Below are 144179 nucleotides of genomic sequence, written 5' to 3' on the forward strand. Positions count from 1 at the left end.
GCAGTACATGACTGCTACCTCAGAACTGAGGAGGAAACCAAGGGTCGTATTGACCTAAAAGATACTCCATTGACAGATCCCGACGGTACTTTGTATGTGGATGGTTCCTGTTTTAAATTACCGAATGGTGATGTAACAACTGCGTATGCTATAGTTACATTGAGAACGATTGTGGAGAGCGCAAGGTTGAGTCAGAATTCAGCTCAGGCTGCTGAGCTCATTGCCTTGACGAGAGCATGTGTGTTGTCTAGAGATAAACGGGTGAATGTGTTTACAGATAGCCAATATGCGTTTGGCGTTTTGGGCGGTTATGGAGAGAGAGAGGTTTTCTGACATCGCATGGTACGAAGATTCAGCATGGCCAGCTTGTGAATGATCTTTTGGATGCACTTACGTTGCCTAAGCAAGTGGCGATTGTTAAATGTAGTGCGCATCGTAAGGTGACGGATGATGTTGGTCGTGGTAATGCATTTGCGGATGAAACTGCTAAAGAGACTGCTCGGAACCTTAGCACTCGAATGTATGTGACGAGTTCGGTTAGGTGGCCTGCAGAATCAAGTATGTGTGAAAACACTATCGAGAGTGTGAAAGCAATTCAGAATGAGGCCACCGAGACTGAAAAGACCAAGTGGAGAGAAAGTACGGGGAAGTTGGATGCGAATGGTTGTTGGATCGACTTGTCGGAACAGCAAAGATGGATGTTGCCTGATGCGTATGTGCTGGCTGTTGTGACTATGGCACACGGGTTAGCACATATTAGCGCGAAAGGCATCTGTAAATTACTGTTTCCTGTGTGGAAGAACGATGGTATTACGAAATGTGCTGAACGCTTGGTTAAGAATTGTATGGTGTGTTTGATGCACAATCCTGGTAAGGGCACTCCCACTCCACCTGGCCATTTTGCCCCTCCTGCGTACCCTTTCGAAGTTATCCAGTTAGACTTTATCCACATGGAGAGATGTAATAATCTGAAGTATGTGCTGGTTGTGGTGTGTGCATTTTCTAGGTGGATTGAGGCCTACCCTCTTAAGGATAATACGGCTTTATCCACGGCAAAAATTTTACTCAAAGAATATTTTTCCCGTTACGGAATGCCTAGAATTGTGTGGTCAGACAACGGAAGTGAGTTTGTTGGGAGCGTGATGAAGAGCGTGTGTCGCGGATTAGGGATTGTTCAAAAATTTCATAGTGCCAACCATCCTCAGTCAGCCGGTTTGGTTGAAGGGTACAATGGCACCCTTAAACTAAAACTAGCAAAGATTCAGGCTACGACAGGTCTTTCGTGGCCTGACGCTTTACCTTTAGCATTACTGTCAACAAGGGCAACTGTACACTCCCGAGTAGGGCTCAGTCCCTATGAAATAGTGTTCGGTCGTCCTGCCAATGTTTGGGGGGTCCCTAGACCGGGTGCCTTTTGTGAACTTGAGTATCCAATGTTAATCGATTATCTTCATGACTTGACTGCTAAACTGAGGTTAATTCACCAACAGGTTCACGAAGCATTGCCAACACAGACGGAGGGTCCAGGCCACCAACTCCAGCCCGGAGATTGGGTGGTGACGCGCAACTTCTCGCGCAAGAACAATTTGGATCCCAGGTTCACTGGACCCTATCAAGTCCTCCTTGCCACGAGAACTGCAGTTCGTCTTGAGGGGCGGAAGAACTGGGTGCATGCCACCCACACCAAAAAAGTCCCCATTCCGTTGCCAGCAGACTCGTGGGTGAGGAAAGGCATTGCATCAACTGAAACCGAAGGATTGCCGGCATTTGTACCTTTCAGCGACGCACAACCTGTCGGAGAATCCTCAGTGCAGCAAAAAGGCATTATTGAACACTTGTCAACAGAAAACTCAAGAGCAGAACATTCAGCTGATCAACAGGGCGTTGTCCCTTCTACAGATCTATTGTTTAACGAACAAACACGTCCTGGGAAAACCCGGTATTTTTTAAGATCCAGCACTAAAGACTAATAAAAAACCCCGTTCTGTCCCTTGACAAGTGCATTATCCCGTTTTCCAAGATCAGTTTGAACACTCATACCATTGTAATTATTTTGTATATATTCATTGAGCTTCGTTCCTTACACTTTTTGTTTCCACAGCTGAGAGACATTTGTTTTTATATATATATATATATATATTTGTGAAATAAAGGCCGTAGGGCCGCGCGTGTACTTCCTCCTGGTTAGTAGGTCTTGACGCTAGGTTAAAGACCGTCGATTCCTGGGAACTCCTAGGAATTGACTATTGCTACACAGAACGAAGTGCGTCAAGAAACGTTGCGGACGGTCATAGGGAATGGCATTCTCGAAGCTGATGGACTTGGAAAGAGCTCAAGCAAGAAGATTCAAGCTGCAGCAACTCAGTCGTACCAAATGTTTCATATTCCAAATATTTGTACTGTTTATGACTATTTCTGCATTTTTGGTAGGTGCAGTGTATTACACAATGTTTCACTTCTTGTCTTCTATCATACCTACTCCTACCCCTGACCTTAAATTCATCTCCACTGTTTCTCCTCATTCTTTTCACATCCTACCCGAACACGAGCAGGCTAGACGTGCAGAATTCCGCAATAATTCCTTTATTCAGCTCCTTCATCAGCATCAGTTAGTGGTTAACACTACTAATTGTTGGGTGTGTGGGTTGATGCCGCATACTACGGATAAGGGAATTCCATATCTGGTGTTACCATATAGCTCTCAAGGGTCTGCTCGAGCATTTCAAACAATGTTTCGAAGCGCACTGGGTTTCCACCCCATTCGAGAACCACGTTCCCCCTACTCTGGTCCTACTTCGTACCAAAAATCTTTGTCGATAGCAATAGAGGATTTAGATAGCGATATCTATGATCCTTCGCTTATCCCTGAAGAAGAAGTACAAGCCTATAGGGTCCTAAGTAGAGGCGAATATAGTGTGTTCACTAATGAAAAACAGCTTAAAAGTTTACCTCCGATATGGGTTGTACCCCACATTGGTAATTTTTGCCTAATAGGTCGTGGCCGTAGATCGAAAGCCCGACTTGGAGAGAGTGCTTGCACTGAAAATTACATTCTGCCAATGGTTTCCTCCCCTGTGTTCCTGGCTGCCAAGGGTACCTACTTTATTTGTCATGATCGTGCATATGCATGGTTGCCCTCTGACTTTATGGGCTCATGTTTTATTGCCAACTTGTTGCCTCCGACGTTCACTGTAGATGCAGATTATCACAAAACTAGAGTTGTGAGAGGTGTAATTAGCGAAGAGGATACTGCCGGTCAAGAGGCAGGAGACTTTTTCAAGGGTTTCCTCCCGTTTTGGGGACCTATGGTTAATAGTAGGAACCTGAGACAGTTGACTCGAGTGGTAGAATCGACAGCTAATATTACTGCCAGTGCCCTTGGTAATATCACCACAGAACTTCAGGCGGATAGACTTATGACGTTACAAAACCGTATGGTTTTAGATGTGATCTTGGCAGATCGAGGTGGGGTTTGTAAGGTGATCCATTCATCTTGCTGTATTTTCATTCCTGATAACGCTCCGACTGTTTATCAAGCCATCTCAAAGTTGCATAAAATCTCTGAATCCATACACGTGGGTGTAGGGGATTGGACGCTACTTGGATGGTTTTGGGGCCTGATGTCGACTTGGGGTTGGAAAATTCTGATGATCATTGGGGTCGTTGTAGCGTTCCTGTTCACGTGTTGCCTTTGTGTACAGTGTGGTCCTGCCTTATGTGGCCTCTGTGCTACAACGTGTATGAGACAGCCACCTGTTACCAAAGGGACTCGTCTGGATAGAGCTATGCTACAGCAACATCTCGAGGGTCTGATGAATATCGAATATGATTCTGATTAGTGCTTGCCTACATGAGGGCAAAAGGAGCGTCTGAGGTTCCGTGACGATTTTTAGTGATGTTTTCGACTCGCACGAATATGGTCGAGTCTGGTATCTATGAACCGCAAATGACAAGTTCAGTAAATATGCGCAGTTTCGCTGAGCTAACTCAAACCGTTCGTTTGTTATGTGGGTTTTTATTAGTACCCACGGGTTCCATCTTAGATACGGCATCCATTTTGTCTCTTGCCCTCAAGTAGCCAGCGAACGGACGATGTCCGCTTCACGACCCTGAGACTTCCAAGATATTTGTAGAAGACACATGTTCTTTGTAAATGTCTTTATGATGAGGGGGATGATACTGTAAGGCAGATGGCCCCGCTCGAGGCCCATCTTGCCGTGCCGGTTTATTGTCTCAGCCGTGCATCTCATTAGGCACGTCCCTTTGATGCCTGTAATTCGTGTTTCCCGATACCTCCCCTTTTACACCCTTTTCGATTCCCTCACTGTCTCCATCTTCCTCTGCACCTGTCCTTGTTCCTATTTCAATCTGTTTTACTGCCGATTGGAATTCACTAATGTTGGGAAGATGGGTTTTTACAGTTGAGAACCGCCAAATGTTTCCGCACTTATGTTCCGGACCTTATGTGCATCAAAGTGACCAAAGCGACCCCTCTGAGGGATAATTATGGGAACCGGGTTGTAAACTTTGTGTATCATGATGTCCTATGGGTAAAATCTGTATAAAAGGAGCGATCCACAGAACCAATTGGAAGCAGTCTCCCCAAGTTGCACGTGGTGTACTTGTCGTGACTTCTGTGTTCCCTGCAGTAATAAACCTTGAATCTTTGACGCCGAAGGAAGTGTCCCGTGTCTCTGTAATTTGTGCGCCGAAACAGGTATCCCATGAAGGTTATAGGTGTTGTTCCCTGGCACCGCTGGTACTATTAAAAAGTCCAGTCCTTCATCTCCTGCATACAATCGCAAAGTCCGGTATTCAGAAGCAGGAATTTGATGAGGTCGCTCATCATATCTTCCTCCCTGACCTGTTGGAAAAAGCTGTGGGAAACACCGAGCTTCCAAACTTTCCTCCCAAACACTAATGGGACTCCCTTTGGCTTGTTTCATTTGAAACAACTCAATAGCATTCCCCATGACTTCCTTGGAATGCAAAGGATGAACACTATAAAGTTCATATATTTCTTCACTAGTAGAAGTTTCTACTTTCTCAATTTGACCAGCACACAAATCGCTATCCTCTTCCTCACTTACTTCCTCTTCTGCAACATATACATTCTTATAGTATTTATTATTTTTTTTCAAATACAATGTTGCCTTTTTAACTTTCCTAACATCTACTAAATCTTGCCATATTTTCTTATTCTTTGTCGGAACCCCATTAACTAAGATAACCAGAGGTTCCTCGTCCACTTTTTCTACTCCAATTGTGTTAATGTTTTTCTTCAAATCTAGAGGCAAATAAACAACTCTTCCCTTTAATCCTCTCTGTAAATCTGATGGAGGCAATTTCCCTGTCTTTGGCTCCATTCTTACAATAGCCTGAAAGGGATGGATACTTTGAATCAAAATATATTCATAAGTATTTAAATCCTTCAATTCAGAAGGAATCTCAACCAATTCCAGATTATTATGAACTGCTCTAGCAGGCATCTGGTTTTGATTTAATTTGCAACAACAATAAGTAAACACACGTTGATCCAATCCCAAATCGAAACAATTTTCTACCATCAAGTATGTTGCGAAATCCTTCCATTCACTATTATTTTCCCTTTCACTTTTTGCATATAAATCCACTAACTTAGTCTGATTCTTATAATAAGTGCGTCGACAACACACACAAGTGAAATTTGGCCTCTCACTTGATTTGACCTGAAACGTGGCAATTTCCCTCTGGAAATTATCTGTACTGGAAACTTGTACACTATCTTCCACATTACCCGCTTCTTCTTGGTCAATTTCAACATTCTCCTCTTTACTTCCAAAGTAACAAAACTCAATTTCTTCACATATATTCTTCACATCTATTTCAGAACCATGCAAAAGAGCAGCACATAATTTTTTAAGCATAATTGCTGGACTCTTAGCATAATACAACATTCTAACTAATTTCCTCACTTTATTATGATGCACTGCTAGCATCCTGAAATGATGAAAAACACTCTGGCATACTCTCCTGGAAAGACAAGCCAGTGAATGACCATGCAAACCTGTCACTTCTCTCACTCTGCAAGGATCTAATTCTTGCAACAACCTTATTTTCTGCTTCAAACTTTTCTTATTAAATGACCGTACAAAATCACAAAGCAAATTGATGGAATCCTGTCGCACACTGCAAATACTACTACACTTCCAGGTGTACACAGGACCCTTAGCACATCTTCCTAAAACCTCATTACCTAACACCTCTTCTGCCTCTGTTGTCACAAGTTTTTCTTTTTCAACTGGACAACCATCTTTCACTTCATAAGCACGACCACTGGTGTCAACTGCATGCACCAAATCATTATCCTGGAAATAACTCTCCTCATTAAAAAATGCCTCACAGCTTGAACTATGCATCCATTCTCCAGAAAAAACTTCACAAAAATTACTACGATTAACTATTCTCTTCCATCTACTATTTCTTTTGAAATCATAAATTGCCTTGTTTAGCTTCCTAATTCTATTGATTATCAAAATAAATAACTTACGTTTAATTTCAAATGCCTGATCAATAACTTTCTCAACTTTTTTTTTTCTCTTATAAAAAACCACTTTCTGTTGACCTTTCTTAATATTTTTTAACAAATTGCCAATTATCCTGTTGCGGAACATTCGTTTACGAATGTCCCTAAACTGTTGTTTCCTTCTACTATCATGCACAGAGTTATCTCTTGCTCTAGCAGTAACATTTTTGATTGGCCTTTCCTTTCCATTTGAATTGCTTCTCTTTTTCTGGACTGAAACATTTTCTGTAGTAATATTTTTTTTACTACAAATATTTCTTATGAATGTTTTTGTACTCTTACCCGGTGCTTTCTTGTTGACTTGACAAATCTTTTTGTTAGAGGACTGCTGCTCTTTTTTCAATCACCTGCTGTCTTTGACGTTTTGCAGCCTTTCTCAGTCTTTCTTTCGTTGGCATGGTGAAATGTTGAAATGATCTGCAGTTGAATCTGTGGTAAAATATATTAAAAAATGTTATTAACCACTATTACCCAACAGTACATCAATAACAGTAATCAAAAACTTAAAACGCTACTTTACATTTTTACATATAAGATTTTTTAGTGCATGGCAATTTTAGAATACAGAAATAGCAGAAAAGAAATGGAATTTATATTCATGTTACCTGTGCTATCTTATATGTGAATCTGATCTAATTTTATGAGCATATTTTAATATTTTATTGAAGACACTACACATAACCTGTTTTTGAAGGTGTCTTTATTTTTAAATTAAACGGTTTACATTTTTACTTTTTATTTATTATACATTTTAAAAATAAATGTTTATAGTTCCATAGGATCAAGCAGGTCAGCTTCCCACCCTATGTCACATAATTCGGACAAATCTGCATCCTCATCACGTTCTTCTTCATCCTCAGGATTTAAATCATCCAAGGGATCAACATCCACTGATGTTTCAATTACAAGTTCAATGATGAGGTCAAAATCAACTGATTGCTGATTGTCGCTCATATTGATGTTGTCTTTATCTTTAAAGAAAGATAACAACAATGAGATGTTGCAGAGTAAGAGACAAATCTCAGAGATTATAATAGTAAAATTGTTTAACAAGAGTAACATTTTGCAGCTATTATTTAGCCATGTCCAGCGATGCTGAGCAGGTGAAGCCTATGTCTAATTTTTCAGTGAACAGGACTCATCTCTTCTTAACCTTGGATAAGCCTCACCGACTCTGTGTCCCCTGCACATACTTAAATGTAAAGGGGCAGATTTATGTTAAATGGCACATCCCCAGGCATGCACCAGTTAACGTGCACCGCTGCTCTGCCACCCATGGTGTGCCGCATTTACAATCAGATAGAAGAAAGCTGCGTCAAAACCCTGCGCCTGCTTTAAGCAGGCATAGGTCTTGACGCAACATTGTGGAGATGGGGCACCCCTGAGCCTTGCTGGAGCTGCATCGCACTTGCGATACAACTCCAGCAATGCGCCACCTTTACAGCACAGATACGTCACGCATCTGTGCCATTTTTGCCCCATGCTGCGCCGCATTGTAAATGCAGCACACCATGGGTGGCGGAACAGCGGCGCAGGATGACTGGCACATCCCTGGTGATGCGCCAGTCATCATAAATCTATCCCTAAGCTTCTTATCTTGTTACAGATGAACCGCCATATGTATCATCAAACTATTTTGCATTTCCTAAATAGTGAATTTTAAGGAATAAATAGCAATTCTTTACCATTCCTAATTTGCAATGAGCAAATTGCTAATTGCAAATTACCCATTCATTTCCATGGGCTAGGAGGCTCATAGGAATGAAGGTGCAATTTGCGATTAGCAATTAGCTCATCGCAAACACCCTGCTGCACCCCTGAAAAAGAAATTTGGGGGCATATGGCGCACATACATGCCCTAAGGGCATGTATTGGCGTCATATGGCACCTTTTGTTTTTTGGAAAAAAAGCTTTTTGAAAAGAATTCGCAAATTACCACCAACTAGAAGTTGGTAGTTTCCAAATCCTTAATGTCATTTTTTACATATTTTTTGTTTGATACATTGCATTTAAGGAATCGCAAAATTTGCAAATCCTTCAGTGCAATCGCAAAATAAGGAATAGCAAATTTTGAATTAAGGACATTTTAAGTCATTTCCACATGTGCAGTGTTTTCAAATTATGATTTGAAAATCGTTTTTGGGGAAAAGTAATGGTTTGCAAATTTATGACAAGGACATAATGGTGTATGCTTCTCTATAAGGCATTTCAGTGTCTCTGATGTCATTTTTCCCATATTACATTATAAGACCTTTCCCCATGGAGCACATTCCTTGTAAATATGCTCCCACCTGTGCATGGTGAATTTAGATTTTGACTGTTTGAGTCACATAGCCATGTTAAAAGTGACCCAAAAAAATTGGAAAAGCTTTAAAATAACCACATTCATGTGTCTTAAGGACATTTTAAGTCATTTTCCCGTGGACAGTGTTTTGTAAGTGGCGCAAAAGAGTCATACACCTATCATAAATCTGTCCCTAGCATTATAAACGATTAATTCATGATGACGATAAGGTGTGGCCTATCCAGAGGTTTGTTTAAGGTGAGGCCTACTCAGGATTGCAGATTAAAGTTACGCTTGATGAAGAATACAGAAGAGATAATACATGTAAAGGCCTACCAATGAAGTAAGTGATTTGCACTTTATTTCGCCAGTCATCATAAATGTATCCCTAAGCTTCTTATCTTGTTACAGATGAACCACCATATGTACCATCAAACTATTTTGCATTTCCTAAATAGCGAATTTTAAGGAATAAATAGCAATTCTTTACCATTCCTAATTTGCAATGAGCAAATTGCTAATTGCAAATTACCCATTCATTTCCATGGGCTAGGAGGCTCATATGAATGAAGGTGCAATTTGCGATTAGCAATTAGCTCATCAACAAAAAAAAGAAATTTTTTCAAGGGTGCAGGGGTATCTCAAGAACACCCTGCTGCACCCCTGAAAAATAATTTGGGGGCATATGGCGCACATACATGCCCTAAGGACATGTATTGGCGTCATATGGCACCTTTTGTTTTTTGGAAAAAACTGCTTTTTGAAAAGAATTCGCAAATTACCACAAACTAGAAGTTGGTGGTAGTTTCCAAATCCTTAATGTCATTTTTTACATATTTTTTGTTTGATACATTGCATTTAAAGAATCGCAAAATTTGCAAATCCTTCAGTGCAATCGCAAAATAAGGAATAGCAAATTTTGAATTAAGGACATTTTAAGTCATTTCCACATGTGCAGTGTTTTCAAATTATGATTTGAAAATCGTTTTTGGGGAAAAGTAATGGTTTGCAAATTTATGACAAGGACATAATGGTGTATGCTTCTCTATAAGGCATTTCAGTGTCTCTGATGTCATTTTTCCCATATTACATTATAAGACCTTTCCCCATGGAGCACATTCCTTGTAAATATGCTCCCACCTGTGCATGGTGAATTTAGATTTTGACTGTTTGAGTCACATAGCTGTGTTAAAAGTGACCCAAAAAAATTGCAAACGCTTTAAAAAAACACATTCATGTGTCTTAAGGACATTTTAAGTCATTTCCCCGTGGACAGTGTTTTGTAAGTGGCGCAAAAGAGGCATACACCTATCATAAATCTGTCCCTAGCATTTTAAATGATTAATTCATGATGACGATAAGGTGTGGCCTATCCAGAGGTTTGTTTAAGGTGAGGCCTACTCAGGATTGCAGATTAAAGTTACGCTTGATGAAGAATACAGAGGACATAATACATGTAAAGCTCTACCAATGAAGTAAGTGATGTCCACTTCATTGCGCCAGTCATCATAAATGTATCCCTAAGCTTCTTATCTTGTTAGACATCAACCGCCATATGTATCATATAACTATTTTGCATTTCCAAAATAGCGAATTTTAAGGAATAAATAGTGATTCTTTACCATTCCAAATTTGCGATGAGCAAATTGCTAATTGCAAATTACCCATTCATTTCCATGGGCCAGGATGCCCATATGAATGAAGGTGCAATTTGCAATTAGCAATTAGCTCATCGCAAATTAGGAATTTTTCCAAAGGTGCAGGGGTGTCTCAAGAACACCCTGCTGCACCCCTGAAAAATAAATTTGGGGGCATATGGCGCACATAAATTTTAACAACATTCCATTACCTCAAAAACGATTTTCAATTCATAATTTGAAAACACTGCCCACAGGGAAATTACTTAAAATGTCCTTAAGACACATGAAAGTGTTTTTTGAAAGCCTTTGCAAGTTTTTGGGTCACTTTTAACATGGCTATGTAACTCAAACAGTCAAAATCTAAATTTACCATGCACAGGTGGGAGCATATTTACAAGGAATGTGCTCCACGGGGAAAGGTCTTTTAATGTAATATGTGAAAAATGACATCAGAGACACTGAAATGCCTTATAAAGAATCATACACCATTATGTCCTTGTCATAAATTTACAAACCATTCCTTTTCCCCAAAAACAATTTTCAAATCATAATTTGAAAACACTGCACATGAGGAAATGACTTAAAATGTCCTTAAGACACATGAAAGTGTTTTTTGATTGCCTTTCCAGCATGTTTGTGTCACTTTTAACATGGCTATGTAACACAAACATTTAAAATCTAAATTTGCCATGCACAGGTGGGAGCATATTTACAAGCAATTTGCGCCACATAATTCATAATTTTCTCCTTAAAGCACACTATTCTCTATCTAAATTAAAGAAATATTTTCTCACCTTAGCAAATACTTTGAGTTTGAAAACAGTCTCAGAAACACACCAATTTGTCTTCAGCAGAGCAAAAGGTATGCACTCCAGAGTCTGCAGCTATCAAAAGCACAGAAATGCTGTAATTCTTCACACATATCTCTCATGTCACCCAATCAAAACTCTTCCCTCACTTTTTTTCAAATGAAAACCCTTCCCCCCTCTGCCATTTCATGCCTTTTCTGCATAGCAACCACCTCTTGGAAGACCTCTGGTGTTTGCAAGTTCACACAACAATGTTGCAATTGAACTCTGAACTCTCAGTGCACCTGCGTATCCACTGCAATCTTTCATTTAATGATTTTTTATTGACCACTCAAAATACATCTTTCAAAGAACACATCCATGCACCCTAACTTTCTGTTTTCAGCAATCAAAATCCACCAATCACTGTTACTGCTTCATGAACACAGAAACTCCACAGTTTTTTTCATTTTAAACTCTCATTTTTTCAACTGCCATTTCATTGCCACACTTCATCTGACTGCAGGAGAACCTCCTCTCACCATGTTTTCTGTCTGGATTGTTGGACATAGTTATATTCACTGGGCTCACAGGTATTCTGAGAACAGAAAATTACCTAACCTCAATTTACAAGATGTGGAAATTAAGTGGTTTGGCCACAGAGGATTAAAATGTCACCAATTGATACCATTGGTGAAAACCTTTATGCATTTGCCAAAACCTGACCTGTTAATTGTGCACTGTGGAGGTAATGATTTGGGCACTTTGACTGGGGTAGGTCTGGAAATGCTTTTAAAGGACACCTTTGAGCAATTGATGGCACTTTTTCCTCAGACTGCCTTGGTATATTCAAATATATGCCAAAGACAGAAATGGAGGTGGTCAAACCAATTTTGTCCACAAATTGAGAAGTTGAGGAAGCATGTAAACAAATCTGTTTCAGCTTACATGAGAGACCATGGAATGGGCTCCATGTACAACAATAACTTGCGTTACTACATGCAAGATATCTACAGAGGAGATGGAGTTCACTTCTCAGATGAGGGCAACAGAATTTTCACTCTGAATTTAAGACTGTGCATTGGTACCTACTTATAAGTACCTAAATGTACCATAAACCCAAAAGCTCTTCTCAGAGCTACCCTACATCTGATCACTCACAATTATTATTTTACTCTAACATTTTTCACTAATTTTCAACAAAGTACGCTCCCTGGGGCGCTACCCGGTACGCGAACCGGGAGCTAACCTCGCGAAATTTTTTAAAAAAATGTTTTTTTTTCGCACATATAAGCCTCCTCAGCCACCCTCACAAAACCTAGGGGGTCAAGATAAGTCTACCGTGCCCCCTTCTACCCATTCTGAACATTATTTGCCCTCCATTTTGTATCTTAATTCGACCGAAACACAAAATGGTGGACTCCCGTAACGCTTAAGGTTCGCGAACCGGGGCGCTCAACGGTTCGCGTACCGGGTCGCTCCCTGGGAAGCGCACCACCAAAAAAGGTGGGAAAGTAGTTCACAGAAAAGCCACTGGAGACAATTTCACCAAATATAGATTAGCTCATACTACATACCAATCCCTACCATTTTCACAAATTTGATTGGAATTCCATTTAGCCATTTAGCCTGTAGACCTCTCTAAATACCCTGAGGTAAATTACTTCACAAAACACATCTGAAGTGTTGGAATTGACAACCAATTAATATGTTACTTTCATTTTCTACTTTTTTTACCTGACATTTCATTGGTTATATACCTGAATATATATAAAGGAAGAGAAGAAAACACAGCCATTTTGACTACTACTTCTTGGTGTACATTTCAATAGCATTTTCACTAATTCCTTCAACTTCTTTTTTATTTATTTATTTATTTATTTATTTATTTATAGTGTTTTATATAGCGCGGACATGACCCGTGGGTATCAGAGCGCTTAACATATGGAAAACATATTGACATAGTGGTAACATTTATAACAACAAAACATATATAGAGGAAGGGCAGAAAGCTATCAGGGAGGTTAGAACGGGGATTACCTAAAGACATAGAAGAATTAAACAGTTGACATTATAATAGCAATTATAGCAGCAGAAACAAATCAGGTGTGGGAGGTAATGTGCTGTCTACGGTGATTAAGGTAAGATATATTCCTAACGCCTAAATAGTTAGTATTAGGGAGTGCCTATGTTTAGGTAGTGTCATAGTCATGCAGTCAAGTTCTATGAGGTAGTATTGTATATTATTAACAAGTCAATATCGGCGTAATAAGCCATAAGAGTAGTGAGGGAATTGTTGGATGCATCGAACATAAATATTAACAAGTTCAAGGTATGGGTGATATCTTCCGGTGAACGTTATAGAATAGATATCACCTAATGGTGAGGTAGCAATAGGTTGTAGAGCCGATGCTTGAGTGGCATCAGTCGTTTGTCTTATTGGTCTTCCAAGTGTTCGTGGTGACTCCAGTCCTTTTTGGCAGAAATGTTCGTATCACAAGTCTGTGGGCATCTCTATATATGGTATTTACTCATCATGTGGCTTTTCAGTTCCCTTTTAAAAGCTGCGGTATTTTGAATCCTCCTGATGTAAGGCGGGAGTGAATTCCAGACTCTGGGGGCCGCTCCTGAAAAAGCTCGGTCATAAGTCTTTTTTTTCTGAAAGAATGCCGGCCGCAATAGCAGCTCTTTAGAGCTTCTTGTTGTTCTGTTGCCTCCCGATATCTTAATTTTCTTGGCGAGGTACCTCGGCATGTTGTAGTGGACCGCTTTATGTGTGATGCAGGCCATCTTCATTTTAATTCTAGCGTCATAAGGTAGCCAGTTTAGAGCCTTCAGGTGAGGAGATATGTGGTCGAATTTCCTAGTTCCTGTGATGAGTCTTGCCGCTGCGTTGAGACAGGCTTTTAGTGGTGCAGTGGATGTTTTCGGTAGGCCAGCTAATGTGGTACAGCCATATTCGATCCTCGAGATAACTAACGATTGGATGGCAAGTTTTAGGTCTGCTTCAGAGATAAAGGGCTTCAGTTTCCTTAGATAGTTTAAATGGAAGCGGGCGCCCTTGGCCATCAAGTTGATATGTTCTTTCATGTCTAAGTTCTTGTCTAGTGTAATTCCTAATGATTTAGCTGAATTAACTAGGGTCGGGGTGCAGTTCAGTGCTGTCACCAATTTCGCCCATTCCTTTGCCTCTGTGTAACTCCTTTTCGGTGAGATTAACAGGAATTCAGTTTTATTGGCATTCAGTTTCAGGTGATTGGCTGTAAGCCACTGCAATGCTCTCTTTAGAGTTTCATTCATAAGATCAATGTCTTCACTGCAGGCAATCTTCATGTATATTTGGGTGTCGTCTGCGTACATGTGGTAAGATATCTGTGAGATCCGAAGAATCTCTGTGAGGGGTTCTACATACAAGTTGAATAGATCAGGGGATAGCGTTGAGTCTTGAGGGACCCCTATTGTGTTAGGGCGAGGAGAAGAGGTTGTCTCGTTGACCATGAATAGCTGAGTCCTGTTCTGCAGGAAGGAATTAAACCACTTCAGTACGTTACCAGATAAACCCATCCTGTCTTGTAGTCTGGTCATCAGAATCGCATGATTTACCGTGTCGAATGCCGATGACAAGTCCAATAGAATCAGTAGGCACGCATGATTTTGGTCAAGGGCTTGTAGAGCGTCATCAACAATATGTAATATCGCAGTTTCCGTGCTGTGTCCTGTTCTGAAACCTGATTGGCAGTCGTCTAGTAGTGAGAACTTAGCGATATGTTGACTCAGTTGGCCTTGTACACATTTCTCAAGAAGTTTGGCCAGTAACGGGATGTTGGTCACTGGTCGATAATTGTTCGGGTCTGTTGCATCAGCTGTCGGTTTTTTGATAATGGGAACTACCTGCCCCGTTTTTAGGCTGTCCGGAAGGGTCCCTTGTATTAGTGAGGCATGTATTATCTCCGTCCAGATTGGAACTAGAGTGTGACTGATTTCTCTTACACATTTTGCGGGTAGCGGGTCTTGGTAGTGGTTGTTGGGTTTAAGTTTCGCTAGCGTTTTGGCGATCATTTCTTGGTTGTATAGTTCAAATGTGTCCCAGCTTGCCTTGTTTTTTGTGAAAAAATCCATCGCTGGCGCATTCGTCTCCTTTTTTGAAGGGGGAAGGGTCGTGATGTTAGCCGCTGATTTTGTGAGCTCAGCTTCTAGCAATTTAGATTTGTCCGTGAAAAATGAGGAGAATTTCTCACAGCTTATAGGATTTTTTGGGTTCTCTTGGGCGGTTTTAGTTAGTTTGTTTGACTGTTGTTTTAGGATCTCGAAGAGTTTTCGGGGTCTGTTTGTGGCATTGTCCAGTTCAGCCCTTATAAATTCTTTTTTGGCGTTGGTTATCTTTAAGTTATATTGTTTCCTCGTTTTTCTGAGGTCCTTCAGTTCAGGGGAGGCGGGATGTTGTCTCCATTTCCTTTCAGCCATTCTCAGTATTCGCCTGTCCTCGTTCAGAGCCTCATTAAACCAAGGATTTTTGGGGTTTTCTGAGACTCTTTTCAGTTTTTGAGGCAAGGTGTCATTGACAATATTACCGATTGAGGTTATATAGTGGTCAGTCAGCTCATTCACACTCTGCCAGTTGTTAGGAGGCTTGAGGTCTTTCTCACATCTTTCAACCAACATTTCAATATTAGCTTCTTTAGTTTCTTTAGTATTTCTAAAGGTAAGTTTTTATTTTTAAAACTGAAGTATATTGTGCACTATAAGTTAATATGGTAAACTTTTTCTGATAGTTATATACTATCCCTCTGTAGTAGTTATAGATTTAGATAGACTTCTCTGTTATAGTTATGGATGGAGTTAGGCTTCTCTTGTATAATTATGAATTTACTTACGTTAAATCACATACACTTTTTTATATTCCTACTTCCACTCTGATACTATACACTGCCCAAAGATAAATTCACTGATAAAAACTGCCTATCTAAAATTAATCCCAACAGAGCCCTATCTCTACTAATATATATTTTTTTAATCTAAATTTCAGGCAAAATGGAAGGCGAACAGAAAGTTGAATTTCAAATTGTCCTGCAAGAGAGCAGCCAAGAAATCATTGATGAAAATGATATTGAATTTTTCGATGAAACTTGGGACAAAGAACTACTACAATGTGTACAAGCAGTAGATAACCTCCTTGAAAATGAGGACATTTTACACCCTCAGAGACTACAATGTATATTCAATGATAATTATGAAATTTCTGACAATGAAATGTTAGAAAGTTTAATAAATTATGAAACACAATCACAATAAAAAAAATGCTTAAAAAATAAAGAAAATAAAAAATAATCAACAAAACCAACAATCAATAAACATACAGCATCTGAAAAGTCTATCATTCATTTTTCATTGCAGTACGCTGCCCAGAACGCTTCCCGGTTCGCGGACCGGGCGCTACCCACACAAAAAAACAAAATTTTTTTTTATTTTTTTTTGCCCCGCGGGGCCCTTTTAAAGCCTCCACATTAAACCTAGGGGGTCAGGGAGGATCTGCTATGCCCCCTTATGGTTATTTCCCCCTTTGTTTTGGCCTCCTCTTGTCTCTCAATCCTACCGAGAGACAAGATGGCGGCCGCTCCGGACTGTTTGGAATGTTGACAGACGCCGGAGAGCCAATCAGCTTCGCTACGCGAAGTTCCGGTACGCGCCCCGGTCCGCGAACCGGGGCGCTGCCCGGTCCGCTGTTACAGATATATATCTTTTTTTAAACGTTAATTTCTCAAAATCCACTGGAGCACATATATTGAGACCTACAAAAGGCACATCGGGCTACCAGTCCCTACAATTTTGCCAAGTTTCGTGCAAATCCATTCAGCCGTTCGGGCTAAAAGTGAGGCCAACCGCCCTAAGGAAAACTCAATGTTAAAAACACGTTTTGGGACCCCCCTTTTTTCTCGGCCCCCCCAGGACGAAACCCCCCCAAATTTTCAGGGGCTGCTCAGAAACAAAATGTTCCATTTTCCAGAAAATTTCAGCCAATTCCGTCCACAAACGCCAAAGTTATTAGACATAGAATTTTCAAAAATCCCATAGGGAAAAAATCCTAACTATATATACCTACTGGCGACCGCCAGTAGGTAATATATATATATATATTCACTGAAAAAACCATAGGTTATAGACCATATATAGTTAGGAATTAGCATTTACAAAACCTTGAAAATTCACTGAAAAAACCATAGGTTAGAGACCATATATAGTTAGCTGGACATTTTATTGACATAAAACCAATGAAATTCCATATATAGTTAGTTGCACTAACTATATATCGCGCACCCGCAATCCACTGCTGATGATGTCACATATTACATCATTCATGACATGGTCAGTGACATCACTGATGACATCTCAAATGACATCTCAAATGACATCACTGATGACAACATCCAGTGACTGTATGTTTCTGTAAAGTTAAAATATGTCTTACATATTGAAGAATGAGTGGAAGTATAAGTGTCTGGACGAAGGATTTAGTAGGTGCATGACTGAATGTATGAGTGAGTGATTAAATGTGTCTCACTGAGTGCATGGGTTAGTGACTAAACTGTCTTAATTTGTGCATCATTATGTCTGTTGTTCTGTAAACTGCTGCATGTGTTGATCAGTAGCTATATGAGTAACTATATGGGTTATTGATTGATTGTCCAAGTATTTGTATGGGAGACTGAGTGTGTGTGTGGCTGGCTGGGAGGTGTGTGACTCTGTGCAGATCAATGTGTACTTGTATCAATGATTGTATAAGAGAGTAAGTATGTGTTAGTATATGTTTGAAAATGTAAGGTGCTCTATGTTTAACTGTATAGATTAGAAAATGGAAGTGTGATTGATTCTTTACAGGACTGACTAGGTGTGTGAGTAACTCCATGGATGAGTGGCAGAGTGTGAGTGTCTGTATAGGTGTATGAGTGCATATGATAGTGTTGTAAAGATGAGTGATTGTATGTATGAATGATTGTATGGGTGAATGAGTGAATGTGTGTGTAGACATAGGAATCAGTGAGTGTGTATGTAGTAACTAGTATTGGTGTGTCAATGGTTTCAAAAATTATACTCTGTATTTAACACTGGGTGTAACAGAGGTTATATTAAAATGTGAGGAGATGCATTGTATTGTCACATGAATGATATCATCAGTGATGTGGTCATTGATGTCAAATGAGATGTCATCAGTATTGTCATCAGTGATGTCATTTGAGATGTCATCAGTGATGTCACTGACCATGTCATGAATGATGTAATATGTGACATCATCAGCAGTGGATTGCGGGTGCGCGATATATAGTTAGTGCAACTAACTATATATGGAATTTCATTGGTTTTATGTCAATAAAATGTCCAGCTAACTATATATGGTCTCTAACCTATGGTTTTTTCAGTGAATTTTCAAGGTTTTGTAAATGCTAATTCCTAACTATATATGGTCTATAACCTATGGTTTTTTCAGTGAATTTCATTGGTTTTTTAAAAGCTAATATCTATACCTGTAAAATGTATTCTTCTTTAAATCCAAAAATATATTTTATATGTTTATTAATAACTTTTTTTTTTAATATTTTTTTTTCTTCGTTCCCGCTTCGCGAATCGGGAAGCTTCCCGTTAGCTGACCTTGATGCCGCGAAATAGACCGCGAGCATATAAACGTTTCTTTACCGCAACTGCCGCGTTAGAAAACAACATCATCACGCCTCCCGTCCGCATGACGTTTCGCGTTGTCGTGTGATACGTCATATGACGTGCTACGTTAGCGAACTGGTACGCTTACCGAGTCGCAAAGCACAGGTTTCTGGAAGCAAACCGGGAGGCCCTGCAAAGCGCGTAACGTAAACACAGCAGGTCATGTGACTTGGTAATAACACTTTTCATTGGTTCATTTCACTTTTGGTTTCCTAATGATGTAAGAAGCTTCCCGTTAGCTCAATTTGATGCCGCGACCCGGTCCGCGAACCGGTAAACGTTCCGTTAGCGCAACTGCCACGTTAGAAATCATTATCGTGACGCGTCGCGGAAGCGTGACGTATCACGTTGTCGTGTAATGCGTCTTATGACGCGCCGCGTTAGCGCACCCGGAAGTGCTCCTGGGCGCGGACCGATGCGCGAAACGCAGCTCCCCGGAAGCGATCCACGGCGCGTCGCGTAAGCGCGACGTATCGCGTTACCGCGTAATGCGTCTTATGACGTACCGCGTTAGCGCACCCGGAAGTGCTCCGGGGCGCGGACCAAGGCGCGAAGCGCAGCGACCCGGAAGCTATCCGGGGCGTGTTCCGCAGCGCGTAACATAAGCGTGAGAGGTCATGTGACTTGTTAATAACACTTTTCATTGGTTCATTTCACTTTTGGTTTCATAATGTTGTTAGGCTTGGTCATGTGACCTAAAAATAACACTTTTCATTGGTTTAGAACTATTTTTTTTTCTCAAATGATGAAAACCCCTCCTTCTTTTTACCTCATTCTTACTTTCTATTTCCAGAGAGCAAGACCTATTTTTCACAATGGCTTCTGTAATAGCTGCAGCTGGTGCTTCTCAGCAACCACCACCACCACCACCACCAAAAGGACCACCACCAACACTGGACTTTGGTAGAGAGGAAGATAATGAGGACGAAGAGGAGGAGGAGGAGGAAGAGCAAGTAAGGCAGTTCCTGCCAGAAACACCAAGGCAGAGCCATATTAAAGACCACTACATATGGCAATTCTTTAAAATTCCACCTGGACAAAAGAAGGTCAATGCACCCCAGGTGTCTTGTTTGATTTGCAAAAATATACTTTCTCGTGGCAACCCCAACAAGAAATACAGCTTTGGCAATCATACAATGATTCGCCACATGGAGCGATGGCATCCCAATAATCTTTCCCAAGCACAAGTAAGGGATCTTGCTGCCAACCCCCCAGATGTCATCCCCAGCACCAACAGGGGTCAAAGCTCATTCGCCGGACCAGAAGGCCGAGAAATAATCCCCAATATTCAAGCTCCTTTTGCACACTACAAAATAGTTTGTATATATTGTGGAGGAACTATTGCTTATGGAGAGAAGAGTATTACTTTGATTAACCGAGCTGGAGAAAATCATAAATGCTACAAGATGAGAAAACAATGAATCCTTTTTATTTTTTTTTGCTCCTGTTGAGACATGTTCTAACCCTGCTTTTTTGTTATTTCCCCCTTACAAAACACAAAAAAAACACAAAATAGTTTTCAAAAATCCAAAAAAAAATCAAAAAATTGTTCAGAAAATTCATAAAAAAAATAAAAAAAAAGAAAAAGAATAAAAAAACAGTTCTTTTCAGAACTACCTTCCATTTATAACAAAATTGCCAAAATGTTTATACCCTGTCTTTCTTTTCTCCTCATAGTACGCTCCTCCGACCGCTTCCCGGTACGCGTACCGGGCGCTACCCACGCAAAAAAAACAAAAAATATTTTTGTTTTTTTGCCCCGCGGGGCCCTTTTAAAGCCTCCACATTGACGCCGCCTCACGTACCAACGTATTTTCTCCGCATTTTACACCCTATGCCGCATAACAGGTCATGTGACTTGTTTATAAAACTTTTCATTGGTTCATTTTACTTTTGGTTTCCTAATGATAGAAGGCATGATCATGTGACCTAAAAACAACACTTTTCATAGGATGAAAACTTTTTTTTTTCCCCAAACGATGAAAGCCCCACCTTGTTTCTGGATGTTTCAGACTGAAGCTGGCGTCAGCATGAAAGCACCACCATCTCGTAGCTCAGTCGTGGTCATTCCGCGAGTAATCATGGCAGCCGCTCCCCACCAGAAGCCTGCAGGAGTCGGAGCCCCCAAAACTTTTGATGAATTCTCAAGGCGGAGGGGACGCTTTCGAGAATGGGGTCCAAGACCTAGCAGACAAGCGTCCGATTTCCAAGGTCTCCCAGGGCCATTTCAGTGGACCAGGCCCAAAAAGGAAACAGCCTGCCGCCATTTTGAGAGTCCTGTGACAGCCGCCTATCGCTGCACCGCAAGAGTGGGCGCAACTCAGCTGAATTGCGGCTTTTGACACAGTGGACCAAAAACGGACGGAATGGCAACTGAAACGGTAAAGGGGCGCCCCACTACAACAGATGACACTCCACCTGGACAGGCCCGTTCACCGCCTCCCCCGGGGCGCCCCGCGCCGTTATTCGGAGCAGCATTGTAGGATACCAAAACCAGTGCGGCAACTTACTGGACATCACCTTGGTGCCATCGTTCTGCTGCCTTGGAACTATTCGCGCAACAGTTTGCTACTGATGACCCACCCCCCGCGACGCCCCATGCCGTTATTTGCTGGGTGGCAACTTACTAGACATCACTTTAGTGTCATCTAGATTTCAGCGCGTTCTGCTGCCTTGGAACTATTCGCACAACAGTTTGCTACTGATGACCCACCCCCCGCGACGCCCCACGCCGGAAATCTGGACGTTGTGCTGCGTTGGGACTATTCGCACAGCCGACCGCTACTTCGTTGTTTTTCCCTAAAAATGTTTATATGTTATTACTATTTTTGTTTTCTTGTATATATTTATAAATTATTAAAGTTTTATAATCTTACTACTTTGTCGGAGTGCTATATATTTTTAATGTGACACATAATTGTAAAAACTTTGATGTACAAAGAGTCATCCCTGGAATCTTCCGCTTCACGCTCGGTCCCCTCCCCAATCACAATACAGGATGGTTTTCAGATAATAGCAACGCTTCTGCTGTGACGGATCTCATCGAGTGTGGGCCTTGATCTACTATAACTCCTTTGAAGAGGGGTGATTCTTTACAGCTGTGGCCATAAACTACATCTGCAGGGCTAGCTGATACCCTAGGACCAGCCTGGACAATCGGACACAGAGGAAAAGGAGTATCAGAGGGTGCGGTAGTGAATAGGGCGAAAGGGAGGTGTCGGGCGGGCACAGGGTGTGATTCTCAGGGAAGAGCAGCGCAGATGGGGGAGGTTTATTACCCATGCATAAGACAGAGAGCGGGGGTGACCACTGCCTGGGGGAGATGCTTGCGAGGGTGGGGAGCCATGCTAAGGATCGACAGCGTGCACAGAGTGGGTCTGGTCAAGGCATCTAAAATGGCTGCCGTGCACGACAAAAGTGTGGCATTTGAAAAAAGACAAGATGGCGCAGACAATGTTTTTCAACACTTCCTGATTTCCTTCGAATCGAACGTTAACAGACGTTGGGGCATATTACCAAAGTTAAGCGATATTTATCCCTAACGATGCTTAGCAACGATTTTTTTACCGTCAGAAATTATCGCAGATAAACCTTGCTATTATCAAGGTTTATCGGAAATACGATAAAAAACGACCGCAATGCATTAATATCGCTGAAAACTCAGCGATATTCATGCATTACCGAGCTAATGCTCTTAGCCATGTTATCCACCTCCCATTGGATAACATGGCTAAGAACTGCTCAGGGCAGGTGGTAGCTTTTGGAGATATTCGCGCTTATCTCGAATATTTCCAAAAGTTGATAATAGGAGATAGCGATGTTAGCGACTGTTTCCAGTCGCTAACATCTTGGCATGCCCACTTTGCATGTCATTAGTGATAAATATCACTCACATGCAAAGTGGGGCCCAAGATGGTCGCTATCTTCTACTAGCCGTCGCTAACTGGTGTTAGCAACAGCTAGGTAATACACATATAATTTTATCTTGTTTCTGAACGTTAATTTCTCAAAATGCACTGAAGCACATATATTGAGACCTAGCAAAGGCACATCGGGCTACCAGTCCCTACAATTTTGCCAAGTTTCGTGCAAATCCATTCAGCTGTTCGATCCTACCGAGAGACAAGATGGCGGCCGCTACTGACTGTTTGGAATGTTTACAGACACCGGAGAGCCAATCAGCTTCGCTTCGCAAAGCTCCGTAACGCGAAAAGTACGCGGTGCGCTGTTACAGATATATATCTTTTTTTGAACGTTAATTTCTCAAAATCCACTGGAGCACATATATTGAGATCTAGCAAAGGCACATCGGGCTACCAGTCCCTACAATTTTGCCAAGTTTCGTGCAAATCCATTCAGCTGTTCGATTATTATTATTTTTATTTTTTTTTGCCCCGCGGGGCCCTTTTAAAACCTCCACATCAAACCTAGGGGGTGAGCGACAATGTACTATGCCCCCTTATGGTCATTTGCCCCTTCGCTTTGGCCTCCTCTTGTCTCTCGATCCTACCGAGAGACAAGATGGCGGCCGCTACGGACTGTTTGGAATGTTGACAGACGCCGGAGAACCAATCAGCTTCGCTTCACAAAGCTCCGTTGCGCGAAAAGTACGCGTACTGGAGCGCTGCCCGGTCCGCTGTTACAGATATATATCTTTTTTTAAACGTTAATTTCTCAAAATCCACTGCAGCACATATATTGAGACCTACAAAAGGCACATCGGGCTACCAGTCCCTACAATTTTGCCAAGTTTCGTGCAAATCCATTCAGCCGTTCGGGCTAAAAGTGAGGCCAACCGCCCTATGGAAAACTCAATGTTAAAAACACGTTTTGGGACCCCCCTTTTTTCTCGGCCCCCCCTTGACGACCCCCCCCCAAATTTTCAAGGGATGCCCAGAAACAAAATGTGCCATTTTCCTGAAAATTTCAGCCAATTCCGTCCACAAACGCCAAAGTTATTAGACATAGAATTTTCAAAAAACCCATAGAGAAAAAATCCTAACTATATATACCTACTGGCGACCGCCAGTAGGTAATATATATTCACTGAAAAAACCATAGGTTATAGACCATATATAGTTAGGAATTAGCATTTACAAAACCTTGAAAATTCACTGAAAAAACCATAGGTTATAGACCATATATAGTTAGGAATTAGCATTTAAAAAACCTTATTTTACTCACACAAAACCATTGAAATTCCATATATAGTTAGTTGCACTAACTATATATCGCGCACCCGCAATCCACTGCTGATCATGTCACATATTACATCATTCATGACATGGTCAGTGACATCACTGATGACATCACTGATGACATCTCAAATGACATCACTGATGACATCACTGATGACAACATCCAGTGACTGTACTTTTCTGTAAAGTTAAAATATGTCTTGAGTGGATGTATAAGTGTCTGGATGAAGGATTTAGTAGGTGCATGACTGACTGTATGAGTGAGTGATTAAATGTGTCTCACTGAATGCATGGGTTAGTGACTAAACTGTCTTAATTTGTGCATCATTATGTCTGTTGTTCTGTAAACTGCTGCATGTGTTGATCATTAGCTATACGAGAGGCTATATGTGTTATTAATTGGTTGCCCAAGTATTTCTATGGGAGATTGAGTTTGTGTGGGGGTGGCTGGAAGGTGTGTGACTCTATGCATAGATGTGTGAGCAGTTTATTCACTAGGTGTATGAGTTCAAGAGTGCATGTGGAAACAGCTACATGGGCAGTTGACTGTGTGCATGAGTGTATTGATGAGTGAATGGATATCTCAATGCTACATGTCATAGTAAGTACATATGTAAAACACAGTACATGTGAGAGTTGGCATATATAAATAACTGTGCATGAGAGCCACTGAATGAGTGAGTGGTTGTATCGATCATTGTGAACTTGTATCAGGGATTGTATAAGAGAGTAAATATGTGTTAGTATATGTTTCAATAAGTAAGGTGTGTTTAACTGTATAGTTGAAGAAATGGAGGTGAGATTGTTTCTTTGCATGACTGACTGGGTGTGTGAGTAACTCCATGGATAAGTGGCAGTGTGTGAGTGTCTGTTTACACTGAGTGTATCTAAGGTTATATTAGAGTCTGAAGAGGTTTATCGTATTAGCACAAGAATGATGTCAAATGAGATGTCATCAGTGATGTCATTTGAGATGTCATCAGTGATGTCATCAGTGATGTCACTGACCATGTCATGAATGATGTAATATGTGACATGATCAGCAGTGGATTGCGGGTGCGCGATATATAGTTAGTGCAACTAACTATATATGGAATTTCAATGGTTTTGTGTGAGTAAAATAAGGTTTTTTAAATGCTAATTCCTAACTATACATGGTCTATAACCTATGGTTTTTTCAGTGAATTTTCAAGGTTTTGTAAATGCTAATTCCTAACTATATATGGTCTATAACCTATGGTTTTTTCAGTGAATTTCAATGGTTTTTTAATAGCAAATATCATAAGCTGTCGAATGTCAAGTACGTGGTAAGTAAAAACATTTTTGTGTTTATGCACACTGATCTGCTTTGAATGCTGCCCCCCACCCCTCATTTCTATTAGGAGTACTCTCTCTTTGCAGATAGTGAAGGGTAGTTAACGCAGCCCTTTGCCCCCTTTGTAATACGTCGTGCCTGCTTCTCTCTCCATTTGATTGATTGTTCTCTTTGGTTCATTCTCTATTTACAAACAAGCACAGAGTCGCAATACTCTGTTTAGTCTTTGCAGATAGCGAAAAATCGTGTAAAAAAACAAAAGGAATCGAGCAAAATCAGTAGGCCACTAATGGGATCTCTTTTTGACCTCGCTAAAATAGAAACATTAGGAACAACCTGTTGAAAATAGCAATGCGTATGTACATAAGCGGCGTTCATTTGTGTTCACAGTACCCCTTGTTGATTTTTTCAATCGAGCATTGAATTGTTCGAAGTTAATTCTCTTAAGGATCTTCTCTACCTGAAAACGAGGAAGAATAGGAATATTCTCTCTCCCTTTGCAGATAGTGAAGGGTAGGTAACGCAAGCCTTTAACACGTCGTACCTATTTCATTCCTCATTGATTGATTGATTGTCCGAACATTGACTGTTTGGGAATTAGTTCTTTTTGGAATTATTCCCTGTTTGCAAATAAACGTAGGAAAATCTTTGCAAGTAGTGAAAGGGTACGTAATGCGGACCTTTCTCCCCCGTTGTAATCTGTCATGCCTATCTACTCCCCACTGATTGATGCACCTTTTTCACCCGGACCATTTACTAGAGATACGTCATCTGGCCCGACCAGAGAGCACCCCTAGTGAAAAGGACATATGCAATAATAACGAAGTGATCACTGTATCCTGTTAACAGAAACTTTACCATGAAACAACCTGGAAAGAAAAAAATAGGAAAACGAAAATCAGTAGGCCACTGATGAACATGAACTTTTATTAAACAACAAACAAAGAAACGATAACATAACGTAATGATAAAACCTATTAATGTCCTAGAAACAAGAAAACGTTAAAGTATGCCAGTGGTGAGAGACCAGAAAAACAGTCCGAGAAACCAAATCACCCCTCGCTGTCCCAACTCATGCACTCTGAAAGTTCAAAGTTTTGAGGAGTGCTTGTAACATTGTCTGAAGCCTATTTGCAATTGCTTCATCTTCACTATTCTTAAAGTAAGTGGGGGCTGTTGTGATGCGGTGCCACCCTGAACCGCTTGACGGAGGCCCCCGAGGGACGGTGTCATGTCGCGGACTCGGAGGGGGCGCTTGGCTCCGGCCCCCTCCCCAAGTCGTGTTGCCCTGGTGTGGCCTGAGATCGCCCCCGACATAGGTGGCCGGCTCCCGGGGTCAAGCGGAACTTTTCTCCTTTTGGTGACTCTTCCATTCTTCACCTTGTCCCACAATCCGTTTCACCTAAAGACACGCTGTAGTGGGGCACCCCTTTTCCGTTTCATTTGCCATTCAGCCCGCTTTTGCTACACTGTGCCTCTTCCGCTATTCAGCTGTTTACCGCCCGCTCTTTCGACTACAGCGTCTCGCTCACCATGTACTTGAGTTGCTCCCGCTCTTGCGGTGCAGCGATAGGCGGCTGCCACAGGACTCTCAAAATGGCGGCCATCTCTTCAGATTTGGGCGTGGTCCACTAAATGGGCCTGCGACACCTTGGAACTCGGACGCTTGTCTGCTAGAGCTTGGGCTCCATTCTCGAAAGCGTCCCCTCATCCTTGAAGATTCTACAAAAGTCTTGGGGGCCCCCGACTCCCGCAGGCTTCTGGTGGGGAGCGGCTAGCATTATTGCTCGTGGAATGGCCACGACGGAGCTACGAAATGGTGGTGCTCTCATGCTAACGCCAGCTTCAGTCTGAAACATCCAGAAACACTGTAGACTACCAATTCGATCAGTTCCGGTAGCGCTCCAACGTGACCCGGTAGAGAAGAACTTGCCCTCCCCTCTTTGACTGATGGTTCTTGTTGCCTGTCCCTTCTGTTGTCATTTAACAGAACTATTTAGCCTGCTGAAAGGGGTTGTGTGCCGTCCGCTGGTTGGTGGAGACATTTTGACTATATTCTGGACCTGCGTTGTCGCGTAATGCGTCATATGACGCGCCGCGTTAGAAAGTTTAATAAATTATGAAACACAATAAACAATCCTTAAAAAATTAAAAAAAATAAAAAATAATCAACAAAAGCAACAGCTAGGTAATACACATATAATTTTATCTCCGCGAAGCGGAGCGCTGTTACAGATATATATCTTGTTTCTGAACGTTAATTTCTCAAAATGCACTGAAGCACATATATTGAGACCTAGCAAAGGCACATCGGGCTACCAGTCCCTACAATTTTTCCAAGTTTCGTGCAAATCCATTCAGCTGTTCGATCCTACCGAGAGACAAGATGGCGGCCGCTACGGACTGTTTGGAATGTTTACAGACACCGGAGAGCCAATCAGCTTCGCTTCGCAAAGCTCCGTAACGCGAAAAGTACGCGAAGCGGTGCGCTGTTACAGATATATACCTTTTTTTGAACGTTAATTTCTCAAAATCCACTGGAGCACATATATTGAGATCTAGCAAAGGCACATCGGGCTACCAGTCCCTACAATTTTGCCAAGTTTCGTGCAAATCCATTCAGCTGTTCGATTATTATTATTTTTATTTTTTTTTGCCCCGCGGGGCCCTTTTAAAACCTCCACATCAAACCTAGGGGGTGAGCGACAATGTACTATGCCCCCTTATGGTCATTTGCCCCTTCGCTTTGGCCTCCTCTTGTCTCTCGATCCTACCGAGAGACAAGATGGCGGCCGCTACGGACTGTTTGGAATGTTGACAGACGCCGGAGAACCAATCAGCTTCGCTTCACAAAGCTCCGTTGCGCGAAAAGTCCGCGAACCAGAGCGCTAACCGGTCCGCTGTTACAGATATATATCTTTTTTTAAACGTTAATTTCTCAAAATCCACTGGAGCACATATATTGAGACCTACAAAAGGCACATCGGGCTACCAGTCCCTACAATTTTGCCAAGTTTCGTGCAAATCCATTCAGCCGTTCGGGCTAAAAGTGAGGCCAACCGCCCTATGGAAATTAACATGGGAAAAACGCGTTTTGGGACCCCCCTTTTTTCTCGGCCCCCCCTTGACGAACCCCCCCAAAATTTTCAGGGGCTGCTCAGAAACAAAATGTGCCATTTTCCTGAAAATTTCAGCCAATTCCGTCCACAAACGCCAAAGTTATTAGACATAGAATTTTCAAAAAACCCATAGAGGAAAAATCCTAACTATATATACCTACTGGCGACCGCCAGTAGGTAATATATATATATATATATATATATATATATATATATATATATATATATATATATATATATATATATATATATATATATATATATATTGTGAGAGGCTGGCCTGGCATCTTGCACCATTCCCGACAACCCTTTTGGTGATTTAAGAGGAGCTCTCTAAGTGGTGGCTGTGGAGAGCAGCCTTCAGGCTTAGTCCAGAAGGAGTGTAAGGCAGCTTGTTTTACCGGAATGCCATCTTATAATATAGATTAAGTGAAAAGACCCACACCAAGTATTTATAGAAATATGTATTTATTATATAATACTCTCTAGAAGGTTCAAGTATCTTCAACACGGAGATAAACACAATGCACGCAATACGTTAGCAAAGAAACACAGTAAATAGCACAAAATACAACGTGGCATCAAAGGGGACCAAACTATGGGCCCTATTAGGATGGCGTCCGTCCGCCACCCCCGAGGAAGAGGGACCGTCCGCATGGGCAGCGCCGTTCCCTCCATGGAAATTAGGATGTGACTGCCACGCTGGCAGTCACATCCCCTACATTTAACATTGCGGTGGATGCTGCTCCAAGCAGCACCCGCTGCAAGGTTAAAAAGTGCATGTTTACCTGTGCATGCACGAAGTGGCAAGCACCGCGTGGTGCCTGCCGCTTCATGCACGCAAAGGCAGGGGGTATCATAGGTACCCCCCATGTGCAACCCTTCACCCCTGGGGGCCAGCAACGGGCCCCCAAAGAAAAGACCGTATGCTTTTCCACGGCGGAAATGCCGCCGTGGAAAGGTATAGGACCGCCACTATCCTAATATGCCTGGCGGTTTCTGATAGACACTGCCAGACATGTTAGAGTTTTTACGCCGCTGTCGGAAGGCGACCGTGGCGGAAAAGCTGCGGATGGAAAAAATATCCCCCAGCCATTCTAATCTGACGGGGGTATTTTTTCAGTCCGCCGCGGATATTCCGCATCCTCCGGGCCGGCGGTGGCTTCCGCCGGCCAGGAGGATGCGGAATATCCGCGATCATAATAAGCCCCTTCATACTAAGAAAGTGATATAGTAACCGCGACTTGAGTCAAGAAAGTGTTGAGAGGACGTAGAATTGCAGGGGACCCACAGAACAACCCATGATAAGTAGATGGGGACCCCACGGAGAGCTTGTGCAGTGTGGGAACACAACCGCTTATTCCGTACAAGTCTATGTGTAAGTTGCAAATCGATTTTCAAAGATTAAGGACCCTTCCCAGTGGTCCCCGGATAAACCCTGTGGATGTCAGGTGGTAGGAGAGCCTCCCCATCCGTGGTTACCCTAGTACCCACGTTACCTACACCAGGGAAGCCGGGTGCATACGTGTGAATTGGTAACTGAAACCGCAGTCGAACCAAGTGGAGGACTTCAGGAAAGACCTGCTGCTGGAAGCGGAGAAAGTGTCCGTGGGAATCCAAAATATAGATTCTTGAAAAGTAGTGCCTGAAAGCATAGGGGACAGTGTCTATGTCACTCAGGGGTGACCAGGGGACTTGGAAGATGAATGTCCTCCGATGTAGGGTGCTTCAGGATGGATGATGAGTGCTTTGACTCTGCAGCTGTGTGAACCAGGTGATGCTGAGGAAGGCCAGGACCCATATACAAGTTGTCACACGAAGGATGCCGAGTGCTGAGGGGTCGGTGTCCTTCAGAAGCACCAACAAGCCTTGGCAAAGGCAAGCCACGCAGGAATCAAAGAAAGAGCAACGTCGGGACCAGCCAGGTGCAGGGGACTCACCAAAGGTAGGGGAGTCAGGGTAGGCCCTGAGCAAACAGGGGTGCCCAAAAAGAAACAAGTGTGAACCTCAAGTCGACCCACAGGTCGAAGGCACTAGAGTCATGAGAAGACATCAAGCAGCTCACCAAAAGATGCACCCCATGATGCACACAATGCAGTGTGGCTGAAGATTCTGGTCACAGGAGATGCTCGAGGTTCGGGCTACTTGGAGCCCAAAGATCTTTCTGCAAATAATCCAACAAGACTTTTCAACTGCAAGTAGAACATGGTACCCAGGGGGTTTGGTTATTGCTGGCCCTCAAACTTGATGAGAGAGTAGAGCAGGCCTTGAGAGCTGCATAAAACTACCACCTGTGTTGCATAGCCCACAGAGTCCAGAAGAGCTCAGGATCTGCAGACCGGTCGACTTAGTTGAGGTGCCTGCAAGTGCAGACCTGTGGTGTTAGTTTTGGAAGGCTAACCAGGGGTGGCACAATACATGCTGCAGCCCCTGGTAGGCCTCTGGGGTCCTATGCCCTGGGTACCTAAGGTACCATATACAGGGGCTCACAAGGGTGACCCAGTAACCAATCTGGTATGTACCTAAAGTACATGGTATCAATTTAGAGAGATATCAGGCTGTGGGCCTGATTAGCAGGGCCACAGCCATACTAAAGTCGAAAAAAAGTGAAACACAGCAAAAGTGGGGTTAACTATAGGAAGCAGACCCTAGTTTCCTACATAACACCCACCCCCCAAACACAGGGACATTAAACTAACCTTGACCAGTTGAGTCTTCATGGTCTAATAAATATCTAGAGAGTCCATCTTCATTGGCATAATTACTCCCAGGTCAGTGTTCCACTGTATAGTCCATCCCCTGTAGGGAAATAGATCACCAGAGTAGTTTGGGATTTTCAATTAACAAAGCACAATTTAGGTAGTAGTGTTCCCATAGGGAAGCGTCCCCATATTTCACTAAACAAAGTAGTGATAAAGCGCAAATTGGGCGTGATAGATATGAATATTCTACTATGCGCAAAATGCGGGTGCTATATTCGCCCCAAACACCTACTACCTCAAGGTGTTGTAGGCACAAATCAATGTGCAACCAAATTACATACAAAAATCTTTACTCTAGTCATCAGTTCTTGGGGTTTAAACAAATCCTCTAGTGGCCAATTGAAACAAATCAATAACATTAATTAAAGAACAAAGATCCAGATAGGTCAATCTTCTTGCTCTTCACCAATCCTTTATTTGCAAATAGAAAACGCAAAAAACTCCCAGCACACGGTTTGCTGACACGTGTTTCGTCTTTTTCTAAGACTTTCTCAAGGCTGGAATATCAAACAATGATATAATAAATATAACAACACAGTACAAACAATGACACAAAACCAACATGTATACATTATACAGTTTACTAACATATATAACAAATGTCACATTTACAGACATATAGTTAAAACATCTATGCACTCGTATTTAGACACAAGAATAAACCACAGACTAAATAATAAGATCACAATACATGTATTGCTATATATACATTAGTCTAAACATCTGACACACATGCAATATACACATTGGACGTGTATCTACTATGTAGTTATAAAAGTAAGCAACAGACCCAAATCACCAAGAAATAGAGATAGTGGAAGCTCAAATGTGCACAATAAATCCAACTATCGCAAATGAGAATAAGTGGCATATGCGGTTATGAAGGCACAGTGGAGTGTACCCCATAAAAAACAAAGAAGCAAAAATAAAACCCACCATGAGCACTAGTTTGGGATGCCCCGATTTTCACTGGACCAACAAGATCATCAAACGAGCTATGTATGTACAGAGCCGAATTCGCCAGAATGCAGCTGCGTATTTCCAAAACAGTTTCTAGGGAATACAGAGGTGCAAGAGATATGGTTATAATGAGAGCTTTGTTAAATCCCATACAAAATAAAATCAACCAATGGCCAAGATCGTAGCCCTATAAACTCGGAAATACATAGTTGGAAAGTAAAATACCATATCCATACACAAATAGCATCTACCACAAAGCGAATTACCAAGGTCATGGTTAAAAAATTGAGTGTTTTAGTTGGAAAGAGTAGCCCGGTCCAAGGTGCAACCATACATGTGGATATTACCGGAGAGGACCCATTACTGTATTGATTGACTCCTAGTCTGATAAGATCGCGCCGTACGAAATATCGACCCCATGGTACCCTAGCTGATTAACAGCAACTGTCTATCACCCCTGATGCGGTGGAATACCTCTAAACAGAAAGACAATAGGTTGGGCTGGTCCAAGTGGTGTACTCACCCCAATATCAAAAAATTACTTCCCCACAAGATCCTAGTTCCTCCTGAAGGGAACTTCCGAGTATCAACAAATTGCACCAGCTGGGTATGTTCTATCAACAGGCCTAAAATATAATAATGCATGCATCACATATACTCCGCAATCATGTTTAGATATGATGGCAACTAAGGCTGGATAAATATATCCTACTACACTCACAAAGTATCTGTAAGTGTCACTTTTTTGGTAAAGTTGCGTCGTTCTAGAAGGTCTTGGGTGGTCACTTAGTTAGTAAAACATCATGCCTCAGCTCCTATACGAGTAGAGACCTAAAATGAAAAATCATGAACTTAGATAGATACACCCTCTTGACCTCTTAGTACCAGGTTCACCTTGGATGCCACATGTGTCACACTCTCCTCAAAAAATCACACATAGTACTCCCTTAATATCATGCGTCAACTTCAAGTTACTGTATAGGGTCCTGGGTTGCTATACATCCAGCCGCCTAATCCGCCCGAGGTGGTCCAACCAAGATACGTTGTGACCTATAAGAAACAAGCCCAAGCTCAGCGAAATGCGCCAATACGAGTAGCACCTAAGGAGCACCCTTGCCGCCTCCTTCCCTCGTAAAGATAATAACTCACCAAAGAATAAAATTAGTGGCAGAGAAACCGGGCGTCCCCTCCGTGTAAACAAACTCGACCATGTCTCCCTGCTCCATTTATTGTGCGCGTGGTCATGTTTCCAGGCTGAGTCACATGGCTTAGGAACCCGGAGATCCATCAACAGAGAGGAAGGACTGAGGGAAACTGTAATGAAACATTCATTAGCGGCGGCCAGCTTAACCTAACAAAATACAGAGAGCAAGTTGTAGGCACATCCTTCTAGGTACAAGGGGGCCGTAAGTGAAACTCTGGCCAGACTGGCATATAAATTATCAGTATAATGTTTTCCGACAAAAATGAAGTAGATAACCATCAGCAATAATCACCATATCGTCAACGGGGTAACCTAGCGCCGCTGTTCATAACAATATCAAATCAGCCCATCAGGAAAAAAGAGAAACCTCCAATTTGAAGATGATAATAATCCCCAGTCAATGTCATATGATTGATCTGTCTTCTAAATTCATTTCCAACCAATCGAGCATTGAGTAGTGATCTCAAACAGGACCACAAGTTATCAATTAAATCTCATCAGCATGTCCTGTCCCCCAATTCTATATAGATCAACACCTTTCTTGTCCCATTATGGGTGCTCAGTAAGGGGATGACACAATATTCATTAATGGGACAGAAACAAGGCAAAGAAAAAATGTGAGAAGAGAAAAAAGGAGAAAGAAGGAGAGAGGAGGTACATGACCTCATTTAATAACAAGATATGGGGATTAGGATCAATCCCAGTCAGCACCAACATTGAAACAGTGTGAACAACTGAAATGGGTGTACTCATAACTCTACGAGTAAATCCAGGAAGGACATACAGTTCACACTTCAATCTTTATACAATCTGCCTCAAAACTACTCTTTCCCTTTTTAGTGTATAGGCACCTACGTGTTTGACATTACTCCTAGTATCCTACATATCAACACCATCAGATGATAATATGGGGATACACCTTTGGGATGAGACCATATGAAAGATTCCTAAATATTAGTATATATTTCACTCCCGCCGAAACACATGAAGCTCACGATCAGTATTGAGTCCCTTATCTACTGCTCGTAATTTGATAAGCCATTTGGACTCTAGTTTTCTGAGGGCTGTCGTTCTATCCCCCCCCCTTGGGTTGATCCCAATCTCAGCAATTCCATGGAATCTTAGTGACAGTATTTCAGAATTGGCATGCACTCTATTGTAGTGTGCCGCTAGGGGAGAGTTTTCATTATGATTACGATGGCCCTGACGTGCTCTTGTATCCTCTCCTTCAGTGGCCTCATCTTATCGTGCTGCCTACGTAGATTTGCTGACATTGACATATTATACAATAGACAGTGTATTTAGTATTACAGTTAATAAACTGTTGTATGTGGTGGGTTTGTTTGGTGTTATAACAGAATGTTTTCTTTTTATCAACCGCAAACTGGCAGACAAAGCACATAGTGCACTTGTAAAAGCCCTTTGGTTTTCTTGGCAGCCAGATACTCATGGTGGTATTTGTGGGATTTTTTATCACAGAGGGACTCGGTATATTTCTCAAGGTTCTACCCCTCTTGTACACAATCCGTGGTTTGTTGGCCACATATGGGTCCAAGTCATGGTCCAGTTTCAGAAGTTGCCAATGCTTGTTGAGAGTTCTACAGATGTGGTTGCTTTGCAAATTGTACTGAGTAATAAATGCAAATTTGTCTCCATTCGTTTTCTTTCTCTTTTTCGGCTTGCGTTTGAGTTTGGGATTTACCCCCTTCATCTGTTTTAGCCATAAGAAGGGCTTATGGTCTGTCTGAACTGTGAAGTGAGCACCAAACAAGTATGACCTCAGCTTCTCCAGAGCCCAAACCACAGCAAAGGCGTCCCTCTCAATAGCTGACCAACATTTCTCTCTAGGGTCAGCCTTCTGCTAATAAAAGCTACTGGCTGGTCCTGACCTTGTTCATTCTATTGTGATAGCACAGCCCCTACCCCCAACTCAGAAGCATCTGTTTGAACAATAAATTATTTGGAGTAGTTAGGACTTTGCAGAATTGGTGCAGTGCACATGGCCTGCTTCAGGTCATCAAATGCCTTTTGACAGCTGACTGTCCACTGAACTTTCTTAGGTATTCTTTTAGAAGTTAAGTCATTCAGGGGTGTCACTATGGAACCATACACCTTGCCAAATCTCCTATAGTACCCAGTCAGACCCAAGTAAGCTCTGAACAGAGTCTGGGTGGTTGGAGCAACCCAGTCCATTATGGTCTGGATTTTGCTCTGCAATGGTTGAACCTGGCCTCCACCTACAAGGTGGCCCAGGTACACAACCTGACTCTGCCCTATCTGGAACTTAGTAGCTTTGATAGTTAGGCCTGCTTTTTGCAGGGCCTCCAAAACATTTTTTGAGTGGATCAGGTGATCTTCACAGGTGGAACTAAAGACAGCAATATCATCAAGATAATCTACACAGAAGTCTTCCAGGCCTGTGAGGACTTTAGTTTATTCACCAACCTTTGAATTGTGGCAGGTGCATTTTTCAGACCAAAGGGCCTCTCCACAAATTGATAATGCCCACTAGGGGTTGCAAATGCTGTCTTTGGCTTTGCATCATCAGCTATTCTGGTCTGCCAGTAGCCGGCGGTTAGATCAAATGTGCTCAGAAATTTGCCAGATGCTAACTTATCTATCAGCTCATCTGTTCTGGTATTGGATGGGCATCAGTCTTAGTGACTGCATTGAGACCTCTGTAGTCTACACAAAACCTCATCTCTCTCTTACCACCCTGGGTGTGAGGTTTTGGCACTAGGACTACTGGAGTAGCCCAAGGGCTATCTGAAGGTTCAATCACTCCCAATTCTAAATTTTTCTGGACTTCAGTCCTGATACAGTCCCTGACATGATCAGGTTGCCTGTAAATCCTATTTCTAACAGGCACACTGTCCCCAGTGTCCACTTCATGAGTGCACCAGGTAGTCTGACTTGGAGTCAGTGAAAACATATGTCTGTGTTGTTGCAGAACTTCTTTGCAGTCAGTTTGCTGCTGATCAGTGAGGCTGCCTGCCAAGGCTACTCCATCGACTGATCCATCATCAGGGTTCTGAGAAAGCAGGTCTGGGAGAGGGTCACTCTTCCTTCTGTCCTTCATCAGTAGCCATGACCAAGCCCATGTCTGCCCTGTTGACATATTGTTGTATTGCAGAATAACAACATAAGAAGCAGGAGTTTAGTTGAGTGATTTATTTAGAGATAAATCTATAAGGTAATTAACCCACAAGATAAGCTAAGGATGAGCGATGCTGTCGTGTCCAGGTAACAGATAAAAGTGACACGACAGCAGAACTCAGGCATAGAACATGGAACAAAAGATACGTCATACAAAGAATACAGCATGTGTCATAGAACAAGTCAATTAAAGATACAGATACAACATCTCCTTTCTATAAAAGAAAAGGAAAGAAAAATAAAGATAAAACAAATAATAAAAAGCTAAACAATTTTCAGTACAAATAATAATCCTTAAATCTGGAAGGAAAAACAATGTTTCTTTTAACTGAAGTTAAATTGGAGTCAGATAACGTAACAGAACCATTACCAGTTTCAACGTTTTTAGATACAGAATTCGCATTAGAAACTTCAGCTGCTTCAACAACCTTGGAAAAAGAATGAGCATCAGAATTCAAATTACTTTCTGCTTCCTTAGTTACATAAGGAGCATCTGCTCCAAATTCAAACTCATCAGTCACACCCACTCCCTCATTTAAACAAGATTGAGAAATCGTCTCACTGTCATGTGAAGGAAAATGAGAATCATCAAGAGCCACTTGATCCTGATTTTGCACCAAATCCATGAAATCTTCACTACACAGATTTTTTTCAACAAATTTTTTCATAATGATGTCTTTTTGATATGGTTCAAGTTTGATAACTGCACTTTTGTTCCACCAACCTTTATTCTTAATCATCACAGATGAGTTTGAAGATCTAACAACCTGCTGAGGTGAAGTGAACTTAGATTCCCCTTTGACAACTTTTTTGGGTTTCTTGATAATTACCCAATCACCAGTTTTGAAAACACAGTTTTTAGGGGAAATGTTATCCTTCAACTTATATTTTTTTTCAAAATTTTGCCTGACACACTCATCAACAGAATTTGCTTTAGAAAGATTTAACTTATTGAGTGAAGATGACTTATTATCAAAAATAGGTTTGATATTATCGTTCGCATCTCTACCTTTCAACAAGAAAAAAGGGGTAAAACCAGTGATAGAATGGGGAGTATTTAGATAACTCCAAACTTTTTCCTTAATGTGTTTTTTAACATCAATTCCAGATGACAAAGCTGTTTGAATGCCTTCTTTGAAAAATTTATTGGCTCTTTCAACTAGTCCATTTGCAGCTGGAAAATACAATGGACTCTTGATATGTTTTATATCATATTTACTCAAGAAATCCATCATATTTTTGGATACAAAGTGTGTGCCATTGTCGGAAACTAATTTCCTAGGAAAACCCTCAACATGGAAAATCTTCTCTAGAAAACCAATTACAATTTCAGTAGAAGGGAATTTTACAAAGTCATATGAGATCCATTTTGAGTAATAGTCAGTTAAGACAATTAAATATTTCATATCCTCCGGCAAAATATTGTATGGCCCTGAAAAATCGATGGCTAATTTTTCCCATGCTTGTTCTGGCAACAAATTGGTAGATGTATAATTTTTTTAACTTTTCCAATGCTTGTCAGATAAGAGACATTCAGGACATTGGTTAATAAAATTGTCGACAAAAGAATCCATACTGGGCCACCAATAAAATTTTCTTAAAATTTTCTTGGTGCCTGACATACCTGGATGCCCAGAATGAGCTCTTTCAACAAGACCCTTTCTCAAAACATTTGGTGGAACAAAAAGTCCACACCTAGTGATGAATTGGTTCTCCAAACTCAACTCTGAGGATACTTGTTGAAAAGGTACAAGATTTTTGTCAAGATTTCTGACAGGAGGCCATCCTTTTCTAATGTACTCCTTAACTTTAACTAAAACTTGATCTTTCTCATATTCATCTAACCAGTCTTTCTCAGTAAAACATCCCAAAGAATTCTCACAGGCATCTAATGCCGAAACAACGACACACTCATCATCCAAGACTTCAGAAGATTCAAATGGATTTTTAAGGGGAATTCTGGACAAACAGTCTGCTCTAAAATTTGCTCCTCCAGAAATGTGCTTAACATCAAAATTATATTCTTGTAATTTAGAAATAATTCTAACTAGTCTTGAAGTAGCTTGCCCTGTACCATTACCGTTCATCAAATAAATGAGCGGCTTGTGATCAGTTACAAGATCAAAACGAGTTCCCCATAAATAGCACCTGAACTTTTCAACCGCCCATGAACAGGCTAAAGCTTCACGTTCAATAGTACTGTAATTGGCTTCGGCTGTGGTTAAGGTTCGTGAAATAAAGGCGATGGTATTTTCCTTCTCATTAACAAACTGTGTAAGAACTCCACCAAGACCTATACAACTAGCATCTACGGTGACGACACACTTAGCACCACAAGAGAATGGTTTCAAAGCTGGTGCATTCTTAATCATTTCCTTGACTTTGTTAAAGGCTTCGTCATGGACCAAAGACCATTCATACTTTTCATTTTTTCTCGTTAAACACCTGAGAGGTTCCACTACAAATGCATAACCATGCACAAAACGTGCATAGTACTCACTTAGACCTAAAAAGGATCTAAGTGAGTCTTTATCAGATGGAGAAGGTGCGAGCATAATGGAATCAATCAGGTTTTGTTTAGGTTTAATCCCTTCTTTGGTAATTGAGTGCCCTAAATATTCAAATTCTTGAACCAAGAAGCTACACTTTTCTTTAGATACAGTCATCCCTCTTTTGCTTAAGATTTTTAATACTACATCAAGAGTTTTGTTATGGTCTTCAACTCCTTTTCCGAATATGAGTATGTCATCCTGAAATGCTTGCACCCCTTTGATGTCTCCAAACAACGAGTCCATTAGCTTCTGAAATACGCTCGCTGCAGAAGCTAATCCAAAAGGGAGTCTCGTATATTTGAAGGCACCAAAGGGAGTGACAAAAGTTGTGAGATTTTGTGACCTCTCCGACAAAACAACTTGATGGTAGGCTGACTTTAAGTCAATTAAAGAAAAGCAAGTAGATTCTCCTATAGCCATAAGCATTTCTTGAATCAAAGGCAAAGGGTGGCAATCCACCAAAATGTTCTTATTCAGAGAACGCAAATCTGCACACATGCGCAACTTACCATTTTTACGTTTGGCTAATACAACAGCCGAAACCCACTCAGAAGAATCTGTTGGTTTAATTACTCCATCCTTGCAAAGACTGTCTAAGTGTTCTTTTAACTCTGCTCGTATACTCAACGGTACACTTCTGACCTTATGTATGACAGGTATGGCATTATCCTTCAACTTAATATCATGTACAACACCCTTCACACAACCAATTTTGTCCTCAAATACTTCTTTGTATTTAGAGAGAATTGAATCAAGATCATTAGAAAATACTTTTTCTTTGCATATTTCTAAAGAAGCAATTGGAATGTCACCAAGAATAATAGGAGTGTCACTACCAGGCTTTAGCATGATACCCATCTTACCCAAGTCACGCCAACCAATAATATCTTTCCCTTTTTTGACTACATAAACTTTTGTAGTAATTTCTCTGCCTAGCAGTTTAACTAAACTAATAAAGTATCCAAGCATTTTCAGAAATTGACCACCAACAGCTTTCGGATTGATATCAGCAGTATACAGTTTAGTAGGAAAAGGATAATTAGCATAAGTATTTTCATCTAAAATAGTAATTGGCGAACCTGAATCCGCCATTACTTCCAACTTTACACCATGAATGAAAGCTTCGCCCAAAGGTGCCTTGAAAGTAATCTCAGATTCATCTAAATTTACATTAATTACTAAATTACTAACTTCGTACTCCAAGTCTTCTAAAGCATTAACACTGGTAAAAGAAACATTCCTATTCTTAAAAATAGTTTTACAAGCAGTCTCAATATGTCCAAATTTTTTACATTTTGCACATTTCTTTCCATGTGCAGGACAAATTGGGTTATTTCCAATGTGATTTTTAGAACCACAACGATAACAAACCAAATTCTTTTTTGTAGAAAAAGAACCTTTTTCCTTTTTATAATCTTGTACTTGACTCTTATTAGTTACAGAACAAACCGGTTCCGTATTACTTGTTCCAGAAATAACTTTTTTAGAGACTGAGGACCTTTCAATTCCAACTGCGATGTCGATGACTTCGTTTAAGGTTGGATTTCTGCAGGCTAGAAGACGTTCTTGAACTTTGTTTGAAAAACAATGAAAGACCAATTGATCTCTCAAATAAGTGTCAAGCATATCACCAAAATCACACTTTGATGCTAAAATTCGCAAACTAGAGAGATAGTCTTCTATACTTTCATCTTGCAACTGCTTTCTCTTATTAAAACCATGTCTTTCCACCATTATATTTGGCTGTTCATGAAACCTTTTTTCTAATCTTTTTACAGCCTCATGGTACTCATCCCAAGGAATGAACTCTCCAGGTGGTGGTTCACTTTCTGGCATGTTGTCAAAAATCTCTCTTCCTGCATCACCTAAGAGTCCGTATAAAACTGCTTTTTTCCTTTCTTTTGAGTAATCTTTTCCATCAATAGCCACCAGATAACTTTCAAAAGATTTGTGCCACTGTTCCCACCTGACAGGCGGTTTTCCAGAACATTGAAGGAAAGGGTTAATTTGATATGGTTGAATCTGATAAGCCATTGTTCTAAATCACTTGTTAAGTGTTAAATATATTTTACCCTTTAACTTTCCACTTTGTAATTGATGATAAATGAACTGTTCCGATTTTATTTTTTTTTTTTTTTTTATAAATAATAATTACCAATACAGTTCTTTTCTTCTGGTTTCACACGGAGAGTGCACGTAATCCGGTTTGTGAAATCGGTAAATCTTATCACTTTTAACCTATTCTTATAACATGCACGTAATCTGGTGTGTGAAAACTGAAAATCGTTTCACTGTTTACATATTTTCAAAATGGCCGCTGCGTGGGGTCACGTCGGTTGAAGTTGCGTGATGCGCGATGACGACTTCACATGGAAACACTGTGATTAGTCAAAACTCGCGCTCCACCTCTCGCGCTGTGCTCTCGCGCTGCTCCTTCACTCGCGCTGTGCTCTCGCGCTGGGCTGCCGATGACTCCTGTCAGCTCACTGGCTCTGCCTCACTCGCGCTGGCTCTTATGACGTGGTACAAGTACAACTCGCTCGCTCTCCTTCACTCGCGTAATGGCACCAACGGAACTAACGGAATACGAGGTAATTTTAAACCATAACAGTCTTTCTCTTCAAGCGATACACAGAATTGGCAAAATTAAATCTCACCATGGGTATGTAGTTGTCGCAGAGAGATTCCTCGTTCCGTTCTGTTAAGCCTTGCGAATTTCCTAGGTGGGTTAAGTTAAACAAAACTCAAACTGCTTTAAAAATTTCCAATTCGAGATGTCTTCAAACGATCCCAATCCATCGTCGCCATATTTATGTTGTATTGCAGAATAACAACATAAGAAGCAGGAGTTTAGTTGAGTGATTTATTTAGAGATAAATCTATAAGGTAATTAACCCACAAGATAAGCTAAGGATGAGCGATGCTGTCGTGTCCAGGTAACAGATAAAAGTGACACGACAGCAGAACTCAGGCATAGAACATGGAACAAAAGATACGTCATACAAAGAATACAGCATGTGTCATAGAACAAGTCAATTAAAGATACAGATACAACACATATGGTTTCAGTCTGTTGATATGAAGCACTCTATGGGGGCTCCTGGGAGTTCCAAGACCTACCAGATAGGTAACCTCTCCCTTCTGTTCAACAATAGTGTGGGGTCCACCCTCTTGTCTTGGAGAGCTGCTGGGGCACTTTCTGTCCTGGCTGGTAAACAGTCAGTAGAGCCTTTTGGTCATGCCAGGCTTTCTGTAATTCCTGGCTAGCCTCAAGGTTTTTGGTTGCCTTTTTCAGGTACTCTGCCATCCGGGAGTGGAGACCAAGTACATAGTCCATAATATCCTGTTTAGGGGGGTAACTCTCATCCCTCCTTCACTAGACAAAGTGGTCCTCTAACAGGATGTCCAAACAAAAGTTCAAATGGGCTGTAGCCAACCCTCTTCTATGGAACCTCCCGGTATGCAAACAAAAGGCAGGGTAGCAGGATATCCCATCTCCGCCTGAGCTTTTCTGGGAGACCCTTGATCATATCCTTTAAGGTCTTGTTAAATCTTTCATCTAGACCATTGCACTGTGGATGATAGGGTGTGGTGAACTTGTAGTTCACTCCACACTCCTTTCAAATTGCAGTTAAGTAACTTGACATAAAGTTTGCACCTCTGTCAGAAACTACCTCCTTAGGGAAACCCACTCTTGAGAAAACTCCCAATAGGGCTCTTGCCACAACAGGTGCTGTAGTGGTTCTAAGGGGAATTGCCTCTGGGTACCTGGTGGCATTATCCACTATCACCAGGATAAACCTGTGCCTAGATGCAGTTTGGGGATCCATTGGTCCAACAATGTCAAACACGTTCAAAGTGAACCCCCACCACAGGTAGTGGTATAAGGGGGCCTTTGTAGTGCCACCTGATTTGCCACTGTCTTGGCAGGTGACACAGGAGCGACACAACTCCTTGGTGTCTTCAGACATGTGGGGCCAGTGAAAGTGATGGACAATTCTGTCCTAAGTCTTGTTCTGGCCCAGGTGACCTGCTAGAGGAATATCATGGGCTAGTGACAAAAGGAAGCCCCTGAATGCCAATGGTATGACCAACCTCCTGGAAGCACCAGGCTTGGGGTCTCTACTCTCTGAATACAGGAGCCCTTCATCCCAATAGATTCTATGGGTGCCACTAGCATTCCCAGCAGCCTCAGCAGCAGCTTGCTGTCTGAGGGGTTCAAGAGAAGGGCAGTCCAACTGCGCCTGACTCAGATCTGCCCTGGAAGGGCCTCCTGTCCCTAAGAACTCAACCTGATCAGGTTCAAGCTCCTCTAGGACAGTTCCTTCTTCAGGCTCACAATCAGCTTCCTCAGAAGGATGATCCTCACTCTGAGTCAGAGGGGAAGGCATTGCCTTAACTCTACTGCTCCTTTTCCTGGTAGTCAGCTGTCCATAATTTCAGAATCCAGTGCCTGTTCAGTGTTGCACTTTTTGACCTGTGACCTAGTCACTGCAAGGACATGTGCTGAGATTCCTAACATTTCTGCATGTGTCCTAAACTCCACTTCAGACCAGGCTGAAGTCTCTAGATCAATTTTAATTTTAATAAACCACTCCGAGAGCACCCTTTATAACTTTATAACTTTCTAATTTTACAACTTGACCAAGATATTTCTTAGGTATAATCTTGATTTATAGATAAGCAAAACTATCTTAAAGCACCCATAATAGGAGCAGAACGCGAATGGTACTTTAAAAACTATAAACCTCTAGCACCATATAAATGAATACTGCAGGCTTTTGGTGAATTTTGTCCATAACGACTTAACTGATAGATGCTGCGCTGAGGGATGAATATCAAGATAGAGACTCCACGTTTATAACGTTACGAAAGTAAAAGAATCACGATTGTGTCAGAAAGTTTACAACATTTTTTTTAAAAAATACCGGCAACTATAGATATACGAATATGCCGCGGACACTTAGTACTCCATTAAACAGAACAGCAATTTCTTAAAATATTTAAAATCTCGGTAAAGGATAAAGAAGTGTATATTAGATTCTACTGAGACAGGTACAAATAGAATGATAAGTCTTTTTTTTAATTAAATTGTATTTTAGTGCGCCGAGAAAAATCCCAGCGAGGGAGACCAGGCCAATCCGCCATCTTCCAGCAAAGTATCAATAGACTAATTATACAGTCTTGATCTCGACCTATCATCAGGCAAGTCGGTGTGGATTTCTGTCATTAATCTTTAGAGAATTTTAAACCATTACTTGAAGAGGTGACTTATACATAAAAAATGTTTTTCTTGTCCATAGAATTGAACTTCTATATTCCGGTGGCACCCACAGATGGTTTTATATTAAGAAAACTTGTTACAAAATCAGGGTAGGTAAAATTTTTAGACACAGGGTTATCTTTATAAAAACTAAAGAGATGGATGCTTGAGGAATTCTTCAACACTATATATACCCTTTCCTCTCATACTTTATGTATAGAGGTATTATCCTTGGACCCATTTTTAGAATTACATTTCTGATATCGATGTTATCCTGGTGCGAGTATACACCAACACCAAGCGAGGATACTCCGTGTGGCGATTTAGCCAACATAGGTATGTCAAAACCTATAATTATACTATAAGTGATGTCTCTTTGAGATTTTGACTGTAAGACAAAAGGAGTCAGACCCTGTCTAATTTCACTGACAAGAGGGGTCTATCTCTGAGTATCATAATGATCATGAACAAAAATCTATGTAAACTTAATGAAACATTAAATGCGTAATGTTTTCTCTGTGAATGCTGTTTATAAACAATGTGATAATGTATAAAAATGAAGCAGATATAGAGAATTGTTTAAGATAACAATAGAGGGCGGTCAATGATTTAGTTTTTTTTAAATTAAGTCTTTTTTTATATAGTCATAGTATGTTATATTTACAAGAACAATAGTCATCAACAACAGATTTAGAGAATAATTGAATATTGTTTTTTGTAGAAAACAGTCCTGAAGAAGGTGAACAGTATAAATATATCACCGAAACGCTGCATCGACTTATGTTTTCTAAAAAAAACTGAGAACTTCAATGACATCAACTTGTGACTTGGTTATATATATATGTTTTTAATGAAAAGTGACTTTTTTATTGTTGTTTTTTACCCTTGACATTCTATATTGTTTTTATGATGAAATGATGTAATAAAATGTATTTCTAGAAAATTCCTTTTTTCTATTACTAAATCTGTTTAAATTATTAGCAGTTGTTGACCTAATTGTCTTGTATATACATACTTGATGTCTGGCTTAAGCACACTTATTTTGCTGAACTTTACAACCTAAATTGTGTGCCCTTGTCTTCTACAAAAACCCAAAACATTGGGATATTAGGGACTTCGTTCAATTTTTTTCACGTCTCTAGATCATTGCCAAGAAAACATTTTACAGGGAGGTCTGAACTTATCACAACCCTCTTAAGGCCAGTTACCCCTCCCCAGGAGAAATGAACAACTTCCATACTATGCGTGGTAGTGACATTGCTAGCATTGGTCACTTGGTACATCTCACCAAGTATCACTTGTCCAGGGTCCACAAAGTTAGGCATCACCATTGTGACACTGGCACCTGTGTCCTTATAGCCCTGAGCCTTTTTCTTATTCATTAAAGGAGTTTGTCTGTACTTGCCTAGGTTACTGGGACTCACAGAAGGGGTCGTATCCATGCTACCATCACAGATCAAAACAGCTTGAGTTGGCACTCTGACTAGGCCAGAGTCCATCTCAGTTCCCAGGGTTAACCCTACTACACTCTTCTGTTGAGAACCACCACTTGGAGCTGAACTAGGGGAACAGTTGCCTTAGGGGCAATGGTGTATGGAGCTGCCTCCTTCTTAGTGCACTTACTAGTCCAGTGATTATTATTTTTACAAACTTTGCACCATGGTTTTCTTAGACATTCTTTCTTTTTGGATTGGGGACCCCCACCATTAGAAGCTTTTTGAGGACCTTGTGAAGACTTCTGGTCTTTATCTTTCTCCCCACCCTTTTGGTCTTGCTTCTTGTGGTCACCACCTTGGTTCTGTACCTTCTGCTTCACCCTGGTTCTGACCCATTTTTCTGCCTTCTTTCTCAATTCTTGGGGAGAGGTCAGATCCGGGGCCAAGCAAGTGCTGATGCAACAACTGGTTCTGATAGTTATTAAGAATCTGTTCTCTCATGATTAGATTATACAATACTGTATAGTAACACACTTCACTGCCCAGTAACCAGCCCTCCAGAGCCTTAGTAGCACAATCTACAAAGTCATTCCAGTCCTGAGTCTGTGTCTTTTGGGTATCTCTGAACTGCAACCTATACTGTTCAGTGGTTAGGCCAAACCCATCTATTAGAGCACTCTTCAGGACTTTGTAATCATCAGCATCCTCTTCTCTGACAGTGAGGAGCTTTTCTCTACCTTTGTCCGCAAAGGAGAGCCACAAGATTGTTGCCCGCTGCTCCTGGGGTACCTTCTGTACTTTGCAGGCCCTTTCCAGTGCAGTGATCCATTTGTGGATGTCATCCCCGGTCTGATAGGGAGGGACAATCTTGTTTAGGTTTCTATGGTCATAAGACCTATCCCTACCACTAGGGATATTGCTGCCACGATGGGGTTCTAGCCCCATCTATTTTCTCTCTCTCAAGAGCTAGGGTCTCTTTTTCAAGGCAATTTATTGCCCTCTTATCCTAAGCTTGACTTCTTTCATTCTAGCTTCATGTTCCCTCTTCTCAGGAGAAGTTTTTCTCCTATGAGAAGAGGCAGAGGACCCTATAGATGACCCAGAATGGTTGGATTCCACTGAAGGTGATCTTTCCCTTCTAGGCACACCTACAGGTCTACATGGGGGTATGGTGGAGGGCCCATTCTGACCTACCCCCTCTCCTGGTAGCCCTGCGTTTACCAGGTTGAGTCTACTGACATCATCCTGGTCTGCATCATCCTCAGAGGTCTGGTGAGGCACCCCACCATTATCCTCTTCTGCTGATTGATGCACCCCACTCCCATTACCTAGTCTATCTGGATTTGGTGCCACTAAGATATCTATCAGGTGTTGGGTGGTGGGACTTTGTCTTTGCTTTAATTTCCTTATCGCACACAATCCCCTTAACTCCTGGAAGGAGAATGTGTCATAGTTAGAAGGCAACACTTGGCTGACATCTGGCAGAGATACACTAGCTCCTGCCCTTAAAGCCATGACTAGTGAGGTGTGGCGTGTGCACCTACCTACACTACTTGGTTTCCTACTAAACCTCTCTAGTAGTTGTAGTCGGGGTGTGCTAAGCCCTTAACACCTACAACTGCTAAGTTCAGTAGAACTTATGTATTAGAAGCTTGATTTAGATGTACCTACTGGTACCTTAATGTGATTTTTCAAATGATATTCTCAAGATTATTTTGTAAAACAATGCAAGCTCTAATGCCACACGCTGCACACCAAATGTGAGAAGTTGGCCTGGCATATGATGTCCACTGTTCTAGTGGGCACCTTGCACCAGTCCAAACAATCCTTATTGATGGTAGGTTTAAAGTCAACCTTTATAGAAAGCTATCCTAGTGGTAGCTGTGGAGAGCAGCCTTCAGACTAAGACTTAGAGGCGAGTTATGCTAGTTGTTTTACCAATTATAATCTCTTGAATGATCAAATGAAAGCACACCACACAAGGTATATATCAAATATATATGTATTTATTCTAAACATAACTCCTCTGGACTCTTTATGAGGTCAGAGGTAAAAGTACAATACAAGGAACTTAATTAGCATACGATAAGTTGCACAGTATACGTTATGCCCTAGGGGCCTCACAAACTATATACTAAAATAGTGGTATAAGAACCACGTGAGAGATAGAAAGCAGGCCTAGGGCCTGTAGAACCACTGGGGCTACCAAGAACCACCCAAGGTTAAGATGCAGGAGGCCCACGGGGGACACGTGCAGTGTCTAAACATAGCCGCGGATCACCATTGACTTTCTATGGAGAACAAACAAGTTATACTTTTAAAGATTAAGGGTACTTAGAGGTGAACTACGATGGAACCCTTTTAGACTAAGAAACACTTTGAGATGCAAGACCCACGGGAGCACCGGAGTACTCGTATTACCTCACCCAGGGAAGCCAGGTGCATAGGTGTCTTTTGGTGTCGGGTTTCGTTGTCGATTTCTATGGAGAGCTACGAAGAAATGCTGCAGGGGACCAGAGGAAAAGTGTCAGGGTGGATCCAAGGGTGGATCGGAGATGTGAAGAACCTGAAAGCAGAGGGGACATAGTCTGGGTCACTAGCAAGTGACCAGGATGGCGAGGAGAAGATGCCAGTCGATGTTAGGTGTTTTCAGGTGAAAGAGGTAAAGCTTGACTCTTCAGCCACGAGGACCAGGAGATGTCGATAATGACCAGGAACTGGATTCTAGCAGTCCCACAAAGGATCTAGCTGACAGTGGTGTCGGAATCTGGATTGGACCCAACAAGCCTTGACAACAGCAACCCACGCAAGATGACAAGATTGGCTTCCTTCTCCTCCTTTGGAGAGGAGTGAGAGCACATCTGGAGCAACCAGGAAAGCTCAAGAAACAAAGGATTGGCCTTGTGGGGGCTCACTAGCCAACGGACTAGTAACTGCGAAGGCACCTCGAGCTGTGGTGAAGAAAGGGGACTTAAGGGTCACTCGTGGAGTGCTGGCCTCTGTACTTCAGTGCAAAAGGAGCTCGGGCCAGGGGCTTCAAATACTCCAATGCACAACTTCAGGATACCTCGGGAAGTAGGTGCAGTTGCAAAAATGCAGGATGTCCAGGGGTTCCAGTCCCATGTCTCTCGTGTCAGCTACAGGTCTCAGCTTTGCTTGGGTCAGCTTCAGAGATATCTGGAAGTCTATGTCCTGTGTCACAGATTCTTCAGGATCCTGCAGGAGCCTCAAAAATGCAGACCAGCAAAGATGCAGTTGGTGCCTGTTTGAACAGGGTGATCACTAGTTGACCACAAGAGAGATTTCTTCTGTCTTCCAGTCGATATGGAATGTCGAAAGTCCAAGATATATGTTGCAGAGTTTCGTCCAGGATAATCTAAAGTCCTAAGGACTGGGGTTCTATACCTATAGTAAGTTTAGGGGTTGGACTAACTCTAAAGTTTGCTGCTCCAAACTCAAGTCTGCGCTGGAAGGGCCCCCTGCCCCCAAAAACTCAATCTGATCCGGCTCAAGTTCATCTGGGGCAGTTCCTTCACATGGACTAAGATCATCTCCCTCAAGAGACTGAGATTCACTTTGAGTCTTGGGAGACTTACTCCTCCTGCTCCTTCTCTTGGAAGGCACCTGGTCCATTGTTCCAGGATGCAGGGCCTGTTCAGTGGATGTCAGTTTTGCTTCTGACCTAGTCACAGCAAACACATCGGCAGAAATGCCCAACATAGCTGCATAAGTCCTAAATTCAAACTCAGCCCAGGTTGAAGTTTTCAAATCATTGCTTAACAAACACTCTACTGGTAGGTCTGAACTTACCACAACCTTTTTAGGGCCAGTTACCCCTCCTTGAAATTAACAACTGCAAAGGAATGATCAATCTTGACATTGTTTGCATTGGTGACTTGGTACATTTCACCAAATATGATTTGTCCAGGAGATACAAGCTTCTCTGTCACCATTGTGACACTGCTAAACGTTAAAAAGCGGATGTTCTCAGAATTCCAACATTGGAGGTAAATACTTATAACTATGACTTGATACTTTCGGGAAGGTTAGCTTAGAGTCCATCCCCCAAATAGCGAGATCTTCGAAAATAAAATAGTCTTTTTTAGGTTTTTAACTTTGACCCAAACATGTTAAAATTTGGCTAAACGGGCATGAAAACCTTATCGCCTGTTTTCATCATTTCCCACTAACGATATCAAATATGATTATACTTACCATGTGCTGCATTAATTTAGATTGACAAACTATTAGCGCAGCAACAGTTCGTCATATTAGGTCAGGTGTCAGTCATACCTGTAGACACTCACAATATAAAAGATATGCAGGATAGTATAGGATTATCTTAGAATTGCCAACTGTGCATTTGGGTTGTTGATATGTACTCTGATCCCAAAACTCCCCTTTTCTCTGCAGAACCCATCATTTCTCCCCTTACCCTGGGACCTTTTACTGTGTATCTGCTCCTATACTGGCTCTAATTCTGGTACCACGTGTTGGTATTTATAGGTAAGCAGACAATATGATATAATGAAATGCATAGCCAGTCATACATGGCCATATAGGTTCCTATGTAAGATGCTGCTAACATTATGGTATTACCCTATAAGTAATTACCATGCAATATCAGTAGGGGCACTCCAGGACCATTAAAGCCTTGAGGATAACTTAAAATACGTAGACCTTTACATGTTTTCTGCTACCTTTATCTTTATCCATCATTCTTTTGGAATCACACATATGGTCTTTTATTTTCTACCATAGATGTGGATGTATAGTAAATTTTTGTAGCAGTGTTGTAAATAGGTACCTATAGATATGTATATAGATCTGTATATATGTATATAAATGATGTTTTTCGTGTATGATTGCCTAGCGGTATTATCAGATTTATGAGATTTAGAACACTAGCCCTACTTATGAGATGTCAAAATTTATACTATAAACGTTTTTTGCACTGTAAATACAGACTTGTAAAATGTCTTTTATATATATTTTTTACAGAAATATGATGGTACAGTCCTGAGGAAGACACAGTTGTGTCGAAACGCGTAGACAGGAAACCATCTTTTTATTGTAATATATATGTACCTGATGTATGTTTAGACCCATGCATATGCTATAATGCTGGAATATTTTATCATGTATCGATACAAATGTACTTAAAACTTTTTTATCATTTAATCATGTTTCATAATAGAAATTAAAATACACCAAATGTGCAAAAACGTTTTTTGATTTTTTTTTTTCCAAACCATGTTTGGGCTAATGCTAATGTTCATGTGCTAGTGTTCTACTAAGGATTTGCCTGGGTATTTTACTCACATAAACCATTGTGACACTGGCCTCTGTGTCCCTGTGGGCCATTGCCTCTATTCCATTGATCAAAGGCTGTTGTTTGTACTTAACCAGGTTACTGGGACTGACAGGTAAGGTGGCAAGATTTATGCCACCATCACAAACTAGAACCGACTGAGCTGGTGTTCTGACTAATCCAGATCCCAACTCAAGGTTAACCCTCTTTATACCTTGTTCCCTGTACTACCACTTGTACCTGAGCTATGGGGCACAGTTGCCTTAGGGGCAGTGGTAGTAGTTGTAGTTTCCATAGCCTTTGGACAGTCAGCATCTCTTGTCCATTGTGTCTTCGGTTCACAGAGATAACACCAAGGTTTCTTTTTGCCTTTCTTGTTGGATTGTGACTCCCCCCAGGTGCAGGTTTTTGTGGCCGTTGAGAAGACTCCTTTTGTCTTTACCCTTGTCCCCATCCTTATCTTGAGTTTTGGAAGCATCTTGCTTCTACTGGTCACCACCACTCTTCTGTTTTTTCTGCTTCACCCTGGTTCTGACCCACTTCTACCTTCTTTCTTAAATCTTTTTTTTTTGGTTTAAACAATTTTTATTAAGGAGAGGAAAAGAGAAAGAAAAACATAATGCAATGTCAAAACAATAATTGGGTCTACAGTATACTTCTACAGAGTGCAGTGCAGACGGTTTCTGAAAAGTCTAATACACTCTCTTCAGGTTAATCATAACGAGAATGTTCAGTACAACCACCATACGGCTATTACATAAGTGATAAAATGTGCAAACCTGATACGCACACCGGTTGACACTTAGTAATCGAGCAATCATCTTAGTCAGTTCCGGGAGTGGGCACATGGTCGAGCTCAGAGAAGTCCAGTAATGCAAGTCGTTCTCGCTGTAACTCAACTGTAGGAGATTAACGGATAGTGTCTCTATATCTATTCCACTTCCTCTATTTGTGGTACCATTTCCTAGGACACGCCCCTATGTTTGAATACATCCTTCTCAGCAATCATTGCTCTATCCATGTCAACCACCCAATCCCGCCTGCTCGGACCGCCCCTCTTTACCAATTCTTGGGGAGAAGTCAGATCTGAGTCCACCAGGTATTGATGCAAAAGCATATTTTGACAATTTTTAAGGATCTGCCCTCTCATAATCAAATTGTACAAACCTTGATAGTCATGCACCTTGCTGCCAAGCCTTAATGGCACTATTCACAAAATCTACCCAGTCCTGGGTCTATGCTTTCTGGGGGCCTCATTTATGAGAACTGACGCATCGCTGCGTGAAAGCAGCGATGCGTCACTTCTCAGTGCACACTCCTTGCGACATACCTGATGCTTCATATTTAATGTATGACGCATCATGTCGCAAGGAGTTAGAGATACGTCAGTATTACTGACGTATCTGTAAGCGCAAAAGTGACGCATTGCTGGAGTTTGTCACAAAAGTGACGCAACTCCAGCAATGCGTCCTTTCACTTGGGGAAAGTCCCATGTGAAAGGACTTGCGTCAGTCTTATGCCTGCTGTGAGGCAGGCGCAAGATTTTGACGCAACAGCGTCCTAAATGTGACGCAGTGAAATCTCATAGATTTTACTGCGTCACTATTCCGAGGCTTTTTGCGGGGGAACGCCCCCTCTACATACATTATACCTGACGCAGGTATAATGTAGCGCAGGGGTTTACAAAGTGACGCATCTGCTTAGATGCGTCACTTTGTAAATAGTGCGCAACAGGAGGCATGTTTTACGCCGCCGATGCGTCACAAAAAGTGACGCATCGGAAGCGCAAAACTGACGCAAGGGCTCATAAATGAGGCCCTGGGTGTCTCTGAGCTTAGGGGCAGATGTATCAAAATACCTATTTGCGATTCTCAAATAGCGATTTTTTGAGAATCGCTATTTGAGAATTGCAAAATGGTATGTATTTAAAAATTCGCACTTTTTTAGTGATTTCTTAAAATTTCTTAATTGCGATTAGCAAATTGCTAATCACAATTAAGGAATAATTTCCCATTCATTTCTATGGGCCAAGGAGGCCCATAGGAAGGAATGGGAAGTTATTCTCAATTTGCGATTTGCAATTTGCTAATCGCAAATTGAGAATTATTTCAAAGGTGCAAGGGTGTCCTAAGGACACCCTGCTGCACCCCTGAAATTTACATGTGTGCGCATATGGCGCACAAGCGCCACATGGCACCTTTACAAATGCCTGTAAAAGAATTCGCAAATTACCACCAACTACAAGTTGGTGGTAATTTGCGATTTCTTAGTGTAAATTCGCAAAACGTAATTGCTTTTTACATAGCATTGAAGGAATCACAATTTGCGATTCTTTAAATGCTTACGCAATATTAAGGAATCGCAAAATTTGTGATTCCTTAATATTGCGATGCGTTTTTGTTGATACATTCCATTTCCTGATTTTTTGTCGCAAACGCTGCTTTTTACCGATTTGCTGCGTTTGCGACAAAAAAATCGTTTGATACATTTGCCCCATGATCCTATACTGTTCAGTGGTTAAGACAAACCCATCAACCACAGCACTTTTCAAAACAGTGTAATTGTTAGCATCCTCTTCTCTAACAGTGAGGAGCTTATATCTACTTTTGTCAGCAAAGGAGAGCCACAAAATAGCTGCCCACTGCTCTCGAGGGTCCCTCTGAAACTTTACAGGCCCTCTCTAAGGCAGTTATCCACTTGTGTATGTCATCCCCAATATGGTAGGGAGGGATAATCTTGTTCAGGTTCCTATGTTCAAAGAAATGTTCTTTAACTCTAGGAAACATGGTTGCTAAAACCATGGGACTCTAGTCCCAACTTTTTCCTAACTCTCTCGACTTCTAGGCACTCTCTGTCTTGCCTGAACCTAAGCCTTGCTTTTTCAAGCTCCTGGAGTTGGTACTCCCTATCCAAAGAGTTCCCCCTTCTCTGAGAAATGGAAGTCCCAGCTGACTGTCCTGAGGCATTGGATTCTTCAGAGGAGGATCTATACCTCCTTGGCCTACTCTGCACCTTCCCTGGAGGATCAAATGTGGCTTCCTCTAATCCACCTATGTTCTCCTCTTGGAGGTCTGAGTTGTCCAGGTGGGAGTCATCAGGTCGAAGGGGCCACCCCCTCCTGGCCTATCCTCATGCCCTGTCCCACCCACTCTAGCCTGCTCATCTGACCCTGAAGATTTCCTGAGGTCATTTACCAGTGATATCTCTAAGAGGTGTTGAGTAGTGGCTCCTTTTCCAGTCTTCAATTTTCTAGAGGCACAGAGTGCTATCAGTTCTTGGAACGAAAGTTCACTGTATCTAGCAGTCAGAGAGCCACTGACATCTCCTTTGGAAGACATACTAAGTGTGGTGTGGTGTTGCACCTACCTAACCTAGTGGGAACTAAACTCTCTTAGGTTGGAGAAAGGGTGTGCTAGACCCTTGACTTACCCAGCCCCAAGTTCAGTAAAACTTACTTATTCTAAGCTTATATTATATGTGACTGGCAGTAGTTATTCAATTAATCATTACACAGATTTATCTGGTAAAACAATGCAAGCTTGAATCCCAACCGCTGTACACAAATGTGAGAGGCTGGCCTGGTATATGATGTCCACTAATGTAAGTGGGCACCTTGCACCAGTCCCGACAACCCTTATGGTGATTTAAGAAGTCTTAGACAATGTTAGAAAGCTCTCTAAGTGGTAGCTGTGGAGTACAGGCTTCGGGCTTAGTCCAGAAAGAATGTAAAGCAACTTGTTTTACCGGAATGCAATCTTATAGTATAGATTAAGTGAAAAGAACACCAAGTATTTATAAAAATATTTATTTATTATATAATACTCTCTAGAAGGTTCAAATATCTCCAACACAGTGATAAAGACAATGCACACAATACATTAGCAAAGAAACACAGTAAATAGCACGAAATACACAGTGGCCTGGGGGTGGGGACCAAACCATATACTTAGGAAGTGGTATAAGAACCACGACTCAAGTCAAGACAGTGTCAAGAGGATGCAGAATTGCAGGGGACCCACAGAACGAACCAAGGTAAGTAGATAGGGACCCCATGGAGAGCGTTGCAGTGTGGGAACACGACCGTGTGCTCCGTACAAGTCTATGTGCAAGTCATGGTTGAATTTTTAAAGATTAAGGACCCTTCCCAGTGAGCCGTAAAGAAACCCAGTAGAAGTCAGAAGGTTGGAGAGCCACTCTACCTGTGGATACCCTAGTACCCACGTTACCTACACCAGGGAAGCCAGGTGCAAACGAGTGAAGTGTTGTCAGAAACTGCAGTCAAACCCAATGGGGGACTTCAGGAAAGTGCCACTTCTGGAAGAGGAGTAAGTGTCCATGGAAATCCAAATGTGGATTCTTGAAGAAGTGTACCTGAAGCAGAGGGGACAGAGTCTATGTCACTCAGGGGTGACCAGGAGACTTGGAAGACGAATGCCCTCCGATGTCGGTTGCTTCAGGATATATTATGAGGACTTTGACTCTGCAGCTGTGTGGACCAGACAATGCTGAGGAAGATCAGGACCTGGACACAAGCTCTCCCATGTAGGATGTCAAGTTCTGAGGGGTTGGTGTCCAATAGGAGCACCTACAAGCCTTGGCAAAGGCAAGCCATGCAGGAATCAAAGAAGGAGCACCGTCGGGACCAGACAGGTGTGGGGGACTCACCAATAGCAGGGGAGACAGGACAGGCTCAGAGGAAACATGGGAGTCCAAAATAAACAAGTGTGCCCCTCAAGTGGACCCACAGGCAGGAGGCACTGGAGTCATGGGAGGACCGCAAGCAGCTCACCAAAAGATGCAGGTCACGATGCACACAATGCAGTGTGGCTGAGGATTCTGGTCACAGGAGATACTCAAGGTTGGGGCTACTGGGAGCCCGAAGATCTTTTTTGCAAAATAGCCAACAAGCTTTTTCAACTGCAACTTGTGTGCAGTACCCACGGGTTTGGTTATTGCAAACCCCACAAGGGATGCTGGCCTCAAACTTGGTGAGAGGGTAGAGCAGACCTGTGTAAAACCACTACTTGTGTTGCAGAGCCCACAGAGTCCGGAGGAGCTCAGGATCTGCAGACCGTTCGACCTAGTTGAGGTGCTTGCGAATGCAGGGGAGTGACTCCTTCACTCCAAGGGAGATTACTTTGGTTGTCTTAGATGCTTCACAGGCCTTGGAGGTTCCTGTATGATGCACAGGCACGGACGATGCAGCAGACTGGAAGGGGGACAAAGTCAGGCCCAAACGAAATCCAACAAAGTCCTGAGTGCCCAGACTGTAGAAGTGCAGTGGTGTCTGATCTGAATCTTATCCCATGACGAATCTAGGGTCCTACACCCAGGTAAGCCCTTAAGTACCCTAGGTAACCGTGGGCGGAGAGCTCCGCTCCGCGTGTAGAGTGTGCGGAGTTTTGTCTACTCCGTTCTCCACGAAGTTGGCCGAGTAGACAAAACTGCTTACTCCACAGTGGAGCGGAGTTGGCCAGCTCTGCCTCCCTCCCGTCCTATTTACAATGAAATTACAAGCTTTTAAAACAGTGATAAAGAAGTTGCGATGAAGGAGGAAGAGGGAGCCCCGGGACGCCGCACCCAAGGTAAGCCATATTCCTTACTTTTAAATTGTTTCTAAAGCTTGTGATTTAATTGTTAATAATGCGGGAGGGAGGCGGGTGGCACATAGTGTGGCTACACGGAGTGAGCGGAGTTTGTTTTCCACTCTGTGGCACTACGCGTAGCCCCACTACGCACACTAAACCCACCCTTAACCCTAGGGAAAGGGTTGGGAATATTCTGGGGACCCGCCCAGAGGAGCGTCTGGACAGGGGACAGGTTACTCCCATGTCCTTTGTCCAGTTTCACGCCATAGCGGAAGCCAACGGCTCCTAGAACTTGTTTCAACTGGACTATGCACAGGAGCACCAAATGTGCCCCTCGTGCAGAAATTCAGGCAGCTGACAAGGGCACCTGTTGTACATGGACTTTGTCTCTTTTCCCCAGGTTTGCATTTCCTTGATACTCTCTTGATGTCACTGTATGTTTACCAGGTGACATCATAGAATGTTGTAGTGATTGCCTAAGCCTACTGACAGTTGGAGGCAGGCTGAGTGACAAGGAGGTCACTCCTGGTGGGGTCTCTTATTAATTATCTTAAGAACTGGACCTGTAACTATCCATGAATAAAGCTACATGAAATATATTATGACTCAAGAACATCTTTTATATACCACATTTTGGTGACTTTTGGACATCTTCAAAGAACCTACTGCGTGCAAAAGAAGATTAAAGAACCTACAGCATAGAAAAGAAGATTAAAGAACCTACAGCGTGCAAAAGAAAATTAAAATATATCTACAGCGTACTCAAGGATATATAAGAAAGAAAATAAGGAACCTAAAAGATACAGAAATCAATCATTCAATAAGAAAAGAAACTGGAACTTCAAAAAAACTAACTCACAACTATCAAGTAAGTCTCCGTTTAATTCCTAATTTAAAACCTCTCATTGACTTTTAAATTTCACTTATATTACAACCAACGCTTTGCCTGGCCCCACCAGTGTCCATTACAACCCGGACAGCCTGTAACTAAAGCATATGTGAAAACATTGAGAGGAAAGACATAACCATCTAGTACATTTCTAGACTGCTGTCTGAACTAATGTAAATAATAAACGGAGCGTTGCTGAAAGCGAGAGACATTTCCCAACACAAGATTCAGTTTAAAATAATAATTACACTTCAATACTACATAAATGAAGTAGACAGCCAAGCGTGTAAAGACATCTTATTGCTACTGAAGTATAAATAACACTCTAATGTGAAATACATGAACAGCTAAGTTTGAGGTTTGGATTTCCTTGTAATCCCCGTTACATTCAAGTGCAATTATGGGTGAGCGTATCCCTGCAACTTGTTCAAGGGTGAGTGTATCCCTCAACATTTTTTTTGAAATTCACGGGTTAAGTATTTCTTGTAAACCCCGTTACGTTATAGTTGCATTCCTGGGTGAGTGTATCCCTGCAACTTGTTTTAGGATAAATATATCCCTTTAAATTCTTGAAATTCGAAAAGGGTGAGTGTATCCCTTGACATGATATTTATGAAGGGTAGATGTATCCCTAATTATACTTTAAGGGTGAGAACATACCCAATATGATATGTATGTAAGATGAATACATCCTTTTCATATCATTTCTACACATGTAATTCCTGCAGGTCGTTTACGTGTTACGTTATTAGCATTTAGTGTTGAGCAATTGATGAGTACGTTTATACCTTTTTACTGTTGGTAAGTGTGACTAAAATTATTCCACTTATTGTTTCCGGGTTGAGTGATTGTTGGGTGAGTGTATCCCTTCATTCATGTATTCAATTTCTTCTTGAACTTTCTAATTTGGTGTGTAGTCTCCTGCCTTTACTCTTCGTGCTGGTTCACATGTGTTTTGGCGGATTCTTGTTCACTATACTTAAGGTGCCGGAGACGTCTGGTATTCTTTCTCTCTTGTGTTTTTTTCATAACTTCCTGTATGTTTCTTGCTTTCGACCATTATTAGGAAGAGGGTGGTGGTGTGCGTTTATGTATTCCTTGTTCTTCCGCTTCTCTTCCTTTCTTATAGCTTCTTACATGTTAGTATCTTATTGTTTGGCGCCATAGTTCTTTTGCAAATTTAACAACGTTATTAGTTTATATCATTTTGTTCTCTTCCCTAAAGAAAGGAGATATGTTGTACATGGACTTTGTCTCTTTTCCCCAGGTTTGCATTTCCTTGATACTCTCTTGATGTCACTGTATGTTTACCAGGTGACATCATAGAATGTTGTAGTGATTGCCTAAGCCTACTGACAGTTGGAGGCAGGCTGAGTGACAAGGAGGTCACTCCTGGTGGGGTCTCTTATTAATTATCTTAAGAACTGGACCTGTAACTATCCATGAATAAAGCTACATGAAATATATTATGACTCAAGAACATCTTTTATATACCACAGCACCCAACCGGTCCCAATACACTAAATCATGCCTGGGAGGTGGACACAACTCCCTGTGACAGGATGCCTATTGTTCCACCTTCCTCTGCTCGAGCTTGGCTCAGGAGCAGGAGGGCAAAAATGTGTCTCTGGTCGGCAGCAACCATTTGTGCTGTCTCGGCCTAGAAGGTTGGCACCGGGAACACTGAGAGCCTAACAGAGGGTTCTTCCTTGATACTAAATGTGATAGGATTCGTTGCAGCCGTTTTTGAGATGGTCATCGTGTAATTACTCGGTGCCCCTCTATATAGTATGTGGCTGTTTCAATGACAACCTGGGAGAGTGGAATTTGTAGGCTGCAGGGGTGTCCTGCTCATGCAGGGGTACCCTCTTACTTAGAACCAAGAACCCAGCCTTCAGGATTGCTAAGGCCTGCTACAGGGATGACTTGTAGGTTTTAAGTGCAGTGACCCTAGATATAGTAAACTATATCTTTGGTAAGTGGTGCATGCACCAACTTATACAGGCTACAATGGCAGGCCCATAGTTCCATTTTGAATGGTCTCATATGGGTGGCATAAAACATGCTGCTGCCAATGGGAGTCGTCTGGGGTACCAATGCCCTGGTTATATGTTTGCCATATACTAGGGATTGACAAGGGTACTCCAGTACCTAATCTGGGATGTACCCAAGTACTGAACACAACAATTTAAAGAGAAAGAAGAAAGACAGGTGTCTTGATTAGCAGGATCCCAGTCAGACTAGTCAAAAACAGCAGCACATCTAGCAAAAAGTGGGGGTAACCATAAGAAGTAGATCCTACTATCATATATATATATATATATATATATATATATATATATATATATATATATATATTACCTACTGGCGGTCGCCAGTAGGTATATATAGTTAGTATTTTTTCTCTATGGGATTTTTGAAAATTCTATGTCTAATAACTTTGGCGTTTGTGGACGGAATTGGCTGAAATTTTCAGGAAAATGGAACATTTTGTTTCTAAGCAGCCCCTGAAAATTTGGGGGGGTTTCGTCAAGGGGGGGCCGAGAAAAAAGGGGGTCCCAAAACGTGTTTTTAACATTGAGTTTTCCATAGGGCGGTTGGCCTCACTTTTAGCCCGAACGGCTGAATGGATTTGCACGAAACTTGGCAAAATTGTAGGGACTGGTAGCCCGATGTGCCTTTGCTAGGTCTCAATATATGTGCTCCAGTGGATTTTGAGAAATTAACGTTCAAAAAAAGATATATATCTGTAACAGCGGACCAGGCAGCGCTCCAGTTCACGTACTTTTCGCGTTACGGAGCTTTGTGAAGCGAAGCTGATTCGTTCTCCGGCGTCTGTAAACATTCCAAACAGTCCGTAGCGGCCGCCATCTTGTCTCTCGGTAGGATCGAGAGACAAGAGGAGGCCAAAGCGAAGGGGCAAATGACCATAAGGGGGCATAGTAGATCCTCCCTGACCCCATAGGTTTGATGTGGAGGCTTTAAAAGGGCTCCGCGGGGAAAAAAAAATAATTAAAAAATCGTTTTTTTGGTGGGGTGCGCCCGGTTAGCGTAACGGGAAGCGGACTGGGGAGCGTACTACAAGGCAAGAAGAATGATTGACTTTTAACTTATTGTGTGTTTATAGACTTTTTTTTTACTTTTTTTTCTGCTGAGTGACGTCTCGGCCTATCTCCACGGGATGCAGTCCCTACCATCTTGGCGTTTAAGCCCAGGGGGACCGGTAGTGTGGGAGAGATAACGGGGCATATTATCAAGGGGGTTTATCTCCGCCTTTGTGAAGCGAAGCTGAATGGTTCTCCGGCGTCTGTAAACATTCCAAACAGTCCGTAGCGGCCGCCATCTTGTCTCTCGGTAGGATCGAGAGACAAGAGGAGGCCAAAGCGAAGGGGCAAATGACCATAAGGGGGCATAGTAGATCCTCCCTGACCACCTAGGTTTGATGTACCATTTTGCCAAGTTTGGTGTAATTCCGTTCAGCCATTCAGGCTGTAGACGTATCTAAATGTCCTATGGAAAATTGCATGGGGAAAACACATTTGAAAGTGTTGACATTTAGAACCAATTAAAATGTTACTTTGGTTTTGTATTTGTGTGTGATGAAAGTTAATTGGTTATGTATATATCTAAAATGAGAGGAAACCACAGCCATTTTGTGATACTACTGTCTGAGGTACATTTGTGAGGAATTTTTGGTGCTCAATTTCTGGTGTTTGATTTACACAGTACTAACGCTTCTCCTACTTTCAAAAAGGTGAGTTGTTAATTTGTAAGGGGAACTATGTTGTACACTTTAAGATAATTTGAAAAATGTTTTCTGTTATTTATTTACAGTCCTTCTGTTATACTAAATACTTGATAAAGTTAGTTTTATATTATGTATTACTAAAAACGATAAATGAAAGTGATTATTTTTTTCTGCAATTTACAGCAAGAAATTTCAAAATAAAATGGATCACAATGAAGAGACCGTGGCAATTTCTTTTGAATTATCCACTACATTTATTGAAATTGACAGCACCAATAATGAAATATTCTCACAAGGAGGAGATGACTTGAATGATTTTTTTGATCAATCTCTTGACGGCGAATTTATCGAATGTTTGGAGACTATAGAGTTACAAGAATCATCATTGCAGACTTTTCATGAGGAGATTCCTGATGAGATGATTGAAGAGGAAATTGCTGATGAGGACATGTTACTAGTTCTTTCAAATTATGAAAATTCAGAAGAATAAATTTATATTTAGAAATCAAAAATTGTTTGAGACATTATTCATTTTTATTTTTAATTTATGAGGTTGTAGCGAAGTGATTGTAGTATAAAATGAGACTTATAGTATAGAGTGCAACATTTTTATGTTACATAGTAAGTTTACTCATATTTACTTCCCTTCTCCCACTATATTATCTCCAATGTGTATTTGACATCTCTTCTTCATCTCCGGCCTCGACCGGTAGTGTGGGAGAGATAACGGGGCATATTATCAAGGGGGTTTATCTCCACTTTTTTGGCTTTAAAAGCCAAGAAAGCGGAGATAAAATTATCTCCGTATTACCTAGCTGTCGCTAACACCAGTTAGCGACCGCTTGTAGGAGATAGCGACCATCTTGGGCCCCACTTTGCATGTCAGTGATATTTATCACTAATGACATGCAAAGTGGGCGTGCCAAGATGTTAGCGACTGGAAACAGTCGCTAACATCGCTATCTCCTATTACCAACTTTTGGAGATATTCGAGCTAAGCGCGAATATCTCCAAAAAGTAACACCTGCCCTGAGCAGTTCTTAGCCATGTTATCCAATGGGAGGTGGATAACATGGCTAAGAGCATTAGCTCGGTAATGCATGAATATCGCTGACTTTTCAGCAATATTCATGCATTGCGGCCGTTTTTTATCGCATTTGCGATAAACCTTGATAATAGCAAGGTTTATCTGCGATAATTTCTGACGATGCTTAGCGGTAAAAAATGTGTTGCTAAGCATCGTTAGCGATAAATATCGCTTAACTTTGGTAATATGCCCCAACGTCTGTTAACGTTCGATTCGAAGGAAATCAGGAAGTGTTGAAAAACATTGTCTGCGCCATCTTGCCTTTTTTCAAATGCCACACTTTTGTCGTGCACGGCAGCCATTTTAGATGCCTTGACCAGACCCACTCTCTGCACGCTGTCGATACGTAGCATGGCTCCCCACCCTCGCAAGCATCTCCCCCAGGCACTGATCACCCCCGCTCTCTGACTTATGCATGGGCAATAAACCTCCCCCCATCTGCGCTGCTCTTCCCTGAGAATCACACTCTGTGCCCGCCCGACACCTCCCTTTCGCCCTATTCACTACCGCACCCTCTGACACTCCTCTTCCTCTGTGTCCGATTGTCCAGGCCGGTCCCAGGCTATCAGCTAGCCCTGCAGATGTAGTTTATGGCCCCAGCTGTAAAGAATCACCCCTCTTCAAAGGAGTTATAGTAGATCAAGGCCCACACCCGATGAGATCCGTCACACTACACGCGTTCCTACTATCTGAAAACCATCCTGTATTGTGATTGGGGAGGGGACCGAGCCTGAAGCGGAAGATTCCAGGGATGACTCTTTGTACATCAAAGTTTTTACAATTATGTGTCACATTAAAAATATATAGCACTCCAACAAAGTAGTAGGAATATAAAACTTTAATAACTTATAAATATATACAACAAAACAAAAACAGTAAAAACATTTAAACATTTTTAGGGAAAAAGAAGGAACAATGGTCAGTAGCGGTCGGTTGTGCGAATAGTCCCAAGGCAGCACAACGTCCAGATTTCTGGACGGCACCCAGGTGATGTTGCCTGGGTGCCGCACTGATTTGGGTATCCGGCGTGGGGCGTCCCGGGGGGTGGGTCGTCAGTAGCGGTCTGTTGTGCGAATAGTTCCAAGGCAGCAGAACGCGCTGAAATGTGGATGGCACCAAGGTGATGTCCAGTAAGTTGCCGCCCTCCGAATAACGGCGTGGGGCGCCCCGGGGGGGGGGGGAGGCAGTCCAAAGTTCCGTTAAAAGGGCAAAGGAAAGGATCGGTGGTTTGAACCATCAGTCAAAAAGGGGAGGGGGTGCAACAATTTTTCCTACCGGGTCACACTGTGCTTTCACCGGAACTGATCCGAACTGTGGTCTGCAGGATTCTAGTCATTCAAACTGAGGCTGGCGCCAGCATGGGAGCGCCGACGTCCCGCGGCTACAGTTTCGTCACTCCACGGGCGATCATAGCAGTCATTCCCCATCGGGGGTGTCTGCGGGGGTCGGGGACCCCCGCGGCTCCTCTAGAATCTTCAAGGTCGTGGAGGACTACGGTGGTGGAGTCAACCAGTGACCGGGCCATTTCTTTATGCTGGGCCCGCTCTTGCCAGGTCGACCGCCATTTTGAGAGTTCGGTAGCTACCGGCGATCGCGGGGTCAAATGAGCGGACGGGCTCCACCCTGCCGGGCGAGAAGTTGCAGCATGGCCACAGTGGAAGAACCCTTTTCCGGGCGCCTGGAGCGCCGAGGGTGCAGCTGGGAAGCCTCCACCTGGGGAGGCGGGAGAGGCCTGTTCGCACCGTCTCTCCCTCCCAGTGCACCCCACGGCGTCTCGCTTGATATTTGTTATGGCCGGACCAGGCGATGAGGACGAGGGGGGGGGTGGTCGGAGGCATGTGCAAGACATCCCCCCCCAGTGTTGTCGCAGCCATTATAAAAGAAAGAAGAAATGTCCCGTCCGTCTTTGGGCCGGACCTCCGGTGGATGGCGGCCGGACGCCCTTTGCTCTGGCCCCATGAACGGGTTCCTTGGCTCATCCGGTGGGGCAGGCCTTGGCGTGTGGTGCCTCTCCTGGGCCTTTCGTGCAGTGGCCTCTCCACTCCCAGGCCCTCCATGGATGCTGGCCCAGACTGGGAAAGAGAGGGTCTAACCTGCAATTCTCCAGGGTTACCGCCACCACGGCCGGATCCCGTCGGCCTCGGCCTTTGGTTGATGGTGGCCGGACTGGGAGAGGGGAGGGTCGAGGACACAGACATTCCCCCCCTTGCAACTCTCCAGGGTTGTCGTAGCAATCCCCCTGGCCGGGTCCCATTGGCCTCGGCCTTTCCTCCGGCTACACCCTACGTGATGATCTTCTGCCGACGGTTGGCAGCAGGACCCGCCTTATATGTGTTGCTTCCGGCTGGGCGTAGCCGCAAACCTGTTGCACTTTGGAAGTTTCCAGAATGGGGCGGATGTCTGCTGACTTGTATCTTTCCCAGTTTGCCGTTATTTGGGCGTGGCAGGTGATGGGACAGACACGTTTTGGGGCAGTGAGGGGCGATGAAGCCTCGTTGCCTTGTGGCCGTTGCAATGTCACACTTGATTTCTCTTACTGTTTTCAGGTTTCTTATTACGGGCTTACTTCTAACGTTTCTTGTTTCTAGGACAATAATAGGTTTTATCATTACGTATTGTTATTGTTACTTTGTTTGTTATTTAATAAAAAGTTCATCAGTGGCCTACTGATTTTCGTTTTCCTATTCCTTTCTTTCCAGGTTGTTTCATGCTAAAGTTTCTGTTAACAGGATACAGTGATCACTTCGTTATTATTGCATATGTCCTTTTCACTAGGGGTGCTCTCTGGTCAGGCCAGATGACCTATCTCTAGTAAATGGTCCGGGTGAAACAGGTGCATCAATCAGTGGGGAGTAGATAGGCATGACAGATTACAACGGGGGACAAAGGTCCGCATTACCTACTCTTTCACTACATGCAAAGATTTTCCTAAGTTTATTTGCAAACAGGGAATACCTCCAAAAAGAACCAATTCCCAAACAGTCAATGTTCGGGCATACAATCAATCAATGAGGAACGAAATAGGCACGATGTGTTAAAGGTTTGCGTTACCTACCCTTCACTATCTGCAAAGGGAGAGAGAATATTCCTATTCTTCCCCGTTTGCAGGCAGAGAAGATCCTTAAGAGAACCAACTTCGAACAATTCAATGCTCGATTCAATCAATCAATCAATGGGGAGAAAAATAGGTATGACGGATTACAATGGGGACAAAAGTCTGCATTTACCTATCCTTCACTATCTGCAAAGACTAAACAGAGTATGGCGATTCTGTGCTTGTTTGCAAATGCTTGGATAACAATCAATCAAATGGAGAGAGAAGCAGGCACGACGGATTACAACGGGGGCAAAGGCCTGCGTTAACTACCCTTCACTATCTGGAAAGAGAGAGTACTCCTAATAGAAATGAGGGGGGGGGCAGCATTGAAAGCAGATCAGTGTGCATAAACACGAAAATGTTTTTTCTTACCACGTACTTGACAATCGACAGCTTATGATATTTGCTATTAAAAAACCATTGAAATTCACTGAAAAAACCATAGGTTATAGACCATATATAGTTAGGAATTAGCATTTACAAAACCTTGAAAATTCACTGAAAAAACCATAGGTTATAGACCATATATAGTTAGGAATTAGCATTTAAAAAACCTTATTTTACTCACACAAAACCATTGAAATTCCATATATAGTTAGTAGTACTAACTATATATCGCGCACCCGCAATCCACTGCTGATCATGTCACATATTACATCATTCATGACATGGTCAGTGACATCACTGATGACATCTCAAATGACATCACTGATGACATCACTGATGACATCTCAAATGACATCACTGATGACATCACTGATGACATCTCAAATGACATCACTGATGACATCACTGATGACATCTCATTTGACATTACTGATCACATCACTGATGACATCATTCATGTGATAATACGATGAACCTCTTCAGACTCTAATATAACCTTAGATACACTCAGTGTAAACAGACACTCACAGACTGTCACTCATCCATGGAGTTACTTACACACCTAGTCAGTCATGCAAAGAATCAATCACACCTCAATTTCCTCAACTATACAGTTATACACACCTTACTTATTCAAACATATACTAACACATATTTACTCTCTTTTACAATCCCTGATACAAGTTCACAATGATCCATACAGCCACTCACACATTCACTGACTCTTATGCACAGTTATTTATATATGCCAATTCTCACATGTACTGTGTTTTACATATGTACTTACTTTGACATGTAGCACTGAGATATCCATTCACTCACCAATGCACTCATGCACACAGTCAACCACCCATACAGCTGTTTCCACATGCACTTTTGAACCCATACATCTAGTGAATCAACTGCTCACACATCTATGCACAGAGTCATACACCTCCCAGCCACCCACACACACACTCAGTCTCCCATACAAATACTTGAGAAACCAATCAATAACCCATATACTTACTCATATAGCTACTGATCAACACATGCAGCAGTTTACAGAACAACAAACATAATGATGCACAAATTAAGACAGTTTGTCACTAACCCATGCACTCAGTGAGACACATTAACCACTCACTCATACAGTCAGTCATGCACCTACTAAATCCTTCATCCAGACACTTCTACATCCACTCATTCTTCAATATGTAAGACATATTTTAACTTTACAGAAATACACAGTCACTGGATGTTGTCATCAGTGATGTCATTTGAGATGTCATCAGTGATGTCATCAGTGATGTCATTTGAGATGTCATCAGTGATGTCATCAGTGATGTCATTTGAGATGTCATCAGTGATGTCATCAGTGATGTCACTGACCATGTCATGAATGATGTAATATGTGACATGATCAGCAGTGGATTGCGGGTGCGCGATATATAGTTAGTACTACTAACTATCTATGGAATTTCAATGGTTTTGTGTGAGTAAAATAAGGTTTTTTAAATGCTAATTCCTAACTATATATGGTCTATAACCTATGGTTTTTTCAGTGAATATATATATATATATATATATATATATATATATATATATATATATATATATATATATATATATATATATATATATATATATATACATATATATATATATGATTTGTACGACGATCCGCTTGTGGATCAGAGATGAGGCGCACACAAGGGGGATATGTTATTCAGTATTTATTCCGCACAAAAAGCACCCGACAGGCGCATTTCAGCTACACGCCTTTGTCAATGTTGGTGGGATACTGTTTCAAACCAAATTTATAAACAATAAAGTTTTCATTCCGTGCAAAAAAATGTATTACTACATCCATAATAAACATAAATGAGGAGCACGGTGTTAGTATCCTTTCCTGTTGTAAACGTGGGAGCCATTTTATAGTGCATGGAGGGTTAGTTCATCTTCAATTAATACTAGCATTGAATTCATTCAATCTGTTGCTATTTACAATATATACATAATATGGTCAGTTCAACCACATTGATTGAATTGACTATATGAGTGCCAACACCACAGTTTAAATGTCGATTATTGCACCCCAATTACTTGGAGATCTGATTATAACTTTGTCAATCTAGCCCTGAATGGGCATAAGGTCTTATCTATATGTCTCCTCGCTCCCTCCTTGTTCTTCCCCTTCGGCACCAGCTGGGATCATGTTGCCCTATTTTCTTATGTTCCCTCATCTTACAAATATGCAGACTGTTCCTACAAGTCCAAAGGTTGTATTAATGTGTTCAAGCACTTGCCATCTTACTCTACCTGTGTCTTATACCTAAGCTTAGCCTATGTGTATCCAAAGTTCCTCCTCGTTGTTGAGTCCTGTGGGACTTTTGGACTGCATCAGGATAATATATTTGGACTCCATCTTCCGTAATTTTTTTGAGCCTATCCCCTCCTCTCTCATCTTTGGGGATACAGTCTATGCAGAAGTACTTCAGTAATTCTGGATTAGACTTGTGGTGCTCCTGAAAGTGTTGTGCTACAGGATAAACCATGTCTCGATTTGTTATGGCCCTTCTATGCTTGAGTACTCTTTTTTTAAACTGGTGTATCGTACTCCCTACATAGTTCAGCCCACAGGGCAGGTCAGGCAGTAGACTGCGAACTCGGTGTTACAGTTCATCAGTTTATTTATTTTTCTTTTGGTGGTCCTGCCTGGGATCGTGTACTCCTTTACCTTTTGTCCATTCCTACATGCCTTGCAATTCATGCAAGGAAAATATCCTGTAATTACATCCTTCTTTTTAGGATTCTTCTGGAAGTGGCTTCTCACTAAATGGGTGCTTCTTGAAGTCCCTCTCCTGTATGTGATTAAGGGAAGTTCTGGGAGTTCTTTCCCTATGACATGGTCTAACTTTAAGACTCTCCAGTTTTTACGGAAAATCTGGGTGATCTCTGGGGATTGTGCTGAGTAGTCTGTGATCATTCTCAGCTCATTTTTAGACTTGTTTTCCTTACTTTTTGTCTCCCCCAAGATTAGATTCCTCCTCTCTAGAAGTTCTCCTTTCCTTTCGGCTGCTTGTAATATGCCCTCTTTGTAGCCCCTCTCTCTGAGTCTTTGAAAGGTTTCGCTCTGTCCCTTTAGAAATTCACTAACTACTGTGCTGTCATTTGAGATGTCATCAGTGATGTCATGAGTGATGTCACTGACCATGTCATGAGTGATGTAATATGTGACGTCATTAGCAGTGCATGGCGGGCGCGCAAGTTATAGTTAGGTGAACTAACTATAATGGGGGCATTTCAATGGTTTTGTATCAGTGAAATGTCCAGCTAACTATAACATGTGTGAAACCTCTGGTTTTTTCAGTGAATTTCTAAGGTTTTTTAAACACTAATTCCTAACTATAACGTGGCTGAAACCTATGGTTTTTTCAGTGAATTTCAAAGGTTTTGTAAATGATAATTTTTAAATGTATTAATTGTTATATTTTTTTTAACTGATTTACTAAATTGTTTTAAACTATTTATTTTTAGATATTTTATTTTTTAAATTACATTACATATTTTTAATATAAATTGGAGAAAAAAAATAATATTGAAATTGTAATATTTGTATTTTTTTTATTTTATATATTTTTTTATTTATATATATTTTCTATAGCAGGCAATGATATCCTATGGAAGGAAATTTAAGTTACTGGTAAGTACAGTTAAATTTACTTTTCAGGAATAGTAGTGAGCTGAAAGATGCAGAGCTGAGGTCTCTCCTGATAACAGGTGAGTACATTTCCAAGTGAAACCAGTCAATGTTAGCCTATGGAAGGAAATTCAAGTTACTTTAACTACGATTAGAATTACTTTTCAGGATCAGAAGTGGGCTGAAAGATGCAGCACTGAGGTCTCTCCTGATAACAGGTGAGTAAATCGGAATTCGTAGTTCGGCTGATTTTACAGGAATTTTTTAAAGATCCAAAACTCCACACTTAGAAAAATGTCCACGTGAAACCAGTCAATGTTAGCCTATGGAAGGAAATTCAAGTTACTGTAAGTATGGTTAAAATTACTTTTCAGGATCAGTAGTGCGCTCAAAGATGCAGCACTGACGTCTCTTGTGATAACAGGTGAGTAAATCGGAATTCGTAGTTCGGCTGATTTTACAGGAATATTTTGCTCAATAGCGAAGGAAGGGGGCAGGGCCTGAGGTAACATGTGGGCAAACACGCCCTGTGGGGCATTTTAGGTTGGGGAATTAATTCCTCTTCAATCCTGAGGTCCCCTGTGAGCCAACTAGCCCACCAGGTACCTCCAGTATGCGCCAGGGAGCTGCGTTGCAGAGAGGTGTTCAGAGGGCAAGCCCCCTTTTTACAACACTCTGCAACACAGCTTTGTGGCACTTACTGGAGATACCTGTTGGACTAGTTTCCCCCTAGGGGACCTCTGGATTGAAAAGGAATTAATTCCCCAACTTAAAACGTGCCACAGGGCATGTTTGCACTCACATCACCTCAAGCCCCGCCCCCTACCTTCACCACTGTGCAAACGTGCCCTGTAGCGTGTTCTAAGTTGGGGAATTAATTCCCCTTGAATACTGGGGGTCCCTGGGGGCCAACTAGCCCACCAGGAACCTCCAGTATGCGCCAGGGGGCTGCGTTGCAGAGAGGTGTAATGAGGCCACGTCCCTTTTTACACCTCTCTGCAACGCAGCCCCCTGGCGCGTTTGCAGAGGGGGAACTAATTCCCCTGGCATACTGGGGGTCCCTGGGGGCCAACTAGCCCACCAGGAACCTCCAGTATGCGCCATGGAGCTGCGTTGCAGAGAGGTGTAAAAAGGGGTGTGGCCTCATTACACCTCTCTGCAAGGGAACCCCCTGGCCCATACTGGAGGCTCCTGGTCCCTGCCAGCTCCCTGCATCCTGTGGGAACCGGCATTACTTTTCTGAATGGGGAGCAGCTAACATGCTGCCCCCATGCAGAAAAGCAATCCGCTTTGGTTTTGAAAGAGAGAGCAGGTTTCCTGCTCTCTGTTTCAAAAACCAAAGCGGTTTGCTATGGTAGGGCGGGAGCCAAGAGGCTCCACTCCTACCATAGCAAACAGCAGTGTCCCGGGGGTAGGCACCCCGGGACACTGCAGGAGCCGGCCCTGGGGGGTGGCGGTCCCCAGGGCCACCACAAGGCTCCAGGAGGGGGGCCCCCGTCCCAACAGAGAAAAGCCCCGGGGCGTGGTGGTCTCTGGGGCTGGGAGGTCTGTCACGGACCCCCCTATTTTAAATATTAGAGCCCTGGGGAGGTGACGGTCCTCGGGGCGTGTGGGGGGGCTTGAGCCCCCAAACAAGTTTTTTTTAATTTTAAAAAAAGAAGCCCCAGGGGTGGCGGTCCCCGGGGCGCGGGGGGCCGTGAGCCCCCCGCATACATAAAATTAAAGCCCCGGGGCTGGGGGGGCCCTTTGGCCCCCCATTATAATAAACTAAAATGCTCCAGGGATTTGGCCCCCCCGGGGGCTAATTTCCAAAAAAGTGGCTTCGGGTTTGTTTGTTTTTTCACAGGATACGCGTACCTAAGCGTATCCCGTGATTTAAAAAAAAACTATAATTTTTGCCTTGGGGGTCCTTGTGGGACCCTCTGAGCAGGCCTAGGGGGTCAGGATGTTTCTACCCTGCCCCCTTTCCACGTTTTTCGCGTTTCTTTTGTGTTTTCTTGTGCCTCAGTTCAAGATGGCTACCAACACTTCCTGGTTCAGAGTGTTGACAGCCAATTAGCATAAAGCTTGTGCTCGGGAGGGTGCACGTACTCTACACGTAGCGCACTTCGTCTACAGATATATCTATGATTTTACTTTTGATTTTCTCATGAACTACTGAACGGATTCACACCATATAACAAAAAGCGTGATCTGCGAACCAAACACTACAAATTTGGTGTAATTCTGCTCAGCAGTTCGGGCTGTAGTCGTGTCTGAAGGTCCCTATGGAAAATTGCATGGGGAAAACACGTTTTGGGACCCCCCTTTTTTCTAAGCCCCCGCTTGACGAATCACCCCGAAACTTTCAGGATAGGAGCAGGGCGGAGCGCCCCATCTTCTCAATTTCGCGAAGATTCGTCGACCGGCGCCAAAGTTATTCCAAATAGAATGTTGCGGATTTCCTATGGAAACTAGGTCGCCAGTAGGATATATATATATATATATATATATCCCAAACATCCATCCAACTCCGGACGGTAAATGGCACGTACTCATGATCGGTAGGAATAGGGCAAATTTATTGGTTCAGGTTCAGGTCTCCCACGACAAGATATATATATATATATACTTACTTAGCTTGACAATAATTGCTCTGCAAGGTGAAGGCATGCATATTAAAGGCACACAAACAGACCTATGTGGTAAAGGCAAGTGTGATAATGGCTATGTGGTAAAGGCTTTACATGGTAAAGACAGCGTTGTAAAGGCTGGTTCACATCTGCATTTGATGTACATGTACATGTTTACTCTAAAATTGATACACAACCAGTATCCCTCGGCCTAAGTATGGAGAACCTGTGTTGTGACACGAATTTCACTCATAAGGTGTAATGCAGTGAGAACTATAGGCCAGCACAATGAATGCCCGCTCACATAACAAGCCTACGCTAGGTCAGCACCAATCTCCCAAAAGCCCATTCTGTGATAGGCTACTTGTGCGCATATCCTGGGTTCAGCAAGACAGTAGTCTCACACGCTCAGCCTGCACATTTGTGCACACATGTGATCTCACATGTTCAAGTGCAACCAGCCCAAAGCTTCTAACCCTACTTCACAGCAGCGACCTTATCTTAAAAGGTGCAGACTGATGGTTAGCACTTTCAGTCCTTTTCCAATTTACTGTGAGCGAGACTCAGGTAGTGAAATTCACTCACAGTAACGGTCCCAAACCTGGTATGTAAAAGGTGAAATGTCCGTGGGGATTAAAAGGACAGATTCCACGTTAAACCATGCCAATGTGGAGGCTGGGGGAGACAGAACATAGCATTGACATGTTTCAATTACAAGAATGTAATGACTGGAACTGTGATTGTGAGGTCATTCTCTGTGCAGAACAGGTTCACTTTCTTTAGTAAAGAGAGAAGGTACCCAGCTATCTTGCCTTTATTGGTGATATGTTCTTTGTGTGTGAGACCAGTGTTTAGGCAGAATCTGAGTGATTTGGCTTTGTGCTAAAGTTTAGATTCAAATCCTTCCAGGTACATGTTGTTGAAACTGCTTTGGACTAGTTCTTGCTTGGAATTTTATTTTGGAGTGTTAGGTATATGCTGGGCATTCAGGCCTGGATAAGGTGCAGGCAGTGCTTGAAGTATTAATGGGTATAGCGGCAACTTTGAAGTAGAGTTGTGTGGCATCAGCGTATTGGTGAATTTTATTGATCTTCTCAGAGAGTAAAGCCCTAACGTGATGCAAGTAATGGGTGAAGATGATGTGGGTAAGATGGAGTTCTGAGAGACTGAGCAGGTAATGGGGAGCTTCTGGGACCAGCAGGTTCCCATGTGAATAAATGGGTGACAACTGAATATATATATGAGGAGAACCAGCGTAAAGGCATTTCCTGTCGACCCTAGCCAAGACTTGGCTGTGTGAATGGAGTGGGATGGTCAATGGTTTTACGGGGAGCTGAAGGTTATATGTATTTGTGGTCGGGAGTGCATCACCTACAATCTGTAAGGTAGCATTCTCTATATTTCTGCACATTGTAAAGCTGGTTGGTAGTTATGCAAGAAACTGTTGGTGATGATGTGATCTTGGAGTTATGCGCAGACTGCTTTTTCAGTGATCTTATTGATGGAGGGTAGGTGAGTTATAGGCCAGTAGTTGGGAAGGCCATCAGTGCCTAGTGTGGGTTTCTTCAGGAGCTGGAGGATCAGGCATGTCTTTAAACGTTCTAGAAAGATATCCCGAGTAAGGGTAGCATTGAATGATGAAGCTACCTAGGAGTAAGAGACCCTTCCTGGAGAGTGGTTGGGTAAAGGACAAGGCTAAGAACATCTTCATTGAAGGAGGATGTCTCCATCAGCTTTCTGTTTGCATATTTGTACCTGGTGTAAAATTATCATAAATATAATTTCCAACTATGAGTACTACTGGAAGGCAACTACTGTTTTAGTTTTCAAGGAGAAGCAGAACTTGTTAAGAATTCCATGAAAATCTGACAAGAAAACAAAACTGCTTTTTAACTTAATTTTGTGAATCATACTGCAGGAGTGGAAGGGGTGGGGGTCATAAACAACTGCCATCTGGCAAAGCTTAGGTACAGAAAAGCAAGTTCCTTTGTGACACTGTAAGCATTCCCAGTGAATATCAAGCCTAACAGGGCATCAGACTGCATGTCATTACTCATCCCGATAAAGAATAAAGGGACATACTACCAAGGGCCATTATCGCCCCCTTAGTGGGACTTTTTCCCGCTAAAGCGGCGATAATTTTATCGCCCTATTACCTAGCTGTCGCTGACACCAGTTAGAGGCAGCAACTAGGAGATAGCGATCATCTAGGGGCCCATTTTGCATGTCAGCGATATTTATCGCTAATGACATGCAAAGTGGGCGTGCCAAGATTTTAGCGACTGGAAACAGTCGCTAATATCGCTATCTCCAATTATCAACAAAGCCTTACTTTTGGAAATATTCGCGCTAAGCGCGAATATCTCCAAAAGATAACGCCTGCCCAGAGCAGTTCTTAGCCATGTTATCCAATGGAAGGTGGATAACATGGCTAAGAGCATTGTCACGATAACGCATGAATATCGCTGATTTTTCAGCCATATTCATGCATTTCGCAGGATTTTTACCGCTTTTGAGATAAACCTTGATAATATCAAGGTATCTCAGCGGTAAAAATCCTCGGAGCACGGCGATATAATTTTATCCGCTAACCATGCATAGCGATAATTATCGCTATTGCTTGGTAATATGCCCCAAAGACACTAAATTGGAACACGGATAACTGCAAAAGTAGAATTTCTCCTCAACACACCCCAAAGGAAGCTCAAATATGTTAGATGAAACAAAATTAACGTTACATTTACTAGATAAATGGATGTGTCCAGTTCCCAGTGCAGAGTTTGCTTGAGGGAAACAGACACCCTAGTCTTCTTAGTGAAATAACAAATATATATGTCCTTACAACGAGGTGGGAGTCTAAAATGAGTTGTTAAATATACAGAGCTAGGACTGTTGACCGTATTCTGGACATAATTCATTCTCATAATGTAAGATCTGTTACAACGAAAAAGAACAAGGCGATAATTTAGATTACAGGACGCAAAAAAATGTAGGTTTAAATATTCCCTGGGGGCATTTGGTACCTGAGCTTCACAATAATTTCAGACTAAAAGTAGAATGATTCCACATTTGCAGTAAAAATAATTATTTTATATACAAAATAATGTGAACGAAAGCCATAAAATATGATCCCTGGTGTATGTTTTATAGAGAACAGGCCCTTCTGCTTTATTATTAATGGCGGATCAGCCCTCCCTCCTTCGCCATCATTTCAGCACTGCGCTCATCTTCTTCAATTAAAGCAAGTGTTCAGCTCACAGGGACCACTGTGACTTTGAACTACATTAGAAGGCATAATTTTTTTATTTGGTGCTTTTACTTGTACAACTGGCACTTAAATGGCAGGTACCTCAAGGTCTCGCTAACCTTGGCAGCATTACAAGGCAATCTTTAATTACGTAAGAATGAACTGTTCTTAAACAGATTCCATAATTGTGCTTGGAAAAATCCTGCTTGCATTCAGTGTCGGGCCTGCTTTTCCGCTCTTTTTATACCTTTCTTTTCATTGTTAAAGGAAATATTTAAATGCATCTATTCAAGCCAAAGAAAACAAAGATGACATTTGTGCTTTGTGTTTTCAGACCACACTGCCCACATTGTCAGCTTCCTTTGGGACCCATTGGAATAAAAGGCCCGTTTGCTGCATTAGTGTCCTTCGTGCCGAGCTCACCCGCGTGTCTTACATGGTACAGGCCAACTGAGCAAGCTCAGGCGGTCAGAAAGCCATCAACTTCCATTCAATAGAGACCCTTTGGGGCAGATTTATGAAGGCCTTGCGCCGCCGGTGCGTCACTTTTTCCCATGTTAAAAGTGACGCACCGGCGCCGCAAGGCCTTCATAAATCTGCCCCTTTGTGTCTTAAATAAACACCTTTTCTGCTCGTCTCATTTTATCAGCAAAACATCTTTGTGAACATGTTACGCTGCGAAGGGAATACTCCGCGGTTCACACAATGCGCCCACGGATAGTATGCCAGCTGTTTCCACGGAAATAGCCAAGCGTTATATGCCATTTAATTCGATGGTTTGTGGGACAAAAAATGTTCCAAATTAGAATGTAGACCAATTTCAAATCGCATGACCAATTATAAATTGTATTGATGCTCAAGCTTTATGAAAAACTCCCCTTTAGTTATCTGTCTTGGTTGCGTTTTTTAAAAATAGTGAAATTTGTGACGAACCAGGAGAAAATCTTTTTGTGAGATACAGTTTTTTGACTTTTCTAGAATGTCGTGAGTGAAAATACCTGTAGAGGTGTTGCCAGTCATAATCATCAACAAAGTTACCACCAGAAGGCATCCCTTCCTTCGATGTAACTTTGGCATTCAATTAGCTTAATTTGTCAAAGAATGAGTTCCTGGGCCCAAAGTTTTTCTTAAAAGCCTCATCTGGTACTATCAAACATCAGGGTACCTAATTCCAAAGCCAACAGACACCCGATACCTCTTTACCTCACTTATGTAGGTACTTTTACCTCCCTTCTTTCTCCTTTTGTCACTGTTTCCCGTCCTTCTCTTCCTACTCCTTTCTCCCTTTTGTGTTTCTCTCTCTCTTACAATAGGTCAAAGTAGGATGAGGAACAATAAGTAGCGGTCAACAAAAATAAGTGTGGCTGGGCCCTACCTACAACCACTGGCTCAAGTTAAGGATTAGGGGGCTTATTTATGAGGGGCATGCACCATCAGAGCGTCACTCACTCAAAGCAAGCCTCTCTATAATATCTATGAGGATATGCCAAGCCACCGTTCATGGCCTCATAGACATGGAGTAAGGCTGTGTTGCCATTCTCTGCGGCAGGGAGGTGTTTCATAGGTGTTGCGGTGGGTTTTCCTACGCAACACCCATGGATTTTGTCGCTGCCCCTGATTTAAGTAATCATGTAAATCTGGGGCACTGCCAAAACCTTACACCTCCCCAGAGTAGGAGTAACGAGGAGAAATATTTTTATTTCTCCGCATTTTTTCCTCTTTCCATGCATGCTGGCATGCTGGATTCTGCAGCACACACAGAAAGAGAAAAACACCTCTTGGAATTGGTTTTGTATAGGAAGGTGCCTCTTCCTGCCCAAATAACATCCTGTATGCAACGTGCCTGCGTTGATGCTAAGACATCAAAATGTGCACCAGCACAGAGGGAAAGGACAGGAATGCACCATATTTCATGAATGCGGTGCATTCCTGCCCTTTCACATTGGCGTAGGGCAGCAAAGCAAGACAAAATGCGGTGCTGCCCTATGCCAATTCCCCGTAAATGAGGGCCTTTATATTCATTAGTTAAGTAAAGACATACACGGCCTCCAGCCTAAGCCCTGGAGTATAGCCAAAGGGCCTGAGTTGAAGCATTGGAGGAACTGGCTTTAAGTCAAAAGGTTTCCATTGGGATTCGTTTCAAGCGGATCATACATAACCACTGATCCCCTCACTGCTAACAGATTCCTACTCACAGCATGATGGGAAAAACTAACACACATTACATAAATCTGTCTAGACAGTGGAGGAAAATGACCCCGGTTTTGGTGGCTGAGTAGCTCATTGTTCACTATCCCTTCAGATAACCCAGACATTGATGAAGTACTCTCGGACTACAATAGAGCTCTAAATTCGGCTTTTGATAAACTAGCCCATTTCAAACCTTATGATAATGCTGCTACAGAGACCCCGTCCCGTGTGCCTTGGTACAACACAGAATTAAAAATGGAAAAAACCTCTTGTCAGAGATTAGAAAAAATGTGGTGTCAGACTAATCATATAACTGACATGAACACCTATAGATTTTCCTTAACCATGTATCATTGCAACATGAAGAAAGCCTGTAAACTGTTTATAGTAAGCCAAATCGCGAAGGCAAAAAAATCATTGAAAGCCCTCTTTAAAGTGCTTAATACTTTCATAAACCCGAATGCATGCTCCCTAGAAATAACTGTTTTGCAAACATTCTGTGACACCTTAGCTAACTACTGTGAAGATAAAATCAAAATGATTTATCACATTTTCTCCAGTCCACCTGATCAGGTCTGTGAAGAGTTCAATATTTGTGCACTTCCTCCTAATTGTGCTAATAGCCTAAGTACATTTGAAGATTCTTCACCAGGGACAATTTCGAAACTTCTCATCTCAGTTACATCAGGCTCTCCCTTAGATGTCTGCCCTCCCAGAATTATGGCAGACCTCTCATATGAGTTTGACCCCTCAATCTGTTCCCTATTTAATTATTCTATCAATGTAGGTAAAATTCCATTGGACTGGAAGACGGCTCAGATCAGACCTATTGAACAAAAAACAATTTGGCACAGATCAATCTCGTCAACTATCGACCCATCTCACTCCTCACTGTAGTGGGGAAGCTATTAGAGAAACACATAAACAACTTATAGAATATCTGGAGGCGAACAGAATTTTAGACTCATCTCAGTCCAGTTTTAGACCATCACACAGCACTGAGTCTGCCCTGGTAGCAGTCACTGACCACATCCGATGCTCTCTCAATGCTAACATACCATCAATGCTGGTGCTGCTGGACCTGTCCGCAGCAATTGATACTGTATCCCATCCCAGGTTACTTGGTAGGCTGAAAGAGATTGGTATCCTCAGAACAGCTTTTCAATGGCTAGCTGTTTTCCTTTCTTTTTTTTTTCAAATATCTTTATTATTATTTAAAAAGAGATAATACATTTTAAATATATTGCCATGCAACATAGAATTATGAAAAATATGACAAGGTAAAACAAAGAATTACAAAATCAAAAATTGATTTCATATAAAAGATTATGAGCTACCAAGGGAACAAAATATATCAATTACATGTGTATATGTTATAGGTAGAATCAAATAATATTACAAAGCCCAAGGAGAAGGAATAATAAAGATCAGCAGTTTATAACACGTTGAGGTAAAAAAACAGCCTTATTGCTAATAAATAAAATTGCATAACAAAAGAAAGCAGGAGAGAAGAAGAAAAGCTAGAAAAAAGAAGTAAAGAAAGGAAAAAGAAGAAAGAAAGAGGTGGGGACAACTGCTTCAATGAGGGGAACAACTTAAAAAGTTGATTCGAAGGGATGCTGAGCAACCAACCCCTGAGAAGATAAATTCATATAATTATCCAGTGACCTCCAAACATTACTAGAAATGGAAGGAGTATAATGCTTCTCTTCAACAAAAGTATGCTCCACGAAGGTATGATACCCATGCCCACCTGGTATGATAAGACAGAAGATAAAAAGATTTCCATTCTGATAGTATAACTTTAACAGCAATGGATATAAGTAAATCCAATAACTGCATATCCGTATTATCAAGGGTTAAAGGAATAATTGTAGCCCATGGGCCCAATAGAATCATGGGTAAAGAAAGCTCTAACGAAATGTTGAAGATTATTGATAAATGTTTCTGTATTAAATCCCAAAAGGATTGCAATAATGTACATTTAAAAAACATATGTTGATAAGTGCCTGGTACCAAATTACAATTACAACAAAGATCGCTATCTCTAAGTTTCAATTTGTGTAAGGGAGCAGGGGTCCATTGAAGGAGATTTAATGTAAAGAATTTAGATTGAATAAAAGAAGGAGCAATCTTATTATGCAAGGATAACTTCCCAATCATTTGCCAGGTCTCTTGTGAAATATGTTTAAAAATATAATTTTCAAAAGGATGAGACCATTTATCATGTGTGATTGTAGACTGTGAAGGAAGTGGAGCAGATAAAAACCTATATATTCTTGATGCAGTATGTCCTGAACGAGACCACATAGAAAATAATGAGACAGTAACCGAATTTGTTAGAATGGGATACTTTAGAAAGGGCAAACTTCAATTTCAGAAAATAATAAAAATCCATATTATTAAGGTTATATTCTCTAGCCAAAGAACAGAAGTGAAGAGGGTCATGATTAGAATCATAAAGATCTTTTACCAATCTGATACCTCTAGTAGCCCACGAAGAAACCGTATCAGAATCAATATCAGTAATAATTTTAGGATTTAACCATAATGAGGACCATCTTGATTTATGAATAGGTTTAGAAACTTTTTGTCAATATATTTTTAGTGCATTAATTGTGTCAAAGATGATACGATGGGAATAACCAAGAGCGAGTATAGAAGCAGTGAGAAAGGAAGATATAGAAAGAGGAGTACACAACTCTTTTTAAGTATAAATCCATGGGGGTGTGTGTTGGGAGTCTGGCAAGAACCAAAGAACACCTTTAGAAGCTAAAAGGGCAATTTGATACAAGTTCCAATCTGGAAGATTACAACCACCCAGACCAGAGGGTTTTCTAAGGTGTTTTTAAGCAATTCTAACATTTTTATCACTCCGCAATTTTTTTTTAAGTGAGTCAATCAATCTCATGGAAAAAGGAAGAAGAAAGCTTTATAGGTAACATGGAGGATAAGAAATTAGTAATCAGGGTTATCATCATCTTAATAGTTTGAAATCTTCCCCACCAGGAAATATATTCAGGAGACCAGACCAGGAGGACAAAAGATCTTTAACTTTAGCTATGATGTGCGATTCATTATAAGAAATAGTATCTGAAGGTCTTTACAAAACCAATTTCCTAAATACTTAATAAAAGTCGATTGCCATTTCAATTCTGAGTCGTCCATGTGAGAAAGGAAACACAACGAATTGAGGGGGAACATTTAAATTTATTCTTTGTTCAGAGTATAGCGAAAACTCTCTGATGGTATTGGAAATAACAGGAATCACAGCAACAATGTCTTCTGAAAAGATAAGAACGTCATTCACATACGCGGCTGTTTTAAGCGTGTGTGAACCAAATTGAAAGCCTTTGATACCCTGGTTCAAGTTGAGTAAACGAAGGAGAGGGTCAATAGATAATAGAAAATGAAGGGGTGATAAAGGGCATCCTTGTCTAGTGCCCTGGCGGAGACTAAAAAAAGAAGACGTAGCCCCCTTAATTCTCATGTTAGCTTTTGGCTGCGCATAGAGGGACATTACCATATTGATAAAAGAATGCCCAAGGTTATGTGATTGTAAAAAAGGCCAAGAGACTTTGTCAAAAGCCTTTTTGGCATCAAGTGCAATTGCTGCTGATGGTAGTGTAGAAAGTTTTGCTTTCTCCAAAGTATGACAAAAAGTTCAGATATTATCTCTAGCAAGTCTCCCTTTAACAAAACCAGTTTGAGAGTCATGAATAAGACTAGGGATATAACCCTAGAGTCTAACCGCTTTGCCAAGATCTTGGCAAAAATCTTAGCTTCCATATTTAATAATGAAATTGGATGGAAATTTTTATGGTTAGATTGATCCTTGCTATCTTTCGGAATCGCAACAATAGTACCCTCAGCAGCTGAGCAAGAGACTTTGCCATAAAGGACAAAATTATCAAAACCTCCTTAAGATATTTGATTATTGAGGAAGATTTTTTTTTATAAAATGCAATAGGGAACCCATCAGGCCCCAGAGCCTTCCCTGACCGAGTAGCCTTAATAGCCTGAATTATCTCATTAGTTTCAATCAATTTCCCTAAATCAATCAAAACAGAATGCAAAATAGTATTCGTAGGAATCTGTTGACAAACAGATATGTTGCATTGATCTTAAGAGGTGTATAACGTTTCATAAAAATCATTAAAAACTTCAAGTATTTCTTGGGTATGGAATTTCTTAGAGCCACTGTTATCATTAGAATATAGGAAATCTGGACAGGTTTGACATTTGTATTCTGATATTTTAAAGTGGCAGCCAACAACTTACCAGCAAATGTCAAGATTTTTGAGCGTGTACACCAATATAAACTCTTTTAGTGACTATAGAGCTAAAAGAGTATTTCAAATTCTTGATATCTTGTAGAAGAGTCTTATCGTTAAAACTTCTATATAGCACCTCTTTACGTTTGATCTTATCTCCTAAAGACAGCAGCGACTTTCTAATATCACTATTCCTTTTGACATTTGTTTGATAATATTATCCCGAATAGTACATTTAAATGCACCCCATAGAACTATTGGGGAATTCACCGAAGACTCATTATCTTTGAAGAAGTTATCAATTTCCTCATAAGCTCTTAAACTTCATCCTTATCATCCAAGATCTCTGTATTAAGACGGCACGTACGAGGGCCACTCGTATCTGTAAGATTAAGGATAGTCAATGAGACCGCAGCGTGATCAGAAACGACTATTGGATGGATCACAACATTTATGGTATGTTTTAACAGAGCAGCTAATAGAAGATAATCAATATGAGAAAAACTAGAATGTGGAGAGGAAAAAAATTGGAAATCGCTACCCGTATGATTATGCACTCTCCATGCGTCAACAAGCTGGTGAGAAGAACACATACTAAGCAAGTGTTTATGCGACTTAGGGGGACGAAATTTAAAAGCAGAATATTTATCTAAAATAGGATCCAAGGGCAGATTAAAACACCGCCAATAATTGTACTCGCAATTTGAGGATTGTCAAGGAGCTTTTTATTTATGGAACGCCAAAACAGAGGATAATCAATGTTAGGGGCATATATATTCATGATATATAAATCATCTGAACAATTGGACAAGCGAGAAAGTAGCCATCTACCATTGGTATCATGCTCAGCAGTAACAATAGACAGACCAGAATTTTGTGAAATCAAAGTCACAACTCCATTCTTTTTTCCAGAGGCTTCATAACAAGTGACATCAAGAACCGACTCCTTCTGCAAAAGCAAAGCTTCCTTAAAGGCAACCTTAGTCTCTTGAAGTAGAACAACATCACCAGATAAGCTTTTGCAATAATCTAGGATCTTGGACCTCTTAACAGGGTGATTCAACCCACGAACATTAAGTGAGACTACATTTAAACCAAAAAACTGACATATAAAAAATAAACCAAAGCAGACTTTCCCAGAGAAGAAAAAATAGAATGAAGGGAAGAAAATACTAGAAAGAACAAAAGTACTCCAAAGAAAAAGGGAGCATATAAAAGGAAAAACCCCACCAGGGGATATCTGTAATAGACAATTTGCATGGGGGAAATAATGCTGAGGAGCAACCACAGAGGCCAACAAACACAATGCAGACCGCTCAAAAAGAAAATATTTCATTAAGCGACGGAACAAGTTTGTAAATGTTAATGTGTACTATACTATCAAATCCATCAAAAGGAATACAAATAAAAGTTCCAAAAAATATATACATCACATTTGAAGAGTGACTAACATATTAGCATATCCTAAATAGAAAAATTAGACCATAATATCAGAATATTATCAACAAAAAAAGGCATTATTAATAGCAATATTAAGTAATATAAATAACAGCCTATGGCATAATAAATACTAATAAGTGCTGTAAGAAATAGCAATTTGTGGCAATATAAATACCAATATATTTAATTTTTTTTTGTTATTGCTTACAAGGAGACAAGGCAAAAAATACATTAAATCATCAATACATATGTACATTAAATCATTAATACGTATGTTGACGAGCATAAATGTAAGGGACAGTAAAGAAAAATAAGACTTAAAATAAATAATCAAAATAAAAAAGGAAAGAAATACAAAGAAATTAGTTCCCTAATACAAATTGTTCTATTAATAGAAGAGAAAAGAGAGTTGTAAAAGTTGCTTTCAATAGTCATACAAGAAATGTTATACTAATGGCAGTGAGTATCAATTCATTAAAGCATAATAAAAACGTAATGTTTGTCTATGCTCAAAAAAAGAAAAATGAAGCATCATTGTTCCACAAAAGTTCCCCAGTTTTTTTCAGGTTTGTTTAGTGAGCGAATTCCCCTGATCTTTGCTAAAGCTAGTTCCATTGAATGAATCTCAGTTAAGAGTGCCCACCAGTCCCAAACCGTAGGTGATTCAGAGCAGGTCCAGGCTCTAGCTAGAGTTAGCTTGGCACATGACATAAGTATTGTGGCCAAGGCTGCATATGGTATAGAAACAAGATAGGTGTCTAACAAAACAGAAGCAGCCGTAAGGGTAGGCAGCTGGATTTGCTTCATTTTCAAAACCTTCTGAATATCGAGCCAAAAGACCTTAAGTTTAGGACAGGAAAACAGCATGTGTGCCAAATCTGCTGCATCAACGCGGCATTTAGGGCATTTTGTACGATCACTGTAGGAATTATTAGGAGACCATTTAGAGATTATTTCGGGAGTGTAATATAGCATGCAGGTCGTTCTGAATTGTTGAAGCCTTAGGCTCGATAAGCGTACTTGTTTATTGATATTTGTCAAGGAGCACTCTATCTGTTTAGGTGTGATATTTGAGTCCAGCAGTCTGCTCCATTTATCAGCCAATTTTACACAATCGTTTGATTTAAAATCAATTAGGAGTCTGTAGGCTTGACTTATTACTGACTTGTTTTTTAAGAAATATAGGCTGGTCCAAATATCACAATCAAAAACCTCCAGAATTTGCTTTTTGTTAATTAAATAATCATGTAGCTGTAAATGTTTATACCTCATGTTTTCAGGTAGGTCATATAGCAATTTCAAGGTGTTGAAGTCTAAAAATCCTTGTGTACCGTAAAGATCCCCTAAAACAGTAATTCCTGACCTAGACCAGCAGTATGCGATGTTATCGTGAAAGATACTAGGAAGGCCCGGATTGCCCCACAGCGGTAACTTTGAGTGAAAAAAACTAGTTTTGCAAAAGGTTAGTATATTCCCCCAAATCTTTGTGATGTCCCTTGCGGTCTTAAATCTAACCCTTTTGTAATAATTGGGGTCATTTGTTCTAAACAAAAATATGTTTGAATTGGATTTTAACATAAAAGAGTGGAAGAATAATGTCCCTCCTGTATTGAGTAAAGAACGAAGGCGAGTAACAAAAGCGGACCAAAAATACATTTTAAAATCAGGAAAATTAAGCCTCCCTCATTTATATTATTTTAACATATTCATTCATAAAAATATGAACAACCGCAAGACCTTTAAAGGAGAAATCAGTTAAATGAGAATGTCCAATATAGAGCTAATATCCTTTACAGTGCATAGTTATCATTACAAATAGAAACACAGAAGAGCAATATTACTCACACACAATATGGCAAGGCACAGGAAACATTGAACCAACTTATCAGAAAATGAAGGTCATTAAGGATGAGAAGTGCCAGGAAGAGACTCGTAGTCCATCTGTGATTCTGATTGATTATCCAAAAAAGTGGAAAGCTCTGCAGGTTCATAAAAGATCTGTGGGCGACCTCTGAAAGTTATTCTGAATCATGAAGGTCCTGCAAAGGAAAATTGAATAGTCATATCTATGAGACTTCTGCGTAGATTCAAGAAAGCTTTACAACGTATGACAGTGTCTCTAGCGAAGTCTTGTGATATTGATATTCTGTTACCTTTCCATTGTAATGTTTTAATCTTCCTCATCTGGGCCAGAATTTGCTCAGTGTGTTGGGGACGCAGAGGTTTAAAGATCAACGGTCTTGTAGAAGATGACATGTTAGGCTTAACAGTGGGAACTCTAAGAGCACATTCTATTTCAAAGTTCTTTTGAAATGAAATGTTCAGAACAGTAGGGATCCAGGTAAGCAAAAAATCCAACACAGAAGGAGCATATTTCTCACAGTCTTCCGGCAAACCAAAAATATGAAGGTTACTTCTACAATTTCTGTCTTTCTGTTCAGTCAGGTCTCTCCTCAATGAAGCCAAAGAGTGTTCCATATTTTGAACAAATTTAGCTTGCTTATTTGTGAAGTCCTTAACAGTATTTATTCGTGTTTCTGCACTGGAGACATGTAATGAGAGATTTTTTAGGTCATTCCTAATTGCCACCACCTCAATTTGAAGTAAGTCTGTGTTCGTTTTGGTACTCTGTGCTATATCAGGAACTGAATTAGATTTGAGTAGAATAGTGTCTAAGGTTGAAGCGGAATCCAGATTCCTCCAGGCTGGTATCTCCAGGGTGGGTGAATTTTGTTTAGATCTCTTCAGATTCCCTTTAGAATCCCTGTCCTTGGGAGTGACACCCATGCCTTCTGCCATTGGAAACAAATACATTAGATACACCAATTGACTGAAAGTGTGTAGCTATTACACAATGAGCACAGAGAACTGTGAAAACGACTTAGTAGAGAACAAAGTATTAATGCCTGAGACACTGAAAACCAATTTTCAATGAGAAGCAGTGAAAAATGAACCACCAGCAAGACTCTCAACGACAATTCGTTCACCTGCAGGTGACGCAACAGAAAGTGCCAGCCAACATCAGTTATAGAGAGCATAATTGAGTAGATTCAGCACAACCAACAAAAACCAGAACAGGGACGAAAGCTTAAAATTAAACCAAAGACATGCTCCTCATATGATAATACAGACCCACTGAAGAACAGCCAGATGAGCAGAAGGGTATTAAATAGGCATTATAATTTCAAAAATAGTCCTGTCAGCGGTCTCCATTTTATGAAAGTACTGATGAAATGTAATAGCGATCCCCAAAAAGTCTCAGGTCCTGATAAAGAGAGGTATAAAAGTGGACATAACAATACCTCATGCAGCCCCAGAGTAATTACTGAGAAGTCCAAGCAGGATCTTATCTCCTCGGACCCTGTAACGATGAGACCTTTGTGCCGGCTGCCATTTTGAAGTACTGATGTGAGGAGAATATCGTCGAGCAACGTTGCACCCAGGAAAGCCGTCCGAGCCCACAACGAGCAGTCCCAAATGCTCCTGAGCTGTTCTGCTGCCCAAATCTGAGGATTGGTGATCAAAAATCACCCGAACATCGTTGTAGAAAGAGCATCCGCACTGGAGGTCCGATAGAACTCAAAACAATGTGGCTATCTTGGCTGCACGCTAAGCTGGCTGTTTTCCTTTCAAATTGGACCCAAACAGTCATTTTGGGTCCCTATAAGTCTTGTACCATGACACTAGACAGAGGGGTACCACAGGACTCCAGCCTCAGTCCTTCACTTTTCAACATTTATGTTGCACCCCTCGCCGAAATTGTCAGAGTCCTCGACTCCCTAAACCAAAATCTGGTCTACACTGAAGAATCTTTTTCTGCCATATGAAAGCAATCGCTACCTGGATGACTGAAAATTGTCTCCAGTTAAGAGCAGCAAAAACTGAGATTATGCTGTTTGGGAAGGTCCAACAACTTTGGGCACCTGATTGGTGGCCCCCAGAACTTGACCTGGCACCCTCACCCAAACTAATAGTAAAAATGTGGGAGTCCAGATGGATCAATCTCTTACGAAGGAAAGAACAAGTTTAGGTCACTGTAGGCTTATGCTTCCACATGATGCGTCTGCTGAGAAGAGCATTTCGTCTATTACCACTCACAGCAAGGAACACTTTAATCCAGGTGTTGGTTAACAACTGTCTGGACTATGGTAATGCACTCCTGGCCTCTGCCAATGAGACATTGTTATCTAAACTTCAGGTGCCAAGAAGCTATGGCTAAAATCGCAATGCATGGCCTAAGACAAATCTATATATTTTAACACCTTTCAGGAGTTTATGACTTGACACAGGGGATGAAGGGGGGGGTTACTAAGTTAAACGTTGCCTGGGTCTCCGTGGAAAGAATGAAGTGAAGGATTATATATGCCTCTATATCACCATCGCAAGAAATACTATGTAACGTTGTTTCTTCCGCTTTTCATATCTTTATCTGAGAAATGGAATGCTCCTGTATATTGGATTGATGGGTTGCTGTCCTTCCCTTTTCTCCCCCCCGTCTGATAACCGAAGACTTACTGATGATATCATTTACTTACCATTACCACTGTAGGGGGTGGGGGAGAATGGAATGGGGAGCCTGGTTTCACTTCAGTGTATTCCTTTGAAACAATCTAAACTTCAGGTGGTTCAGAACACTGTGGCACAACTCGTTTGCAACCTCCCCTCTGGAACGGCATCCTCCCCTCTCTTATATGCTTTACATTGGCTACCAGTGAGAAACAGAATTTTCTTTATGTTTAAGATCTGCTATTCAACTCACCCCAGACTCTTAAGATGTTGAGAAAAAGCTCTGCTCACTGTCCCTAGGTTTGAAAACCCCGGTCAGGAGGCAGCTCGTTTTCTTTCCTTGCCCCTTTCTATTGGAATAAGTTGCCTCTTCAAATGCAAATCTGCAAGGACCACCTCCAATTCAGGAAATTGCTCAAGACTAACCTATTCTAAAAGCAGTACTCTCAGCTTGTTATCTTGGTATTCGTCCTGAGATACCCCTCCCGGGGTGATTCACAAGTGTAATATATTAAAATAACAACATAACATAACAACAAGATTACACCAGGCTTACAAATGTGTAAGAGTACACTCAAATGTATCTGGGGCTGACCTACCCATGAGATTGCTAGCATGTTTGAGTTGGATTGGTGTATATGCGCTTGTTAGAAATCTCAACTTTGTTGTGTCAGACCTCCCATTAGATTTGCGCTGGTGCTTCGACTACAACTACTTTAAGGAAGCAATACAGCCCTGAGCTGAGATTCAGGAGTCATAATGCTTTCATCACCGTGGGTCCAACATGGCAGCCATCTTTTACCTCCTGAATTTACAGCCCACCTCGATTTGTTTCACTACCAATCCAAAAAGCCATTCATTTTCAGATATGATTTCATAAGTCCAAATTAGTATTGAATGTTCATACCGTAAGCCTCATTTTACAAACGCAACTTTTCCTGTATGATGTTATTCCTTTGTGCCGAAAAATAATAATAAGCTGTCTCGTGGAACTTGGAAAGGTATGAGACGTCCCTACTAATTACAAGTTGTTATCAATATTTACCCAAATTATTACACCGCTAATGTGTAATTGTGTGAAAATGATGTAAGTTATATTAAAAGCACCCTGAGTGTATCACATGAACAAATGACTAACATGTATATCAAAGATATTAATGGATATGACAATTATAAATAAAGGCACATCAAAAATAGAAAATATTGCCTCCCTTGACCACCATACTATGGCCTATATATCGCGTTCTCTGACCCCAAGTCAACAGCTACACTGTCTGGTTAAAGGACATTAACTGAGCAGAGTTAGTATGCCGAAGTCTGTGATGCCATCCCTATGCTCTATTTATTCTTCAATCGTAGTACACATTTTATTTAATAACTCTGTTCGAAAAACTTAAATGATGTTCAAACAATGCCCTTAAACAAAGGAAAAATCAGTTTGCACTTTTCAAGCTGCCAGTAATCGCAGCGAGCTTTTCAGCAGACACTTCAGGATAGATGCCTCAATGAATTTACACTTACCGCTATCATCTGCTGTTATTTGCAGGTTACAAGTAGGCCTGGGTGTAACTTCAATTATGCTGGAGTAATTGGAGTAATTCTTGTAATTCCGTGTTACTCTTTGATGAGGAATTACCAACAATAACCTGATTACCTCTGCTCACGTAATAAAGAGTAATTGGGAGGAAACAATCATACAGTAAGAGAGTATTCAGCAAGCATGAACACCTGCTCAGGCTCGCTATTCATGTGCTGCTGCCATAGCACATTTTCTTAGCACAAAATGCATCCTTGCGTCCATTTTCAAAGCAAGAGTGCATTTTGTACTCAGAAAATAGTGCTAAATGCCAGGAGTAAGTTGGTAGAAAATGTTACCCCAAGAGCACATTTAGCGCTATTTCTTAGCACAAAATGCATTCTTGTGCCTATTTTGTTGCAAAGGGGGAACTCCTACCCCAAGAGCACATTTAGCAAACATGAGTGTCTGCTCGTGCTCAATATTCATGTTCTGTTGCATTTAGCACTATTGGTTAGCGCAAAATGCATTTTCACTCCCATTATGGATGTTAAGGGGGCAGTTTTGTGCTAAGACATAGTGCTAAATGCAGAATTACTCTTATTGATAATTACGCAATAGCGCACGACTACCCGGAGGCATCTCTATGCTTGTACGAATACCGCTGAGGAACCCTTCCTGGCCGTTCCCTGTGAGGTGCCCACTCCTGGGCACCCCCAAGGTGAACCCAGGCATCCTAGCGTTGTTGGGGCCATTGTGGAGATTAAGCAAGCTATTGCCTAGAGTTGCAGAGTGGGACTCATGATTAGGATAGGCACCGAGGAGAGAATTATCAGGTCTGAGGAAATTGAGCCCGAGACCCACCAAAGCGGGAATTGAACCCTGGTCCCGGGCCAGACTTCTGCATCATGGTCTGCCGCTATAAACATTGAGCCACACTTCTCCTTCTATTGTCAAGACACCCCCTGGCAAACATTTACACTTTATAAATGATAAATAAGGCTCCCTGTTTTCCGTTTTTACTAATTTTTACAGATAAATACAGACAGAAAACAGTTTATTTTCCTGTCTGTGTTTAATTTTAAATATGGATAAAAATGGAAAATCAGTTGTTTTTAAGTGATTCTAAATGACTACCAGGCCAATAGCCCCGCAGGTTAAGAGGTAAAGGGAATAAAAAAGAAAGATATTTTACTAATGAGGTTTAAACAGCAGCAGATATACCCATGGTTGATACTAAAATGTCCATGTTTTCAAATATGTTTATTGATTTATCGTCTGTGGTTGTTTATCAATGAATCCTGTTAGGCATTCAACTAGGAGTGTACATTTATCAGCTAAATACATGTGGAAATATACTAGTTTCAGCAATATTCTTTTACAACACACAAAATAAATATGGATAAATCCAGATAAAATTGATAAAAAGTAAAAATAGGTAAATACAGACGGAAATGCCAAACAAATAAATACCATAAAACCGGGAGCCCTAAATATAAATCAAAATCAAATCATGTAATTTTGCAAAATCTCACTGAATTTTTTATGAACTTCTGCGTGCTTACACTACACTGATTTATGAGAGTTACACCCACACCTAGTTAAAAGTTCAAATCCAGTGCAAGAACAACTCGGATATCCCTCCTACTGTGGTCTAGACCATGGGTACTCACAAAATTTCTCTCGGGGGCCAAATTTACAGTGTGGTTTGTGGCGAGGGCTGCACTGGTGGGGGCGGGGCCAGAGGGGGAGGGGGCGGGGCAAAGCAAAAAGAAAACTTGTGACCATGAGGTTGCACACAGGTCCCTGCAGCACATGCCTTCATCCACTGAGCCACCAGACCCAGCATACATACATCTCTCTCTCCCTCCTGCCCTCCCTCTCCATCTCTCTCTCCTTCCTGCCCTCCCTCTCCCTCCCTCTCCCTCCTGCCCTCCCTCTCCATCCTGCCCTCCCTCTCCCTCCTGCCCTCCCTCTCCCTCCCTCTCCCTCCTGCCCTCCCTCTCCATCCTGCCCTCCTTCTCTATCCTGCCCTCCCTCTCCCTCCTGCCCTCCCTCTCCCTCCTGCCCTCCCTCTCCCTCCTGCCCTCCTGCCCTCCCACTCCCTCCTACCCTCCCTCTCCCTCCTGCCCGCCTGCCCTCCTGCCCTCTCTCTCCCTCCTGCCCTCTCTCTCCTTCCTGCCCTCTCTCTCCCTTCTGCCCTCCCTCTCCCTCCCTCCTGCCCTCCCTCTCCATCCTGCCCTCCCTCTCCCTCCCTCTCCATCCTCCCTCCCTCTCCCTCCCTCCTGCCTTCCCTCTCCCTCCTCCCTCTCCCTCCTGCCCTCCCTCTCCCTCCTGCCCTCCCTCTCCCTCCCTCTCCCTCCTGCCCTCCCTCTCTCTCCTGCCCTCCCTCTCCCTCATGCCCTCTCTCTCCCTCCTGCCCTCCCTCTCCCTCCTGCCCTCCCTCTCCCTCCTGGCCTCCCTCTCCCTCCCTCTCCCTCCTGCCCTCCCTCTCCATCCCCCCTCCCTCCCTCCTGCCCTCCCTCTCCCTCCTGACCCCCTCTCCCTTCTGCCCTCTCTCTCCCTCCTGCCCTCCCTCTCCCTCCTGCCCTCTCTCTCCCTCCCTCTCCATCCTGCCCTCCCTCTCCCTCCTGCCCTCCCTCTCCATCTTGCCCTCCCTCTCCCTCCCTCTCCATCCTATCTCCCTCTCCCTCCCTCCTGCCTTCCCTCTCCCTCCTCCCTCTCCCTCCTGCCCTCCCTCTCCCTCCTGCCCTCCCTCTCCCTCCCTCTCCCTCCTGCCCTCTCTCTCCCTCGCCATCTCGCTCTCTCTCCTGCCCTCCCTCTCCATCTCTCTCTGTCTCCTGCCCCCCCTCCTGACCTCTCTCTCCCTCCTGCCCTCTCTCTCCCTCCTGCCCTCCCGCTCCCTCCTGCCCTCTCTCCCTCCTGCCCTCCCTCTCCCTCCTGCCCTCCCTCTCCCTCTTGCCCTCCCTCTCCATTTCTCTCTCCCTCCTGCCCTCCCTCTCCATCCTGCCCTCCCTCTCCCTCCTGCCCTCAATCTCTCACCTGCCCTCCTGCCCTCCCTCTCCCTCCTGCCCTTTCTCTCCCTCCTGCCCTTTCTCTCCCTCCTGCCCTTCCTCTCCCTCCCTCTCCCTCCTGCCCCCCCTCTCCATACCCCTCCCTCTCCCTCCCTCCTGCACTCCCTCTCCCTCCTGCCCCCCTCTCCCTTCTGCCCTCTCTCTCCCTCCTGCCCTCCCTCTCCCTCCTGCCCTCCCTCTCCCTCCCTCTCCATCCTATCTCCCTCTCCCTCCCTCCTGCCTTCCCTCTCCCTCCTCCCTCTCCCTCCTGCCCTCCCTCTCCCTCCTGCCCTCCCTCTCCCTCCCTCTCCCTCCTGCCCTCCCACTCTCTCCTGCCCTCCCTCTCCCTTCTGCCCTCTCTCTCCCTCCTGCCCTCTCTCTCCCTCCTGCCCTCCCTCTCCCTCCTGCCTTCCCTCTCCCTCCCTCTCCCTCCTGCCCTCCCTCTCCATCCCCCCTCCCTCTCCCTCCCTCCTGTCGTCCCTCTCCCTCCTGACCCCCTCTCCCTTCTGCCCTCTCTCTCCCTCCTGCCCTCCCTCTCCCTCCTGCCCTCTCTCTCCCTCCCTCTCTATCCTGCCCTCCCTCTCCCTCCTGCCCCCCCTCTCCCACCTGCCCTCTCTCTCCCTCTCCATCTCTCTCTGTCTCCTGCCCTCCCTCTCCCTCCTGCCCTCTCTCTCCCTCCTGCCCTCTCTCTCCCTCCTGCCCTCCCGCTCCCTCCTGCCCTCTCTCTCCCTCCTGCCCTCCCTCTCCCTCCTGCCCTCCCTCTCCCTCTTGCACTCCCTCTCCATCTCTCTCTCCCTCCTGCCCTCCCTCTCCCTCCTGCCCTCCTGCCCTCCCTCTCTCTCCATTTCTCTCTTCCTCCTGCCCTCCCTCTCCCTCCTGACCTCCCTCTCCCTCCTGCGCTCCCTCTCCATTGATCTCTCCCTCCTGCCCTCCCTCTCCATCTCTCTCTCCCTCCTGCCCTCTCTCTCCCTACTGCACTCTCTCTCCCTCCTGCCCTCCCTCTCTCTCCTGCCCTCCTGCCCTCCTGCCCTCCCTCTCCATCTCTCTCTCCCTCCTGCCCTCCCTCTCCATTTCTCTCTCCTGCCCTCCTGCCCTCCTGCCCTCCCTCTCCATCTCTCTCTCCCTCCTGCCCTCCCTCTCCCTCCTACCTTCCCTCTCCCTCCCTCTCCCTCCTGCCCTCCCTCTCCCTCCTGCCCTCTCTCCCCCTCCTGCCCTCGCTCTCCCTCCTGCCCTCCCTCTCACTCCCCTTCTGTCATCTCACTGTGTGTGTGTCTGTCTGCCTGTGTCAGCCTTCAGCCCGGGCTGAGACAGCTTCCTCAGCACGCACACACAGACAGTCACACCAAAGTACTTTGCAGGTCTTTAGAAGACCATATACATATTATTGAGGCTTTGTTGTAGCGCCCCTGCATCTCCACTCTGACAATCACCGCTCCCCCGGCCCCCACAGAGCAGAGGCTTTGTCGTATTTTACCTCTTAGCGCCCCTGCATCTCCACTCTGCTCTGTGGGGGCCGGGGGAGCAGTGATTGTCAGAGTGGAGATGCAGGGGCGCTAAGAGGTGAAATACAACAAAGCCTCTGCTCTGTGGGGGCTGGGGGAGCAGTGATTATCAGTCTCTGAGTCCTCTGAGAGAAGCCCTGCTGCGACGGTGTTTGCTAAAACTAATACATTATTTTTTTAAGCACAGGTACGATTGTCTGCAAGGTCCGCGGGCCGCCAAGGAAGGCTTGCCGGGCCGCTGGCGACCCGTGGGCCGTACTATGAGTACCCCTGGTCTAGACACTGGGCACCAATACATTGACCAGTAGTACATCTATTTTTTTTTTTGTAGCCATCATCTCACCATCAAGCATGCAAATATAAGCTAGAAACCAACCTTCTAACTTGTGCGCCTGGGGTTTCTGCAATTGCATTCGCTATAGGCCCAACCAGGCCAGCTTTCTTTTTTTTTCGTAAACAAAAGCCTAGTGTAATCATTGGACTAAAACATTTAAATTAGCCTCATTTCTCTGCCCCAGTCAGGATGTCCAGATGCTGGGCTCATCACTGACCAAGTGACCCGAGCCCAACTGCTTCATGGCCAAGGCACCCCGAAGCCATTTCTCCAAAAGCGGGGGAGATGGATCCTTCCATAGCCTAAATATCTCTCTTCGGGCTATTAAAATCAGATACATTAAAAGGCCTTTCTGCCTACCAGTCAATGCAAGCAAAGGGTTGTTATCTATGCCGAATATAACCGTAGGGAGATCAAGCTTGAAATTAACTTTCAAAATGGCACCCAGTGCACACTTCACATTTTGCAAGAACCCCTTTAAGGCCCCACACTCGTAAAATATATGCAAATCCTCAGCTCGAGCAGTGTCGCATCTAGGGCACTTTGAAGAAACCAGGGGTGCAAATTAGGCAATCTTCTTTGGGGTGTAATATAACCTGTTGATTACGTAAAAATGGTTCTTCTTTAAGGAAGCAGGTTTAACTACTTTGTATAACATCTGCAAAGAAAGCTCGGCCATTTCTGGGGCCGCCGTCTCCAGCACTGATGAGTCCCAAACTGCATGTTGTGAAAGACCCACAGGTTCACTCGCATCCACAATCTTCCCATACCAAACTCGAACCTCCTTTTTGATTGGGTGGATATTCTGGCATTGGAGATCGATTTCCCAGTTCCCACCAATGTGTGGTTTCTCCGCAGCATACCAGGAGGTTAGTTGTATGTATTTAAACCTTGAAAGTGTATCCTCGACTTTTAACATTAAAACCTCCAAAGGGTGCACCGCACCTGAGGAGACAAGGTCTGACCAGAACCTAAGCCCGGCTTTCTTAATGGGAAGTGCCAGACTATCCCTTAAACACTCAGGTAACCCCGGTGAGTCCCAAATAGGGGCAAAATCAGATTGATAGCCTAACCCCCAAATTTTCCTGAGCCTATACCACAACTTCAATGCAGCTGTCAAGACCTTCAGACGGACTTTCTTAAAAAATCGGGGAGCACCAAATTTATACAAAAAACCCTCCCCACCACCTTCAAAAGCCACCATCTCATTTAAAATCTTCCCCCAATTAGATTCCCCCGCCATAGAAAGTAAAGCCCGGATATTTTTAAACTGGAACGCATATGAATAATAGAGTATATCTGGGAGTGCCAGACCACCTTTCTGGAGTTTGCGGTTTAGTTTTTTCCATGACAGTCGGGCTGATTTAGCAGACCAGATAAAAGAACCTATTTTACTTTGTATTTTCTCTATTTCTCTTTAGGGGAACTCTAGGGGAATAGTGCTAAAGAGATAAGTTACTTTTGGCAAGACAACCATTTTAACCAGGTTTACACTACCGTAAATTGTGAGTGGTAGATTAGCCCATCTTGAAAACAGCTGATCAATCTTCCTAGAAATCCTCTGAAGATTGACCCTTGGTATATCTGCTGTGTTGTTCACAATCGTAATACCCAGATATCTGAATTCACTACTTATCTTACCAGTCCAATTGTCGACGTTCCATGTCGTAACATAAGTCTTCGAAGTGTTTACAAGATAGCCAGAATACAGTCCGAACTCCTCAAGGAGGACCTCCACTCTTGGTAATACCTCGGCAGGGTTGTTAGTGTACAGCAGCAAGTCATCAGCATAGAGAGCAAGCTTGCTGCTGTAAGAATGAACACTGAACGGAGAAATAAATTCCTCGAGTCTTATGGCCTGAGCCAGGGGTTCAATATAAAGATCGAAAAGTAAGGGCGAGATGGGACAGCCCTGCCTCGTTCCCCTTAAGATTTTAAAGCACGCCGTCACAATCCCATTAAGCAATATCGCTGCAGAGGCTCCCTGGTAGCAGTTGATTAATGTCTGTATAAAGACTGGGCCGGGTGACGGCGAGATCGATGGTACCGATCAACTGCAAAGTCTGATCCTGTATATGCCTACCTGGGATGAATCCCTTTTGATCTGTGCTTACCAGCTGTGGGACTATTTTGGCCAATCTTCATGCTAAGATGGACATAAAAACCTTGTAGTCTACATTGAGTAGAAAGATTGGCCTGTAGGAGTCTGCCCTGCAGGGATCCTTTCCTGGTTTTAAGATAAGAACTATAACAGCTTCCTTCCAGGATTTCAGTACTCTCCCGTCCATGCTATATACAAAATTAAAGAGCTCACATAATCTTGGAATCAGCTCTGCCTGGATGGTTTTATGAACCTCCCCTGGTAAGGTGTCTGTCTCTGCGGCTTTATTGCTTTAAATCTTGTTAATATAAGCCGAAACCTCGCTCTCGGTAATAGGGGAGTCCAGGGCAGCTTGGCTACTTACAGTAAGTCCTGGTAGCTTTTTTAACTTTAGCCAATCTCTAATGCTCTCCAGACCGGGGGAAGCCTCCTCCTTATAGAGACCTAAGAATAGGGATAGGAGACAGTTCTGCATATCTTCATGTTTGCTTGAGGATCCTCCATTCTCATCTACAATTAACTGATTAATATTGTTCTTAACCCGGTCAGACCGAACTTTCCAGGCCAGGAGGGCTCCTGCTTTTTCCCCGTACTCGTAGTGCTGCATATTATGTGTCAGTCACTTTGCTTTAATTTTTTACTCGAGTTTGCCTCTATAACCCTGACGGAGACGCTCAAGGTCAGCCTTGATGCACGATAGTTCCTCTGTATGTATCTGTGGGGTGTTAAGTCTCAACCTCTCGAGGTTCCCTATCTCCCTCTCCAGCTCCTGAAGCTCCAGAGACTCTACCCTATTTTTTGAGCAGATCAGGCTGTGCAACTGCCCCCGAAGGTTTGCTTTATAAGCATCCCAAACAACATCTGGGGAGGTCGAGCCAATGTTGTTTAAAAAAAAAAGTCTGTGGTGGATATTTTGATTGTGCTGATTAGGTCGAGGTCAGAGAGACAAGCCCTCTTCAATGTCCACCTAGGCCTGGAACTCAGTCTGCAGCTCGAGTGGGAAAATGAGAAGGAGAGAGGAGCATGGTCAGAGAGAATACTTGGTAAGATAGTGATGTTCCCAATTCTTTCAAACCCTGATCTATCTGCAAAGATGTAATCTTATCTTGACGAATGACCAAGCTTTTTACTATAAAAGGTAAAACCTGCATTACTCCCTTCCTTAGTCCTCCAAACATCTATGAGCCCTAAATCGTGCATCATATTGAGTAAGGCATGGCGAATTTGTGTGGCTCCAACATAGTGGCTGTTGGACCTTGCCCTTTTTGGCAGGTTCACCCCGAAACTTTTTGCTTTTTCCTAGCCTGTGTCTGGAACCTGGTGTTGGAGATTTTAGGCCTTTGCGCACTTTTTCACTGTGGTACAGTGTAGAGTGCGTGAGCTCTGTGTATGTGTGGTGAGTGACCTGCCCTCCCATAGGAATGAATGGGGAATATGTATGCCCATGGTAGTTCCTGATGTGTGGGGAGTGCAGGGTCGAGTTTGGTATGTACGAACTCGTGAGATTGAATGCTGCACAATGGTATATGCGGCATGATTGTGTCTAGTGTAGAAGTGCCACTTTTAGAAGTTCAAAAAGGGGGTGGTGATGGACAGAGTATCTGAATTAAGCAGAACACTCCTACCCAGTCAAAAGATCAGGGCATGATCCATCACCGTTTTTTAGCTCACTGCACCATCCCAGTTCAGAACCTGGCTACATGCAAATTAGTCTGTCCCTGGCCCAGTGCATCATGGGAACAGGGGAGACCAAACTACCAAGCCAATTCTTAACTGGAAAGGAAACAAGCTTCCGGGGACCGGTTTCTGGCATTACAGCCGTCTTCGGCCCGGCTTGCTTGAATCCTGATGGTGCAGTGAGCAAGGGACTCACATCTGAGCATACCCTTCCACACTTGAGGTGGCCAGGATTCAAGCAAGCCGGGCCGAAGACGGCTGTAATGCCAGAAACCGGTCCCCGGAAGCTTGTTTCCTTTCCATTGAAGAATTGGCTTGGTAGTTTGGTCTGCCCTGTTCCCATGATGCACTGGGCCAGGGACAGACTAATTTGCATATTGCCAGGTTCTGAACTGGGATGGTGCAGTGAGCTAAAAAACGGTGATGGATCAAGCCCTGATCTGTTGACTGGGTAGGAGTGTTCTGATTAACTCAGATACTCTGTCCATCACCACCCCCCTTTTTGAAATTATTTTGGCCACCATGAGTGTGGAAGGGTATGCTCAGACATGAGTCCCTTGCTCACTGCACCATCAGGATTCAAGCAAGCCCGGCCGAAGACGGCTGTAATGCCAGAAACCGGTCCCCGGAAGCTTGTTTCCTTTCCAGTGAAGAATTGGCTTGGTAGTTTGGTCTGCCCTGTTCCCATGATGCACTGGGCCAGGGACAGACTAATTTGCATATTGCCAGGTTCTGAACTGGGATGGTGCAGTGAGCTAAAAAACGGTGATGGATCAAGCCCTGATCTGTTGACTGGGTAGGAGTGTTCTGATTAACTCAGATACTCTGTCCATCACCACCCCCCTTTTTGAAATTATTTTGGCCACCATGAGTGTGGAAGGGTATGCTCAGACATGAGTCCCTTGCTCACTGCACCATCAGGATTCAACAAGCCGGGCCAAAGATGGCTGTAATGCCAGAAACCGGTCCCCGGAAGCTTGTTTCCTTTCCAGTGAAGAATTGGCTTGGTAGTTTGGTCTGCCCTGTTCCCATGATGCACTGGGCCAGGGACAGACTAATTTGCATATAGCCAGGTTCTGAACTGGGATGGTGCAGTGAGCTAAAAAACGGTGATGGATCAAGCCCTGATCTGTTGACTGGGTAGGAGTGTTCTGATTAACTCAGATACTCTGTCCATCACCACCCCCCTTTTTGAAAATATTTTGGCCACCATGAGTGTGGAAGGGTATGCTCAGACATGAGTCCCTTGCTCACTGCACCATCAGGATTCAAGCAAGCCGGGCCGAAGACGGCTGTAATGCCAGAAACCGGTCCCCGGAAGCTTGTTTCCTTTCCAGTGAAGAATTGGCTTGGTAGTTTGGTCTGCCCTGTTCCCATGATGCACTGGGCCAGGGACAGACTAATTTGCATATAGCCAGGTTCTGAACTGGGATGGTGCGGTGAGCTAAAAAACGGTGATGGATCAAGCCCTGATCTGTTGACTGGGTAGGAGTGTTCTGATTAACTCAGATACTCTGTCCATCACCACCCCCCTTTTTGAAATTATTTTGGCCACCATGAGTGTGGAAGGGTATGCTCAGACATGAGTCCCTTGCTCACTGCACCATCAGTATTCAAGCAAGCCGGGCCGAAGACGGCTGTAATGCCAGGAACCGGTCCCCGGAAGCTTGTTTCCTTTCCAGTGAAGAATTGGCTTGGTAGTTTGGTCTGCCCTGTTCCCATGATGCATCGGGCCAGGGACAGACTAATTTGCATATAGCCAGGTTCTGAACTGGGATGGTGCAGTGAGCTAAAAAATGGTGATGGATCAAGCCCTGATCTGTTGACTGGGTAGGAGTGTTCTGATTAACTCAGATACTCTGTCCATCACCACCCCCCTTTTTGAAATTATTTTGGCCACCATGAGTGTGGAAGGGTATGCTCAGACATGTGTCCCTTGCTCACTGCACTATCAGGATTCAAGCAAGCCGGGCCGAAGACGGCTGTAATGCCAGAAACCGGTCCCCGGAAGCTTGTTTCCTTTCCAGTGAAGAATTGGCTTGGTAGTTTGGTCTGCCCTGTTCCCATGATGCACTGGGCCAGGGACAGACTCATTTGCATATAGCCAGGTTCTGAACTGGGATGGTGCAGTGTGCTAAAAAACGGTGATGGATCAAGCCCTGATCTGTTGACTGGGTAGGAGTGTTCTGATTAACTCAGATACTCTGTCCATCACCACCCCCCTTTTTGAAATTACTTTTAGAAGTTGGCATATTTGTGTAGTCTGTGGCTGGCGTGTGATTGGCTGGAGCCTGGCCCCAGGAGTGAGCCTGGGCCTGCTTGTGGATTGACTGTCTGGTTTGAGGGTGACAGGGGCTGCAGAGCCCCCAGGAGGTTGTCTGAGTCAGCCCGTGGATGAAAGGCTGCATCTGCTGTTAGGGAAGTGGGAGGAGATAGCACCTGGGAGTGAATAGGGCTGTGCCTGCCTGACCACAATGCTGGCTCCACCTCCCGCTGGGCGACTGTCACCTCTGTCCCTGATACTGAAAGAAAGAAGGAAGCCTGGAAGCCCAAGGGCTCCAGCAACACCCAAGAACTGGTTTAGACCGGGCTCAGGGCCCACTTGCACAAAGACTTCAAAGACTTTTTTGGGTATAAAAAGGGTGCTGTGACACTCTAAAAAGGTCCTTGTTTCTGACTTGAATCATACCAGGGGCGTGCTGCTGCTTGGGCCCAGGGGAATCCCTGGGCCCTGCCCAGCCCCTGGATATCTGATGGACTTTCCTTTTCTGGGAGCTGCTGTGCTCCACCTTATGTCCTGGACTGCTGAGGTCCTGGACTCCTGAAAGGACTTGTTCTTGCTTTATTTGTTGCCTCTAGCGCTTTGGAGCGCCTTATTTCTCCCCCAGCGCCTTATTTTGGCCAGGAAGCGCTGTTGAATTGATTTCCTAGAGGAGGGAGAGGAGCGTGGGCTCTGCAGCGCGATGCTGCAGGTCTCTGACAAAGGATTCCCCCAAGATTGGATTGGGGGTCATTGCGAGAGCCCACCTCGCTTAATTTTTAATTGAGGAAACCTCTCCGGGGCCGTGGACGAAGCCACGAAGGGGCCGTGACCTGATTGGCCGTCCCTCGGCAGGAGCCGCGCTCTGATTGGCCATTGCTGTGGGCCTGTCCCAGAGAGCCACGCTCCGATTGGCCGATTCGCCCCGCAGAAGCTGCAACGTCACAGGGGCTTGTCCCGGGAGCAGCGCTGTCATTGGCTGACTCCTGGGTGTATGAGGAGGCTCGTCGTGGGAGCCGCGCCTTTATTGGTGGATCCGGCGCTCCGGTGAAGTGAAGAAGTCCGGCGCCTTCCACGGGGCTCCCGGGAGTAAGGGAGAGCCCCGTGGTGTCCGATGTTGAGAAGCGGCGGAAGGTGCAGGCGGGGTCCGTGTCTGGAGGAGAGCCCCGCCGCCCGGGAGAGAGAGCCGCCGCCGAGCGCTGCCGGACCCGGTGAGTGCATAGAAGGAGAGGGGGGTGTCGGGGCACATTGCCGGTGCCCGCCCCTCCCCTCCAGAGCAAGCGCCTGAGTGCAAAGAGGCCCGGGGGGCCTCCAGTGATGCCGAGTCCCCCGAGAGGGACTCCACCTACCCCCTACCTTCGGTTTACGAGCCCTTGAGAGGCTCTTAGTGGAGCATTGGTTGCGAGCCCTGTGAGGCTCAGGGCCCAGATTGTGTGTAGAGCCCCGAGGGCTCTGGGGGCCATTATCTCTTGAGTCCCCCGAGCGGGACTCCAACGATTGGCCATAATTGTCTAAGAGCCTGTGTGGCTCCCACAGGGACATTATTGTCCCAAGAGCCTGCGTGGCTCCAGCATTTGACTATGGGTAGTGTCAGAGCCTGTGTGGCTCCAACATTCTGCGCAGTGTTGCCCAGAGCCTGTGTGGCTCCTACATTTTGGTGCAGTTCTGTCCAGGGGTCAGTGAGGACCCTGTCGCAGTTTGTTTCCCAGCTGCCCAGCAAATAGTGGGCAGCTGCACCGTTTAGGTCTTGTGATGTTCCCAGGTGCCCAGCAAGTAGTGGGCACCTGCAACGTTTAGGTTTTGCGCCGGTGGCGCACCCCTGACTGGCGCTGCATGGCAGCACGCCCTGACATTCTGGACACAGGGCTCTATAGTCCCTTTATTAGATGGGGCTGGTATGTGATTTTTATTTAGGCGCAATGTGATTATCTATGTGATGGTAATTGCCTAATGGGAGTTTTGCGCAATGTGATGTGGTGCTAGGAAATGTAATGCATTTAATATGATTACGCACCTTGATCTTACACCTCTGAATGTTTTTAGGCATCATGTGTTTTTGCGCTATTGAGTTATGGTCTGGCACCTCTGAATGTTCTTATGCATCATGTGTCTTCCTGGATTTTACAAAAACAGAGCTCCTTTTCCTGATTTTATACTTTAAACATGGTGTGCCTATCCCAACCGGGATGACCACCTATGTGATAGAGATTTTTGCGATATTGTTTAGGTTACCAAATTTACAACTGAAAATATCAAACCCATCAGTATCATGGAGGACCACATATGATATTATCTATCACATAGGTGGTCATCCCGGTTGGGATAGGCACACCATGTTTAAAGTATAAAATCAGGAAAAGGAGCTCTGTTTTTGTACAATTGTTGACCCAATCCTTTTCCTGACAGAAAGGGTAGCTCCCTACTCACAACTTTCCTGGATTTTACACCTCTGAATGTGTTTTTGATGCATCATGTGCCTTGTTATTACACCGCTGAATGTATGTTCTATGCATCATGTGTTTTTCCTTCCCTGCACCTCTGAATGTGTTTTTGATGCGTCATGTGTAATGTGTTCTTGCTGATACCCCTAAGTGTATTTTATTCTTAGGTGGTTGTTCTTTCCAGTACAGGTGGTCCTAGTGAGGTCCTGGTCCCCTGCGTGACATTCTCCTAAGGTGGTTAGGGTTGCGTAGGTGGTACTTACCTGTTACCAGTAGTTACTGGTTGTGATTTATAACTGTTATTTTGTGCTATACTTATTCTAAGTTCTAGAAGTGCTATTTCTACTAAGTGCTGATTATGACAGTGGCCCATGTGGCCCTGTCCTGTACATAATCCCTTGTGAATATTGCCCGTGCCAGTTGGCACAATGTACATGTGTGATTTCTATCTGATGTGTTTTGACAATACAGAAGTTATTTTTATATAACCTTGTGTGGAGTTCCTTTTGTGGTGTGCCTAGGATGTTGTTGCTGTTGTGTGCCTGCGCAAATGCTTTACACATTGCCTCCGAGTTTAGCCTTACTGCTCGTGCCAAGCTACCAAGGGGGTGAGCAGGGGTTATCTTGGCGTGTGACTCCCTTGCCCTGACTAGAATGGTGGTTTCTGCCTGGCTTTGGCGTCAGCCTTAGCCTACCAGAAATAGCCAGTTCTAACAGTGGCTAAGGTTGGACCTGTCCTTTATCGGGTTAATGAGAACGTTAAAATCTCCTCCTAATATTAATGGGGTAGACCTTCCTGTCAGTTTTACCTTTAAGCTATTGATGTAAGATGGGTCGTCGACATTTGGACCGTAGAATTAAACAATAGTTAATTCTACCCCCCCTATTTCAATCTGGGCCATAATCCATCTCCCCAAAAAATCAGAATCCACAGATTTAATAATTCCATTTACCCCAAGCTTAACTAAGATTGCCACCCCTCTATTATGAGCTACTTGTTCTGAAGCGCAAAAGAGCTCTATCCATCGGTACTTAGCGAAGATATTTTTACATTCCAGGTTACTCAAATGGGTCTCTTGGAGAAGAATAATCTGTGCGGCCGATTGTTCAAGATATTTCAGAACTAATCTTTGCCTACGTGGGCACCTGTGTCCATTGACATTCCAGGATGTGAATTTAATTAGGTTGCTCATATTCTTCTATTTTTCTACATAGAACAAACAACTCCAGGGGGCAAAATCCTATAGTATGTAGAACGCATGATTCCTAAAACAAATCCAAGATTAAGGACATTTTTTATAGTTTTCTCCCTCTGCTCCCACACCCGTGCTATCCCTCCCTCACCCACCCCGTGTCCCTCCCACACCCACCCCGTGTCCCTCCCACCCCAGTGCAACTTCAGACCTACCTTGGGAAACCCTCCCTAATTCTCTGGGCATAGCCCTATGGGCGGGGTCCCCTCCGAAGCAAAAAACTGAAAAATATTAGTACAACGGCCCTGCCCTCCGCTCTCTACAGAGACCTACAAAAGAGATGTTCAAGTTGAGTAAACTCCATACATCGAAAATAACAGAATGCTGCCATAATCCTAGAGAAAGAACCCCCCCCCCCCCCCGAAACCCGTAACCCTTCTCCCTAAGCTAATCATCACCTCTACTCTTGATTTTATCAATTAATGTATCCACTTCTGCAATCTGCCTCATATTATACATGTGGTTGTTCCACATGACCCGTATAGTTGCGGGGAATCTAATTTGGGCCTTAGCTCCTAATGATGCCAAGATCGTCAACCTTTTACCCATCTCACACTGCTTTGTAGCCGTGATATGCGAAACATCAGACCTTATCAAAAATGAGAATGGGCTAGAGAAAGAACTACATTTTATCCGGCCGATTTTTAAAGCAGAGGAGAGGATTTTTTCTTTTATTGAGTAGGTTAAAAAAAATTAACTAGAATCTTTATTGGCTTAGCTTTGGAAGGGGTTCTTTTATATGGGTCCCGATGAACTCTCTGAATATCCAGCGCCAGATCGATTACCAGTAGAACATCTTAACAGCGCTTAGAAGCAACAGAAATGTGAGGTGAATCTCTAAACGAAAATGAAGTCATTTTTATTATTACACGATTCGATATCAAAGATATCAGAATATTCTGGAAGAAAAATCGTAAGGGTTTTCCGTGCATTGGGCTAAGACACAGTCGATTGATTCCTTTCAGTGTGATACTACACATACTATTTCATATGTTTGTGAAGTTAAGCAGGTCCAGCGATGAATATTAAAAGGCACGGGGATCTGTGGCTGCTATGAAATTAGACTATTTTATTAATTGAAATGTTATGAGGGGAATGCTGGGTCCTGCAATGGTTGGATGAAAACGGCAACAACAAACAGGATCGGCACACTCGGCTCTTAGAAAGAGGCAAATCAATGCTGAATGCATCAGGTGAGTTCATTTCTCTCCCTCTGCTTTAATAGCTTCTAAAGAAGATTGATTAAGTTCTTGTCTGATGGATCGATATTGGAATGAAACTGAGTTTCCCTCCATTAAAGCATAGATTCCCCTCCTACGGAGAAACACCTCAGCAGCAGAAAATACTACCAATGGCTCTTTCTTGAAAAAAAATACATCTCAGGGTCAAAATGCACCGAAATCTATCATTTCTGCACAGGTCAGGCACCAGCAAACTAGGCGTTAAGAGTGTCGATAGTTGATAGAAGTCTGTGTAACACCTGCACAATGTTTGGACTGTATGCCATGTGCATTTTCAGTCATTCGTGCAACTGTATTACTAGTAAAGGATGAGTGGTTTTATACTAGACCAGGGCGAAATTTCAATTACGGTGTGGTAGATTCCGGCATGTAACATTACACCTTTTACACAAAATGATCGGAAATTACCCCATTACGCCACTTGACCTATTGGGGGGGGGGGGTCGCTCGCGTAATAATCGAATGTTGGGGGCACCAAAACAACGCAAATGGGAAGAACGCACGCAGCTTTTGTTCACACCACTTGTATTTTTGTGCTATTTTTAGTGGAAAGTGTGCCCTCACGTTTAAACATTTATGCAAGTATGCATTTTGCACTAAAATGTAGCAAGTATGTGTTCTAAGTAACCTCGCGTAATTTCTCCAAAGTTACACATATTTGCGCAAAACGAAATTATGTGAGATGTTTGGCTACAATTATTGGTACCGAGGAGTGGCAGCTGTGGTTTGCATTTCAGCAGAAAATAGGAGGCTGCAGTGCTGGGGCGCTATGGTTAGAATAAGAAACCAACCCTGTGATGCCACTGAGGTCAAAGGGTGCATGATCTCATATCTGTTGCACCTTCACTTTGGTGAACTTCTATCCGTTCGTGAATGGCAACTGCAAAGCATTTGCAAACCTATTCCACAACCACTGTATTTCGACGCCAGACTCTTCACGCCAGTAAAATGAAGGTTCGCTATTGAGTTTAACATGTTCATACTTTCCAAAGGTAGCTAAAACACAGTGGCTAATGCACTGAGTAACTTTCACTCCCATTTCTAACTTGTAAAGGCGGACTGTGGTTGTTCCTCCGTCAGAACACCTGCAACAGAAGGATTACACACCAGCACTAGCAAATTTGGATCCACAACCATTTTCTGCCAGGTTTCAAACCTGAATAGGCTGCTAAATGTATTCATGTCAATCCTATGTTATGTTATGTAGATTTGTATGGCACAACTAATCACCCAGGAGGGTATCAAGGCACTCGAGCAGGCATGTAAGATGAAGGAATTTGGGCATCAGACCCTGCAGCATTATTTGTAGAGTCAGGTCTTCAGCTTCTTGCAGAATTCAAGAAGTAAGGAGGAGACACTGATGCGTTAACGGAGGTCGTTCCTGGTCTTGGGCGTGATATAGGAGAATACTCAACCTCCCGCTCTTTTGTGGATGTGGGTGATGAGGATTAACCCTGGGCGTAGTTCGCGGAGCCGCAATCCGCGGAGCTACGCGAAGACGCACTTGCACTCTGCGAGCTCCGCGTAGCTCCGCGGACATGCGTAGTTGCTTGCTAGACCCGTTCGCGCGCCGTTTTTCGTCTTCGGGAGCGCGGTGCGCGTGTTCGGGGCGCTGCCTGCATGCTCGAGATAGCTAGCGCGCTAAGTTACCCAAGAGGTTTGTCCCGCCCGCTTGCGTTCCCTTATTTCCTGTTCCGGGTCACAAGTAACGTGTTCGCGTTGTGTAAGACATGTTCGGGAACTCATCTTCTCGTTCGCACTACAAATGACGTTATCGCGTTCGCACAGTCGCACGGGATTGTGCGAGAGTGTTTACAAACATGGTGGCACACGCGACCGGGAAAAAGCGAACGCAGAACCAAGGTAAGCCATTGCCGCGCACGCGATAATGTTATTCAGCGCGCGAGAACTACGCTACGCACCGGATCGCGGAGTAATCGACAACTTCGCGTTCTCCGTAGAACGCGGAGTTGCCGAAACTCCGCAAGCTCCGCGAACGGAGCGTAGTTCTTCGCCCAGGGTTAATGAGGATAAGTCTTGCAGCGGCATTCTGGATGGTCTGGCAATGTGGAGGGAAAGGTTGGGGAACACAGCCTGGGCGGCTCCTCCATAATGACAGAGGAGCGTCACCCCCCCCCCCCCTGCAAAAGCCAGCAAAGGCAAGGACAAATCGAATGATAATAAAAAGGTTTTATTATTATTTTATTTTGCATCTTACCAGCCGAGCCGAGGGAGGGGCGGGGACAGCCACACTGACGCTGCAGCACCATGGAGGAGGAGGAGTGGTGGGCACTGCTAAAGGCGCATGATGGCCGACCAAACCGTTATGCGCACTTGGCCTTTCTCCACCTAGCTGTGTTGTACAACAGGGTGGAAAAGCCACCACAGGCTTCAAGTCTGAGCGCCGAACCGAGGCGCTCAGACCAATCCCGGTACTGCTCACACACTAGAAATGCTATTCTCAGCATGTGAACAGCGTTGGGATTGGGAGCTGAGAGCCTGCGCTGTGTGCACCAGGTTCCTGACATGGATGCAAGGATTGGGAGGAAGGCGGCAGCTGTTGGAGAAAGGGAGAGGAGTTGGCCTAACGGCTAGGGCGCTCGACCTCAGACCTGGGGATCTGGGTTCGAGTCGGTAATGACGCCAATACCTCCTGTGATTCTGGGCAAATCACTTAATCTCCCCGTGCCAAAAATGTAACGTAACTGGAAAAATATGTAAAGCGCTCTGATTTTGGTTCGGGTCTAGTTCGCGCTATAGAAAACTCTGCAAAAAAAAAAAAAAGGTAAGTGCAGTTATAATTATTTTTTATGTGCCTTTTGCTTGTGTTACCCCCTCCCCCCACACCACCACTTCACAGTACCAGAGGCTTTTCATGCAGCCCAGCGTGCAGTACATTGCAGTAGTCTAGTCTGCTTGTGATGAGGGCTTGCAAGACAGTGCGTCTGGTGCTCAGGGTAGGCATTTGAATATCTTGCGGAGAATACAAAGAATGTCAAAGCAGGAAGAGCTGATCACGTTGACCTGCGCTGTTATGCTGAGGTTGTCGTCCAGGATGGTTCCTAGGTTTCTGGCCTAGTCTGTTGGTATGGTTGTAGATCCAAGCTCTGAAGGTCCACAAGTGGAGTCTCATGGAGAGTTCTTGTTTCCGAAGATCAGCATTTCTGTTTTGCCGGAGCTGAGGTTCAGTCAATTTTATCCCATCCAGTTTTTACTTTGATCATGAAGTTGGAGAAGTTGGTTCTGGTGGTGGAGGACTTGTCAGCCTGGGAAAGAATGAGTTGTGTGTCATTGGCTTAGAATATGATGGTGATGTTTTGGGATCTAATCATAGAGGTTGTAAATGCTTACTCTGGCAGGAAAGTGAACAGAATACCCCTGCAAATATAGGCAGTGGCAGGAAACGCATATCTTCACGGAGAATCAAATTAAAATAAATAACCCATTTTACAAAGCGTATTCCATGAGCAGGTGTGTATTATTCCAGGTTTTGTTGCAATTTAAGCCTGCATATCCAGGCCTGATTCCCAAACCCCTTTCTACAAGTACTTCTGTCTTACTACAGGCTTAGACATTACTTAATCATAAATTTGCAGAAGGCAAACTTGCTTTGCTGTTTTCACAAGTAAGTATTTTTTACTCTTTGAAACTACCCATAAATAATTCTTGATTATATGTACTACTTTTTCTGTTTGTTTAAGCACACCACAAGAGTGCATGTGTTTTCCAAATGTTTCTCTCGTGCACTTCTCTCACCCTCTTCACTGCACTAAGTGTTCCTCCCTCTCATCTGTGTGCTTCTCCCTGCCTGCTCCACGTGACTCCACGCTGCTCTTTCTCTCTCGTTTGATTTTTTCAAACCTATGCCATTCATTGGTCTTCCATTCTCATGTCTTCATGTTGCTTCTGCCTTCCCCTGCCCTCCTCTTGCTTCTCCCCAACTGTGCCCTCTGTGATGATCCACCGATACCTGTGCTGTTTCCCATCTCTTCTTTTTAAAATAAGGCTTTCCAGTGTTTTTTTCTTTTCATTTACCAATCCAACTAAAATAGGTTGCAGCAGTTTCATGATTTCGGAAATACGCATAATTCAAGATCAAATGTGGTAAGCAAGCACTGTGAGATGAGTATTCGTATCATGAAACCCTGCCTCTACAGATGTATAAGGTCACATGTATGTGGTTTTGTTACTTTTCTGAATGGGTGAATCAAATTGGCTTAAACTTGATTCTTGTTTCAGCAAAGTCTCTCACGTTTTAAATACGATTCCCTGGTGATTCTAAACTCGGGTTGGTTCATAGAAGCTGTCCATTACCAAAAGCTGTTTGGTTGACAGTACTAATTTGCTATGTTCATGCGATGAAATTGTACAAATAAGTGCATCGGTTATCTGTTGAGTGTGATTCCATCAATTGGTGTCCATTTTTGTCAGTCAATACTGATTTTCTTGAAAATGGTGGTCTATACAATTTAAAAGAATGATTTATTTACATTAGCCAGAGTGTAAGTTCAGTGATAGTAGCATTATCACATGAATACTATAAACACATGGTAAATAACATCTAGAATTTAGCCTGATTTCAGATTCCGTAATTCTCACTTTCACATTCCCAAATGTTCTAGAAATAACTGTCCTTGAAGTATTTTTATTATTTTAATGATAATGCTTGAAAAGAAAAAGATGGTATATCCTGCCCTCAGAGGAAAGTATCCTGACTAATATTTATATGTTACTTTTTTTATTTGCGGTTCTTCTAAAGCACTCCATGCATCCATGCAGTGGTAGCCTCCCAGCCAGCGGCGTAGTAGCTGGGGGAGGGGGGGCGGTGTGGGTGGTCCGCCCCAGGTGGCACTATTTTAAGGGCGGCGGCCGTGTGGCACTGGCCTTTATAATTTATTTGGCCATGGGCTGAACTGCATGACACTGCGCAGACGTCATTATGCGCTGCCGAGTGTTAGCAGGCTCTTTGATTCACTACTGCGGCAGCAGCGTTCACGTGATATGGCGTCAGGACTGCAAGAGTGTGTTTCGCTATTGAGGGGGAAACAGGAAGTTAAGTTACTCCTGAGACGGGCGGGCCCCAGTGCAGCAGTTATGAATTGTTTCTGTAGTTTAAGTGGCAGCCTCTCACTGCTCGCACGGCTACCTGTGCCAAATTGGTCACGGTGCCTAATTATGCTGCCCTGCGACTGGACCTGTTCGGAGAAGAGAGGTCACAGACTGTCAACAAAGAGAGGCCTCTGTGTGGCTCACTGAGGTATTAATAAATAGTTTTAAAACTAACAGCCTGACAAACACCGAGCCTGTAGCTCTGCTCACTGCTCTCCAGGCTCGTGGGTGGTACCGCGGTGGGTTAGACTCCATTCAGATGTAGCTTGATTGATTTATTTACATATTTAAAGATTTTGAATACCATTTTGAGTTCTTCTGACTGAGGGCCTCCAATCCATGCACTACCTCTCAGTGCTTCCGGAGTTCGCACTCACACTGGCACCAGGCAAGAGTGTTTTGAAGTCCTGATGTGCCCCCTGCTGTCCCACCAGCCCTGGTCCCTAGGCAGAGATTCCCTCTGGGCTGGCCTTTGATATAAATAAATAAATCATTCTTCACCTCCCCTAGCTCCATGTGTGTTGGGGGAATGGTGGGGTCCTTGTGTTCGTCCAGACTAGGTCTGCTGTATGTACTATTTTCAAAAGGCACAAGCCAGAGCCTGTAACTTGTCAACTACCTGAAGTGGCAGCTGCAACTGAGGATTCTGCAGACTGTCAGTGCTGATAGAGTGATGTATGCGGTTGGAGTGGTGACGGACTTATACCTATGACATTTTATAGACAGTACTGTAAATGGAAACATAAAGAAAGTGCTGCTACTTACTATCTACAGAACCTATACGCTCCTCAGAAGTGCTGCTGCTCTCTCATATAGGGGCCGATTCCGTTCGGAAATCGGCCCGACCCACTCGTACCCGGAACGGAGTCCGACCGACACCTACCGGCACCCTACGACCCGTGCAGTATAATGCAAAGTCTGTGCTTTACAACCGAGCCGTACGGAAACCAAGCCGTCTGACCGAGCCGTACAAAATTCAGCCATCCGGCCGGAAAACTGGACATGAGCCGCACCGACCGAACCGAACCCAGAATGAACCCGACCGATACGTACCCATGACGTCCGAGCCGCACAGTATGATGCCAAACGCATAAAATCAGACCGAACCGCACGGAGGCCAAACCACACGACCGACCCGGACCGAAAACATACCTGAAGCGAGAGAGACCACAGCGATAGACTCGCATGCAACACAGAACACAATCAGCATGAAAGACACGGAGCAGCCCGCACAAGCCAACATGAGAGTCCGACTTGGTCAGAAGAACGTCTCCTACATGCCCACCAAAAACAATGTCAAAAACCACAAAAAAAGGACCAGTCAAGCCCTGAAAAAGTCAATAAATACACAAAAAATAAAAAAAACAGAGACACACCCCCAACTCCACCTATAAAAAGGCAAAACTACACTATCATGATCCTTTGCAAATACAACAGAGCAGCCAGCACAGAACACCTTGAGACACCAACCACAGACACACACACAACTCACCCATCACACAAACCACACACCATCAGCACTCCTCCAAAAGCTCTCACACATACACCTAACAAAACAGACACCCACCCTCACTTGCACCCACATCACTCCTCACCACCACCCCCTAAGAAGAATCCACAGTTCACAGACACTGAGCTAGAAATATTGGTAGATGACATCCTCAGATTGGAGCCATGTTTGTTTGGCACGTTGGTACAAAGGACCCCCATATCACAGAAAACCAAGATGTGGGACAGAATCGTGGACAAGGTGAACGCACAAGCACCAGCATATCGTACGAAGACCGACATCCAGAACAGGTGGTATGACGTGCGCAGGAGGGTCAAGAAGCTCCTCGAGTAGGAACACGCCTTGAGTCAGCGCACTGGCGGTGGCCCTCCTGCCAAACCAATCTACTTCAGGCCCTGGGAGAAGAAGGTGCGGGACATCCTCCCACCAGAGGGCATCCATGGACTACGTGACATACCAGAGCCTGGTGAGTACAGAACCAATATGCCCAATATTGTGTCGCAATACACACGCAGCACCGTTAAGGGGACTGTGAAACCATGCACTGAGAGGAAAGGCATAGGAAACAAAAGTCAATCGGCCCAAGAAGTCTATGCCAGTCAGACAAACACAATAATGGCCACATCATAGTGAATTGTAACTGTGTCATGACATGTACAAACCTACCAACTAATAGGGCAAGGCAGTGGCACTAATCTGAGTTAACACGGTCAGACATCCCTGCCACCACAATCAATGACTCACAGTGAAGCTGACTGACAGGAAGGAATTATGGGTATGCTTGCGAAGTGAATGTATACCAAAGCATGATGGTGTTGTTGTCACAGATAATGCACCCCCTCACAATTGCACCATCAACACCTCTCTGAACAATGCTCACCTCACAGGGGCATGGAAATGGGCTGGCAAGTACTCTGGGAGTGGGCTCTGTTGTGGGGAGCACAAGGCCCTGCTGGGAATTGGCCACCATCAAACACCAGGACTCCACTGTCAGCCATCTTGGCATTGCTGCCACACCCCCTCACAGGGAAGCAGAGTCAAAAGGAGGGAAGAGAGGGCATGCTGGGAAGGGGGGTGTAGCCCAGAGCATGCTGGGACTTGCAGTCACTCACAAACCTCAGCCACCTACATGGCCCAGCAAGCACACACTGAACCATGCTCATCTCACCGGGGGTAAAAATGGGCTAGCAGGTACCCTGGGACCGGGCTCTGTTGTGGGGAGCACAAGGCCCTGCTGGGAATTGGCCACCACCAAACACCAGGACTCCACTGTCAGCCATCTTGCCATTGCTGCCACACCGCCTCACAGGGAAGCAGAGTCAGAAGGAGGGAAGTGAGGACATGCTGGGAATGGGGTATAGCCCAGAGCATGCTGGGACTTGCAGTCACTCACACACCTCAGTCACCTACATGGCCCAGCAAGATCACACTGAACCATGCTCACCTCGCAGGGAGTGGAAATAGACTGACAAGATGTCTGACACTGGGTCCTGTTGTGGGGAGCACAATGCCCTGCTGGGAACTGTGCACCAACAAACACCAGGACTCCACTGTCAGCCATCTTGTCAGCACAGGCACACACCCTCACAGGGAAGCAGAGTCAAATGTCAACAGGGATCACACTCCTGTGTCAGCCACCTGATGACCCTTGAGTAACAATTTCCATGTACATGGAAATCCATACATGAGCTGGGTATGTGCACATATCAACATGCACGATGAAAGGCTCCATCTTGGCAGGACAATGTGCTACCATGACATCAGACTCTGTGACAACTGAAGAAAATACAGTGTTCAGTCATACATCCTGATGTCACGTTGCAATGTCATGTATATAAAACATTGTTACAAAGCTCAAGGAGGGGTGAATGGTCTACTCCTCCTGTGCAACCAGTTTCATAACTGAATGTGTTGCCTCCATTGAAAGCCACGCATATGTACACATACGTAGTGCATTACATCATGTTTTTCTGCATCAGTGTACTGTAGCAGCAGCAGCAGCATTCTCTCCCCCTTGTTGCAAATATGCTGTGCCTCCAGCTGGAGGTAACTTGGCTGGTTCCCCAGTAGGGCCCAGAGGAGAAAACTGAGTGTGTGTTTGTGCTCAAGTGCTGTGAGTCAAAAACACACACAACACCCAAAGGCAAAGGAAAAATATTGAACATTGTGATGTATGAAATTACAAACAAAGATGTGTGTGGATCCAGCTACTCACCCACCACACCAGGGTTGGTCATTGTTGGTCAACATGTAGCAGCCCCATGTGATCCTAGACCTAATATCTCCTCTGGACACTACTGGGAAAGCAGCCAGTCTGCTTCCAGGTGGAGGCACATCATATTTGCGGTAAAGGTTAACCAAAGTAAACGCAGCTAAAGTACACTGAGGCGGCAATCCAAGTAGCACGGCTCCATTCTTGTATACGTATACGAGTGAATTTATTAAGGAATGAAATCATGTACATATCATGGAGGCACAGGATGAGTGATCCACTGCCCCCTCCTTCATTGTTAGTTCTATCCATTGCAAGATGAAAGTATCAGTACCTCTTACCCCCTCCCTGTTGCAATATACATAGTTCAACCATTGATGTCTGTAGTAACATAAATGACAATGTCTGTCTCTTCCAAACACAGGTGCCACTGGGGATTCAGCACCAAGTGAGGAAGAGTCCCTGGCCCAGACTCTGGTGGAGGATGAGCTCTCTGGTGTCGACCTGGCTCTGTCCTGTTCGGATGACGACCATCAACCTGGCACCTCCGGTGTGAGTCACCAGGCAGCCCAACCATCAGAAACATCTGCACCCCCTGCAGCCATGTCAACACCATCTGCCCACAGACCTAACACCCCCGCCAACACGAACCGACATAGGAGACCAAGTTCAAGCAGCACAGGGCCCCTGCCACCCAGGATGCTACCAACAATAACACCAGTGGTAACAGCCAAGGGGGCCCCGGGTCAACTGTGCCTACCACCACAGGTCTAGGGGTGGTGGGAGTGGTGTTAGGCTGAGGGCACGGTCTGCAGAGGGGCCTGGACTGCCTGATGACCCCCAAATGGTACGTATCATAGATGCATACCAGGATAGCACCGGAGGATTCAGCCAGGTAGTGGGGTTCCTCAAGGACATGCAACAGGAGCAGGCTGCCCATCATGCCCACATGGAGGCCAAGTGGGACAAACTCACGGTAGTGCATATGGACATATTGACCTTTCTCCGCCAAATGAGCACAAATATGTCTACCCCTCCCTGTGTGCCCACACATCTCAAGCAACAACATCTGCTAATGGCACTGGGAGGGAGGATGAATCTGGCGAAGACTCCGATGCACCGTCTGCGCCTGCTCCTGAGAATCCCCCACAGGTGAAGAAGAGGGGTCGTCCGAAGAAGGACAAGTGAGCCACAGTTGTCCCTGCACATCCCCCAGGAACCCAGAACCTGTTTTGGATGTTGGTCTTTGGGTGCAAAGCGTTCACCTTGTTGCACATGACACAGGTCCCCATCATCACATTGAGGGTCCATGTTGTACCAATGTAGAAGATGAATGTGGACTTCAATCTGGACATTTCATCTCCCAATACTTCTCACTCATGTGTGAACTGCGGATTCTAAACCTCATGTACAGCACTATCTCCACACATGTATGTAAATAAAATCACCATTACACTATACTTGCCTATGTTGTGATTCCAACTTGGTTTGTGTCATGGAGATGATAAAATGCTGAAGCACACAGTGCATGCCGACTACTACAGCAATGTCATTACCGTTATTTGACTCATGTTGATGTGACACCTGTGAGGGAGACACACCAATAGGGCTCCACAACATATACTCACCATGGACATGTGACACATTGCCTACAAAGATGCTTGCCAGATATACGGTGGAATGCACAGACACCACAACCTTACACAGTCACTGCCAACAAACCCACAGGTGAGGTTACCAAATTTCAGTCAGATGTGTGAAGACAGACAACACACATTACTAAGTGAAGCACAGGTACATTGCAAATCAGAAACAAGTTTATTACACAACAATATCAAGGTGAATCCACATGACAGTGGGCAGAGGGTCACCAAGTGTTGTCAAATTGCGCTTTAAGGGTGGATTCTGGATTTCGGTGTCAGACTTGGGAAGGACAGAAATGAGACACAGCCAGAAGAACACCATAACAGGATGGAAATGCAATAGACATGTCACAAGAAACCTACACACTAACAACTAAGCATGTCAACACCATTGTGGACTACAGACCATATAACAGAACACATCACTGCACGCTTCGAGTCAAGTACAACACTGGCAAACTCAAACAGCAACTGAGCTGCACAAACACATCACAGGCTCACTCAAGACACTGACATGACTACCCTGTGAACTCACCTTCAGCTGAAGAAGTTGTTGATGAGCTGTGTGCGGACGTCACCTTCATCATCATCATCAATGGCCTCGTGGCACAGGCCAGGATCCTCCACAGGTGGTGGATGTTGGTCGTCGTCATCCTGGATGAGAGGCACCTCCTTCCGTACTGCCATGTTGTGGAGCAAGCAGCAGACAATGATGATTTTACACACCTTTGCAAGCTCATATGGGAGGGCTCCTCCAGTCTTGTCCAGGTAGCGGAAGCGGCTTTTCAGGAGACCAAAGGTACGCTCGATGACTCGCCTGGTCCTGCCATGTGCCTGATTGTAGCTCATCTTAGATGGTGTCACAGGGTTCCTCAGGGGTGTCAGCAACCATGGCGTGATGGGGTATCCAGAGTCACCTACATACAATGAATCGCAGATTAGTTGCGTATTGTAAGGGGGTGGGAGACAACATAGCAAAACACATGCAATGTTAAACAGTACACACCACCAAGCCAGGCACGCTAGTTTGGCATCTGTGACATCATCAATGGTATGCAACTTCTCCTCATGATGTAGGCATCTTGGGCCAAACCAGGGAAACGTACACACACATGTGTAATCACCATGTCCGCTAGGCATACCACAGGAGCATTGATTGAGTGGTAATGTTTGCGGTTGCGGTATGTCTGTTCCTGTGCCCGTGGTGGTGTCAGGGCCACATGTGTGCCATCGATTGAGCCAATCACGTTTGGCATCATTCCCAGTACATAGAAGGCATCCTTGATCTCTGCGAGTTCACTGGTGTAGAAAACTTGATGTAGGAGTCCAGGTGATTCAACATCCCCTCCAAGACATCTCGTAGCACATGGCTGAACATTGTTTGTGACATACAACCAACACTAGCCACAGTGTGTTGGAAGGTACCGGTGGCAAAGAAGTGCAGGGCTGCCATCACCTTCACCTTTGGTGTCAGTGCTGTCGGGTATATGCGGCCAGGTTCCAGATGCTGTGCCAACTGCTCCGCCAAATCATCAATCATGCTCCTGGTGAAGTGGTACCGTCGGATGCTGTCGCGTTCCACCATGGTATCGAGGTCAGGGAACGGTCTATAGACTGCTCGGGTCCTGCAGTACAGAGATTAGCAAAGTAACATCATATATCCTGGTACCCATATGGCACTCACCTCACAAGAAATCACCTTTTACATCATAGCTATGCACAAACAACTAAGGTGTGTGCGGATGTTTATGGACACATATGTCACCTTTATGCCCATCATCTCACATATAAATCACACATGTGTACATGAGTTCCTTGGGGTACAATGGCAAATCATTGGGCTGTGGCACAGTACCCATGGACTGCTGTCATGTTCAAAACACACAACACTGTGACAAGGGAGGACTGATGTTTCACAGGCATCACAACTCCATGTCAGGGAAATAGCCATGGTCCCTAGAATGCCACATGTGCACTGGAATGATATGTTGTATCATGGACATCACACAACCAATATTGAGTCACACAGTTAGTGGCCCCTGTGGTCCCTGCAGGCCATATATGGATACCCCTTCACACACAGCTTAAAATTGCATGCACAAGGCACATGGTGGACATCAGAGGCCCAACATGCACACAGACAGTGTGGGTAGATCATGATTGTAGCCATGGGTCTGGCTGTTGCATACATGACATGCAACCCTTTACTAATGGTGTATATGACAGGTCATACACATATCCAAACTGGTACTGTGTCCATTACTCATGCCCATAAGCCAACACTCTGAAATTACATTTGTGAGGTGCACCACACCAAAACTAATCTGTCCCCATTAACTCCTGCCCAGCCTGGGAGTGGCTTGACCTGAGTGCCATTCAAGATTAGGAATGTTGCCCCCCCCTACACACACAGGTGATACAGCCTTACATGCCATGGGATGCAGTGTGGGACTTGATGTGGTGTTGAAGGTGTGGGCATGGCACTTAAATCTGCATTTAAACCATCTGCAAGTCACACCAATGAGATCCGACGTGGCTGAGTTGTATGCATATGCGCCGTACATGCATGGACCGAGTGGTGCTCACACCTTGCCCATTGACTGCACGATGCGTATGCATTAGTCACCTGCATCGGATCACATTGATGCCAATGGGCGATGCGTGCGCACGGCTCAGTTGCGTACAACATTGTTGCAATCCTAGGGCGTCCTGAAGGTGAGTGATTTGAACGATGCAGAAGACGTGTAGGAGTGTTACATTTCCATGGATTGGACAAATTCATAGAATGCAACTGTGTCTGGCCTGTCAGTGAGGGGCAATGTCACAGAATCTGCCTCTGCAGCCCTGATTTAAGGCTGGCAGGCCCACAGGGAGCTCACCTGCCTGCACTATATGCTACAGGACCACTTTACCTGGTCCACTGCTGCTGCTGTCTGTGCTTCCTCTGGATCCTGCAATGGCACATACTTTGGAGAGGGCCCCAGCATTCACTGAGGAGGAGAACCAGGCCCTGCTGGACGGGGTCCTCCCAGAGTACAGCAAGCTGTATGGGAAACCAGGGGAGCAGGTGGGTGTGCAGTCCACTGCCTATCATTTTATGCAAGTTGTATGACTAAAAGTAACAGAAGTGTGCACAGCAGTGTGAGGCATGTGCACTGAGTACTTTCAGCTACCTATTTAAGTGGGAACATGTGATGAACAGGTGTCCTGCTGCAGTACTGCAGGAGTGCTAGCCTTAACTTCCTAGCCAGTGTTGCCATGTCAGACCCACAGTACAAATGTACATTCAAACGGGCCCACTACTTATGTACCTCATTTAGCTTAGTGAAGGCTACATGTATACTCAACTGTATGCAGCACAATGATGTGGCATGTGTGGTAATGTCCTCTTCACTTTGTCATCCTCACAGGTTGATGCCCACCAGAAGCAAGAATTCTGGCTGACCATCGCCCGGGCATTGCGATCACTCGGGGTCTAAAAGCGCCGGATCCGCAACTGCCAGAAGAGGTGGCAGGACCTACGTGGCTGGACCCGGAGGATCGCGAGGGTCCAGATGCAGCTGTCGCCTCCTCGCCGTAGGGGCGGACACCAGACCCTGACGCCCCCACATGCTCAGGATCCTGGCGGTGTTCTTCCCGGACATGGATGGGCAACTGAAGGCCAGACAGCAGCAAGGAGGGGGTAAGTCCATGGCTGATCTGTGAACATGTCTTACATGCCAGTTGCAGTCTCTTGGCCTAGTAATACTCCCACATTACGTTGGTCTTGGAGTCCAGGACTCGTGTCCCTCAATTGTGTCAGTCACGCACCTCATCTGATCCACAGTTGTGGCCCCTACAGTCTGTGAGTTTTTCAACTTGGGCACTGTGTCCCTTCATTCTGCTATGCTGAGAGTCCTGCACAACCTATGTTACTGGGACTCTGATGTGTGCATCGTGGGTGGGTCTATTCTTTGTACTATGCCTGGTCTCTGACATGTGTTCTGTGTATGCCTTTCAAATGTGTTCAAATTGCTGGTCGGGGTCACAACATGTGTGATGGGGTTCTTAAAACATGCACATGCATATAGGTGAATTCATGTAATGTCCTCAGGAGTATGTTTAGGAGGTATGTCACACTTGCCCGGGAACCTGCCTACTGTCCTGGCCAATACACTGTTTTAGGTTAACCTGGTCAGTTATGAACACTCCACAGCATTGGGAGAGTCTGTACTCACACTCACGTGTATGGACCAACTGATTGTGCCACCTGAAATGTGCCATCAGGTGTCTGACACAATGTAATTGTGTTACGGCTTCCTTTTTGTGACAAGTGGTGTGTTGAGGATTTTAGTGTTAGCAGGACATCTGAGTTGTGACAATGGTGATCATACCTGTGCAACATATAGGGGTGTGGTCAGTTAAATGTGCATAATGCTGTATGCAAGAGTGACTTTCACGCAGCTGTATGTCATTGTCAGCGGACTGTGAGGTGCTCATATTCATGTAGTTGTGTTTGCAGTAACTTATATCTGTAATCTGAATGATGTAGATTCATCATAGTCCAAGAACAGTGTGTGGCAGGGGACAGAGTGGTGCACTTGTCAGCTTCAGAGTTTGGTATGGGCCTGACCTATGAATGTGACGCAGTGCAGACTGATGTTGTCCGGATGCATTGCCCCATTACATGTGACAGTGAAGACTGACTTACCATGCATGTCTGTGCCAGGGCATTAAATTGAGAAGAGGGATTCTGCATTGGAGTCAGAGGTGCTCCATGCACCTCATTGTGTCCTTGACTTTCTGGATGTAAGGATATCATTGTGTGTTGTGCTGCTAGGCATCACAAGATTGTGAAATGTGAGTCTGGGCATACATTCATCCAGACCCCTGTATTGTGTGATTGGCATGTGATGTGATGTTTGTCTATAGTACTGTACTTCTACCTGGTCCTTTGCATGCTCAACAACTGTGTATGTGGTGCATGTGTGCACTTTGGTGTATAATCAGCCAGCATGCAACCGACATATGAATCCAGGTCCAGGAGGGATATGGGTGCCATGGTTGATGTTCAGACTGGCTATTGCCCTACGTACACCTGTGTGGGCATTTTGAGCAATTATCAGCTGCGGATGCCAGTGCATTCCCTGTATTGTGCTGTATTTACAGTGTTGTGTGTAGTCAGTGCAGGCAACTAATGTGGGCCTTGTTTTCCTACTTATATGCAGATACATCCACGGGCACAGGAGACAGTGCCACGGAAATGGAGGAGCTGCAGAGCCTGCCTGGGCCAGCGACTGAGGAATCAGAGGGACCCAGTGGCACGGAGAGTTAGGGAGCCACACCGAGGAGTCCTCAGTACTATCCACCTCAGCTGAGGACCACAGCAGCTCAGAGGATGACTCCCTTTTGGGTGCCAGTGTCAGTAGCCAGGATACAACTAATAGTGAGGCTGTTGCCGCCACCACCACCACCCTCCCCTCGGCTCCTATCCCAGAGGTCCGTGGCGGCTCCCGTGTTCGGGAGCATGTCTCCTTTCTGCCAGGCACCACAATCCGTGCCCCTGTGTCTCCTGCTGCCCTGAGTGTGGAGTCTATGGACCTACTTAAACAGATCCATGTAGGGTAGACATCAATGCTGAGTGTCCTCCATGCACACACCAGTCTGTTGACACAACTGGTGTCATTCATGGAGGGCATCTCATCTGGCATGTCTGCCCTACAGAGGACCAATCCGTCCATGGCCTCCTCACTGACGGCTGCTGCATGCCTCCTACAGCAGTCCCTGGCCCCTTCATCCTCAGCCCAATCAACTACTCCTAGCACCCTATCTCTTCCTAGCACACACACACCTGCACGGTCACAAAACACACAGACACAGACAGCACACATTCACCCATACATAAGTCTAAACGTGCATGTAAGCTAAGTCAGGGGACTGATTCCACACACACAGGGGATGGGTCGCATACACACACACAGGCATCCACAACCACTCCGCAGTCCTCAGATCCCTCTCCCTCCAAGAGCCCTTCCTTTGCCTCACCTGCAACCCCATCACCTAAGAAGCTCTTCCTGTGTGACCTAGGCCTCTTCCCCTCAGATCCAGCAGATCCTGACTACAGGGGGAAGGGGAAGTCCCAACACGCAGAGAAGAGTGCCCCTCACACCCGGACACCCTCCCCCAAGTGCAGGCAGACTGAGGCCCCCACTGTTAAAGATTGAAGGGATTTGTTAGCATGAGCTGAACGCCATTTTGTATTTTGTATTAGTCATTTTGCATGCTTACATGTGCCAGGACCTCCCCTTGGTCTTATGCTGACTATGTAACCCTAAGCTTATATAAGGCCTCTGTTTTCTGTACTCCTTAGACTGCCTCATTCAGTTGCTAAGGCTTCTGTGTGACATAGTCTCCCTCATTTGAGGGTATTAAAGATGGTATTTTTATATTACAGCTTCTGTGCCATTGTTTTCTTTGTTGGTTTAAAAGGACCAAGTATCAGGGAGACTCCTGAGAAGGTTTCTATTTTCTTCAAATGGCGCTCCAACATGGACCTCATCAGAGAAGTGGCTATCTAAGGGAGCGATCTTGTCAGGAGACAGAAATCTACTGAGGAGGACAGGACTGGATTCTACAAAGGAGGTACTCTGTGCACAGAGATTCAGGGGATTCTCTGTCTCTGCAGCCCAGTATATTTCTGATCTTCCTGATTTTGATCCTCCACATGTTTACCACTCCTGACTGAGAACATTTTTGGCGTGAGTATTCGAAAAAAAAACCGACCGTCGGGTCATTTAGAACTTGGCAGTTAGAATCTGGACAACCAAGGGATTGGTAAGATCGTTTGATGCGGCTTACTGTTGGTTTAGATGCCTGGGATTGGTAAGGTAGGTTAGTAATGCTTACTGTGGCTTTGGATTTGTATGATTGGCCAATATTTGTATTTGAAATTTGTAATGTATAAATTGCAATTTATGTAGGCAGGTAATGAGGAGACTTTTCGCTGTTTTGAATTGATTTGAACGGGACACAGTACAAGAGTACCTTAAGTGCTACTTTGGTTATAATACTGCATAATCTGCACTATTTTTGGCATGCCTGTTTCAAGCACACATCGAAGAATGTGTTGCTTTTTGGAGGTACCATAGTGAGATGTGAATTAAATTAGCTGGCTCCCCTGAGGGAATACCTAAATAGGTTTAGGTATAAAAAACATATTTCTTCCTTGGTGATTCTGTACCCCAATGTAATTAAAATATGACAATAATACAAACAAGGATCCTTTTCTGCGCACTTTTATGAATGGAGATATGGAGAGCGATTTGTTGGTGTTCTGCCAGCCAAATCTAGTGAATTGAGTGTATTTTGGCTTCTTGGTAATAAAACAGTCTGTTGGGCTGTTTTTTGCAGTCTTTTGGAATACTATTGAGAAGCTCTTCTTGTAAATATGACTTACAACTAGTATTTACAAATGGTTTGGTTTAAGTACAGTCTGTGGGCTGTCCTTTGTTTCTGTTATGTGTTGATCTGTGGGTTAAATGTGTGTTTAAATGTCTATGTGGTTTGTGGTTTCACAGTAGTGGTACTTCTGTGAGCGATTGCGCTCTTTGTGAAATAATGGCTAGCCTTAAGCATGCTGTATTATGTGTTCTGAGTGTATGACCCCTTCTGTATATGTCTGGAATGAGCTCATTGTGTTTGTTTGTGTTTTCTTGCTATCATCAGTCTGTTATGCAAAATGTCATTTGATTAATATTAAATAAAAATAATAAAAATCCAGAAATTAACATATGATATGCTAAATAACTACATGTTACTATTAAATTGATAAGAGTAAGCAACTATGCACATGTACAAACTGCTAATGCTTAAAGGATAACATTAGAATTCACATTGAATAGGAATAAAATAGGCCCAAAAAAAACGAAATTGTGTGTTTTGTAATAAATAAACAATTATAAAATGTTACAACATTTTCCTAAGATACATTTTATTAGATATTAACAGGCAAACACATCATCTGAGTAAATTGAATGTTGCTGACCTAAACGCACATTATAGAACTTGAAATGCCTCAGTTCACCATGCTTACATTTCAACACTACAAAAAGCTTTCCAACAGCTGTGTTCTTACTGCCGCTGAAAAGTGCAAACATGGGGGTCGATTCCGATCCGGTAAAATAATCCGGCGTACGAATCGTATCCGGAGCCGTTTCCGTACGACTCGTACAGACGCCGTACGACCGGACGATTCCGATCCCGATTGGCCGACCCGTACGCAATTCGTACGGTACACGTCGATTCGTACGGAAAAGCGCACGATCACCTACACACCGTACGGCGCGTACCCCCCATGATCGCAGGGGTACGCGGCGTACCCCTGTGGTCATGCGGGGTACGTGCTGTACACCCAGCGTACATGGGGTACGTGCCGTACACCCACTGTACATGGGGTACGATGCGTACCCCATGTACGCTGGGTGTACGGCACGTACCCCGCATGACCACAGGGGTACGCCGCGTACCCCTGCGATCATGGGGGGTACGTGCCGTACCCGGGGGGGGGGGGCGTTCCGTACCTGTTTCGGCGCGAACTCTGCGTTTACGACTTTTTTCGGCTCCCGTAGGAAAAGGGTTGTACGGCGCGTACCCGACACGAATCGTACTTGCTGGGTCGTAAAAACGTGCCGCGATGTCACGTACAGCGGGTTCCGAGTGAGATTCGTATGGAGATTTGAGTCGTACGGAGTCCTGTACGACTCGTACGGAGTTCGGCACCTAGTACGGATCGTACTTCATCGTACGTACGGGACGTCTACGGATACGATTCGTACGGGGAAAAAACTCTCCGTACGACCATTCGGAGCGCATTTTACCGGATCGGAATCGACACCATGGTGTAAAACCCTGCATTTTAGACTGCTGTTTTAAAAAGTTAAAACAAATGAGGTTCTTTATTTTGGATAACAGGAACACATTTAAAGTAAGGATTTCCTTTCTTAAACCATTTTTACATAAGCACATTTGTGGTTCTGATGTTAAATAATGGCTGTCCTTTTAAAAAGTGGCGCAAAATTTTTCATGTTTCAAGTTAGACTTCTGTGCTTAGGCTTATGAATGAATGCGTCTAAATATGATAGGCAAGGAATGAAGCTTGCTTTTCCTATGTGGAATTATCAAAATGATTGGTTTTATTATTAAAAAGAAAAATTATTATAATGGAAAAATTATTATTAAAAAAATAAATGCTTTTAAATTCGTTTTTTAATCTTTATAAAGCTTAATACTCATACTGTGACCTCCTAGCATTAAAATTAAATTTAAGTTGTGTTGTACCGCATAATGAGGAAATTTGCATATGAAATATCATTCTGCGCAGGCGTAATAAACTCATTTTTATAAGTGTATATATGATATATTTCTAATTTCTCATTCCTGGGCTATCTAGAGAACACTCTGGGGATTCCTATTATGCAAAAAAATTATAGGATGTTCATTTTTAAGTGCTCCAAATATCCAAGTCAAAATTGGGCAAAATTCACTAATTTGAAAACAAATTTTACCACTTAGAGCAGCTTTTAAACTGCCTCAGGCTTCAGTAAATGCATACCTTTAGGTATAAAACAAATAGCTGACCTTTATATTGCTGAAAACGTCTACTGCACACTGCTTATAATTGAAAATATGTATCAAAAACCAGCAGAAGTTATTCTCTTAACTCTCTACTGAAAAACAGGGGAATGGGGCTGCATTCCAGCTTTCTGTCTTTAGGGTGACTTTGAATTGGGAAAGTCGCATGGGAACATTTGCATACAGAATAGGACAGCTGGGAAGAGTTAAAAGTCAGTTCTATATTTAGAAGCCTGGCAGGGCTCCCAGAGCAAGGTCTGCTTTGACATTTTGACATCTGAAACTTTCTGAAAGACAAGATGGCAGCTCAGGGAAAGAAGTCAATTGTGTCCTTTGTGCAACTTGTTAGACATATGTATTGTCTATTTGCAGGTGACATAAGGGGCACTACCTTGTGGACCCTGTGATGATGGGTGATTTTCACCCTTTGCCACAATGTTCAACTTTAGCTGCACTTTGTGTCCACACATTTTACATTTGATGCACACACTGATGGGGTGTTTTCACACATTGGCCGAGTGCTATTTCAAAGCTTGACTTGTGTAGACCACACTCTGGTGTTGTTCACACATGTAATGGTAGTTACTTTGTGTGTGATGAAACATAATCACTGTTGGGGGTATTTGTCAGGCACTACACACTGTTGGCATGATGTTGTTGTGAAATGTATTTGGCTGACATTCCTGTGGTTGATGTTTGATGATGTGTGTCGCATCATCCTCCTTATGGGTGGGGTGGCATCAGTGATAGGTAACAGGCCCCTGTGTGTGGGGTAGCATCAGTGATTGGTAACATTCCCCTATGGGTGGGGTGGCATCAGTGATAGGTAACATGCCCCTATGTGTGGGGCAGCATCAGTGATCGGTAACATGCCCCTGTTGGTGGGGTGGCATTAGTGATAGAGCACATGACACATATGGGTGGGGTGGCATCAGTGATAGGTAACAGGCCCCTATGGGTGGGGTGGCATCAATGATAGGTAACATGCCCCTGTGGGTGGGGTGGCATTAGTAAAAGGTAACAGGCCCCTATGAGTGGGGTAGCAGTAGTGGTGGCCATGGGTTCCCTAAGGAGGCGTGGTAATGGTGGACTGGGTCTGGACCCCCAGGATTGGTTTGTAGGGTGGGTGTCCGACTTACCGTCTGCGCCGTCTGCGTCTGTTCCTGATCCGGTCATATATGTACAGGACTGGTATGACCTGCGCAATTGGATTCATGCTCATTCTCGATCCATTGCTGGCTGCTCCGGTTCGAACCCGTGGGATGAGTTAATGGCACAATTTGGAGTTGATATGCAGCTCTTCCGGGTGCTGTGACGTCCTGTACGTGGCGACCCGTCCGTAACGTAGAAACTGTGCATCATACTTGACCGGCCGGAAGTAGCAGTGTTTATATTGTTGTGCGGCGTGGATTGGGTGCTTCCGGGTCAGGCTCGGATGGAAATTGATGATTGAATCGGAGCGTGCGGATCGGTCGGGAATTTGGCACTTTTCCGCATCGTACTTCTTCGCCTGGATGGTCCCGCTCCTGGTACGGTTCGGCCGTAAGGTAAGGCTACTAACACGTCTCGGATGGCTGACCGACTGACATTGGAATCGACCCCATAATGTATTACAACAGTGCTGAGAAGTGCAGATGCTCTTTCTTTTAAATTGAAGTAGTGCAGGTACTCAGAACAAGATGCCATCTGCTCAGTTAAAACAATAGTTTACATGAAGAAGTTTGGATTTAATGATCACTCTGGTAAGGTCTTGTATCATGGAATGGCAATTTTATACAGGAGCGAGCAGTGTCAATTATCTTCGTGCAAGCAGGTGTAAAGTGTAGGATGAGAGGAGATTCCACAAGTGTGAGAGCGTTTTTGAAGAAGTGTTTTGAAGTAGTATGTGCATGGGAGAAAGCAGACGAAGGGTGTTGCTTTTGGCACCTGTTGAGAAGAACTGCACTTCCATTTCTGGTACTTTGCAGCAGTTTTAAGATAATCTTAAAGTTTCTCATTGCTCAAATGGGTGTAATTTCTGGTATATATGTTTCACTCGTCTTCATTGCCTGATTTTGCTCTCAAGAAAGTGTCACTCATAGTCGTTGAATGTCACTCATAATTACATTGAAATTTTGAAAATGTCACACATAAGTAATCTGAATCTTTGGCAGCTATGTGTAATACGTTGAATTGGAGAGTACTGGCACTTCTCAAAAGTGACTAATACGTTTAATTACAGAGTACTGGCATTTCTCAGAAACAATCAGGTACTCTGGTACAGGGTGCCTCCTTTTCAATTTTTCCATATCGAGCTTTGGAAGGCATAGGTAGGTAACATGCCTCAAGCTACTGTGCATTTTTCACGGACGAGCACAGGCAGTGATTTGTGTTTGCTTGTTTCGTCCTACGTAAGTTCTTTCACACCCAATTACAGAGCTCAGCTTAGCAGCAGGCTGCCCGTGGAGGAGAAGTAGTGAGTTTCACCTGACTATAAGCGGCAATACTATGTGTCTTTCTGACCTCTTTCAGGTGCTCGCCTTCCTTTTTCCGCAGCACCCCCCCCCCCCAGGGGGCGGCAATCCAAAGGATAGCCCTGGGCGCTGCAAGCTCTAGCTACGCCTCTGCTCCCAGCTTTGGTTAAGAATTCAAGAAGGTGGAGAAATTGTTAAAAACTTGAAGATAGAAGACATATACTCTGCCAGCAAAGGGATAGGGTCTGCTCTTAGGAGCTTTCATCACCTGTGCTATGGGTGCAATATTAAGGCCTTAGATGGTTCAAAGTTGTCCTTTATGGTCTCAGATGTTGAGGCTATAGACCGTCGTAGATATCTGAATGGTGGTATAACACTGACAGTTAGCAATCTGCGTTTGAGTGATCTTGGGCAGACAGGGATGCTCAAATGTCAGATATAGGAGATGAGTTTCTAAGTATCTTCTAAATATGAGATAGTCATTTTCTAGTATGTGGTGATTTCAAAAAGAGTTCCCAAGGAAAGAGCCCACTGCATCGAGGAAACAGAACCTCGAACAGGTGAGAGACGAAAATGAAGACTACAGTTTTTCATACTGTTCTAAGCTTGCCAGATGACTCACTATAGATGTTTAATGGACCTTCACCACGTATGAGAAGGATGGAATGGGAGCTGGGCCAAGGCTAGTAATTTGAAAATTATAGTAAATACATTAGAAATGTTATAGACTGTGAAGAATGAGAAAACAGATTTAGTCTCAATATAGCACTCCACAATACAAATTTAGAATAAAGAAACAAACTAACACTTTTAATAATGATCTATGGAAATCTTGACATATAATGGGTGGATTGTTTCCCATTGTGAATAAGATCTTATACAGAGCATGTCACATCCTACATCAGCAGCATTAATTCTCCTCTACTAGCTGCAATGCACTCCTTTCCCACCCCACCCCACCTCATTTGGGTGCATACAGATAGCAACACTGGGGTCATGTTGGTGGCATTGGTCACATCACTTAGTAATAGTTTGGGACAAATTCAATGGGTGCCAGAAAGGATGAGAGCATAATTAAATGTGCTGGATTGTGCATCTTCTATAAATGTAGATGGTATGACTGCTCTACATAAGGAAGGATAACACAACTGACTTACTTGATTGATTGGAAACATCAAAATAAGTTTAACAGAAGTTTAAATGTTAGCTAGGGTGGTAGATACTCCCTCTCTTAGTGTTTTCTCTTAGACACATTAATCAAAAGACAATAAAAAGGGTGTTACTGTGTGCTATATGCAAGATACATTGAAAGTGTTAGTCTAAAATGTATACTTTAATCATTGTATTTACCGGCCACATCATGAAGCATGTCAGAGATGTAAACCTTTTGCCCTGGGCTAAAACATTTGTAGACATTCATATTAGCAGGAAAAAAGATTCGAAATGTCATTGACTGTGAGGGTGCATGGCCCTGCTTGGTCATTTTATGATTTTTGGCTGCTGTATGTCTTCAACCTTCAAACAAACTGCCTCTTTAGTGTGATGTATGCCAACTACACATTCATCTGTTATTTGGATTCTATATTTCAGTCTAATTGACAGTTTAGATAACTTAGGATAATGCACTTGCTACCGAATTTCTGCCTCCTATTGCAACATTTGACATCATACTGTAATTTCACTGTAATTTCTTCTCTTTGCCCATTAAAAAATCTGACTGCAGGCGCTCATTGTGCTCCTCTATCTCATGTCCTGCAATTTCAACTAAATTCTTTTCCCGACAGAAAGAACCATTCAATTATTTCAATACCCGAAGTTGGTGCAATCTGAATTTAAAACATCATTAATGTTTATGATGATGTGACAGTTGAACGCCTTTTTAAGAAACATTTGAATTTATGATTACCGAGCTAGTTGTAGAGAGCTTTCTACCATTATAGGGCAGTGTTAATCTCCATTGTTACTTTTGGCCACCTATCCTTATCTGACTAAAATCGCACGTATATAGGCTTATACCACCTTTATCATTTATGTCTAAAGGATGTATAAATGTGAAGTTTAAGAGTTACTACTCTTAAGTACCACCAAGTTTGCAGAAAAACTAATCACTTGAGGGTGGCCAGAGATAAGGTAAGGTAATTTTTTTATTTGTACATGATTAATTAAAAACTCTACAAAACAATACATTATTTCTAAAAATTGCTAAAACTTAATTTTGTGTGATTTTCTAAGTTTACAAATTTACTTAATATCAGTTTATAATTGTCGATAAAAATGTTTCAACGGTCATCAAGCATCCGGCTTTTAATTATCCGCACCCATTGTGCTCTTCTGTCTTTTTGCGGCTAATTCAAAAAACTTTACGAACCAACAGTTTATTTTTGTTTTAGTAGGGTTAAAGCACAGTTTGACAGCCTGCCTGCATGTCGGAATGCCATATAATTTGAAGGAGGGATGTAATAAATGGTACCTCAAACCCTTTAATGTAGGACGGATGCAAATAACATGGATGATATCTTCCTTGTCAGCTTTGCACAGACAGCACTGCTGCTGGCAGTTTTTTCTCTCCCAGGTTGGCAAGTGTGGGGCAGCCGGGATTACTCCAAGGCGTAATTTAAAAAACTTTTCTTTCATCTTTAGGTTCATTCCGATGTTGAGATATGCTTGTGATTGCATTCTTCCATAGTCGCTGAGCGTGATCCAGCCATGCACTCTTTTGGTTAATGCCTACTTATCCTCAATGGAGGAAATAATTTGTGGGGATTTTTTCGTGACTTTTTTGAAAGACAAGAGGTGTGTTGGAGTGCCCCAAAGGTCTGACAGTGCCAGGACTTGAAGTGGATCAAATAGATCATCTCTGACTGAGGATTTGCGATGTCGGAGCAACTCTTCCCATAGGTTGGAATTTAAAGAACCAACCTCAGCGCTGCGAATGTTGTGCCAGCTGGTAACATTCGTGCTCGGCCTTTCCAGTGTTTGTTTTAGAAGACCAAATTCTAACCTGATTGTGCAGGGGAAACGTATCTCGGCAGGTTAAAGATTGCCCTATATGAGTTAGCTATCACTGTGTCCAGTAATGCTGCGTCCTTGCCTTGAAGGGGTTCACTCCTACTTGAGGGTGGCCAGAGGTTGTGTGGTGCACAATGTTTCTTCAGGTAGAGCCATAGTTCTATTTTAACAATTAATTGTATTTTATCCCCAATTCTAAATCGCACCATAGGATACAGCAAACCAGAGTTATTCACTTTAGATCAGATCAAGTCTTATGCAACACACTGGCCACCTTTTTTCAAAGTAAAGTGCAGTTGATGTACAACAACCTTCTCACCTTGCCCAGTGCTATGGCTGGCTGTAATACTTCACTTATGGAGGAGAGGACAGCCCACTGTCAGCTAACCTGTTTTAAGAAGCTTTCTCATGAGGAGGCTAACCATTGCCTCCTATCCATAAAGTAAGGTTCACGGAATGACCCCTGTCTCCCAGCCACAATGCACCTTGTCTCTAGATACATTTGTACATGTCTAACTCCCCTTTTAAACTGTGTCATTGAAACCGGCATATACCCTTCCGTTCGGAAAAAAACTTGCATCAGGTCAATTGTCAAAAAGACAGCCCTTGATCCAACCGAAACCAAAAACTACCGCCCAATCTCAGGTTTACCACTAGGAGCTAAAACTCTTGAAAAAGCCATTAACAAGGAGCTAATACAATATCTTAAATCCAACAACCTGCTTGACCTGACAAAGCATGGCTTCAGGCCTTGTCATTCTACAGAGACAGCCTTGATAATGGCCACTGAGGAGATACGGAACGTGATGGATAGAGGGGGCAGAGCGCTACTCATTCTCTTGGACCTATCAGCAGCATTTGACACCGTAAATCATGTGGTGTTAGGGCAGCGGCTGAGGGATCTGGGAATTGAGGGGGCTGCGCTGGCCCTTATCTCCTCCTTCCTAGCAGGAAGAGTGCAGAATATCCACTGGGAGAGACTTCAGTCCGACACCTTCCACCTCCCATGCGGAGTACCACAGGGCTCTGCTCTGTCACCAATGCTCTTTAACATATATGTTGCCCCACTGGCCAGTCTTGTCAGAAAACATGGATTTACCTTGATCTCGTATGCGGACGTTCTCAGATCATAATATCAGTATCTGGACAACCTGAGACATTGGCCCGTAGTTTCCATGCCTGCTTGACGGAAATTATGAGCTGGATGAGCGATAATTGCCTCTAAATAAATACTGACTACACTGAAGTCCTGCAGTTTGGAAAAGGCCCCCCAGTATGGAACCACACCTGGTGGCCGTCTGAGGCGGGTGAATGCCCTCGTCCATCTACCAAAGCTAGGAATCTTGGAGTGATCTTTGATGATCGGCTCAATTTCTCAGCCCAGGTCAACAATTTGACCTCCTTTTGCTTATTTCTTCTGAAAAGTTTGCGGAAGATTTTTCCCTTTATTCCGCAAGCCCTACAAAAAACTGTTGTAGTAGCTCTTTTTCTTTCAAAACTAGATTATTGTAACTCACTCTTTATGGGTATTGATAAGTCTCAGATGAGGAAATTACAATCGTTGCAAAATGCAGCAGCCCGACTGCTGTTAAACATCCCGAAAGGCCATTCCATCTCGGCAGACACAAGGCTGCTACATTGGTTCCCTGTTCAGCAAAGAGTCGAATGTAAAACACTCTGTCTGGTTCACAAAGCCCTATATGGAGGGGTCTCGGAGGAGATCCAGAAGGTGTTCTCATGGTACTCCCCATGAGAACCCTCAGATCTACAAACACAGGCCTCATCCACACCCCAAAAATCCGCAGAGCAAGGTGGGGGGTTGGTCACTCTCTCATTGTGCTGCCAAGTTATGGAATGAACTGCCGACCGTAATGCGGCTCCAATCTAACCGGTCGATCCTCAGGAAATCGCTATAAACCTGGCTGTTCTCTCCAATCTAAATCTCCAGAGTTAGGTGACCCAGTCCCCACATCTATCCACCCAGCACCAAGATGCCACGGCATTCGAGCGCTTTATAAATAAATATCCTATCCTATCCTATTATGTTATCGAAACTCTGACATAGCTATAGCTATTTGTGTTTATTGCACTGTCTGGGACCTTTTTAATGGTGTTTAATACTTTTTAGCACTGCACTAAGATTACTCTGTACCTCTTTTGAAGCAGATCCTGTTCTGCCGAAGCATGTGTCCTGTTTGAGGGGAGGGACCTGTCTTGGCTCCCCACGTTAAAGGAAGACTGCCTGACTGCTTCCGCCATTCCAATTTCACAGTCAGAAGTCAATCCTTCCACATTTCCTCCCCTCACCTGACGGCCGTTGGCTATTTAGGGCCATAACGGGTACCGATGTGCAGCGTTTTTTCAGGTAAAGCCATAGTTCTATTTTACAATTAATTGTATTTTATCCCTAATTCTAAATCACACCATAGGATCCAGCAAACCAGATTTGTTAAACTTCACTTATCGGAACTCTGACATAGGCAGCAAGCCGCCTTTGGCTATTTGTGTTTATTGCAGAGTCCAAGATCATATTAACCCCTTGCATGCTGATGACGGCCCCCAGCCGCCATGCACTACAGTGTTCGTGTGCTGATGACGGCTGGGGGCCGTCATGACTGCACCCGCAATCGGAATGTGCCGCACAGGCACAGAATCGCAGCAGCATGGAAGGGGTTAATGGTTTTTATTACTTTTTAGTACTGCACTAAGATTACTCTGTACCTCTTTGGAGCAGTCCCTGTTCAGCCACGGCATGTGCCATTTGAACGGAGGCTCATCACGTTAAAGGAAGTCTGTCCCGCCCGCGGCCTACATTCCGATTTTGCAGTTAGCATTCTAATCTTCTGCATTTTCATCCCCTCACTTCACAGCTGTTGTCTATTTAGGGCCATAACAAATGAAGCGAAAATAGAGAATATTATGGATTAAACCGTCCGCCCAGTGCTACTTGAGAAGTTTACGACAGTGATGCAAGATTCAGTTAGCTCCCTGTACTGCATTTGCCATTTTACACGTGCTAAATTACATGTTGATCTCGATTCCATGCAATGCTCTGATCTTCCATTTTGTTGCATCGCAACATATTCTTCCCGTAAACCAGTACAAGCTGATGCGAGGCATCTCGTGAGGATGCCTTGTGAGGTTATGTTGTACCTTCAGCGTGTTTTCGAGCATTCTATACTTATCTCTAGGACAGAGGGAGGATGGCTGTGCAAAGCTCCAAGGCCGGAGATAGGGAAAAGAATGTCTTTTGCCTCGGCACAGCCCAACCAGAATCAGGCCAGGTCTTTCTGGGTGGGACTGATGCAGAGATGGGGCCAGCACCTGTGAATAGATGGGCGTGAGCGCCAGCTAGAGGCTTCTCGAACATGTTGATTTAAACTATAAAAAGCGGTGTCTGTGGGGTGGAGCTCAGGAACTCAGTCGTGGAGTGGACGCACTCGTGGGACAACTTTGGAGCCCGGAGAGATTACTTCCTGACCCCCGGTCTTTACAGGGTTCCCACCTCGGTGTTCAGTGCTTGGCCAGGGATGTTGGATTCTCCGGTGCGACGCATCTGGTGAGGTGCTTTGTACATTAACTCTTTATATGCCTGTATTCACAGTTTCATATTTATAGATATATAGTGTGATATATTCATGGTTTATTGCCTTTCACTTGGTGCCTAAGAATTTATTAGTTACAGTGAATTATTGCCTTTGCCTACAATATTAAGAAAGCTCATTTTTACCTCCAGGGGAGTGCTGGAGTTTCTATGTGAGTAAGTGGTGTGCGTAAGTTCAGATAACGCAAGTGGGCAAAGCAATACACTCCCTGATAAACAGTGGTAAGTCAGGGTCTCCAGAAGACTTTGCCCACCCTATAATATGTCCACCCTGGCCCCTGCCCTGCTTCGTGGTCCTATCGACCTGTTAAAACTTTCATTGAATCTGGATAGTTCCAGCAAAGTAAGTAAATTCTTTATTGTTTGATTATTTAAAATCTTACAATATTTTCAATACACAATCATTTTCAGTTTATATAGTACGATACTGTAAAAATTAAAATAGACAATTTTGTCCTTAGAGTTGAGATGCTTGGGTCTTAAAAACAGTAATAAAATCTAAAAATTATTTATTTATTTACTAATTTTTTTTTTTCTTAAAAGCTTTTTTCCTCATCTATTTTTCTAGTTCAGTAGTTATTATCTTTAAAAAATTTACAAAGGCAACGTTCATGACTATATCATTTGGATGAAGACAAATTTTCAGTGCCTGCCTGCATGTTCTTATACCCCGGAGAGTGAGGTGAGGTTTGAGTAATGCACATCTTTCCCTACGTAGTCCAGGACAGATACATAGGAGGTGGACAATATTTTCTTCTCCACCTTTGCAAAGTCTGCACAATAGACTGGAGTTAGTTTTTTTCCATGGCAGAGCGTGACTAAGGCCTGGCAGAATTCCAAATCTTGCGTTCATAAAACATTGTTTACTTCTTTCGGACCATGGAGTCTCCAGGTATTCTTGCACTTTCTTTTTTTCATATCCATTTATTACTGTCCACGAGTGTTTTCTTTTTGCCAGCACGTTTTTGTCATGTAGAAGTGATAGGTAGTTGGTTGTTCGATTCACTATTTTTTTAAATGATCCATTGTTTATCGTATTGTTCCATATAGGCATCAGCGAGAACTCTTCTAATGCCTCGTGAAGATATCTCCAAGCAAGTGATTTTTTATTATTTTTTACTTCTTGCCAGAGTATTTGTGAAATTTGATTGTCATGGTCATTCTTAAACCTATACCACATTTTAATAAACTGACCTTTTCTTGCTAACTCTTCATTGTTCAAACCGAATTCCAGTCTCATTTGTGCTGGCGAAGCATTGTTTGGGAGGTGGAAGAGAGATCTATATACTTTAGAAAGTACCTAATTAATTAGTTCCGCATCCGTACCCATTAGTGCCTCACTTCCATATGTAATAGTTGGGAGCAATTTAGCTCCTATGATTTTCAATAGTGGCCCATAAGTTAAATTCCCAAGGGATTTTTGTGCTATCTTGAATGCTGCTGTTAGTGAGTTGGCTTTCCTTTGGATGTCCTGTTTCTGAAGGAGATAAGTTCCCTTCTGGTCAAACAGTAGTCCCAGGTATTTGTACACCTCTATTTGTTCTAGTTGGTTGTTTCCCATGTACCATTTATTTTTTTGTCTCACATTTATGCTCCTGGACACCACCATGATTTTTGTTTTGGTTTCATTAATAACCATTCCATTTTCATTTGCATACAAAAGTGTTCTGTTGATTAAACGCTGAAACCTATTTTAGTGTGACTTAGTAGGATCGCATCGTCCGCATACATCAAGTTGGATATCAGCTTATCCCCCAACTTAGGAGGATGTGCATTAAGGTCATCCAGGTTGGCTGATAAGTCTCCTAGAAATAGATTAAAAAGGAGGGGGGCCAGTACACATCCCTGTTTCAGCCCTTCCAATGCAGGAATTTCCTTTGTTAGTGATTGACCATCCCCCATCCTTACTCTTACCCAGGTTTTGTTGTGGAGCAACTGTATAAGGTTTAATAGCACAGCTGGGATGCCTTTTTCCAAAAGTTTTTTCCACAATAAGTTTCTTTGCACATAGTCAAAAGCAGACTTAAAATCTACAAAACATAGATATAATGGCAGTTTTATCCTCAATGATTTTTCAATTATTAGCGCTAATGCCATGATGTTTGTCATTGTTCCAAGCCCTTTAATGAAGCCAGTTTGATTCATTGGCAAAATATTGTTTTCTGTTACCCATTCATTTAGTTTGTTTAAGAGTACTCCAGCAAACAGTTTGGCATCTGTGTCTTGTAAGGTAATAAGTCTATAGTTCTCTGCAAGAGACCAATTACCTTTCTTTTATATAGGAGAGATTAGAGATCCTCGCCAGGAATCAGGGATTTTTCCCGTCTCTATCACTTCTTTGAACACTTTTACGAAGTACGTCGACCAAAAGTCAGGATTTTCTTTGTATAGGGCAAATGGTATCCCATTAGGGCCTGGCGCCCCATCTTTCTGCTTCTTAATTAATTTTATTAAGTGCACTTTAGCAATTACAAATTGTTCTTGCATCTCGTCGCTAGCTTTACAGCTGTTTTGCATGCTCACAGTGATTTTTGCTGCACCATTGTTGTTTAGATGTTTTTCTAGGAACGTTGCCCATTCTTGTTCTGTTAATGTTGATGACACTACCAATTTGTTTGACCGTACTAATTTGTTTATAATTTTCCAGAATTCTCTCGCATTAGCCTGTTTACTTGCATGCAATAGTTTGGACCATAATTCCTGTTTTGCTTGATATTTCTCATTCCATATAAGTTTTTTTAGGTGCTGGTTCAATGTTTTTAAGTTAGTCAGGGTCTCTTCACTAGTCGTTGTGGAATTTAGTTGTCTTCTTATCCTGTTCCGTGCTCTTTTTAACTTTGTTATTGTATATGGAAGATTCATATGTGAGTCTTTTTCCTCTGCTTCACGATTCAACCTCATAATGCTTGGATTACTCCGAGATTGGGGTTTCACTAGTTTTTTTAGTAAATTCCACCCACTGGTCAACTGCTGACTCCTTCCTATTTTTAATGAAGCAGCTCCTTATAATATTTTCGACCTTTTCATTCATGCTGTCCTTATTGAAATTAGTCCAAATTAATTTTTTGTAGTTTATCGTTCCAGTATATCCTGGCAGGGTATAATATTGTTGGTTAATATTGTTTGTAATATTGGTGGTTATTATCTGCTGACAATGGGCACTGTCTTCGACTTTAACCAACCTATAAGAGATTATGTTTTGAAATATATTCAATGAGACCATTGTATAATCAATCCTGGAGCTTGCATTATGGGCTATATATGTGTATGCAGGCGGTCTATCGTCTTTAAATCGACCATTAAGGACTCGCAAACCGAGCGCTTCCATATCCTTGATGAATGTCGTACCTATTTGGTTTCGCTCCTTATTGCTCGTAACTCCTTGAAGCTCTTGCTGCGGTATTGACCATTGTTGGTCCTGGGATTGTGATACATCATCCCTTATAAATGGTATCAATAGGTTCAGATTAAAATCCCCAGTCATCACGTAGTCTACTAAAGGATTATTTAGCATTTGTTCCAACAGTATAGTATTAATGGTAGCACATATATCAGTTCTGCTTGCTTTTGTTGGCTGGATGTATACATTGTTCAGAATTATTGACCTATCATTTTGCTCAGTATTTTTGTATTTCAATTTTACTATGAGAATGTTTTTACTATTTGTTGCAATTTTTTCATGTTCTGCTTGCAGACTGCAGGAGACAAAAGTTGCTAACCCCCCACTTGATCGACCGTATCTGTGATTTTTGCTTGCATTTTCATAGTAACCTACATAACCATTCAGTGCAAACGGGTGGGGTCCCAAGTTTCTTGTAGAAATAATATTTGACATGGTATGGGTATACACCTTATATGTGCATTGGATAGTTTGGACCCTACTCCATTTATGTTCCATGAACACATTCTCAACTCAATTGCTTTTGGTTCGGAGATGGGATTTTTAATCCTTCATTGTTCATCATTGTTATGCAGAGCCTGCACAATCCATTTTTCGTTTATTCCTGATGTGATTTCATTTGCGGAAGGTGGCGGTGCCGCTCCTGATGAACTAATGGATCTACCCCGAGCATTCCTAAGTACAGTTCCTTTTTGTTTGGTAATTTGCTCTGTTTGAACCAGATTTGCCTCTTTAATGAATGGAATTGGATACACTTTCGGGGCCTGCTTTGTAATAACTATCCCCCAGGCCTTAAATGTCGGAATTTCTTTGAAGATTTGCTCTGCTATTGGCATTGAATTAATCGTGACCAGTGTCATTTCTTGAGAGCTGTTCTTATCAGCAATACATTCGATGGAGTTGATATCATCGTTCTTGATATTGATTAATGCTGGGATTGATTTCAATAATCTGAGGATGTTCCCTCTATTCAATATATCGTTTCTGCCTCTGGATTCATATTCGGGGTTAAATATCAGTTGAATTTTCTCAGCAACTACTTGATTTTCTTTACATGGGTTTTCCGTTATTTGATTTGTTTTATATCTAATTGTTTTTTCTCCTTCTCGTTTCTCAATTACCAATTGATCCCAATACGGAGGTTTGATTTTATACTCTACTATTGCTTCTGAGTTCCATCTAGGTACGTCGTTCTTGATTACCCTCAGACATGGCTCTGTGTTTCCATTGTAAAGCCCGTCTTGTTGATCGCAGGATTTACTCATTGTTTTTAGTGACTGAGACATTCCATTCCTATGACCCTGTTTAGAATCATTCACCTGGGCTTCAACTTTCTCCATTCTATTTAGTTTTTTAACTGGAGGGTTCGTTCTAGCCATCTCATTTAATTTTATTTCATTTTGTCCATTTTTATCCACATTATATAACAGTTGTTCCTGCAATGGTTTTTGTGTGAATATTGAAAATACTTTCTTAGGCTCATTGATGGACAAAGGAGAACTTTTTCTTTCCTTACTTGGTTCTTCTTGTTGCAATACTTTATTTGTTGTTATACCATTAGATTTTATTGTTTCCTCATGTTCCTTACTTGGTTCTTCTTGTTGCAATACTTTATTTTTTGTTATACCATTAGATTTTATTGTTTCCTCATGTTCCTGCTGACTAGACTTTATTGATTCCTTGTTTTTCTGTTGGCTAGACTTTTGATTTTTCCTTGCTTTGCGTAGTTTTTTCTTTTGCCTTTTTGACATAGTATAACCGTATGAATCTTGTCTCTTACAATCATATTCTCCTATTCCTGCTGTATTTATATCTTCTTCATGCATTGCATTCCTTTGATTGTTTTCAGATAAAAGGTCACTTACAACTTGTGTTTCTTCTTTGTCCTCTGATAATCTCACTATTACTTTTTCTTCTTTGTTCGTTTTAGAGGTGATTTTGTCATCCTCCATATTAACTATATCCATATCTTTATATTTCCTTGTACCCACTTCCTGCCCGGTTTCTTTCTTTAGAGCATTTTTTGTATCCTCTATTATAGTATGCAAGACCTCCGGTATTGCTGCAAGTTTCTCCAATAGGGGGGAGCAGATACATTCCATGTCTGTTTTTTGTTTATCATTTTGGACTCTGATTATCAGATTATTAAGCTGCGCGAGTGTGTTATCTATCCCTGAGACTGCTGTTGCCATCATTGTGAGGAGATCAATCTGAATGTCCATCTTGTTCGATTGATAATTTAATGCCTCTAGGGTTAGCGTTGATGTTTGATAGAATAGGTCCCATTTTACTCCGACAGTTGGCATGTCTATTCCAATTGGGTTGTTTTCAAGAGGAGCTTCATTTATAGGATCTGTTAGAGAAGCAAAGTCTGTCTTATGGATGTTATTTGCCTTTGAGAGCACATTCTCTCTTGTGGTGTTATTTTGCCATGTTTTCAGCTTTTCTTGGTTTCCATAGTCATTATTGTGAACCAGTGCATTAATTGGTCTGGTGTGAGTATCATCATTGTATGACTGAGGTTTCTTCCTAATTTCTACATTTACTTCCAATGGTATTACTGTCAGTTTTGATTCCATCATGCTGCTGGCAGTTAGTAGATTTTGTTTTCCTAGCATTTCTGGATCCTTTAAGTTAGCTAGGTCGACATTATTTTAGTCCGGAGTGATGGTTACATTTAGGATATCGTGTTCATTAATTTGGAACTCATAGTCCTTCATTTGTAAAACGCAATCTCCTTTTAGGGGGGTGCTTTCAATAATTTGCCTCTTGTGTTTTTCAGTTGACATTGGGTTTATTGGCGTTTGTAGATTGTCCTTTTCCATATCCTTATGCATAATAATAAGAGCACCAGCCGGATCTTTCAGGAACTCAAACCTTAATATCACCAATAGCTAGAATGTTTGCAAAATCAGGAAATGATTTTGAAAACATTCTAGCTATTGGTGAGATTAAGGTTTGATTTTGTCTTAGAGTACTGGCTTTCACATTTGGCTGCTGTAGTTTCTTTGTACGTCTGGCAGTTGTCCCCGCTGTTCTCACTTTGCCAGAGCGTATTCTTACCTTGTGTTTTATCCTGTTTAATCCTTACTGCCTACTATTTATTTCCTTTACCGGGTCCTCAAGCTCAGGGATAACACAGTTCCAATATTTTACGTTCTTGCAAACATGCAGCCTGTGCTCTGCAGCCACAGCGTTTATTGTCACAGTGCTTCTCTCACAGCACTCACGCTTGCGTTAGACTCACTTGCAGCAGGATTCCCACTTGGATGGTATAGAGTTCCGGGGAGTTTTTTTTTTTTTTTTGCAGTGGCGTTTTTTCCCGGCGAGGATCTCTGCGTGTCTCCACACTCACGCACTCACGCCCAAATACAACAATTAATCCACTAGCCCTCTAACTCACAATTTCTTGATCTTTTCGTCCTCTCTCTGGACGGGCTTGCCCCCGGTATTAGAGCTGATCGCAAGGAAGTGAGTTTCTATGGGGCCGGGTTGTATGGTTGCCTCCTCCTAATGACTGCCTTGCATTGCTGCAATTCTATGCCTTCTATGCCTTCCCCCCCACACCTTGTGGGTGCGCCCTCCCAAGCCCGTCTGCCCTATCGATAAGGGACAGCTGCCGTAAGGAAGGAACAGGTCCAGAGCAGGGAGGTTGTCTAAGCGCTGCAGCAGTTAAAACAATAAGGCAGCAAAGCAAGAGTCCTTGCCTAGTGCCCAGTGTCCTTGTGTGCTAATAGTCTTACTCACTAGTCTTATTCACTAGCATTCACCAGCACCAACACACCTCTTTAATTCCTCTGTAGGTCCAGCTCCTTCGCCGTCCCTCCTTCACCTCCGCTCCGCACCTCTCACTCGCCACTTGATTTAGAGCTCAGCTCCACTCCACTCCACTGCAGAGCTTTGCTGCTTTCTCCTGGCAAATAGTCCGGATCTGCTGGTTTAGGCTCAGGTTGAGGCTCCTGCCGGGCCGCAACCGCCAAGGGTCACAACTGCGGCACGGCACGGCACAGCGTGGCAGTCACCCCCCGTGGTTTTCACAATGTCCACGGGTACTGGGGTCGCTGGTTTCACCCCGCCGTAGCCCGCCTGTGATGCCCGGAACCGGAGTCAGATTCAGCAACCTCCAAACACCGGCACTAGCACCAGCACCGGCACCGGCACTACCCGGCACCGGCTACGGTCTGCCTCTCCTATCGGCTGTTCGCTGCTTGTGGCTTGTGCCGCTCGCAGTTCTCTGCACACTGCTGCTCTCTAGTGGCGACTCAGTTCCAGCAAAGTAGAAATTGACATGGGTTAAACCCATTCTTAGAAACCCCACGGCAGCTCGGAAATTTTAGTCCTATTTCCCACCTTCCTTTCCTGGGTTAAGCTATGGAAACTTTGGTGAAATCACACATTATGGCATTTTTAGAAAGTCACCATCTGCTTGACCCTTCCCAGTCATGATTCCGTACACTGCATAGCACAGAGACGGCAGTGACCCTAGAGACCCTTTCAGGCTGATTTCTTGTCTTTAACAAGTAAAAATAATAATAATGTTGGGATAATAACTGAATACTTCTATTTACCTTATCTTGGTTCCAAGCCTTGTAACTCGTTTATAGTGATCAAAACATTCAATCTTTTGAAGGTCTCCACCGACTCCAACTTTACTTGGCCATTGAACTAACAGAGGCCTTCAGTGCTGCTTAGGTATGCCCATGATCATAAAAAAATATTGAAAAGCAAAATTGGGCCATGAGCATGTGTCCTCCAATCACTGAGAAGTCGAAATTGTGGTTCAATTGAGAGATTTAGAATAATCACAAAATATAGACTATAGGAACACGGGCCAGTTGTACAAAGCCATTTAGCTGTTGCAAACTCTGCAATTCACTAAATCACAGAATTTGCAACTGTTAAATGGCATTTTGGAATGTTCCAATCCTATTTAGTGATTCCGAAACAGGTTACCAAACTACAAAAAGTGTTAAAGATGTCATAACCAATTGTTGCTCGGAAGGGGTATGTTTAGGGCATCCCTTACAAATATCAATTTTGTTATGGTATGAATAAAGGTTTTGAGACCAAAATCGGGTAGTAAAATATGATAGTTTGAGCAGTGGAATAATATCATAGCTAAAACATCCATGTTTTCAGAACTTTTTAAAACTGTCTATGGTTGATATTAATTCGGAGATGATTCCAGTATTGAGGAGCTAGGTACGAAAATGATCTGGCCCCATTTCTGGGGGTACGGATGCGACAAGGGTGTATCTTCTGCCTAAAGTACATAGAGACAAATCTAATCCCCCATGTAGACCCATTGTGTCCTAGAGAGGTAGTTCGCTAGAAAATGTTTCCAGATCTGTTGATCACTTTCTCACAGACCAGGTATCACCCTGCCATCCTACGTTAGAGATACAAAGGATTTTCTGAATACAATCCAAGGAGTGCTGCGGCAGAATGAATACCTACTGATTTCCATGGCCGTCAACTCCATATACACTATCATTGAACATGAAATGGGCATATCAGCCTATGCCAAGCATTTGTCCAGAAGATCCATTTGGCACATGGAACATACCAACATGCTGATTGGCATGATCAGATATTGCCTAAAAAACAACTTCTTCATGTTCAATGGTCAATGGTAATATTTACAAGCAAACCCTTGGTACTGTGATGGGAACAAGCTTCGCTCACATCTTTGCAAATCTGTTCCTGGGGTCGTGGGAAGAAGAGATCAGAGAGGATACCAACCTGGAGAATGACTTAAAACGGGTGGTTTTGGGGATCAGATATATAGAGGACCTGTTTGTGATCTGGAAGGGTTCTGAGAATGACTTTATCCAAAGAATCAACTCTAACAATTACAATCTGAAGCTTACTAGCAACACAAGCAACAAGGAAGTTGAGTTTCCTGACACCAAGGTCCAAATAGTGAACATTGTGATACGCATGAGGCTTTTTAGAAAGATAATTGCTGGCAACACCCTATTGCATGACATGAGCAGACATCTTGAAAATCTCAAGTGAAGTATCCCCTACGGTGAACTCCTGAGGGCTAAACGCAACTGCAGTTCCGTTGAAGCCTTCCAGGCGGAACAGAAAATCATGATCTCCAGATTTATTGAATGAGGCTATCCCAACTGGGTTCTTGGCAGAGCCATAAACAAGGTACAAAGGATTAACAGACCATGACTCTGGATAACAGCATTACAGAGAATAAAAGCATGGAGGAAGTTAACCCCACCAGG

The sequence above is a fragment of the Lissotriton helveticus genome, chromosome 6, assembly GCF_964261635.1.
Source record: "Lissotriton helveticus chromosome 6, aLisHel1.1, whole genome shotgun sequence".
Taxonomy (NCBI): domain Eukaryota; kingdom Metazoa; phylum Chordata; class Amphibia; order Caudata; family Salamandridae; genus Lissotriton; species Lissotriton helveticus.